Here is a 140769-nt window from a genome sequence, read left to right on the forward strand (position 1 = left end):
TGAAGAATTGGATTAGAACATAGTTGTTGAACCCAAGGTTTTAAGTTTCATATAATTATATATTTACATATAGATTTTGATGATAACAAATGAATTTAAGCATAAAGGAGTCTCAAGCTCAAGTTGTCTACACAATGGAACTAAGCACATCAATGAATCAAATATGAACAAGAAATGGAGCAAGCTTACAAAAAGAACTATTTGAGTAATTTTGTACATCTCTTGATAAAATTCGAAATTTGATTAAGGCTCAAAATTAATATTTTCTCATAAAACATCAAATTGCATTTTTCACATGTGCATGATATATTTGAAAATTAAAAATTTGAATTTTGAATTTTTTAAAGATGATTGATTATCATATTTCACATGTGCATGTTTTGTTTGAAAATCTTGAAAAAGGGAAATACTCTAACCATAATGAGATTACACAAAAGTAATCCCACAAACTGACGTGACTTGATGTAGTTCGTCAGATTATAAAATTACTTTTATTGTGAAGTAGATCTAATAGATTAGATGAAACCACGTCAGTTTGTGTGATCGTTTTTGTGTAATTCATTTGTAGATGTAACAGTACTATTTGAAAAGTGATTGATACTATTTTTGACATATGCAAAAAGTAGATGATTTTGTTTGAAATTTTGAAAAGTGATTGATGCTTTGTTTGAAATATGCAAAAGGTTAAATATAGATGATTTTGTTTGAAAATTTTGAAAAGTAAATAATGCTCATTTTGTCATATGCGAAAAGTAAAAGATTAGATTTGAAAATTTTGAAAAATGAGTAGTGCTCCTTTCTGATATGTAAATCTTTTTAAATTTGAAAATGAAGTATCATATGTTTATAAATAGCTCAATTGAGATCTTCAAATTAACAACAAGAGCATGCACACATCAATTGCAAGTTTTATAACATTCATTCAAAATTTTCAATCTCTCTTCTATAAGTATTGAGCCTTAACCCTTGTTCATTTTGAGAGAGATATATTTTGCACTGTATTTTTTTTATTTCACTCATTGAGGAGTATTTTCTGATAACCTACTCACTATCAGCTCTTGTATCAATAAACGAGTGTGTATAACTCTTGTGCGTGTAGAAGGTGTTCTACACATGGAATAATTGAATCACCACGTGCAATGTGATTGGAAGTATAGAGGGTGTTCTACATAGATTCTTTGTAACGATACCGCTCAAATGTGTAATAGGTTTTTATCTCCACCTGAAGGAAGTTGAATAGTGAATTCGAGAATCCCAATGGGTAGCTTGAGGCGAGGACGTAGATAGTGTGGCTGAATTTCGTTAAACTATTGAGTTTATTTTGTTAAGATATAAAATAAATAATAAAATCTACCTCTTCCCATTAGTTTAGACTTTTGGAATAAGTGGTGATTTCACATGGTACAAAGGTCTTAAGTTTGAGCCCTGACTCTACACTTTATCCCATTTAATTAAATATTTCACATGTTGGGCTACCCATTGAGGGAGAGTTTGGACCACACGTGAGAATGTGTGTTAAGATATAAAAGAAATAATAAAATCTACCTCTTTCCATCAGTTTAAACTTTTGGGATAAGTAGTGATTTCACATTCTTCTCTCTTACCCTTACTATTTATATTTACTACTGCTTCATATTTTGTTTATATTTTATATTGTGTATTTAGTTTATAATTGTCAAATTTTTAATACAACCCAATTCACTCTCTTTCCTCTTGTGTTAGTCATTTGGGCAACAATAGTGAAGAAAAATAAATATGAATGTGTTTGTGTTTGTGTATGAGAAACATAGCAAATCAAGAAAACAAGTTATAGAGAAGAGAGAAAACTTAGTCTAGAGAATCAGATTAGAAAAACAAAGTTAAGAGTGGGAATAAAAAAAGGAGTCTTTGAAAGGCTATTCTTTGAAGATGCGCACATGACAGATTGAACTCAGGCTGATTGTTCACTGAACTGGCGCTAGCCTTGCAAGATTTGCTCGTTCATTGGAGTTTCTTATGAAGCCCATGAGGAAAATGCAGATTAATTGAGAGCCAAGTACTTTACTACAATATCGGCCCATTACCTTAAACCTTGGTGGCAAAATGTAGAGTGGAAGAAGATTGGATAAGTGACATGCTGATAGAATGGAACGATGTGTTTAATCTGTAAGTGTTCTAGAAGCTAGTTAGTTATTTTCAGAATATTACTTAGTTAGCAATTTGCCCTTTTGTAATTTAGTATTTTACAGTACACGTGTCTTTTATTAATTAGTCTAGTTTGTTATTCCTGAAGAATATAATAGGAGGGAAAAGAGATTGAAAGGGGATCTGAAGATTATTGTTGAAACATTTTGTATTTACATTTGGGAGGAATTGGGGACCTCGAATACCTCAAGGCGTAACCATTTCCATCTTCATCTTCCTTGTGACTATTTTGTTCATTTTATCAAACAACAATCATTAGTTCACTACCCTACCATTCTTTATTACAACACAGTACATATTTACTGGGTTCATTACAATTGGTATCCAGAGCCGACGATCTATGGAGGACAAAATAATTTTCGAGCGGCAAGAACAAGCCTTACAGCAGCGGATAGACTCGAATGAAAAGAGTATAAAGGAGCTTAATAACCGCTTGGACGGATTGACAAATATGTTGCTTACTTGGGTGGTAAAGCAGAATAATATTCCAAATCGGTATGCTTTTATGGTAAAATTAGTGACTTTAAAGGTTCGAAAACAGAAGTTAGTAGTTGTGGAAGAAAATATAATAACGGATGAAGACCAAAATGTGCAGGAAGAAGAGGAAGGTGCAATAAAGGTGGATGAGATAGTGGCAGTGTCAATGGAAGACTACTTGGTTTGGGAAGACCAAGCTACGGTGGAAGAGTTTTCTGTGGTGCCCGCGGAAGTTGTTTCCCAAGAAATCTCTCTTCCATCTATTCTTAGAAGTCCAAAACTTAAATTAATTTCTCAACTCTCAGTAGATCGGGCATCGCAACCACTTTTTAATGAGGAAATTACTAAGTGTGAAACCAGGGGTGATGTTCATTGAAATGGAGATTACCGTCGAGATCTCGCTGTAATGCTCGAAATACCCAGGGTTCTAGTGCTGGATTGTGGATTTTTTATCCGGGTATTCACACTCGCCATTTTCTCACAAGTCTGATTCCACCACTATCCCAAATGGGAACCCCTCAACAAACCATTTTCCACAATCACTCTCATCCTTCTCTCAAGGGGCTATATGGTCTTCTCATTTATTATTATTGTTGTTAAGGGTTTTGCAATTGATTCCAAACAAGGAGAAAAGGTTCGAGATTTTCAACGAAAATCTTTGGTTCATCGATGAACATGACACTGAGGAGAATTGGGCCTACAAGCTTAGGTTGAACCGGGTTGCCGATATGACCAACGAGGAGTACCAGACCACGTCCCTAGGTGCCAAGTTTAGCTCCAAGAGGAGACTCTTGAGGCCGAGCAGCGACTCGTATGAGCCATGTGTCGGTGATAGGGTACCAAGGTTTGTTGACTGGAGGAAGGAAGGTGTTGTCGTTGACGTCATAGATCAAGAGATTTGTGCGAGTTGCTTGGCATTCTCCACAATTGTTGCTGCTACATTCTCCGCGGAAGAGCTCGGCTGCACCACGTACGCCAAACGTGAGGCTGATCAAGAGCCACCTCCCACTGCCGCCAACAACGGCTTAACATCCAACCATCTTCTTGTTGAGTATGCCGCGAGCCAAGGTATGCATGGTTGTACGAATTTTGCACTCCACATGTTTGATAAAATGCTTAGGCGCATTTTTTTGTGCTGGTGGGGGAATGCAGAAAGGACCTATGAAAATTAGGGTTTTAAGGGAAATGCCCAAATTGAAGGAAGAATGCGTGGATGATAAATTAGTGGGAAAGCAGATTCTAGAAATTTGGGTAGAGTACGGGGTGATTCTGAGGATCAAACCTTACAAGTAATTGAAGCAAATTTAATAAACCTAGGGAACAACCCATTTGCATTACTTAAATGCTCTATAAAGGTATTAGAGAAGCACAAGGGTACATTTAGTAAATTAGAAAATGAGAAGCTTCCACCACCTCCGGAATGGTTGGGATGGAATATTGGGGATGCATTTTTATCAGTCCATCCATATGCTATGCCATTTGCATTGCTAGTTGCAACTCTATTACTTATATGCCTTGGAGTATCATGGCTTTTTTATGTTACCACTCTCGTTGTTGGATATATTTTTATCCTTCCCCTAGTTCTATTCTATCTTGGCATTGATGAGTTGAATCAATACACTAAAGGTGAGCCTTTGGCTTTGGGGAGATTATACGGTATTGCTTCTATAGCAAAGACATTTCCATCTCTCTTCAAGCAGTCTTTGGCAACAATAAGGCATTTGATGACCATGATAAAAGTTGTTTTCCTTCTTGTCCTTAAACCTGGAGTTTTTCCTCAAATGTGGATAGATATCGGTTTCATAAGGATGTTTGGGGAGTCCCCGGCTCAAGGAGTTAAATTATTTTCAACTTCTCCTTTAGCAAGCTCACTGGTTCATGGGGTTTTTGGAATTGTTTACATACTACAATTAAGCATATTCATCTGCCTCCTAAGAGGAGTTTTACATAATATAGTGTTGTGTTGTCTGGGTGAACCCAATGTTTTGAATACCGTACCGGATGGCGTACCGGTCAAGGCACTAGAACGAAATATTTCGGTACTAGTACCATTTCATGTACCATTTCGGGATAGCCGATATATGAATAAATTATATATATATAAATTATATTCCAAAATAATAGTCTATATATAAATAAATTATGTATAAATACATATATATAAATTATAAATAGTCTAATCTGAATTGGAGGTCAAAAAATAAACTTGTAGTTTGAAAAAATGAAAATAATAATAATAATAATAATAATAAAGGCCGAAATATTGGCTGGTATAAGCCGAAATACAGGACGGTATGAAACACATATGATACATGTACCGGCCACTGGGTCGGTACGAAAAATTTCGACCGTACCGGCCGGTACAGTACGAAATTAAAAACACTGGGTGAACCTGTTGATCCAAACTTCAACTCACTCTGTGCCTTGACTGATGACCCTGTGCACAAGCATGCTTGCAGAGTTCTACTATCAGCCAATTTTCCACTTGATATCAAGACTATGGTTATCCTACTTGGCTTGGAAATGATTTCACTCATACCTTCCTTTACAACAGTTGTGGCTGTATATACTAAATCATCCATGCTGGCAGGGATATCTATGGGCGAAAATAATATACATGTCCTTGACCCTGGTGGTTAGACAATTGATTTACACCAATACTCTAAACCTTATGGATAAGGTTCTTTGAGTGGGAGAGTTTGTTATGAGGCCCATGAAGAAAATGCAGATCAGTTGAGAGCGAAGTACCTTACTACAATATCAGCCCATTACCTTAAACCTTGGTGGCAAAATGTAGCGTGGAAGGAGATTGGATAAGTGAAGTGCTGATAGAATGGAACGATGTTGAATCTTTAAGTGTTCTATAAGCTAGTTAGTTATTTTCATAATATTACTTAGTTACCAGTTTGCCCTTTTGTAATTTAGTATTTTACAATACAGTGTCTTTTATTAATTAGTCTAGTTTTTTATTCCTGAAGAATATAATAGGAGGGAAAAGAGGTTGAAATGGGATCTGAAGATTATTGTTAAAATAATTTGTATTTTCATTTGGGAGGAATTGGGGATCTCGAATACATCAAGGCGTAATCATTTCCATCTTCATCTTCCTTGTGACTATCTTGTTCATTTTATCAAACAACAGTCATTAATTCACTACCCTACCATTCCTTATTACAACACAGTACAAATTTATTGGGTTCATTACAGAGTCACTGTTTCGCTTTGCTCGAACTGCAGAACTGGAAAATGTTATTCTCGATTCAATAAATATTGTTGTATTCAGATAAAGACTTTGTGACCTCAAAGTCATAGGAAGACAAGGGAATGTTCGGCTATGGGAAAATGGACGTGGTTCAGAGATTGGAGAAGGCATGGTTCAAAGATTAGTCCCACACCAAAACGCAAAATGCAGCGTTTAATTTTTTGATAATGCTACATACAGTCGTGGAGTGCGTAAGCACCGTGCAGTCGTTTAAAAAAGAGTGGGTTCTACTATTAAAAAAATAATTTTCTTTTCATGTGGATTTCATATATATTCACTTTTTTCAAAGTGATTGCGTGACACTTGCACACTCACAACTGCAATTGTCATTTCTCTTAATTTTTTTTGTTTTGCCAGGTCATATTTCGTGCATAAGGGGTGCGCGAAAATGCTTGTATTCAGAATTTTTCATTTTTGTGTTCTTGATAAGTCTTTTACCAAGCATCCGTCACATATTATTTGAATGCAGAAATACTAATTGGTCCAGGGTTAAGTATGTTGAAATTTTATAAATCTCCAATTAATATCAACAATATAATCCGTTTATCATTGCTTTAAGTTAATTATTTGCAATGGTAAGTTATGGTTATCTTTGCATTAAAATTCAGAATTACATTAATTATACGTTATCCTTTTTGTCAAGGTCTCTTTCTCTTGTATTTGTTGCTGTTTTCCTCCCTTTTTCCACTATCAATTCAAATATTGTATTCTGGAAAAATGAAGTGTATTGAGAAAAGGATCTGCTTCAGATTAAGCCATATTGTTGTGATGGCCTAATGTTTTAGTGCTGACATGATACGTGGCTTCTAAGAGCATTCTCGTACGGATGCCTAAAACCCATAATTTCTTAAATTTTAATAAAAAAAATTTAACTTTTTGACAAAATTTCTCTCTTCAGGTGTGTTTGGATGTTGAAGTGAGTTGAATTGAGATGATAAAATATTATTAGAATATTATTTTTTAATATTATTATTATTTTGAGATTTGAAAAAGTTGAATTGTTTATTATATTTTGTATTGAAATTTGAAAAAATTGTAATAATAAATTGAGATGAGTTTGGAATCCAAACTCACCCTTCATCCGATTTTAGGACGTAATCAGTGGCTCCCTAAATATGGAAGCTATTATTCATCTATAAATTATTTTTTTATAAATATTTTATTTGAAAAATAAAACAAATTTTTATTTCAATGATATGCACTTTCTCTCATACTCATATTTATTATTATTTTAAATAATAATTTTAAAAATAATTTAAATAATTAAAAAATGTAAAAAAAAAATTAAAAAATATTATCATACCCACAAAAAATTAATTTAAATTTTTGTTTAAAATATTCGCTAGAAATTAATAGTTCAAAACATAAGAAAAAAAATAAAATAGTGAGTAGTTAAGTTTGTAAATGGAAGTGAGAAAAAAATAATAAAGAAATAATAAAAAATATTATTTTAATACAATAGAGAAAATATAGAGAATGAGATGTATGAAGTTTAAAAAAAAAGAATTTAAGAAGTGTGTTTTTTAACCAAATTTTAAGAAAAATTATAAGGAATCTAAACAGTCGATTTCTTCTTGTGTTGGGCCGACGACTCATTCAACTTGAATATAACCAAACTAGAGTAAATCCAGCCCGTTAGAGCACTGCCACTAGCCTAGTCAAATGTCAGTTAAATCTAAATTTTAATTTTTTTTTGAGTTAAAACTCTTGTATTAGACTAGTCAAATGTATATTTGTGAAATTTTAAACTACAGTAATTTAAGATCTCTAGTCATATTTGAAGAGTCACTGTCGAAGGACCAAATCAATATTTTATATTTTTTCATCCAACTACCTCTCTTTCCCTCTCTCTTCTCTCTCTCTTTACTTCCATCCAATTTTTCTCTTCATGTACGTTTCACCTCAATTTAAGTATTGTTTTCTCTAGGCTATGTTGTAATTTGGTGTTCGCAAAATTAGTATTGAGTAAAATGTGAATTAAATATTAAATATTAAATACAAGTATATATTTAAAATATTAATTTTTTTAAATATTATTAAAATATATAATATTATATTACTATTTTAATTTTAAAATAACTAATCTAATATAAATTAATCTCTCTAAAATTTTTGATTATAGGCAAAATCTTAAATTTTAATCAAAATTTAGGTTGTGTTTGAATGTTGAAATGAGTTGAGTTGAGATGATAAAATATTGTTAGAATATTATTTTTTAATATTATTATTATTTTAAAATTTGAAAAAGTTGAATTATTTATTATATTTTGTGTTAAAATTTGAAAAAATTGTAATGATGAGTTGAAATGAGTTGAGAGCGGTTTAAGTTCCAAACGCACCCTTAGACTTAACTAGTCCATCGCCAATGCTAGACAGCTAGGGGAAAGAGAGAAAGAGAGAGTCCAACGCACCGTTTGGACTTAGGGTTCGGTTTTCCCCTACCGGCTACCCCGCAGACGTCTCTCTCTCTCTCTCCTCTCTCCTCTCTCAGCTACTCACTCTCCATAATTGCTCTCTCACTCCCCCCACAGATCCCCTCTCTCTCATCTCTTCATCTCTCTCTCGTCTCTACGCCTCCTCGGCTTCCCACCTGTGCGCCACCCAAACCGGCGACACTGTGATGCTTCATTGCACCAGGTCATCGCCATGCTCTTCCGCCGCCACTTCGTCACGCCGTTCGTCTAGCCCCTTTGCCTCGTCCGTCGGCCGGCGCCGCCCATACCGTTTCCAATACTCATTATCTTCCCTACCGTTGCCTCCGTTCATGCCTTGTACTCCGTCTGGCCAACACGTCGCTGCCAGTCCCTTCGGACCCCAGTGTCGGTAAGTACGACAACGTTCCATCCCCCACCGTTCCATCACCAAGTCCAGTTGAACATCGCTTCAAGTTTAGTGAGGTATCCTCTCTGCCCGTGTACATGTCATTTCATCTGTGGTTAGTTTGGCGCTGTTGATTAATTAGACTATTCTTGGAGTGTGTGATTGAGCTGAACGTGTTATTGGTTTGCTTAATATTGTGGGTTGATTGGTGGTGAGGAGGTCGGTTTTAAGTGTATACGGACAAGAGGGAAAATGAATTTGTTGGATTGTTGATATTTAGCAAAAATCTGAGCATGTTGAATTAGCACTGTCGGGAGGGATTTCAGGTGATTGAATGTGCAGTGGCAGTTGTGAATATGTGTTCTTGGGCTATTGTTAAGTTGATATTTTGGTTGAGCAAGCGTTGAGGATTTTAGTAGTTGTTTGATGGGGTTGAAAATGGTATCAAAACCTATTCCAACCAGAAATGTGGGACTTGAGTCGTGCCACGATAGACTGGTCCGACGAGGACGCCGGGAATATAAGAATGAGAGATTGTGATATCTCATTCTGATGAGTGGGTAGCTGGTGTATGGGATCCTACATTATTTAGGAAAGATAAATTATTGCTCTTTATAAGGTTCCAATGTGACTCCAATTGTATTATTGACTAGTCCTTTTGGAGTATAGGCAATGTGGCTTGGTCATTCAATTGTGGCGTTACAAATGGTATTAGAGCTAGATTTGAGTTGACGACGGACTGGCCCGACGAAGATGTTGGGAATATAAGGGGGAGAGATTTTGATATCCTATTTTGATAAGTGGGTAGGTTATGTATGAGATCCCTCATTGCTAGAGAATGATAGATTCTTGCTATTTATAATGGTCCAATATGGCTTCAGTTGTATTATTGACTAATCTTTTTGGAGTATTGGCCATGTGACTTAGACTTTCGATTGGGGCGCTACGGTTGAAGCTAATTTCTCCTTGAAAATTCTCATTCCCATTGATTTGTTTTTGTAGTTGTCTTTAATATCTAGTATTTTCCCCCTGTCATTTCTTCTTGAAATGGCAATAGCAGTTGCAGCGATGAGGAAATTAGCGCAATTTCTTTCTATCCTATTTGGTAGATATTAGATTAGGAAGGTTAAAGTTTTGCACTTTCCTCTATAGTATATAAAAATCAGTAGAAAAATAAAACATGAAATTATGCACTTATGTACCAAAACGTATTGCTATAATTCATCCCTGTTTGAATGGGTGGGTATGGTCATTGGACTTATCCTATGGCCCTCCTCCCCATGCTCTCTCCCTAGGTCCAATTGAGGTCAAATAAGGGGGAATTGAATAAAAATCTCCAAACACAATTAAGTTGCGACATCTGTGAATGTGGACCGGATATAGATTAGCGACTGGGACTGATAGCTTGAATCTTCTTGACATCACTGCTGTTGAATATGATGTCTGAATTGTTTGGGTTCTCCATGCATCAGCTATTTAGATGCAGTGTTTCTGGAACTGGGTTTTTTTCCTAATATTCTTACACTGTTTCCGGAACTGGAGCTGTTCCTAATATTTGGAGATCTCATATTTGACAAGTCTTTGATTGACCAAGCCCTTGCACCCAAACATGATGACTGATCAGTGAATTTTTAATCCTGTCCAATTTGTTGTGACATGGAACGTATAACATAATTAAGAATGGTTTGTCTGAGGCTAAAGTCATATTTTATGTGGTTTACCTATGAGATGAATTGCAAAGTTTTGCTCTCTATTTATTGAGATATTTATTACTGGCATGTCTTTTTCATTGTGCAAGTTATTACTAAAGCAAACTTTTTTCCTGACATATTGTTTATTGGCAAAAAAAAAAACTGAATTAAGCTTTTGCACTACTGTGTGAACTTTAAATTTGAAAAGATACTTCAATTTTTTTAAAATGAAAATGATACCATTTCTTATACATGTATTTGAAAAATTAAGATGTTTTTACAAAGCTCTTGGAGAACTGCTTGTATATTTTTGAGGGTATGGTAACCATTTGCCAATCTATATAATCGATTGCTTTCTTCTTCTTCTTCTTTAATTTTTACCATTCCTACTTTTTTGGATTGTTACAATTCACTTACTTTCATCAATCGCTCTTCTACAGTTTACAAGTAGATCTTGAGAGAAGAGCTGAAAAGTACAAGAGCTGCTAAATTTGGCAGCATGAATGTACAAGGTTTTGTTGATCATTCACAAATGAAGCCATCTGTTGTTCTAACTGGAACAGCAAAGGAAGGTAGTAATGCGCCTCCCGTTGGTCTTGTTGACATTGGCACAAGTGAAGGGGCCTACCTTTTTCGAGTTGCACTTCCTGGAGTTCGAAAGGATCAATGTAAGTTTCCTTCTTTTTCATTTTTCATGCACAGCTTTTGCCATGCATGTGAAACAAGCAAATCACTATTAATGAAAATCATATTTTTTGTGCGTCAGTAAAAGCATTATGAAAACTTACAAGTGCTGCTGTTGCAAAAAAATACATTAGAGCCACTGCATGGCACAAACTCCATTTTTCTCATAAAATAATGTATAAGATAAAGATGACAAAGTAGATGATGCTTGCTCTAGCAGGCAAATTAAAATGCGAAATCCAACGTGATGGTCGGGTTCATATAGAAGGAGTAATAACACGTGCAGGAGTTTTGAAAGACACGTCAACTGTATACCAGATGAAAGTCCAGGAATTATGCCCATCTGGACCATTCACCATTTCTTTTAATCTGCCTGGACCGGTGGACCCCCGATTGTCTTCTCCAACTTTCCGGCCTGATGGCATCCTGGAAGTAGTAGTTTTTAAACAAAGAACACCTGCAACAGATGGCAGGTGCCCTCCTCCGTGAGCTTTATACAAAGAGCTGCATTCTTTTTGCTCTGGGAGGACTGCATAACATTTAGGTATGGTTTACTTCTGTATTGAGTATTGAAAATTGAAGAAACCATGGGTATCGACATCCACTCTGTTTTAAGTGGGCGTTCACTTAAAAGCTAATTGAATGACTGGTCAGTGGTATCTGTTATGCATTATTGCTCCAACCATTGTTCTTGAAACGTCATGGATTTGGCTTGTGGTTGTGATGTCAAAGATGATAATTAAGTTCAGATACAGTATAATTTATGATCACTTGTTAGCAGTTTTATTAGACTCATTAAAAGTAGTCATTGCACTAAATCATTGTCTTGTAGGAAATTGAAACTCCAGGTGCTCGATTACTTTTATTAACACACTATAGGAAGTTTAGTCAATCTTTGGTTGGAAATTCGGCAGTTCAAGGCTTCACAAATTCAAAGTCTGTTAAAGACAACATAAGATTCCTCTAACTCAACGTGACTTGGAAATTTTAGGCAGCACCAAATAAGTTTCCCATTACTCAGTAGGCTCAATTGAAGACATGGGTTTCTCTTAAGTTTATTTTTCAGTTTTATACTTTACATGGGAAAGTCGTAGTTTAATTCAACAAAGTCGGCACAATAAGGATCACATTTTCTTCAGAGAAAGGGGAAAGAAAAAGGAAGAAAAAAAAGAGAGAAAAATACAATAGTCGAGCTTACAGTGATCTTCTAGGGAGTTTGTAGAGGTAATCGAACAAATTTAACACTTAACTAGCAGGGAAGCTTTTTCATTGCCTAGTGTTAAAACTCGAGTCCAGAAGACGTCTCATTGGGTCTGTTGGTATAGGGAGGGTGGTCTCCACTCGTTCTACCTATAAAATTGACAGCTCTGCATTCCATGTGGACTGCGTCGTCCTATGTAAGGGTGTGCAACCGGACCAGTTTTTTTCCCGGTCCGGTCCGGAACCTGAAAATCCGAGTGCATCCGATCGGTTGTCCGCCTGGATTACACCCAGGCGGGTGAGAAGAATTCGGATCCAGTTACAGATTTGGTTCTGTGACCTAGTTATCCATAACTGGGTCAAATTTTAAAACAAAACTGATATGGCCCATCTCTCAGAAAACGACGCCGTTAACCCTCATATGTCTTTATGTTTATTTTTTTATTATTTTTTTTTCCTAATCGAACCCTCACTCTTCGACTCTCAGAAGTCTTCACTGAAGATTGAATCACTCTCGTCACTTGACTACACTCTCAAATCCTCCATCTCAGAAGTCTCAAGTCTCTCAAATCACTCCTGTTGCTCGACACCGTCTCACCCTGTCTCTCGAATCCTCGATCATTCTGTTGCTGCTGGTGAGAGTTTCCCTATCACTCTCTCTCTTTCTCTCTCTCTCTCTACTCTGTCTTGGTCTTTGGATTTTGTTTGTAAACGATGGGTTTTTAGGGATTTTGTGTTTTAGGGTTTGGTTGTATTTTTGGGTGTTTTAGGATTTTTGTAGTTCTGATTGCCGATTGTTCATTTTTTAAGATTGGGAATTGGAATATGTTAAAAAGAAGGAAATTGAAAAGGTGGGAAGGACTCTACTCTGAAATTACTTTTTACATTGCAAGTCTGGATCGAAGCTTCAGTGGTAATAGACAATTAGTGGTAATAGCATGCATCGATGTTGCATAGAATTGAGTTTGATTGCTTCTAAGTATATAAAACATGTAGTTGTTCTTCAATTAAGTGGTCACCAATAACAAACATGATTTAGAATAGAGCTAGTTTATGATTAAAAAAAAAACCTCAAAAAATCCTAAAAAACCATGCCAACAGATGTATCCTTTTTGTGAACAAGGAGAGCTTTTTTTTTTTCTTCCACTTGTGGTCGCCATAAATTAATGAATAAGCCCCCCTTCTCTCCCTCGGCTTCTCTCTTTCTATTGTCCTCTCGGGTTTTGCTTTTGCTTTTGAGCTATTCAAGTCCTATGTTCTTTTGATATGTGAATTAGCAATCATTTCATTGTGATATATTGAAACAAATATTATGGTGTTCAGAAAGAGAGATAAAAAAAACACAAAGGACTGCTCTGAATATAACTTTAGTTTTTCTATTTTTCTATTATTGTTGGTGTTTAAAGATGCTAAAGCATATACATTATATTAGAGCTCTAACATGTACTGAAGCATATACATTATTGTTAGTGGATCAGCTCATATTTCATCTTGTCCTGAATTTTTTTTTTTTAGCCTTGATAGACTCATCTCGTGCTGGAAATGATGAATGGATTTTATATTTTTTTGGTTGTTACTAGTCGACTATGTTAGCTATTGATTTTATTTTTATTATATTTCTTTATTTTTCTTATGTTTAAAATAGATGGAAGGTAGTTTTAGTGGTAGTGTTGGTGGTTCTGGTTCAGCTCAATTAGACATGGAGGAAGACACTAGTCCTTTAGTGCCTTCCTCCATGAATACCCCAAACCCTAGGCCCGCACTATCTTTCCCCCCAAAGTCAAAAAGAGCAAGAAAGCTACCAACCAATATCATGTATAAGATCATTTTGCAAGAGTTGAACATGTTGATTCCATTGCATCTAAAGCTCAATGTAATTATTGCTTCAAGATTTATAGATGTCAGTATAAAATGGTACTTCATCAATATCACACCACGTATGATATACTTGCCCGAACTCTCCCATTAGAGAATAAAAGTCTTGGGAAGGATAAATCACCATCACGCATTGGAGTTAGAATGAATGGTAAAAGATCTAGTCCTCAAGTGTTAGGACAATATGATCGTGAAAAACAAAAGGTTATGATTTCCAATTTGTTTATCCAGTGTGAATTGCCATTAAAGGTTATAGAGAATCCGACATTTGTTAAACTTTTGGGTTATTTAGAGCTAAGACACATGTTGTCATCCCAAACCATCTTCCCAAAAAAGTGTATTGGTTTATACAAGGAAGAGAATCAAAGGTTGAAGACTTTGTTGAGCAGTCAAAGAGTTTGTTTGACCACCGATATATAGACATCGGTGCAAAATAAGAATTATATTTGTGTCACGTGCTATTAAATTGATCAAAGTTGAGTATTATACAATAAAATCATAATATTTTTCAAGATTCTTAATTATAGAGGTAAATAATTGCTTTAATGTTAGAGTCTTGTTTGGCGGATTGAGAGATTTAACTGCTTTTGTACGACCACTGTGGATAATGCCTCCTATAATGATGTCATTATTGATCATGTGAGGAGGCACATAAGAGATAAAGAATTCACAATTTTGGGATGCGAGTTGATACATGTGCGATGTGCTGCACATATTTTAAAGCTCATTGTATGTGATGGTTTAAAAATTATATATGATGCTGTAAATAAGATTATAGAAGCAATAAGATTTGTGAGATCTTCACCGACAAGACTTGATATATTTAAAACATGGCAAATGAGCTGAATATTGTGTGTGAAAAAATTGTGTGTCTAGATGTTCTTACTAGATAGAACTCAACATACCTAATGCTTAATGTTGCTGAAAGATACGAAAGAGGTTTTGTGTTAATGGGAGTGAAGGAGTCTCAGTTTTTGGCACATTCGTTTGAAAATTGGCAAATGACTCGAATTTTTATTAAGTTTATACAAGTTTTTTATGATGCCACTTTGAAAATCTCCGGCTCATTCTATGTGACCTTTAATATATTATTTCAACAAATTTGTATGATTGAGAACACTTTGAACAACATGGGTCAAAGTGAGGATAATATGTATATGAGAATGACGTCTACTATGAAACTTAAGTTTGATAAATATTAGGAGAATACAGATAAGATGAACATGATTGTTATGTAGCTTTTGTCCTTGATCCTTGATATAAGATTACAACTTTGTCATATTGGTTAAAAATGTACAAAATGGATGAATGTGGAGATAGAATTGAGGCCAACGTAAGATTTCTCATGAATCGTTAGATTGAGTAATACTATAAGTTTCATGAGTTAGGTAGTGGAAGATCAAATATGGTCCATAAAAGTTCCTCAAGTATTATTAGTGATGACCTGAACTGTAAAGATTTTGATACAGTTTTAGAGCAATATCTTGCGAAGCAAAATAGTTCAGTACTTAGCTCGGATATGTATATGTATTTGTTAGATGTGATTGAACGAAAAGTACATGAGTTTGATATTTTGGATTGGTGGAAGAAGAACTCATTTAGATATTCCCATCTTTACGGAGATTGCACGTGATGTCTTCTACATGCTCCTCCACCTCTCAAGAACTAAGCGGTTCACAAGTGAACCAATTTTGCGTGCAGATTAGTGCTTGGACAGCCTCTGGCACTAATGAGCTTCGGTATGGGTCAATTACTCGTGCACTGGTGCTAAATGCATCACGTGCGATCTCCGCAAGGACGAGATATCTAAATGAGTTATTCTTCCACCAATCCAAAATATTTATCTCGAGTACTTTTGGTTTAATCACATCCGACAAATACCTATCCATGTCCGAGCTAAGTACCGAACTGTTTTGCTTCGCAAGATATTGCTCTAGAGCTATATCAAAATCTTCATAGTTCGAGTCATCACCAACAATACTTGAGGAACTTCTATGGGTCATATTTGATCTTCTACTACCTAACCCATGAAAATTGTGGTATTGCTCAATCAAATGATTCATGAGCAATCTTACGCTGACTTCAATTCTATCTCTGCATTTATTCCCTTTGCACTTTTTTAACCAATATGACAAGACTGTAATCTTATATAGAGGGTCAAGGACAAAAGCTACATAAACAATCATGTTCATTCTATCTGTGTTCTTCCAATATTTATCAAACTTAAGTTTCAAAGTAGACGCCATCCTCATCAACATTTCATCCTCACTCTGACTCATGTTGTTCACACTGTTCTCAATTGTACAAATTTATTGAAATAACATATAAGATGTCACATACAATGAGTTGAAGATTCTCAAAGTGGCATCATAAAAAACTTTTAGAAACTTAATAAAAATCCGAATCATTTGCCAATTTTCAAACGGAGGCGCCAAAAGCATTAGTACAAAAGTTCTTTCGTATTTTTCAGTAACACTAAGCATTAGGTATGTTGAGTTCCATCTAGTAGGAACATCTAGACACAATATTCAACTCATTTGCACATGTTTTAAACATATCAAGCCTTGTCGGTAAGGACCTCACAAATCTTATTGCTTTTCTAATCTTATATACAACATCATATATAATTTTTAAACCATCACATACAATGAGGTTTAAAATATGTGCAATAAGTTGCACATGTATAAACTCGTCTCCCAAAATTGTGAACTCTTTATCTCTTATGTTCCTCATCACATGATCAATAGTGACATCATTAGAGGAAGCATTATCCACGGTGATCGTACAAAGGCGGTTAGTTTTCTAATCCGCCAAATAAGACTCTAACATCCAAGCAATGGTCCCACCCCTGTGATTAGGAATCTTGAAAAAGATTATGATTTTCTTGTGTAATACCCAACTTGATCAATATAATGGCACGTGACACAAATATAATTTTTGTTTTGCATCTATGTCCATATATATCGGTGGTCAAACAAACTCTTTGACTAGTCAACAAAGTCTTCAACCTTTGATTCTTCCTTGTATAAACCAATACATTTTTTTTGGAATGTGGTTCGGGATGTCAATGTGTGTTTAGGCTCTAAATAATCTAAAAGTTTTAATAAATGTTGGATGTTCTATAACCTTTCTTGGCAATTCACATTAGATAAACAAATTGGAAATCATCGTCTCTAATTTTTCATGATCATATTGTCCTAACACTTGAAGAGTAGATCATTTACCATCCATCCTAACTCCAGTGTGATGATGTGATTTATCTTTCCGATGATTTTTATTCTCTCTAACGGGAGAGTTCGGACAAGCATATCCTAGGTGGTGTGACATTAATGAAGTACTATTTTTATAATGTCATCCATAAATTTTGAAGTAATAATTATATTAAGTTTTAGGTGCAATGAAATCAACATGTTCAACTCTTGTAAAATGATCTCATACATGAGATTGGTTGGTAGCTTTCTTCGCTCTTTTTGACTTTGGGGGAGAAAGATGGTGTGGGCTCGGGGTATTCATGGAAGAAGATACTAAACGACTAGTGTCTAATGAAATGAGTTGAACTAGAACCACCAACACTACCACTAAAACTATATTCTATCTGTTTTAAATAAAATCAATAGCTAACATAGTTTACTAGTGACAAAAAAAAATATATATATAAAATCCATGTAACATTTCCAGCACGAGATGAAATATGCGCTGATCCACCAACAATAATGTATATGCTTCATCATCTTCAAACACCAACAATAATAATAAAAAAAAAAAACTAAATGTATATTCAGTGTAGTCTTTTGTGTTTTTTATCTCTCTTTTTGAATACTATAATATTTGTTTCAATATATCACTATGAAATGATTGCTAGTTCACATATAAAAAAAACATAGAAATTGAATAGCTCAAAAGCAAAAGCCAGATTAGGGAGAACAATAGAATGAGAAAAGTCGAGGGAGGGGGGGGGATCGAGCCTTCCCAAGCATTGGCAGACAGAAAGAGGAAAATAGTTCCTTAGAGTATTGGTATTGGCTTCTCTATCTTCATCTTTAAATTTAAAGAATATTTTACTATTCATTCTTCAAACATTATTTTACTATTTTTTTCTTTACTATTTTAATGGGTAGGCAAACTCTCACCAGCAACAACGAAATGATCGAGGATTCGAGAGATAGTGTCGAGCGATGAGAGTGATTCGAGAGACTTGAGACTTCTGGGATGGAGGATTCGAGAGTATAGTCGAGTGACGAGAGTGATTCAAACTGCATTTGGATGTTGAGCTGAATTTAGTATTTTTTTGGAGAAGTTGAAAAAGGTTGTGAATCCGATGTGGAAGGAGGTTTTGAGAATTGAGTGCTTGAATGTTAGACTCAGCTTAAAATTAGATTTAGTTCAGCTAAGTCTTGCAATTAAATGCAGCCTTAATCTTTAGTGAAGACTTCTGATAGTCAAAGGGTGAGGGCTTGATTAGAAAAAAAAGATTTTAAAATTCTTTTATTTTATTAAAAGACTTATGAGAGATGGGCCATATCAGTTTTATTTTAAAATTTGACCCTGTTATGGATAACTAGATCCGGATTCTTCTCACCCGCTTGGGTGTAATCTAGGCGGATAATTGTCCTGATGCACCTGGATTTTTTGATTTTGGACTGGATCGGTCCGGTTGCACACCCTTATGTGTAAAAATTTGAATAAAAAAATGATTTAACTCAATATTGGTAATAGAATGTTCAACTTGTGAAAATACATCCTTTTTTTTTCCTCTTTAAAATTGCTTCAATAGTTTTTTTCTTTGCCCATATCTTTCAGCCTAAATCTTTCAAAAAAAAAAAAGCCCCCATTAACAACTGATCATTACAGAGATTATATGAATACAAAAAAAATCTATAAAAAGAGTCTTGCCAACTATTAAAATTTGAAAAAGTAAAAAGAGAAATATTTAAATCATTCAATCATCCGTACTTTCAAAATTAGGAACTTGTGTTTTTAATCTACATATTTTTTTTAATTTTTTCTTATTTTGTTTATAATGATTTACTGTTAAATACCGAGTCCCAAAAAAAAAAAAAAAATATAGAGTGACTGCTGAAAAATCAGCAGAAACAAAAGAAAATAAAATCTAAACCCCAAGATTGCGACACATATAAAAGAGTAATAATGTCATAAGTTGTATAAGAGCTACTTAGAGTGTCGTGGCCCGCTGGCCGCCATGTAGATTCATCCATAGTATATTTGATCATTTGAAATTTGATTCTATGTGGGCATGCGCGTGAGTGTACATATTTACGAGAAATTATTAAGTATTTTGAGAGTATAAATGTGGTATTTCTATCGTATTGCAAGATACATATTGTTAAAAATTTGTGCTTATGTAAACAAGTTTAATAATATGACGTTTTATGATAAAATGAGAATATCATATCATTCAGGATCAAATGATATCTAATAATTTTTCCATATAACAACTTCTTGTACCACCACCAAAGTTGATGGATCTATAGTTTTTTAGTTACTCCCATATGAATTGGTATGTACTAATTCTTAAGTTTGAGTTCGAATATAAGTACGCATCAGACTATTAGTGAAATTAGGATCTAAACTATAAATCAAACTCGACTTAAGAGAGCGCTGGTGGCTTTCCACCAACTAATTAATAAGCTTCTCCTATTCAATTTCTACCAAGTAAAGTGCTACTATGACACATTCAGCTAGAGAGACCATCATCTATAATTGCCCCGGCCATTCCTACCCCTTTTTCTTGCTTAAGAAAAATCTCGGAGAGAAAGGGAACACAACGACCTCCTATAAGTGTCAAATTATGAATAGAGTGATATGCGATGAGAGCCATCCCGCACTTTCAATATATAAAAGCAAAGCAACAGCTACAAGAAATACGAGTCACCATAATACATAAAAATAATGCTACATGTCCCGATAAATGGGTCTCGATATATATATATATATTATTTAATGATTAATAAAGTGTTTTTGAATGATATTATGATTTTTTTTTTAAATGTATAAGGGTATAAAAAATGAATAGAAAAATAAAAAAAAGCCAAATAGCCTTGACGGTACCGGTGTAGCATGACTCAATATATACTCACACTGAGGATGCAAATGAAATAGAGCCATACTACAGCTACCGACATCCTCACTAAGGATGCTTATCGAGAAATTTTTTTTTTGGAAAATAATTTTAGAAAATAAAATTAAAATAATAAAATAATATAAAAATACTTACTTAATCATTAAATAAAAAAAAATTAAGAAATAAATAAATAAATAAATCCGTAGAAATCCTCCTAACATTATATCGGTGACTACAGCATTTTCCATATTGTTTTCCAAGCGTATTTCTCACTGCTGGCACATCCAATCACTGCACATCACCTTATTATCCTTCAAAAAATCCCATACCCAATAGTCACCACTAACCATATATCCGTACTCCCAAAATTCAGTGGACAACTATTATCCTGGCACCAAACTTCTCTAGTAATGTTAAGTATAAACCTTAAATAGTTAAGTTTAAAATTCTTCGTAAAAATGTGAGTCTCAATAAAAAAAAAATAAATAACTTTTTTATATTTTTTTAAAGTAAAGTCTATGCACATAATTTATTTATTTAAAGATTGTACAAATCGTTTTTCAACTTCTACAAATAGAATGTTAATTCTTATAAGGATTTTAGTAAATTATATTAAATCACAATGTCTACATAAAATGAATTCGAATATGAGATATGTAATTAAGGTGCGCTTTAGATAATGAGTTGATATGAGATGAGTTAAGATAAAAATTAAAATTTAAATAAAATATTATTAAATATTATTATTATTTTAATATTTAAAAAATTTGAATTATTTATTATTTTTTATATAAAAATTTAAAAAAAATTATAATAATAAAATGAGATACATTACATTTACCGGGCCTAACAATTTTCTATTTAATATAAATCTTATCAACTTATTATTAAAAAAAATTGACTAAATGTTATCTTATAATACAAAAAAAGGACGTCATATCTGTACTTTGAAAATGATTGCTACCATTTTCTGTTATTTCGTATGATGTAGTACAAAATCGATCATAACGCCATTTGATTCTAAAAGACATGACTAATTGGTCCCTTTATCAGAAAAATTTAAAATTTAAAGGTTTTTCAGGATTATAACAAGTTAACAACGCAAACGAAAATAAAATAAAATTAAATTAAAAATTAAAAATATACCCTCAAAACCCAAATTCTGAAATTCATATCATTACAATAAAGAGGAAACATGGGTTCGGTGCGCGCTGTTTGATCAGTTTCTTCTGCCCCTGGCACCACGACTGCGATTCAAAACATTATTAAATCAATATGGCAACATGGTTTTTCGATCCGCATGAATCATCGACACAGAGAGTCAACAATTCATGTATATATATATATATATATAAAATTTTATACAATATATTATTATTTTATTTTTATCATATTAAATAAGATGTAATATATTTATTATTATTAAAAAATTATTTATTATATATTTATTTATTATTTAATTTTAATAAATATATCACATACTATTTAATATAATTAAAATAATACAAAAATATGACGTATAATATTACTTTATATATATATAGATTAACTCCAAACCCACGATGCGTTTTTCTTCTTATGTAGACAGTCTAGTTAAGCCCGTTGAGCTTTTTTGTTAAAATCTCCAACAATGGCGTTAAAAGTTGTGTCTGCGTGCGAGAACTCAGTTGTACCATTTCAAGGCGATCATCATAGCCGGCATGGGCCTCTTCACCGACTCCTACGACCTCTTCTGCATCCCTCCGATCATGAACCTCATCGGACGGGTGTACTACTAGAACGAGATCGAGTCCGACGTCGAGAAGTACAGGGTCCCCCCCGCCGTGGCCTCGACCATGGTGGCCATCGCTCTTCTGGGAACAGCAATCGGGCAACTGGTCTTCGGTTGGCTCGACGACCTAGTCGGGAGGCGCCGCGTGTACGGGCTCGCGTTGACGATCATGGTGCTCAGCTCCATCAGATGCGAGTTCTCCTTCTGCACGAGGAAGAGCTGCGTGCTGGTTAGTCTGGGGCTGGGGATCGGTGGGGACTATCCCCTGTCGGCGACGATCATGTCGGAGTTCGCGAACAAGAAGACACGTGGAGCTTTCATACAATGCAGGGCTTTGGGATTTTGGCCGCTTCGACGGTCAGGATGGTGGTGTGTGCCATATTTGACCGTGCATCCAATATATTGCCGGAAGATCGAACGCCGCGAGACGCCGATATTGCTTGGAGTAATACTGATGCTGGGTGCGGTTCCCGCTGCTTTTACTTTTTAGTTTTTACTGGCGTATGTCCATGCCTGAAACTGCCAGGTACATCAATTAATTAATTAATTGATTAGTTGTCATTTATATTTCATTTTATGTTTTTGTTTTCGTCCAAACTGTTATTATCAACAGAATTATGCCAATTTATAAGATGATATATAATTTTTTTTATCAGAACATTCCTCTTTATTTATATATATATATATATATCCCAGAATAATCATAACGCACTAAAATCTAGGGGTGCTACCCGCTCCATACGGGGCGGGGTAGCCCCCACCCTGCCCCCCGCCCCCGCATGGGCGGGGGGCCACTATATTCATCCGCCCCCCGCCCCCGGAGTGCGGGGGCGGGGGACCCCGTCCGGTTGACGGGGTGCGGGTGGAAGGGGTCCTCCGTCCGCACCCCCCGCACCACTACTGGCCTAAGGCCCAGAAGCGGTTTCTGGGCCTTTTTTTGGCGCCCAGAAACCGCTGTAATGGGCCGAAAATGGCCCAGAAACAGCTTCTGGGCCATTTTAGGCCCATAAAAATATAATTTTGCATTTTTTAAAAAAGAAGAGTGAAAAAAAAAAATTTCATGAATGAAAATAATATATACATACACAATTTTATATAATTAAGACTAATGAAATACTACTATAGAGTATAGACTACAAGTTTACTACCTAATAAACTAATAAATAATAATAATAACTAAGCTATTACAAAAATAAAATGGAAAGTCTAACTGTCTAAACAATTACAAAATTATAAATAAAAGTGTACAAGGGACATTGTATCAACATTATAAAATTACAAATAAAATATATAATACATACATCTGATAGACTAATTCAAAATTCAAAAATCTACGAAATTAATAATAAAAAAAAAAGATGCAAGCGGTTTGGGTCTTTGACTGTGACATTTGGGGCGGCCGGATGGGTAGTCTTGAGGCTTGAGCCTTAAGCACATGTTCATATAGCAGTGGAGGTAGACATCGTCTGAGTCGTCTCATGTGCTGCTACAACAATCAATACTAAAATTAATACTGATGAAATTGAAATGAATATAAATAAATACTGATGAAATTGAAATGAATATAAATAAATCAAAATAATAAAATAAAAACAATAATTACCAGATGGTCCAGATCCAGACTGATCACCACCCTCTTCGTCGGTCTCTTTAAAATCTAACACATCCGGAACATAAATATCATTTCCCATCGTCCAACTCTGTGTGCATATCAATGCCTCCACAGTTGTAGGAGACAATGAACTACGGAAATGATCTAATATGCGCCATCCGGTACTAAAGGCAGACTCCGAGGCAACGGTGCTAAGAGGGATGGCCAATATACAATGGGCAATCTCATAAAGTATGTGATATTTCTTTGATGCTACCTTCCACCATCCTAAAATGTCAAAATCATCATCATCTTGACAAATAACTGTCTAACTCTGAAACCACCTCTGTAGATTGATGGACTAGTGTGGGATTATGTGCGAGGGTTTTCGTACATGTCAATCTACGCTTCTTTGTTGCCCCAATGTCTGGAGGAGGTGTTGGGATATGTGTAGGTGTAGTAGATGTAGTACCACCCTTAATTACATTAAACTCATCATAAAATCTATGAAGGGTATCGCGGGCCATCTCACCAATAAGATCAGTCCAAGCCTGATCATACGCAAGTCCCAAACCATATAACATACCAGAAATTTTTAGACGGTGATCAAGAATAGTAGCCACATATAACAAAATATTGAGTCTAGTCAAATCTCCCCAATACTTGTCAAATTTGACCCTCATGGTCAATGTCATCCCCCTCATCCTTAGATTGGAACCCCTACACATGTCGTCTAATTCTTCTTTCACCCTACATATTTGTTAACAAAATTCATAGCATGTAGGGTGCAAAGAAGCAGATAACTTCAACGTGACTTCATAAAACAGCCCGAGAAAATCAACAAATGTAGCAACTACCTCCCAATCATCATCATTAGGCAATCCTAAACCCCCGTGCTCATCAAAGTATTTGACATATTGAATGTCTTCATCACCCAATAATTGAAATGCTTTTTTATATTCTTGGGCCGCCTCCAACATCAAGAAAGTTGAGTTCCATCTGGTGGGAACATCAGTACAAAGACCCCTATTTGATGTTATGCCCACACTCTTCGCAGCAATCTTGAATTTCTCCAATCTAGAAGGAGAAGACCTCACAAATTTCACAGCCAATCTAACTCGTGCAACCGAGTTATCAACATCTTTTAACCCCTCAGTCACAATTAGATTCAAGATATGTGCAGAACATCTAACATGCAAATATTCACCACCCAAGAATGTCTTATTTGCCTCTTTAAGATAAGTCTTCAGATATCCCAAGGCGACATCATTAGACGAGGCATTATCAACCGAAACTGTCAAAACCCTACTCAACCCCCACTCCTTGATTGAGGCCTCTAAGGCCTTCCCAATTGTCTCACCCTTGTGATCAGTTATTTGACAAAACTTGATAATCTTTTTATGGAGAATCCAGTCAGAATCAATGAAATGGACAGTTAAAGACATATAATTAAAATTTTGGACTGAAGTCCAAGTATCGGTAGTGAGGCAAACTACCAAACCCGCCAATTGGCCCCTCAAAACATCTTTATCTTTCCAGTACATCTTTTTAATATCCTTTGCCACAGTGTGGCGAGAAGGAAGCATAAATCTAGGTTCCAATTCTTGGACAAATTCTTGGAACCCTCTCCCATCCACAAACTGAAAAGGTAGCTCGTCTATGACAACCATACGAGCTAACTTCTTCCTACACTCATCAACATTATACTTTGTGAACCCCTTCAATGTTGAACCCCCACTACTCCCATCCGCCATTTTTTTCAGTCCAATTTCTAGTCTTGATTGACCATTCTCCACTAAGGATCTTAATATTGGACTCTTCTTGCATTGTTCCTCTAAATGGACCTTTAACTGGGATGTACCATGTTTCCTATAGTGACATCCATATATTTTCCCACAATAATTACATTTAGCTTGTGGGTTATTGGGGTCACCACCCTCTAGTTTGGTAAAATGAGACCAAACTACGGAAACAGGTTTCTTACTTTGTGTGAGCTTAGGGGCGGGGCAAGGTGTATTCCCACTCCCAGGGGTTGGAGTAGGGTTAGGTTCTGGGTCAGGGGTACTGGTAGGGGCAAGGGTACTGGTAGGGGTGGGAGAGCTATCAGTGAACTCTTTTTGAGAAGACATTCCTGATTCCACAACACAACAAAAAATAAAAAAATCAATCAACATACGACATAATTCCAAACATGCATTTATCAATCACGTACGACATAGTTCCAAACATAAACCCCTAAATTGAGTTAGGGGTTTCAATTGAAACCCCTCAATTTTAGGGGTTCAATCCGAAACCCCTAAACTTGAGGGGGGTTTCAATTGAGTTAGGGGTTTCAATTGAAACCCCAAACTGAAATTGAGGTTTCAATCCGAAACCCCAAATTGAATTTGGGGTTTCGGATTGAAACCCCCTCAATTTTAGGGGTTCAATCCGAAACCCCTCAACTTGAGGGGGTTTCAATTCAAACCCCTAAATTGAGTTAGGGGTTTCAATTGAAACCCCAAACTGAAATTGGGGTTTCGGATTGAAACCCTCTCAATTTTAGGGGTTCAATCCGAAACCCCTAAACTTGAGGGGGGTTTCAATTGAAACCCCTAAATTGAGTTAGGGGTTTCAATTGAAACCCCAAACTGAAATTGGGGTTTCAATCCGAAACCCCCTCAATTTTAGGGGTTCAATCCGAAACCCCTAAACTTGAGGGGGGTTTCAATTGAAACCCCTAAATTGAGTTAGGGGTTTCAATTGAAACCCCAAACTGAAATTGGGGTTTCAATCCGAAACTCTAAACTGAATTTGTGGTTTCGAATTGAAACCCCCTCAATTTTAGGGGTTCAATCCGAAACCCCTAAACTTGAGGGGGGTTTCAATTGAAACCCCTAAATTGAGTTAGGGGTTTCAATTGAAACCCCAAACTGAAATTGGGGTTTCGGATTGAAACACCCTCAATTTTAGGGGTTCAATTCGAAACCCCTAAACTTGAGGGGGGTTTCAATTGAAACCCCTAAATTGAGGGGGTTTCAATTGAAACCCCAAAATTGAAAATTAAGGGGTTTCAATTGAAACCCCTAACTCAATTTAGGGTTTCGGATTGAACCCCTAAATCAATTTAGGGGTTCAATCCGAAATCCTAAAATTTAGGGGTTTTGATTGAAACCCCTAAATTTCAAGCACAAATTTCGGATTGGAACCCTAAATCTACAAACAAAAACAAACAAACAAGTACAAAGAAATAGACGAATCAAACACAAGCACAAAATTCTCCACAGCACACAAATTCACAAATTTTCCATCCTCCATCTCCGATTCAACCCAACCTTCCTCCAATCTCCAATCCAAAACAAAAAAAAAAAAGAATGGGTTTCGGATTTCTTACCTTCGAGTGGCAGTGAAATCCCAGTAAGAGACGGAGACGGAGAAGTGGCAGCGGTGGTGCTGCTCCTGCGAGACGGAGATTCGACTGAGAGAGAGAGAGGCTTGTGGATGCGAGTGCGAGACTGAGTCAGAGAGAGTGAGTGTGAGAGATCGGCGAGAGACTCAGAGACAGAGAGTGAGAAAGGAGAGTGAGAGAGGAGAGTTCGAGAAGGAGAGAGTGAAATGCAGAAATGGGAAGCAGACGCGGGGAGGGGGGGGGAACCTTAACTAATAGTGAAACGGCGCCGTTTCACATTAGTTGAGGGGCGGCACTTACCAGACCTAAGTGAAACGGCACCGTTTTGTCTATAACAAAACGGCGCCGTTTCACTCTACTTATTTGTTTTTTTTATTATTTTATATATATATATAATTTTAATTATATTTTATATATATATATAACTCAAGCGGGGCAGGGGAAAAGCGGGGCGGGGCTTCGCCCCATCCGCCCCCCGCCTCCGCATCATCCATGGGGTGCGGGTGGGGCCCCCCGCACCCCGCTTAAGGGGGCCGGATCCCCCGCCCTGCATGTGCGGGGGCGGGGCGAACGGGGCGGGTCAGCGGGGAACGGGGCCCCGCTGCCCACCCCTACTAAAATCTCACATTTTTAGCAGTAGAATTAGCAAAGTTTAAAAATGCCAAAGTTTGAGAGTTATTCGACTTGAGCAAAGTACAATAAGTTATAAGAAGAGAAATGTTCAACGGCTCGTGACCTGATTGACATGTTTTGCTTCAAGATTGAAAAGGGATCGGGATATGGAGACTCGGATATTATTTAAATCAATGGATAATTGGTAATCTCTTTCAGTTATGTATTTCTTTATTCCCAGATATACAGCAGCAGAATGTTGTTCAAGCAGCCTGGGACATGGAGAAAGTGTTGGAAATTTCGATGAGTGAGATTGTCGAACAGAACCCACCACTCCCAACTCCACCACCATATCCCCTCTTCTCCAAGCAATTCTTTCGTCGCCATGGCCGTGATTTAATGGCTGGTTCTGTTGGATTTTCGTGGGCTTCACATGACGAAAAAGAGCATGGTTATCCTCGAGCAATTGGAATGACTCCCTCATTGATAATACTTTCCGGAGTTTGTCTTGTGGGATTGGTGGTGACATTGCTTTTCACACGTGAGACAATGGGAAGGTCATTAGAGGAGAACGAGAACAATGATGAACTTATAAATGAGATGCCTTTGGGCAGATCTCGTTCGGGTACAAGTTTGCGGTCACATGAAGCTCTGAATGAAGCTGCTCATGTTGCCTAGAGAGCAAGAAGCTTTAACTGGGGTGTGTGTTTTATCATTGTATGCCAAAAAGTGAAAAAAAAAAACGTTCTTTAGGATCTCTATCTTCTGTCATGGTAAAATGATTTCTGTGAAAGGAGCTATAGCTAGCTGAAATGCTAGAAACTCTCTTTAGAATCGAGCTTCCTGACTGGAGAAAACCTTCTGTTCTGTGTGCTGATAGGAAATTCATGTATACCATCTGGAGTTCCTCGGCCAATTAAATCACTTCGTACATTTGTGAAACCAATAGTCATTGAATAATTTTAGAACTGTTATGTGCCAATGAATGTCCACCAAGAGATGTAAGCAAGAGATCAAGATCCTTATCACAGATGATCACAGATTAATCTAAATGATATAATTTATAGCAAGTGAATTAAAATCCACAGATTTTATAATTCCAAAAAAGGGAGATGGTTTGGCTCACATTGTTCAAGACAGACTATCCAAAGCCCAGCAAGTAAACGATTAAACAATGCATCAAAATAAAACCAAGTATTTCGCTATTCCTTCTTTCCTAGTTTTTAGGCAGATTGGGTTATTATTAGAAGGCATTCTGTTCGGTCCACAAAGCTCTTCAGGCTTCCTAGGATTTCTATTCATTCTTATATGGCCATTCTAGATCTCCCCATTTTGGACCCCACGAATCCTTCACAATGATGTAACCCAAAACTCTTTGATGCAAATGGCCATCAGATATGCCCTGCAAAGTCATAATTATTTCTTCTATTCTGATACCAAGTTGCTGACATTGTTCAACTGTGTTTGAGAGTTGAGGAACTTCAATGCTGCCATGATTGACTGGAACTGTAGTCACTGGATTCACTGTGCTCATTCTTGTCTTGTTTCTATTTGACTTACTGGTGGATACCCGTGAGTGCCCTTCTACATTTTATCCACTGTAACTACAATGGCTAGCTGCATATATATATATATATATATATAGGGTTGTCTTTTCGATTTGACATATTATTATTATTATTGTGACAGATTTTGCATGAGTTCCTGAAATGGACTATTTGGGATGGTAATCAAAGCAGTGACAGATTCCAAATTTGGAGCAGTAATAGTACTGGATATCATGATTTCTAGTTGCTTCTCCTTTTGTAAGACAAGTTAAGAGATTTTTGTTGATCGGTAGAGAAGTATCTAAGCAACAAGATTTGTCTCTAATGCGAGAAAAAACAAAAAACAAACTTTGAAGTCCATTAAGAAGCATCTGACATATGCTTGCAGCTGTAAATCGATTAAAATCTTTAAGGCCTGCAAGTACAAAGAAGGCTAGCTGTGGTTTTTAGTTCATGATCTGTTCCATCCCACAAACAGTTTAATTTGAGTAAAAATAAGTACGTACTGAATTTCGATCCTGTGTATGTGGGGTGTGCGTAGGTGCAGAAATAGCTAAAAACTCTAGGACTGTTGCTTTCATGAAATCATAACTCGATGTAATTTCTCTGGAACAAAGTTCAAAATCCAAGATAGCAACATATTTTTGCATCTCATCCAAGGTTTGTGAAGTGGATCTGCAATATTGGATGGTTTAGCAATCGATCCATCTACAATGCTTGTTTTTTCTTTGTACTAATTGCCATCCTCATGACTGTCTCGCATAGAAAATTTTTAACAGTAAAAGCTTATGAAACCAGAGTAGCACGCTCCAAGATTTTCATCGTGACGTGAGAACAATGGATTCAAAGATCTTCAGTAGGATTGACATCAGAAGAAGAAGAAGCATGCATCCATAATCATTAAGTAGGGTGGATCGACAATTGATTAATCCAGAGAGAGCTCCGAAACCATGTAAAAAAAAAAAACTAGTTCTTTAGGAAATCACAAGTAAGATACAACATAAGTACTGAAGAAAACCAGAAATTTATAAGAGAAAGGAAAACAGAGTATTAAGCAATATTAGTACTTTCCAAGAGGAAACAAGAAAACAGAATTTTGTGTTCCTGTAATCTGACTATACAAGTCGCATTGTTGTGATTTAAATGAAGTCGGATAGATAATAGCGAATTTAGGAAATTAGAAGTAAGATTCAATGTAAATGAGTAAATACGAAACCTATATAAAAAAAAAAAAATTTAAATAATAGACATAATTCTTTTTCAAAATAATTGTGCGGCGCTTACGCACTCCACTCTTTTCATCTTACAACTAATCATGTCTTTCAAACGGCTAGTAGTTCCACGATCAAAGCTCCTGTTGCAAGCATTGTTGTAGGGTTTGTCACAATCAATTAGCTTTTGGAAAAAACTCAAAATCGATCGGATGCCCTTCCCCACTTTATACCAACCAATAGAATCTCACCATATAGGAAATTTATGTATTTTATAGTGTAGGCTAGTTTATTGTATCAAATCTCCGATCTGTCTTTACCTTTCTCGCGCCCTCTCATTTCTCTTCTCCCCTGTTCTTTCTCGTCTCCCATCTTTACCTTTGTCTTTGACCTCACCCAAGTCATCTCCCTTCTCCTTTCTCCTCTCCCATCTTCTTTCTCATTTTTCCCTTTGATAAAACTATATTTGTGTCTTTTTAAGCTAAAATATGCACACAAAATTTTGGGTTGTTTCTAATTTAATTTATGGTTTTTGTTTCATTTTAAACTTGTTATGGCTATTAACGTGTAATTCTTATGGCTGTACTCATATGCATGCGAATGCTTTTTGAGGAGTGCTTTTACCTCAAAGAAACATCAGGGATGAAAATGTAGGTCCATTTTTAAATCATGTCCAAGTTTCTGAATGTGCTTTTGAATTCAGGTTAAGCATTGTGATGTCCATGGCTATTATTCTTGACATTCTACAAGTTTAGTCATATTTAGAAGAGGATAACCTTGTTCTATATCTCTTTCAGCATTTAGATAATGTGTGGGTGGGGTTCACATCCACAGAATTTCGGATATCCCACAAAGGCATGCACACAACCCTTTAGACTGTTTTTTTGCTACAATGTCAGACTTTTTTGTTAAAAATTTATGGGGTTCAAATCCGAGTAACTCAACAGTAGAGGCCACAAAGTCCATCTCGACGGCCTTGAGGGCTCTAATGATCTAATTATGGTTGAGAGGAGCAACAAAGGGAGGAGAGGGATGGAGACTGAGGGATTTCGAAAGAGATTGTTCTTCATAGGAGAGAGAATGCATACTTTAGAGAGAGAGATAGAGAGCCGAGAGTGGGGGAGGAGGGAGAAGGAGAGGGAAATTGATTCTATATTTTTCACACAATCAATTGAATTGAACGTATTCTCCATTTTATTACTCTATACGTGATACCTCTTTATTCGCTGGTGTAAAAAGAAGAATCACACTCGACCGGCTGGTAGTATTTCCCTTAACTTTTACTTCGGTGCATATATAAACAACTACAACTACTGCCCTGCAAAAACAAATAAAGTGTGATCCACATACTATATACATATATATTGCCTCTTTTGTACAGATCATGCATGCTATAAGATAATCCTCTTTCGGAACTTTTTATGTGGATTGCTTGGAATCAGGAACATGCTAAAGACATGCACGAGTCATTAATGTTGCAGGTTTGTTTTCAACTGATATATAAACCTGCTGCAAATTCCGACAGAAATATTAAAAAACAAATTAAACTAAAAATTACGCGATAATTAATGCATTCAAATCACTATCATCTTTCTGAACAACTACTGCGGAAGTTAACAATGGGAATCATAGAACATTCTGCAAAACCCGTCAACTATTTTTTGTTTTCCAATTTACTGTTCCTGCAGAGGCTTTGCTATAATAATTACACGTCTTTTTAGGAGTGCCGAACACCATAAACACAACCCACCACCCCCTCCGTTCTCCCCAATGATACGCTATTTTTCCCGTACGTGGTGGTCGGTCTCATAAATAGCCACTGTTTTATAGCTGAGACCATTATTGATGGCATAGGTTGGGACCAAAAGTTAGTTGCCATTATTAGTAGTTTTATCCACTACATTCATCATGACTTCACCCTCTTACACACCAATCACTTCTTAATTAATTTTATGCTAATTATAGGTCTAATTTAATGAAAAGAGAAAATTTATTAACAATCTTGAATAAGGATTGTGCGTGCAATTGAGATAAAAAAAAAATAAATATTATTTTAAAAAAAATATTATTATAATATTATTTTTTTAAATATAATTATATAAATTTATATGAGTTATTTATTATATTTTGTATAAAAATTTAAAAAAATTATAATAATAAAATAAATTAAAATAAATTTTAAATCCAAACCCCTCCTAATTCTTCCTCGAAATGCCTGCAAAGATCAGTGATGAGTTCATTAAAGATATGTTTAGGTGAATTAAATTAAATTGAATTAAAATGATAAAATATTATTAGAATATTATTTTTTAATATTATTATTATTTTAAGATTTAAAAAAATTAAATTATTTATTATATTTTATATTAAAATTTAAAAAAATTATAATAATAAATTCAGATGAATTTAAAATCTAAACTCACTCTAAATTCTTAATCAATGAATTGAAACTAATTGGGTGTGGACTAGTTCAAACTTTTCCTTACAAAAATAAAAAATAAATGTCATAACTCATTGTACATTAGTCGCCATAAGCATTAAAAGCTCAGTACCGGCCACTTTCTTCCATAATGTACTGATCAGAGGATTGAATTTCATCGATCATGACTACCGAAAAGAAAACATCATTCCATGCATGTCTTTTCTTTTTTTTTGAATATATATCTTTTACATACATACATATATATATATAAATTCAGATATATAGGTGGGTCCACTCTATTATGGCTAGGTACTAGTAGTACTCTCTATCGTCTGAATTGATTGTAGCGGTACAATAAAATGTAATGACTTTCCTCGATCTGCAGCTGGATGCAGTACTGTACTCTTCCACAAACATAACCAGTAAATCGAAATACAGAAAAACAAAAGAAAAAGAGATTTGAACGAAATGGTATTAAACGACAAAAGGATATTGGCGTGGTCCCAACTCCCAACCTAGCTATGATCCAGGGCCAACCCTCATAAATAATAGATCCCAATTAGCAGCACCAGCAGCCTGCACTGATGCGTACGACTTCTCCTGTCGTTTTCACCCAAAAGAACCAGTACACCACACCCCTGGCTAGCCTTCTCACGTGTGCATACATGCTTTATAATGCTTCATTACGGTTCCGGCCTTAATTAGGTACCTGTGTGTATATATATAAGTGAAGTGATTATCCAAAGAAAAATAAAAGTTAGAATCCACACGAAAAAAACCTTCGGTCCCCCAGCTCCCAATACAATCTTTCTCAATTCAGCTCATATTCATGACACAGACGCAGACGGCATGTATATTTGCATATAAAAATCTAAAGCCTCGTCACAAATCCGAGTAGTATTTATTGCACCCCACGTACGGAGGGTACCCCATGCAGAAAACAGAGAAACATGTTGGGAGGTCGATGATTGAATTGCATTCTGGGTATTTTGTTGAATCTTCGTTAATAACAATAATAATGATAATTATAACAAGAAAGGGACACGACCTCTGTGGACATGCCTCTACATCTATACCCTAATGTCGTAGGGCGGTAGGGAGAGGAGTGAGACTGAGACTGAGACTGAGACTCAGAGAAGGTCGGTGGTGCCTGCAGGCCGCCTGGGCAATGACCCTGACCTTCACCCTCTTATATTTATTGCTACCTTATCTTAGTCACCTGCTGTTGCATGTGCAAACCAAACCCTCATCCTTTTGTTTTAATGCTGGCTAGCTCTACTACTGCATGGCATGTCCACGAAATATTGTAATTTCGGTGGTGTTTTTGCTCTGCTCAAAAAGCCCCGTAACGAACAAGCATCATGCATTTAGCTAGGGTTCTCTCGGCCCCGAGGCTATATTTTATATTTCTATTCAATTCCCTTTATATATGATCTGAAATTCGTGTTTTCATCTATATATATATTTTGCCGTACGTACAATAATTCATGTTTTCATCTAAAATATGCCATGAAGATTATACTTTTGCACGGATAATATTCATAAAAAATGCGTGCACCTGTTTGTCAAAATCAACAATATTAGTGTTGTTCTAAGAGGTTCACAATCCAATCCTTCTATAAATAAAATACTCTAGTTACAAAAAATTATATAAAAATAATTCTATAAATTAATGTAACTTGATGTGATTATAAAATTATTTTTATTATAAAATAGATTTAACATATCAAAAAAAATTATATCAATTTATAAAATTATTTTTACTTAATTCTTATAGATATAACAATAATCATATAATAATATATATGTTCGGTGAGATCCTCAAAACAATGGGAAAAAATGTGATTTAATGATGACTCATTATAAGAAAAATGAACATTTGTGATGAATTATTTATGATAATAATGACTTTTTACGATAAAAAGAGATTTATTTTAACAAAAAATAATTATTTTTATAAAAAATAATTGATCACAAATAAATAATTTGCTTATAAGGACTCTAGATCACAATTAATTGTCCGAGAAAACAAATAAACAAGAGAAATAGCTCTTGAAATATATTCTACCAAGCTATTATGGTGCAAATCTCGAGGCCAATACCAATCAATGGTCTAAAGTCTAAAGGGTCTCGTACTGTTCAACAAAGAGTGCTAGGTCCCTACCGGAAACGAAAAAGAAAATGTCAGAGACGGTATCGATCAGAGGTGGTAGGCATAGTAGGCTTATGTAAGATTTTTATTTTAGAGGAGCGGTAGATCGATCCTTGGGCGCTGCTGTTATCTTTTACTTGGCAGAGTCAATAAAAATGTAGACGATTTTATTAATTACCTGATCATGCTACGTACACGTGCAACGCCGACGGCTTTCATTACGTTCCCGTCAAAAGAGGGAGCAAGTTATAAATCTGCGTTAAGTCATTCCTCCTTTTACAGTACTACTACATGATCATCATTCGTCTTACAATTTTCCTTTTATCTTAAATAATAACCCGATGGTATCTATCAGCTTGAACGATCCTGCATGCAATGTTTATGAGCAATATATATAAGCAGCTAGCTAGCTGCTGCTAGATTCAATATAAATCAAACCAAGATGCGATGATTTTATTCTACTCAATCAAATTATAATTACAGCTTTCTTGTTAATGGGAAAAAAATAGAACATCTCTGTGGAAAGATATATATGACTGTACAATTTCAATATTCAAGTTGCGCGCTACGATCCACTTTGTTCACGATGCATGAGCCAAAATCTTAAAAAATGGAAGGAAAAAAAAAAGGTTTTGGGGCCACTTGACAGTGCTATGCTACAGAGTCATTCTAGCTAGTTCAGGTGAAAGATCCTGGAAGGTGTGATGGAGGTAATCCTAGCTAGCCAGCCAAGAAACAGAACCAATTCACGAGGCCTGAGAGTGGTTCAAACGCAATAATGCCTTTTTTTGAGATCAAAGACCAAATAATATTGTCCTATTTTGTCTTTTTAAAGGCAAGAAATATTGTTCTAAGGCACTTGGGGGCCCCTACAATTGTCCCATAATATTCCTAATTGATCTATATATTATATATACCATCCTGAAAGAATCTTATAACTCTCGCGTTGATGGTCAAGTACTTCAAAATGATTGGGTAGATGGACTTCGGCAAAGAGCTGTTACGATCGAGATCAGAGTGATAGCTAGCGATATATTTGTGGGTACGTACATGCAGGATCGGAGTTAATTAGTTTTATCATCGTTTGAAGAACATAGATCAGAGCTGAGTGCATGGTACGTACGTACCATTAATTATGCGTGGAGCTCACACGTCTGGCCAGTAATAGAATGCATATATATATATGGATATTCGTCATGAATTCTTGAAAACATTAATGAAATAAAAATAAACAAAAATGACTTCAAAGTTTCATGTAAAATGGAGAATAGCTCTCCATCGGTTCTAATTGGCACGGAATCATGCAGTGGACAAGTGTGCATCGAGAAGATCAAGGGCAATTAACCAGAGTCGTCCTAGCTAACTTTTGTCCATCTGATCATGACGCAAATCTTGTCACATTTTGAGAGCAACCACCAAGAACTTCTGGCAATACTTTACTATTTTATTACATTTATACAGTAATTAATCATACTTTTTGTAGGTGCTGCTACATCCACCGATGACTCCTCCGAAACTCTCCACCGATTTGGCCAACTTTTTCTTTTCTTTTTTATTTTTTTCAAATATTTTTGTAAATCCCTAAAACATATTTTTTGAAAAAAAATTACAAATTCATTAAAAAAATATTTTCTTAATAATTAAATAAAAAAAGCCAATCGGTAGTTTTGTCGGTCATATTTCTGGGTGGAATATCATTTCCCTATTTTTATTAGATTTCATGATTCGGTGAAGCTGATGATCATTTCACTGTTCAGATCGAATGAATGCTATAGATTCCCTTGTGTTACCACTCGGCTCTCTGAAAGAAAGCCTGACCCTATAACTCCAAGGCTCCAAACATATATATGCTAACATACGCACGCATAAATCTCATCTCTGCAATAACAACTTTACAATCAACTTTACATTTACTACACCCTTACATCCACACACACACACACACACACACAGAGTGACACACGCACGTACGAACGCCAAAATCTATCGGTTTATTGCATTTTTCACCCAGCCTTTCAACTTTTTTTTTTTCCCCTCCCTATTGGGTAGCCTTTCAGGTGCGCCTCTCTAGGTCCCCTCCCTTTACATCCTCTTGTGAACGCAAAATCCATCCCTCTCACGACTCCCTCCCGCAGTTAACTTTCCTTCTATTTCGATTTCAGCGCTCTTTCCTCCTATATATTACGTCTCTTAAGAGCATTTCCCTTCACCTCGTTCGTTCATAAATATCGCTCTTTTTTTCTCCACCAAAACATGCAGTAGTAGTACTAGGCTGTCAAACCTCTTTGGGAAACATACAAATTTCAACTACTTTTGCGAAAGCATGTTGACAATGGAAGAGATTCTGTGTGAGCTCGCCGGGGAAGACATAAGCGACCAAGGTTTTCCACCGGGGTTTAGGTTTCACCCAACCGACGAAGAGCTCATAACCTTTTATCTTGCTTCCAAGGTGTTTAATGGAAGCTTCTGCGGCGTCGATATTGCAGAAGTTGACCTCAACAGATGTGAGCCATGGGAGCTTCCAGGTACGTACGCTTGCTATATATATACGCATAAATAAATATCCCTAGGGTAATTATGATGCAGTACTCATAGCTTTCTTCATGTATATTTCTTGCAAGATTAGCTCCTGATGATCATATTACCATGAGAGTATTTTGAAGATAATACAGTAGTACTTCTCTAAACTTTTTGTTGGTAAGAATAATCAAATGACCAATATATGCTAAGCTTTACTATCATGGTCTATAGTAACGTCCTGATCTTATTTGATCCTTGTCGTTAGTCTTGCAAATCCCATAAAGTTGTTCATAATTCGATCGCCCTTTATGAGCTAACTCTGACCTACTAAATTACTCAAAGACTTTAAGGAAACTGTAGAACAAAATATTTGTCTGTAGTTAGTAAAGAGTCATGGCTTAGAGTAATGGTTTAAGACGAGGTTTTATTTTATCATTCCCAAACACACACGCACACATGACCATTAACTCTAAAATCTGACAGTCCCGTTTAAGCTTAATCTCCTACCATATATATTTGGCCAGACCATCTGCAAAACCCTTTCACCTTCTGATACGCATATCTCAACCATAAATAAATGTGCATTCAGAAAGAGAGAAAGAGGTGGACTGAAAGTTAATGCGGTAGCCGGTTCTTCAGAACTGTGATTATTAACGTGTCTGATGCGTTGGTTTGTTATTTGTTCAGATGTGGCAAAGATGGGAGAGAGAGAGTGGTACTTCTTCAGCTTGAGGGACAGGAAGTACCCGACCGGTTTAAGGACGAACAGAGCAACCGGAGCTGGGTACTGGAAAGCCACAGGCAAAGACAGGGAAGTTTACAGTGCGTCCAGCGGAGCCCTACTTGGGATGAAGAAGACCCTGGTTTTCTACAAGGGCAGAGCCCCACGTGGCGAGAAGACTAAGTGGGTCATGCACGAGTACCGCCTTGATGGTGACTTCTCCTACCGTCACACGTGTAAGGTATAAATGGACCCCTACCCACAACTTTCCCCCACACGTGCGCCGTGGCAAACAAGCTATCCCCCTGCAAATGGGTCCTCTCAATTTTGTCACTTTCTGGGTTGACCTTTTGCCATTTTATTTGTTGAAACTCGTACCAGCATGCATGCCTCCCACAGTCTCAGACCATGTTGAGTTGGATTGTCTAACCCCAATTTGATGTGACTTGGTTGATTAAACAAGCTCTATTTGGATTTTGGCGTCAACAGCAACAATTTCTTATGTTATGTTATGCCCTAATGTGACTTGCTTTTATTCTATACTGCCGCATTAGACATTTTCATGCTAAAGAACTGAAGCAACATTTTGGGTTTTTACTTAAATAAGTGTGTTGGAAATAGGGAGCACCCACCCATAATTTTTTTTTATTTTTTTATTTTTTGTATCTTCTGTTTGCTAGTAGTTTACAGCTTGTGAAATGGTCATTTTGCAGGAGGAATGGGTGATTTGCAGGATTTTTCACAAAAAAGGGGAGAAGAGAAACACACTTCTTCAAGGACAAAGCTACCTCTTGGAAGCTGCTTCATCGGCCACCAGTGGTTCCTTGCCTCCATTGCTAGAAGAAGCTCCAAATACATTATTAGAATGTCAATTGCAGGATCTCCAAAACTCTCTTCTGATAAATAACCAAGATGACCTCAAAAGCCTAATACACCCAATTGTCTCCCAATCTAACCCATTCCCAATAAATGGTTTCCTACCTTCCTTCTCTTCCAGCACCACCACTGCAACAACCAAAAACACAAACACCGACAACAACCTATCACAGTCACCATTACCCTCGATACTCTCCAAGTCCCTTCTCTCACATCAAGATTGCAGTACTTATAAGGAACAGATCACTATTCAGAAACAGTGTAAGACAGAGGCAAACTTTTCCCACTTCCAAATGCCAGCCGATGCAAACTTGCAATGGATGGACAGGATTCAAACAAGCACAAATCAATATCAAAATTCCTTGCTCGTTGAAATTGATTGTGGCTTGTTGGGGCTCTCTGCATTTGCTTCTGCTTCTGCTATAGATGCCCCTGTTAATGCCCTGCCCACTTCAGTTGCTCTCAACAGCAGTGGCTTTTAGCTGATGTAGGATCATCCAAACAGGATCCCCGGAGAATCTTGGTCTTCAGTGCTTAAATTCTTCTAGTTCAACTTTTATATTATTAGTTTAGATATACATATAGTATCTACAGAATCTATCAATCTGATGTGTATGTACTGTTTCTATATATATGTAGAGAGCCAACTCCATAGTGTCCATCCATGCACACCAAAATGTATTATTGGACAGTTTCTGCAGCTGAAGATTGAGGAGCGCTGTTTTATTACTATTATTGTACAAAAATCGATTCCTTTTGAGATTTTCTCCATGTTTGGCTGCGCTAATTAGATTATGCAAATACAAATGCAAAATTTACATAATATGACATGATTTTGTATTTAGCTATTTCACTTAAAACTTATTCACATGATGAATTATTCATATACTAGTCAAAATAATAATAAAATATTATAAATTTAATAATAATTTTTTTTCATAGATTAAGAGTTATATAGAAATATTAATATTATAAGTATGAGATTTGAATAAAAATGTAGATGGATATTTCATACAACACCATTAAAAAAAACACCTGTCTATTACATTTTCATCTAAAAAAATATCATTGAGAAAAACAAAAGTTTGACAAGCAAGCCTCCAAGATTTAGGTTTCTGTACATAATAACCCAGGTTAGTTTAGTCTAGTTTAGTGTTTTTTTTTTTTGTTTTTTCATGGAAGTGAACCACTTTTCATTCTAAACCTCAGCATTTTTCCACAAATAATTTTTCAAGGCATCTGACTAGAACAAATGATGTCAAGCTTAATTCGACGCCCTGTGCTATTTACGTTGAAGTGGGACAGGTTCTGTTTGATGTGATGCATGGATGGGATTGAAGGTGTTCTATATTTGAGTCATCTTTGTTTACAATTGATGATGTGATCAGGTTCCCTCGCATGCGTTCTGTTGTGGCATTTGTCGGCCCTTGATGATGAGCCATGAGGTCTACTTTAACCCTACGCAACGTAACAGGAGGATTCCATTAACGCAAGATCTCAGTTGCAACGCCCGCATATGGTTATTAGAGACCAGGCATGAGCCCCGGCATAAAGGAAGCTTTTGACCTTTCATTACATGCTTAAAAGCCATGTCTGTAAACCCCACATCTCCACGTGCATGTGTGGTGACTGAAGAGATGGTAAAGGTAACCGAATTTAATTTGGTAGCAATGGTAGCATTAGCTTGACCACCTAGTGACAAAATGAGTACATCATTGGGACTTCAAAACAGGGGGCTTGGGTTCCAAACAAACTAGTGTACATAAATGTGAGACGAGATTAGCTTAGCAGGATCTTTGCTTTTTGCTGGTGAGTAATTCATACACAATAATACAGTCACCCAAGACATTTTCAGAAAAAGCATTTGGATGAATGCGCGCTATGCTTGTCTTGACACCGAAGAGCCTCCTTCATTTTAGTCTGGTTAATTCATCAAGCTGGCACGACTAAACGACTAAACTCAGCCCATTGATTCTGACCCTGGTCAATGTAATTGAAATTACGGATAAAGAGTTTTGCTACTTATCTTCTCCGCGTACCATACTTATTTTTATTTTTTAATTTTTTAATTTATTCTTCCTAAACTAATTTAATTATTCTACTCATCATCCATATACTACATTTTGTAAGAGAAAAAATAAAAAATTATATGATGTATGTGTGTAATGATGATGAGTATAATTTTTCTACGGGTAAAATCATCGGTTAGCCTTCCAAACCAAATAGTTAGACTGATTTTCAAATGGCAGGCTATCAATATTCATTTGAAAATCAATTTTTTATTTTTTTTCTTTGTATAAAAGGGAAAAAGTTTCCTCTCCTAAAAATATCGTATTTGAAATGAATCGAATGTGCGTCCTACCAATAGCTTTCAGCTAGTCCGAAGTTTCCCACTTCCGAATTACATATTCAGAACTCTGAGATCACAGAACCTCAAAAAGGCAACTTGGGTTTGAAAACGTAAACAAAGCTTTATCATTAAGATCGCGGATGCGTCAGGTACTAACTCAAATTATGAGGCACTGTTGCATGCTAAAAGCAAAACGGCCATATGCACATGCTTCAATTAAAAAATAGTGTTATCACTTATCAGTGGGTCATAACTCATACTCCACTCTGCGTGAGCTACTTATTAAAATATCAAAGCATTACAAATAATCGGGCCATCTTATATAATTATATATATATATATATATTCCACAATGTTAAAATGGAGCCTGGCTATAGCTGTACTGATTGGATAATGCTTAGTTGTGGGCAAAGCAAAGGAAAGAACAAAGATACTTCTCAAAGTTCTTCAAACATAAGCTAGATGGGTTCATCACTCCAAATAACTACATTCTAAAACTCAGCAATTATTCTATCATGAAATTATTACATACCCCATTCGTCTAAGAGAGTGGACCTTTGCAAGCATGCATGCCAACATTGCCAAGTGATGAAGATGACCCTGCAAGAAAGTAAAAAAAAAAAAATATATATATATATATATATATATATATATATATATAAAGAGTCATGAATCATAAACCAGAAATACTTGCATACAAGGGACAGCAGCTCCCCACATCAAAAGTAAGAGGCCTTTCATTGTAGAGCAAAGAAGAGATAAAGAAAAATGAAACAGTAAGCAGCAAATAAAAATGCGGTTGGAAAGTGAACAATGCTTTCCATATTCAAAGTAGAAAGACAGTGTTTGAGTAGCCCTTAATCCTAATACAGGACATAATTCCAAAGATTCCAATGGTTCACAGCATAATTCTTGAAATTCTGGATCTGTCATCTGCAAAATATCGCTATGAAGTACATGAGAACATGATTCTTAAAATGGCTGCATATGCTGCTATTTCTAATGTCTTAATTTCTTGTTATCTAGTATGAACTAGTGTCATGCTCATCATATGAACATGGAAAGCATCTTTTGCTTCATTGTGAGATTGTTAGAGCTTTGTGGGATAGATTTTTGGTAGCATTTGACTGGCTTGGGTTATACCTAGAAGGATAGGAAACCTTTTAGCAAGTAGGAGAGGCTATATGACAGCTCACAAACTGCAGGCAATCTGCCTAGTGTGATGCATTTGGAGGGGAATGAAGGGTATAAATTATTTCATCAGCACAAAGTGTAGCGATTGTACAGGAAAAAATCAAGCATTTGCGACTATACAAATATATGCCTACAACTTGGGAATACAAGGCATATTGTGAACGAGGGCAACCCAAAATTCTATCAAATAAGCAGCAACTAAAATCACATCGGCTTCACTTCCAATTCACTACGGATTTCAATTCTTTAGAATCCCCAACATATGTGCGTGTATGCTCAATTCAAAGCCCTCACCTTGGGCCACAATATCCATTACCACACAATCACAGCCTCAAATCAATCTTGGAATTAATCAGCAAATGGAAGTATTCGCATAATAAAAGTACAACACCCTAACCCTACAGAAGAAGAGGAGGAGATAGTAGATAAAGGCAATTAGTGACGCACCAATAGCTGAAATAGAAAAGGGGGACTGATTTATTTCTGGGACTTGTCGGACTTAGAGGAGGACGCGTAATCTGGAGGAGAGTAGATGAGAGCAGCAATCATGGCTCCCGGAAGAACCACGTACTTGGCCAAAACCGCCAGCTTCGTCACCAGTGGCTCGCCCCTCATAAACGCCATTGCGATGCTCGCTCTTTCTTCCAAGTTCGATCAGTTCGATCTCGACTTTCTACAGAGACTTCAGCGGTATTGGATTGGATCGAATCTGGATGGTACAATGCACGCCGTTCCCAAAAAGAAATTAAAAAAAAAAAAAAAAGTTAAAAGCCCACTTTGAAGCAAAGCCCGAGCCCTTTTCGCAAGTGAGGTTAGGTTATAAATACATCAGTTTGTTCGATAGTCCATTCAATATTCGTTTGATTAAATTCGAATTTAACTCGATTAATAAAAAAAAAGTTTATCCGTAAAAGTATATACCCGCTCGATTAGTAAGTGATACATACTCAATAAAACTCGACTCGATTCGACTAAGGCTCGTTAAGACCCGTTCGGTTATGTCCGACTCGACTCGTTTGCTCGACGTGATTAAAGCTCGTTCATACACATGTTTATGTGTATACTGTTATTCTTAAATATATAATATGTAACATAATTACTTATACCTATTCACCTATGCATATATATTGAATATACTATACATATATATATTATTTAGTTTAGCACTTAAGACTTCTTGTGTCATTAAATTATAATTTGTACAATAGTTAATCGATATGACTTAATAATTTCATATAGGATATGTTACTATATATTATTATATAACGTATGTAATATGAGACACATACTATGATGCTAATATATACACATATATATATGTAACTACTTAACATTTATTCATAATAACTATAAATTATATGTTTGCATAAATTTAAAATTAGTTATATGTTATAATTGTATCTTGTATAAAATGTTTATGACATAGTCTATAGCCCGTAGTTGAATATTATTAATTTTATCCAGGATATATTTAATAAGTTTAGTTATATAAGTATTTTTCTTAATTATATTATATTATATATTATATATACTTTCCTTTATGCTTAATTGTTATAGAAGGCAATTGAAATGTTGTCTCGGAAGTTTTGTCCTTTTGACATTGTATAATGTTTATCTTTTATGAATATGATTTCTTCTAGAGAGGCGCTTCAAGCCGGATGGGTGCCAAAAATACTTTCACACCAACCAATAGATAAATGCCACGTAGATATTCCAAAAAGATCATAAATGAGCTCGCATCCATTCGATTGTCTCCCTCTCCGTTTTCAAATGCATCTCCCTCCCCCATCTGCATATTTTTTTCTTAAAGCCCTCTCTCTCTCTCTCTCTCTCTCCCTCCCTCCGTCCCCGATCTGGCCTCAACGCCAAGAAGCCCATAAGTGAACAATATTCAAAATCTACCACTAAAAATATGCCTAAACTTTCACTCAACATCATGGAGATCCCTTGCGATAAATTCCTGAGCCGGTGGCTGTTGTAAGAAATCCTGCAAGACGAAAAGAAAGGGAAAATACAATATTTTTTCTTCTTCTTATTCTTCTTTTTTAAAGGAAGTAATGGACACTACTAATGGAGGGAAAACTTTCTCAACAGCACAATGAGGAACAGAGAACCCTCCATGCGTACTAGTGTCACTCGCTGTCAATGTCTTGCAAAAGTAATTGGTGGGCTGCTTGCTTGAAATCCTCAATTCAAGAGGTAGGAATGTATCCTTTTGCTCTTTCTACATGATCTAACGAGAAATAACTTTATAACTCAGAAATGGTGCAGATGGGGGGGAGGGAGATGAACATACGAAGAAGGAGAGGGAGACAATCGGGTGGATGCAGGTTCATTTTTAATCTTTTTGGAGTGTCTATGTGGTATTTATCTATTGCCTAGTGTGAAAGTATTTTTGGCACCCATCCGGCCTGAAGGTTTTCCCTTTCTTTTATAGTACTTTTTGGTATATGCAATTTTCAAGTTGCGTGGGTAAAGTGCTAAATTCAATTTTTTTTTTTTTTTTTAGTGTTAAGATTATGTACACTGATTGCTTTTGCAAGGATCGAATATAACTTTTAAATTGTCTTTTAAACTTCTCAACTCTCTTTTAGTCATTTTTTTATTAAATTTACTTTAACAAGTCAGAGACTCTTAAAATGACGGTAATTGGTAAAGTTTTATCTTTCCCATCTTTCCTCTATGCACTACTCACAGTCACTAACAAGGGTTTCACTACAAGTTTTCCATTTTAGAGCGCCAAAGGCTCAGATCTTCTTACTTTCGGTAAAAGTAATATTTTTCCCTATTCTACATATATAAAAAAAAAAAATTAACTTTTTCAGTTTTTAATTTATCTCTTGGGTTCCATTTTAGCCTTTTAAGTCTCATTCTCTTGGCTCCACAGAGTTTGGACCACAAGATAAAGATTCTCTTTTATCTTACCACTATAGGTACGTATTTATATATTTTATGAATTTGTGTTATTGTTTGTAATTTTATGAATTTTCAAAGCAACTTTAATACATATATTTGTTGAGGAGTTGGTTTGATGATTGGTTTGCCTTTGGCCCCTTTTGCAATGCTACATGCTACTATAATTCATGACACCCGTATATAATTAATTCTATTATTGTTATGTTTACTTTCTTTCTTCTTTTTTTAGTAAAACTTATTAAGAAATCTGAATCTCTCGTTAGATCCAATAAAGTATTTATTTAGGTTTTGTAAATTGTAGGAAAGATAATAACTTTTTAGCATACTTTACACATACATGCGGGCAGTATATAAACAACCATGCACTTAATTCTTTTGAAGGAAAAAAAAAGATTAAATGTTATACAATATTCGTTATTATTTTTATAATGTGTGCATTTTCTGGACTTTTATGCATTCTTAATTAAAAACAAATGAGTTTTTATAGTTATAAATATTTTGTTTGCATTATTATGTTTTAGAACAAATTCTATTGCTATGGAGGATCCAAATATAGAAAATGAAAATGATTCAGTTGATATTAATTTGCTTGAAAGCCTTACACTCTCTGCCCACGAAGATGGTGACCCCAAAAATATTGAGGATGCTACCTCTACGACGGGTGCAACTAGTGTGACTTCCAAAGATCCCCTTAACCACGCATATGAAAAGAGACAAGGAAAAATACTTCAGTTGTTCGGAGAGACTTCTCAATAATAGAGTTACCTAGTGGTGAGAAGAAGTCACAGTGCAACTGGTGTAAAGGCATTACTCACCATATCGAGGTCAAGTTCTACTAGTACTATGCGTAGGCATAGAGATACGTGTCTTGCACGTGTTGTATCTAACAAGAAGCAAAAGATTTTGAGTATTGAATCTAAGGAGGATGATGGTGTCGTTACTATTGGAAACTTTACGTACGATCATAAGAAGGTACGTGAACTTCTTTCTTATATGATTCTTTACCATGAGTACCCTTTTAATATAGTAGAGCATGAACTATTCAATAAGTTTATGAAGGCAAATACACCTAATTGGCAAAAAATATCTCGTGCAACTGCTAGAAATGATTGTATAGACACATATCAGATTGAGAAGAGAAAGTTGAAAATATTATTAAGTTGTGTTGATAAAGTTAACATCACTACTGATATGTGGACTTCTGGCCAAAAGGTTTCATATATGGTGGTGACTTGTCACTTTGTGAAATCCAGATTGGCTTCTTCAAAAATGGGTCTTGAGCTTTTGTAATGTGCTGCCTCCGCATAGTGGTTTTATTATTGCCGATACTTTGCAAAAGTGTTTTGCTGATTAGGGTATTGAAAACAAAGTATTTCAATGACAGTCGACAATGTCAAAGCTAATGATGGTGCCATTAGAATTCTCAAAGATGATTTTCGATTGAGAAAACTCTTAGCTGTTGGGAGTAAATTATTTCATGTGCGATGTTGTGCCCATGTAACAAATTTGTTGGTGCAAGACATGCTCGGCCAAATTGGAAATATTATTGATTGTGTTAGAGAATGAATCAAGTATTTGGTAGCATCTGAGGAAAGATTGACACAATTCAGTGAAATTACAAAACAATTACAATTATCTTCTAAAAATTAATATTAGATGTTCCTACTCGATGGAATAGTACTTACTTGATGTTGGTGACTACTATGGAATTCAAGGAAGTGTTCCCTAGATTTCAAGATAGGGATCAAAATTTTAAATGGGTGTCTACCATTAAAGTTTGGATGCAAGTTAAAAATACTTGTGATATTATGGAAGTTTTCAATGAAGTGACCAATATTATATCTGGAAGCATCTATCCAACTTCTAATTTGTTTCTTCCTGAGATATGGAGGATGAAAGAAGTATTGACTACGAAGAGCGTTGATAGAAATGAATATATTCAAGCAATGGCAAAAAAGATGACTAAGAAATTTGAGAAATATTGGGGTGAATGTAATTTGTTAATGGCAATAGCTGTGGTATGGGATCCAAGATACAAAATGGAGTTGATAAAGTTCTGCTTTCCCTTAATTTATCTAGAGTTTGAAGCCTCTCAGAATATTGATCTTGTTTTTAAAGTTTTACATGAGCTATATGATGAGTATGTCTAAATTCATAACTCAATAGCTATGGGCCAAACTACGCAGAGAAATACTCATATAAGTTCTTCGAGCAGCTCCACCAATATTCTTGCACGAACAATGCCAAGTGGGCGGTCAATGTTCAAATCTTTCGTTAGAGGTGTTGATACTTTTCAGCCTATTAAGTCAGACTTGGATGTATATTCGGAAGAGGGTGTTTACATATGTAAGGAAGGTATTAATGCAAAGTTTGATGCTTTAGAATGGTGGAAAGTCAATAATCTCAAATATAAAATCTTGTCTAAGATGACACATGACATATTAGCAATTCATATAATTACAGTTGCTTCAGAGTCCGCATTTAGTGCTGGTGGTAGAGTTATCGATTCATATCAGGCATCTTTGGCAACTAAAACAGTTCAAATACTACTATGTGGAACAGATTGGGTTAGAGCACGCCATGGAGTTAAGAAAGAACTAAAAGTAAGTGTCACTTTCATTAAAAAAAAAAAACTATCACTTTCATGAACACTTTAATTATTTTCTAAAGTAGAATGATATGTGATTATTTTTATTTTGTAGGATGAGTTGGAATCGGCAGAAATTGTATTGCCATAATTGAAGCTTATGGATGGATGCTATGCAATGCAACACTTTTATAGAATTATGCATAATTCAAACTTGTGTACGTAGGGGAGTAAAAGTACTCTATAAATATTTTTTTAGCATATATGCAGGGTCCTTTCATATTATAGTTAATATTTTGAAACATGATATTATGAGCTGACTTTTATCAAAGTTATGAACATGATTGAAAAATGATAGTATGGGCTGGAGTTTGACAAAATTGATTTATGTTAAAATGTGTTATTTGTCAAATCTCTATGGACATATTTGCTATGGTTAAATAATTTTGATAAAAAAAAATGCATGGAAGTAGAAATATATGACAAATCCTATTAGTAGAATTATGTGAGATTTCAAAGTTTGATGTAGTTTAAACGTTGAAGTCTCTTTACATGTATTTTGTTTATTTGAAATAATTTTTTTAACCATTAATGGTGGTAGAGATACTATAAAATAATAATTCCAAATATTCTATTCGACGTGCACTCTTATCTTAATTAGATTTGATAGGTCAATATTTTCTCTTCTTTTTTCAATTTTCTAAACGTAAATAACTGTTTTTCTTTTGTGGTTTTATTTGAAGGCCCGTGTATATTTCTAAATTACTAGCATTAGCTCGTTCATTGATTCTTTAAATTATAAATGGATACAATGAAAAAAAAATTAAGTTATCTTACATGCATTTTTTATTTCTCTAATATTTTATTTTATTAATTTATATAAATAAAAATAAAAAAACACAAATTGAGTCGAGCCGACTTGGCTCGAGCTCGTTTTTATGTTGAAGATCGAGCTCGAGCTCAATCTGAAGTCTTGACTTATCGAGCCGAGCTTGGGCAGGAAAAAAGTAAAAGTCTCGAGCTCGATCTTGAGTTTTCTTAATCGAGTCGAGCTCGACAGTTCAAAAATCGGCTCTACTTGACTTGATTACAGCCCTAGTTAGGAGCATGTTACAAATGGACGTGTTTTACGCAAGTTTTTTTTATATAATAAAAAAAAATTAGATTCTATTTTTACGAATAAAAATCAAATGTTTTACATTTTTTTTTTATAATATAGTCTACTTTTATACAAGAGAGTTGCACGAAATTTATATATTTAAAAATTATATATATCATTGTTCTTTGTGCTATATTTAAAGTAGGTTTCAAAGTCACTTTATCATAGGGGTGCTACCCGCATGGTGCGGGCGGGGGCACCCCATCCCCGCCGCTCATGCGGTGTTGGGGTTTTTTCCCGGAGGGGGAAAACCCCATCCGCCCCTCCCCGCCATTATGTTAAAAAAAAAATTTTTTTGTCTAAAAATATTTTTTTAGACCAAAATTATAATATAATTTAAATAATAAATTAAATTTTATAAATATAAAAAAAATTTAAACTCATTAGAGTTAGATTTTGACTAAGTCCCACATTGCTTAAAGATGACTATTGTATTGCCTTGACCTCCTATATAAAGATTGGTCTAGGAGGCTAAAGCAATCAAATGACTTGAATATAATTTTGAGTCTTTTATAAATTGTGTATATCTATATACAATATATTTATTTAATATATATAAATAAAAAAAAATTTTTAATGTGAGGCTATGGGGGGGGGGGGGGGCCTCCGGGGTGCCTACCCTCTATATGGGCGGGGACGCGGGGGCCAGCCCGCCCATGCGGGGGCTGGGCGGAAGATACTTATATATGTCATTATTCCTTACGTTATAATTGAAGATAAATCACAATTTTAAAAAATAAAATTGTCTAAACTAAACATTATTCCTTAAACATTATTCCTTACGTTATATGTCTAAACTATTTATTAAAAAAATAAATCGCAATTTTAAAATTTCTATCTTTTATAGTATAATATACTTTTGTATAAAAGATACTTATATATGTCATTATTCCTTACGTTATACTCAAAGTAAGCTTTTAATGTCACTTTATCATCTTTAAAATATTCATCTAAACCATGTATTGAAAGAAAAAATCGTGATTTTAAAACTCTATCTTTATTTTCCGAATAATCTCTACGATATTGTTACTAATCTTATATAGTAGTTTATAAAAGCTTCTTCGATTTTAAGTTGATCTGTTTGGACAAAGTTATTGTTAAAATCGGAAATGTTAGATGAGAGATATATGTCTTACAACATGACGCTTCACACTCAATCTCTCCTCCAACAAGTCTTATATTCTAAATTCAAGACCATATGTTACATGAAATTAAAAGGAATAATATCAAACATGTTGAAGTCCAATCTTCATAAATTTATATATTCCATGAAAGTCGACTGTCACCTCCCTCATGTACCACTAAAACGTTGCAACTTCCTCTGGAGGATGATAGGGGTTTTTAATTCGGAGTCTTCCATGTTGCGTCTTTTCAAGGGAAACACATTAATGTTCACCCTCTTGCACGAGATCTCATTAAATTCTCATCATTCCAAAAACAGAGAGGACCACTCTCCAAATCGCTCTACTTTTACACGTTTTGCTCAAGAGGCAGCTTCCATTGTTGCTTTCTCTTGTTTGTTCTTGCACCATTCCCTCTGGTCTCTCTACTCCCAAAGTTTTCTGAATTTTGCAACATTTTTAGGACCCTCCACCATCAATTAAATTACCTCTCTGGATGGTTAATACAAACTCTTCATGTCACATGGTCAGAGACTCAGAATCACAGCATCAAAATATCAATTCTATCCATCCAAATTAAGGGTTGATTTGGATTTTGAGATGAGATGAGATAATTTTTAGATAAAAGATAAAAGTTAAAAAAAAATATTATTATTATTTTAAAATTTAAAATAAGATGAAATGCTTTCTAAATAAAAGGGCACTTACGATGTCTTCTAAAGACTGACCCCAAAAATCCAAAGTTTAGGACCCGGTTCCATTTTTTATCAGAAAGTTCCTGGCTTTCTGGGATACTGTGCACTGAATTTCAAACCAGTGTAATTAGCATGGCATCCTCTAGGTCCAAGCTTTCTGCCCTCTCACATCCAAAAGGAGAACGGCATGATTAACTCCGACGAATCCATGTCCAGCAGAAGTGCCAAGATTTTGTGCATTATTCTGAACATTCTATAGGGATCATTATCTCAAGCTCACAACAGCTTATGATTCTCTACCGAAACGAAAGGAAAAGACTCGAAAGAACATTATTTTGGCATGGATGCTACATAAAGTCGTTAAATTAAACACATGGGCATTCATTTATTACAATAATGAATAGTAACTGGTATGGTATGGTATTTGAAGGGAGGCTGATCTGACTGGGTGGTCTGTTGCCACTTGATGCAGCCAACTTGTGAAGCTCATCTGGAAACACCCACGTGGATTATTGATTATCAGTGATAAAAAATAAAATTATTTAAAACACAGACTTAACCAAACCGATCGGATCCATCCAAAACTTTGAACTCAGAAGTAAAGCCTTGTCAAATCAAAATAATTTAAGGTTGGTTTGTTAGTTAAATGATTTTGGATAAAATGAGGCGAGATGAAACGAGAGGATTTTAAATAAGTTAAATAAAATATTATTATAATATTATTTTTTAATATTATTATTTTAAAATTTAAAAAAATTAAATTATTTATTATATTTTATATCATAATTTAAAATAATTATAATAATAAAATAATATCACTATATCCAAACTTACCTAACAGAACAACCCTTGGGAGGATAATAGTGAAGAAATGAAGGAAGCTTCGCTGGAAATATGAGCAAGAAATACAACGCACCAGAAACAAACAAATAAAATGTGTGTGAGGAGATGGGCACTTAATTAATTCCAATCAAGTCTTTTTCACAGAGAGAGAGAGAGAGAGAGAGAGAGAGGGAACACTAAACGTTCATCTCTTATCCTTCACACAATTTCCTGGTTCATAAAAGAACCAACCATTGCCACATTCATAACCATTTTTATGGCAGTTTCTCCACCTCATAACCATTCGACCTTCTGAACCGCTTATCTTCTCCTTCATTCCAGTTTCCAACTTTCTGCTTGAACTTTCAATATCGTCAACACCATCTACTGTTGCATCATCCTTGTCTTCTTTGCTTGCCTATTCTTCAACCATGGCAGCTGAATTATCCGGCGGGAAGAATGCCAATAATCAGCTCTTGGAAGAACTTGAGGAGCTCAGCCAATCACTTTACCAATCCCATATTTCCACCACTCGAAGAACTGCCTCCCTCGCTCTTCCTCGAAGTTCAGTTCCTTCAATTCCATCCGCTGATGAGACTGCCCCGGCTAAAATCGAGGAGAAACCCAGTAACAGGCTACGAAGACGTATGTCCTTGTCTCCATGGCGTTCCAAGCCAAAGCCTAATGATGAAAACGAGAATAAACATATAGCCCAGATAGCGAAACAGCCGGAGGTCAAGAGGTTGGATGAAAGAGCAGCTTCGTCAGCAGAGAAGAAGGGAATTTGGAACTGGAAACCAATAAGAGCTCTTTCTCATATTGGAATGCATAAATTGAGCTGCTTGTTTTCTGTCGAAGTTGTCTCAGTCCAGGGCCTTCCAACTTCAATGAATGGCCTTCGGCTCTCAGTCTGTGTTAGAAAGAAGGAAACAAAGGATGGAGCGGTTCATACAATGCCATCAAGGGTCTCTCAGGGAGCTGCTGATTTTGAAGAGACCTTGTTCGTAAAGTGCCATGTCTATTGCGGTTCGGGGAGTGCCGGAAAGCCGCTGAAATTTGAGCCACGGCCATTTTGGATATATGTGTTTGCAGTTGATGCTGTGGAGCTTGATTTCGGGAGAAGCTCTGTGGATTTAAGCCAGCTAATTCAGGAATCAGTGGAGAAGAGCTACGAAGGCACACGGGTTCGGCAGTGGGACACAAGTTTCAATCTTTCAGGGAAGGCAAAAGGAGGAGAACTGGTATTGAAACTGGGGTTCCAGATTATGGAGAAAGATGGAGGGATTGGAATCTATAGTCAGGCTGAGGAATTAAGGTCAGGCAAAGCCAAGAATGCTTCTTCTTTTGCACGCAAGCAGTCGAAGACATCCTTCAGTGTTCCCAGTCCAAGGTTGTCAAGCCGAAAGGAACCTTGGACTCCTTCACAGACAGCAGCAACGGCAGAACTTCAAGGAATTGATGATTTTCATCTCGACGAGCCAGAGCCAGAGCCAGCTCCCTCTCCCTCTGTTCCAAAGTTGGAAGAACCAGAAACAAAGATGGAAGATCTTGATCTTCCTGACTTTGAAGTCGTGGATAAAGGCGTTGAGGTTCAAGAACGACAGGATGATGCAGACGGGCAATCCGAAAAGTCTACTGAAGCAAAATCAGTTTCAAGCGAGGTTGTCAAAGAGATTGTGCATGATCAGGTACATCTCATAAGATTGACCGAACTTGATTCAATTGCTCAACAAATAAAAGCGCTCGAGTCTATGATGGGAGACGAAAAAATTGTCAAGACAGAGGAAGAAACAGATTCGCAAAGACTGGACGCAGACGAAGAAAACGTGACAAGGGAATTTCTTCAGTTGCTTGAGGAGGAGAAAACTAGCAATTATAAATTCAAGCAACCTGATGAAATTCCCCCTCTCCAGCTTGAAGGAGCCGCGGATTATACAGAATCCGAATCCAAAGTGTACCTCCCAGATCTTGGCAAGGGCTTAGGCTGTGTGGTCCAAACAAGGGATGGAGGCTACTTAGCTGCCATGAATCCTCTTGATACTGAAGTTGCGAGGAAAGACTCTCCAAAGCTAGCCATGCAAATATCAAAACCATATGTCTTGCCGGCATGTCAATCCACAAGTGGGGTTGAATTGTTCCTGAGGATGGCAGCTATGGGGTTTGATGAACTTAGCTCTCAGATCTTTTCTCTGATGCCCTTGGATGATCTGATGGGTAAAACTTCAGAACAGATAGCTTTTGAAGGAATTGCTTCTGCAATCATCCAAGGGAGAAACAAGGAAGGCGCTAACTCAAGTGCTGCTCGTACAATCGCTGCGGTAAAGCTCATGGCAACCGCGATGAGTACAGGTAGGAAAGACAGGATTTCGACTGGGATTTGGAATGTGAATGAGGAACCATTAACAGCAGAGGAGGTTCTGGCATTCTCGATGCAGAAGATCGAGGCCATGGCAGTCGAAGCTCTGAAAATTCAGGCCGAAATGGCCGAGGAAGAAGCTCCATTTGACGTTTCTCCACTCAATAGCAAGGCTGCTACTGTTGGAAATGATCAAAACCATCCCCTGGCTTCTGCTGTGCCACTTGAGCATTGGATAAAACAACAGAGCTTGGCTACTTCTGATGGCGAGACAGGAGATGGAGCGGCAGATATCATAATAGCAGTGATGATCCAGTTGAGGGATCCAATAAGGCGGCACGAGGCAGTTGGAGGGCCTGTGATTGCACTTGTTCAAGCCACTAGTGCGGCAACCGAGGCAGATAACTATGATGATGAAAAGAGATTCAAAATAAAAAATTTGTACGTTGGGGGTTTGAAGGTAAGGAGGAGTGGGAAAAGAAATGCATGGGATACAGAGAAACAGAGGCTGACAGCAATGCAGTGGCTGGTTGCACATGGATTGGGGAAAGCAGGGAAGAAAGGAAAACATGTGCAGGCAAAAGGGCAAGATTTGTTTTGGAGCATTTCCTCACGAGTGATGGCCGACATGTGGCTCAAACCCATGAGAAACCCAGACGTCAAGTTTGCAGAACAGTAGGAGAGTCTCTCTTCTTCAACTCCACATACATATAGATTAAGCAAATTCCTTTCATTGCCAATGCCATAATCAGCAACATCGCTTCTTCTTTTTTCCCAACATAAGGAATTCGATAAAAATAACAGAGGGTGAGATTTGATGCAGTTTGTAAGTAGATTTCTGTCAACATTGCGATGGATCAAGATCTTCTACAATTTTCTAACTTAAATACTTTCTATAATTCGGAGAGAGATTCACATAATATATGGACTTTACTGTATTTAATATCGTCTCCTCGTTAATCACGGGCAACATATAATACCATAGGGTTTACAATCTATGTATTTATCTCTCTCAAATTATAGAATTATTTGGGTCAGAAAATTATAGAGAATCTCAATCTCATTTGATAATAGGAAACACAATCTAGTTGCATTTGTAATATATATATATATATATATATAAAGTTTGTAATGCACCTTATTTTATGAAATAAAGTGATTAAATTCATTAATATTGAGTTACTCAATAAATATAATGCATATTTTGTGTACTTTTTGTTTCCTTTCTTTTATTGTTAAGAAAACATTTGGCTAGTACTTTTCGGCAAGCTCAAACATCCCAACCCGAGCAAACAACTCTGACCAGAATGCAATGCTGACATGTCTGAGAGATGCTGTAGTCATTTTATCTCTATCTTTTTCTTAAGGTAACAGAGGAATGAAAAAGATTCTTCAAGAGTCTCAGGTCTCAAAACTGTACTGTCTCAAAATTTGATGGTGTTAACGTGAAATTTGAACGAGTACGAGGAGTAAATATCACAATGCATGTGTAAACTGAAGAGAGTTGGAAACAACGTGCATGGCGTGTGAACATCGAAGGCTATATATATTTTTTTAGCATTTGGGAATAGGGATATAGTCCGCATTTTCTTTGCAAAAAATGAAGTCTATCGTTAAAAAAATGGGTGTCAAATTTATCTATATTTTTTAAACGAGTAAGTGAAATTTATACAATTTAAGACTGTACAAATCATTTATCATGAGAATTTTAACGGACACGATAAGCTGTACATAGTTAAAAACAGTACTATATGTACTTATAATTTTACATACAAGATCTATTTTATCAGTTTTCTTTTTAAATTCAAAACTTTCATTTCAAATTTAATAATTTTCAGCATATCAACGACTAATACTATTATTACGTAAGTAAAAATTGTAAATACAAATGGCATTTTTCTTTAGCTAATGGTCTCTTCGACTACAATAATTCCCTTTGACGGTTAGATTTTCATTTTCCCAGAGCATGCAGTTGTAGAAACAACCATATTTCTCATGCTCTTTCTTTCTTTCTTTCATTCATGGACCCTTGAGTTTTCCTGCAATTCAATTGCCAGAGGGCTCATTTACTGTTCTAGAAGTTTACATGTCATCAGCAAATGTTGTCTAAAAATCCACACCAAACATTAATCAATGATGTCATGATGGGTAACTTATTTTAAGTGTTCATCTACTTTTTACTTAAAATCCTCAAATTTAGGAAAGAATTTGAGATGCTTTTCGTCTGTCATGTATGAAGCCTGACATATGATATTTCTGCGGTTTTGTCATGGCCAATGGGCCTTTGCTCTGAGATCTTCCTCACAAGAGATCGTGGCCTCTGCATTGCTCAGTGCCCTGGTATGTTGGATTGGAGACATAATAGTTACCTACACATCAACACTCCAGTCTCCACCTCTGTAGATGATCCACACCTTTAACAACGTCTTAGAACTTTTTAGCCACCTATCTGCAATTATTTGATACGGAATATTAATTATTTTGTGCAATTGTGCCTACAGGCCCTGTATTTTGTCTCATCGCGGATTCAAACACCAGGTAAGGCTATCAACAGAAATACATTGCAATCCAAGTAGAATAGCGATGAAGTATCATCCTATTTACAGACCAGCCTTCATAAAGTACAAAACTTGGAAGGAAATTCATAGAAATATCTGGACTTGTCTTCGGTAAAATCTCAGAAATACAATGTTTGCCGCACAGCTACCCTCCTTGGCAAGTGACCGCAGTATTCGTACAAGCCATATGCAACTTAAAGCTTCTGCGTTTCCTCGGAGGATGGGTTGCTTTCAAATGAAATTGGGGCACAATTAGATTTGGGAGGCATTGAATCACCCGTTTGATTATTAGAGCTCTGTTCTACTTGCTCATCTGACCTTGACTGGTCCTTGAACGGTCTCTCAAAATCTTTAGCATTTCTAGGATCTATCACTAAATTATTGAATTTTTGCTCCTGCCATAAACCAAAAATTAAAAATAAAACAAAGAATCAGAAAGAAACATGGTGGAAGGGCATTTTATGGCCCCTAGTAATCAACGATCTCCCGTCAATTTACACATGCAATGACATAACACGGAATAGATACAATTAAATTCAAGTTCCTAGCTAATTTTTTTTTTTATAAGTTCGTTCCTAGCTAATTAAACAACTTCTATGGTCAACTATACCTATAGATGGATGCTGGGTAGAGCTGTGAGTTAATATATGCATCAAAACACGCTTTTGACAATGGCCCTTTTAGCTATTCCTATAAACTATTCAACTGCACCTAGGTTTGCAAACTCCAAGATACTGCATATCATTTCGAAATGCAATAGGAAGAAGCCATCCCCCTAAAGTTGGTGAATCTATTAAGGTATAGAACTTAGAGATTTTCCCTGTTCCTAGTAGTAACCATAGTCCTTAGTACTTACCGTTTGTAGTGCTTCAAGCTTTCTCTGTAATGCCTCATGCTCAGCTTGAATACGGAATGGAACACCATGCTTTTGATACACATTATTTTGTGCTAAGTCTTCATCAATGTCGCTAGTTGTCGTTGCAAAAGGATGATTTGCAGGAATCCATCTAATCGTATCAGGGTCAACATCAGGAGGCACCAATTCCCCTTCTTTAAGAAAAATTGTAGGTCTCTTCCACTGGTATGCTCGTGACCTCCTCTTCTGGTGGATAGCTTGTTGCTCTTCGGTCAAAGTTACTGGGGCTAACCGATAAACCTTTCCACACACTTCGATGGTTGAATTGCCCTTCCCAACTTTCACCAACGGATTATTGAATGGATCTTCATACTTTAGAGGCCTTGAACTGAGTGGAATCCACAAGAAAAAGCACATCATTATTTGTGCAAAGAGGATGACATAACTAGAAACTTGGAAGTGGATCTAAAACCAGCTTATTCAGACAAAAAGTTACAGGTACATTTTCACTTAGTAAAAACCCCTCTTAAGATCACATCATGCATACCGCTTTTACAATTCAAAGCTCAAAAACAAATTGACCCAAGGGTAAGAAGGAAGGTGTTAAGGATTAGGATCATACATGCCTCTTCTATCAGATCTTAGCTGGCCACGTCTGACAAGATCAGCTACAGAGCCAGGATGGCTGTCCCTTGACTTCCTTGTGGCATATAATCTTACACCGATTACCAAAAATGCAGTCACAATACATAAACCTATAGCAAAATTACTCCCTCTGTATCTATTCATCTGTGATCATGAAAGAAATCCTGTAAATGTGTGCACGAATAGCCAATACTTACTCTTCAAAATGAAAAAATAAATAAAATATTAAAATGACTGAAGTTCCCATGGCAGAAACTCAATATCAACAGTACCAAGTACTTCTGATAACTCACATGCATAAACCATCTCCCTCGAAACTACCACATTTACCAACACAGAATCAACCGACTAGTCACAACCCACACCATACTTTCAATGAATCTAAAAATTGATCCATTTATTCATTAACTAATAGGGCTGGCTAGTATTATAAATTGGATTATGAACTTTTAGGTTTTCTTGGGTAACCTTGTTGTAGAGTTCTTAAAATTATAATAGTTCTTCTTAATTAAAAAAATTAAGATTTTGACTACACTATAACCTATAGGCATCCCACAGCTGCCTTCTTGGCCACGGCTTCATCAGTACTCAAAACCAAGCACAAAGAATCCGGTAACCAGCGCCCTTTAAGAACTCATACGACCATGTCTGGAAAAGAAAATATGGAGAGAAAAATCCGATGGATGGGCTTCCCATTTTCGTGGTTAATATCTCCTGAAGGTGTCCATCGTTGCCCGGTTATATTCTCTAATTATTATTCGAGCTACATCTGGACTCTACATATGCCAATTAATGTACCTAGACTAACCGATAAAAAAAAAAGAACTCATACGACCATTAATTCGTGAAATTGAATATTCCAAAAAGGCATGGAGCAGCAACGTTCATATATTGGTTTTTCAATTTCAATGAAAAAGAATTGAAAGCGAAAGAGAGAGTGAGAGTGACAAAGTGTTACCACGAAAACAACGGGAGGGGAAGAGCTGATTATCCCTTGAAATTTGGTTACCCGGTCTTTTACAATCACGGCAATTCTCTCACTCTTAACCACCGCCTCATCTCGGTCACTGTGGTCCTCTCCCCCGCAACTTGAAGAATCGGTAACCGCTCTCAGTACAAACAACTTCCGGTGGATCTTTAGTCGGCTTCGGCTCGGCCTACCACTACTTAGCCCAATATCTGCTCTGAGTTCAACTAATTTCGAACGCTTCGAACCCCAAACTGGCTGTTCGTAGCCACGATTAGCATAAAAGTTAACCAAATCAGGAATATGGGTTACATTACGAGCGAAATACTCCATAAAGAAAGAAAAGGAAATGGGAGTGCCTACCCGGAAAGAAATGGGATGGAATTGAAGAGTTCCGGTTGATGCCATTTATAAGTTACAGTACCTATACAGTGATTCAAGGATAGGGTTTCCGTTGTCAGTATCATACGAGAGGGGCGATTTGTCCGTCGAGGACTGGAGAAAAATTAAAAGATCTCAGAACTATCGATCGTTTCATTTTCACTCGTTCTTCCGGGGGAGTCGTTCGGTTGGCGAGAAAAATTAGTAATATTTCAAATATATTAAGATACAAGACATAACAACAGGAGGATCCGTGGCGCAATGGTAGCGCGTCCGACTCCAGATCGGAAGGTTGCGTGTTCGATTCACGTCGGGTTCAAATTTTCCAATTTTTTCATCAAACAGATTTGGAGAATGACATCTCATCTCATCTCAAAAATTTAAAATATTATATTTTAAAAAAAATCTTCATTCTTTCTCTTTAAACCCTTTAAAACTTCAGATGAACGAAAGGGATGGGAGTTTTGGCTCTTCCCTCCCCTTTCTCCTTCCCCTCCCCCTTCTCGTTTGTCCATTTTATTTTTTGTGTAATATTTTTTTTTTATTTTTCAGGCCCAATAAGGGAGGATTGTCGTTTGGGTCTTTCCAGCCATCACCCTCCTACACGCACCCCACCGAGATGAAACTCAGTCGCCGATCTTCAAGACCACCAAATATGGCGTTCATTGAAGTGGAGCGTAGCTCGCACGCGTGGGACAAAGCTCCGAAACTTGTCGACGTATGCCCATCACACGTCACCGCGGAGCCCTCTGCCGATGCCACACTTGGCTTCTCTGGACTCCCTGACTCCGGGACTTCCAAGATTGACCGTCGGTTTTCCACCTCGAGTGACTAGTACCCTGCACGCGCTATTGTCGACGCATCGTGCACTGTTCATTCGTTTTGATTTTCTGTTTCTTTGTAGTTCTATTCCAGTATTTTGTTGCGTTTGTTTTTTTGTTCTTTTGTTGACCCAGGTGAGGTGTTGAGCCTTTGGATTGGACGTAATCTTGGGGCAAGAGCCATTCGAGAGTGGGGGGAAATGTGCTAGTGGAGGCTGTTGTGTCCGTGCGTGAGCTGGGTGCTTGTGCAGTCAAGGCTCGATATGCTAATGCTTGTGGTGGGCGTGACGTCCAGGTCACACCGAGGCTTGTGGTTTTGTAGTTTAGTTGTTAATGTGTTTTATTTGTTTTTTTGTTATTTTAGTGTTTAATAAAATAGGAATAGACTATTAGATTTAGTGTCTATAGCAGTGTCTCGTACCTTTCCTCCCTAGGAGGATAGAGGGGCCTTCAAGTTCTATTTACAGAATACTTTCTCTGTTAGAAGATAGTTTATTGAGAAGTTAAGACAATATCCGTTACAAAGAAATTTGAGTGTGTGGAAGCCTCAGAGCTTATGTGTAGTTTGACTTATAGTCTGAATTTTTTTATGTATTGATAAGTCACAGTTATAACTTCGGTTCATTAATGAAATGAGACTATTTCCATTAAAACAAATTATTATGTTTTAATATTATTACTGTGTTAGAATTTGAAAAAATTGAATTGGTATTTGAAAAAAATTAAATTGTTTATTATATTTTATATAAGGATTTGAAAAATGTATAATGACGAGTTGAGATGAGATGAGAATTTTGTGTCTCATCTTACAAACTTGCCGTCACATCTGACGTATCAAGTTGTGACAACTGAAGAAGGGGTGTAATATAACATGAAATTTTAATTTTATTATTCAAATTTATTAATTTTACCAATCACCAATATAATAAATATAAATTTAACTTATTTATTGATCTTAAATAGCTAAGAGAAATGGTTGCGGTATTCTCATACTTATGATCTTTTCAATAGTTATTAGCTATAATAAAGTCTTATGAAAAAATACAGATAATAATTAGAAAAAATTAAGGAGAGGGCTTAGTAGCTATTGTCCAATAAACTGAAGAGTTTTCTACAAAAGAAAAGTCAAGAAGAAGCCGAAGAGCCTGCGAGACCCAAAATTTTCTTTTACAACACTAACATCTAAGATAGACATGACGGTTCACCACTTGACTCGAATCTCTTGTTTAGCCGACTCTATCCTTTTAACTTCGGAGGTCATGATAAATATAGTAGTTTCAATTGTTTTCTTACAAAATAATGCAACAACTATGGAAATGAGTGAATTTATAAATTGATATGATTTGATATAGTACATTAGATCTATTTTATAATCTTATGTACCACATCAAATCTATTCAATTATAATAGATAGAAGTGACTATGATTAACAGAGGCTACAATCATCACTAAGGCAAAGTCCTCTTTACAAATAATTATATTATTGACATAAATTATAATAGATAAGTACCTTTGGGTCTAATGTCACCGCCCTTCCTTTTAGGGGCAAGATGTCCGGTGATCGAGTTTCCATACAAAAAGAATACGACCCATATGAGCTTAGAGGATGAGCAAATTGATGGTGCGACTGATGATAAAGATGAAGCATGCGTGTCTATTGCGTGAGATACATCCAAACCCACAAAAGATAAGGGAAACGGAGGAGATTACTCATTGTAACGGCCTTTCCAACTCGTCAAAATTGCATGCCGTTTTTTTTTTTTTTCCTAAGCAAATTCTATTCATTAATCAAAGCAATATAGCAACAAAGTCTCGGTAGTTATACAGGATTGGTGGGAGGTCCTTTTCCACTGTGAAAAGTTAACAGACATTGGAGAATGCTAATAAGGAGTATGCTATCATATAGAAGTTTGAAACCTGTCTATTGTACAATATTATACGCGCATCGATTTTAAGATCGATATAACTCTTCTTTTAACTTTTCTTTATATTATTTTGCTAGTAGTGTTTAAAGATTGAAAAATATAATTTCTTTCCTTTAGAGCATCATATGTTTAAAGAGTAAAGCTATTCTCACCACTCTCGATTCCGCTCTCGATCTCGTTATATTTTTTTTTTTTACTTAGTGATTAAGTAAATATTTTTTAATAATAATAATATTTTTTTTATTTTTTTAAAATATTTTACAATATTAAAAAAATATATGTATAAAAAAATAAAATAAAAAAATATAATATTTTATACTATCAATAATTACCAACGGGATTGAGAGCGGTGGCTATACAGCCACCCATGTTTAAAATACCTGAAAACTGTCACCATCGTACAGACCATATTGACGGAGTGGGTCACTGGGTCTTGAGGACCAGAGCCACCATAACAGTAACGTTTTATTATTAAACCATACAAAAGAGGGGTTTAGTAACCAACAATATTTCTTAAAAAATACTTATGAAGTTGTGCTTTGTTGATCACTCGAAATAAAATCCGATTCATAAGTACACGATGCCCATTTAACTGGTTATTAGGGTACTAGGGTGGCCCACCCATGTTTGTTTTTTGGACGGTCCAAAGAAAAAGGAATAAGAGGTAAATCAATATCTAATAATTATCATTTAGAACAAGGCGGTCCAACACTAACTTCTTCGAGTCAAGACAATAATGAATTTTTGAAAATTTTATTTGAATTATAGGGCTATTTTAGTATAAAAGAGGTAAATTAATATTATATAGAATGTTTAATAATAATTAAGAAACTCGCATAAATGCCACTAAATCATATAAATATAATTTCATGTATCTATCTATCTGTCTGTTTTTTTTTTTTCGTTATAACAAAATCAAGAATTCAAACAATGAATACTAATCAAAAAAGAAAATGCTATATTTTAAAAAGAAAAAAGAAAAAAGTTGAGACCTCCACAATGCAAGAACTCCATTTTATGGAGACACTTCTAAAGATGATCATGAAGCAAATATTTAATGATATCTATAGACTTTAGTATATTAATTTATTTGTAGTTGGTTAGTGGGTTACAGACCTTTGTTACCATCACTTGGTCTATTAAATTAGAACAAATTGGCTTCTTTATGAATTCAAACAACCCATTTTACTATATATGGCAATATCTACCCTTAATGCATTGGTCATCTTTCAATTTTTCAAATCTATCACACTATAATGGCTAATGTGAAACCTTTTTCCTAAATGCACAATGGTTTTTTGTATCTTTCTTATAGTTTGGCACTTGGCATATTACTACATTCTAAACAGGAACTCATCATATCTTATGCATAAAGATTGAAGACTTGAAAAAACAATAATAATAAGGATGAAAAAATAAACACTCCAAAAATAGAATTGGTGGAGGTAAAAGGATTGTGTTTTGACATTTGGGCAAATCCCATGTAGTGAAGAAGAAGTTTTGATGGATTCTTTTAAATGGGTCCCATTTGATTGGTCTTGATTCCATGGCCCTCACTAAAGTAAATCATAATAGGTCATGTATGAGTCATTATTTCCCACCATCATTCAATTTCAATTTCTTTTTCTTTTTGGGCATTTCAATAGCTGATAGTTTAGTGGCCAAAAAAAAACAGTTAAATTCATTAGATTAGTCAATTCAATGAAAAATGCTGCAAAATTACCAAAACCTCCATTAATTTTAAGAATATAATCAGGATAAATTTCTTAAAACTTCATTAATTAATTAACTCTTTTTTACCCCAAAGAAAATACTAACAATATTTCAGCGTGTGCGGGGTGTTGGGGGCTTGAAAGACTGAAACACAGTAGAAACCCTCATATAAACCATATGAGTTCATAAAATGCATAGACGCGAATCAAATTATCAAATACAGAGAAATCATGTTGATGATTTTCGTTTGCTAAGTCCTAAAATCCTGGAATATATTCATATTATTATTAGTAATCTGAGCTTAAAAAACCCAAATTAGTATTAAGGCAAGAACCTATTGGCATGGTCTACTCGCTCCTTGAATCTGGCCTCGGCTTGAGGTACACCGCACTTATGACACCTGGCGACCACCAAGATCTGGCGGCAGGAGGGGCAAGAGGAATGCGACCCGAGCCACGTCTGGATGCACGCCACGTGGAAGGCGTGGCCGCACTGAGGAAGCACGAGGATCTCGTCGCCGGCAGCAAACTCGGACAGACAGATCGCGCACTCGGAGGAGGAGAATTTAGCGGCGGACTCGGCAGTGAAGGTGAGCTTCGGGAGGGACATGAGGATCTTCTTCTTGAGGCCTTTGTTGGCCAAAGAAGCCGCCGCCACCGCCGAAGACGGAGCAGTCGACGCCGTTTCGGTTTCAGGCGAAGAAGAATCGGTGGCGGAGGCGACAGCTCGAGAGGTGGAGAGGCGTCGGAGCCAGGCGCAGCGAGCCACGGCGACAAGGCCTAGGACGCAGATGAGGGCGCAGAGAAGGGCAGCGAGGATCACCACGAAGTCGGAGTCGACAGTGACCGAGTCGACGGACTCGATCGCGGTGGCGTTGGAAGAGCTGGCCTGACCGAGGAACCGGAACGGACGAGTCATGTGATTGTGAAGGAGACGATAGAGGAGGGGAAGTGGGAAAGAATGTGTGTGTGTGTGTTAGGTAGTTCAGCTGGGAGTGTATGTGATGTGTGCGCTTAACGTTTTCAATTTCTTCTGTGCAATTATTATGATTTAGGAATGACTTTTATTTTATTTATAGTGAGGAATCTGTTGCTTAGAACTATTGGGACAACAAAAAAATTGGTCTTTTTTTTATTTGAATTATGTGTCTTCCGATGGACTTCTTTGGTTCAATTTGTTTATGTCCATTGGACTCATCTTTTTAGACTCTCAATTTTAACCGCATACTAAATTCTCTCCCTACCATCCTAAGGATTTCAAAAAGATTTGATATAACAATTACTTTAAAAAAATATATAAAGAATATTATTATTTTAGAAATATTATAGTCATAAATCGACGTGACTTTAATTGATTTGTTAGATCTATTTTATAATAAATATATTTTACAATATGAAATACTACCTCAAATTAGTTAGTTTGTTGTAAATTATGTTGGCAACTAAAACTTTCTTATTATTTTGATCCTTAAAAATATTGATTGCATTGGACTTCCGTTGAATCTCGATTAGAATCAGAAATCTAGAACTGAATTCGAGAATTGAGGTATGTGTATGTCTTACTCACCTCCTATATAGATTTGGATAGTAAGATGAAAATTTTTAATTTTAGATGAAAATTTAAAATATTATTTTATAATATTATTATTATTTAAAAATTTAAAAAAATTGAATTAAAATTTGAAAAAATTACATTAGTTATTATATTTTGTGTAAAAATTTAAATACATTGTAATGATGATAAGAGAATTTTGTATCTATCATTACAACTGTGAAAATTTGATTATTATACACAGTTTCGTAAAAATATGAACGAAGCCCCTATCCTATATATATATATGGAGGATATATAGAACTTTTTCGTTCGGCCTGGTTCACGAAGTAGTTGGCTCGGCCACGTTCATGACGCCGTCAAATGGAGGTGGCCATGGCAGCACAATGTGATGAAGAGGAAGACATAAATTCTATTATCAAACCGGTATGTAAAACATAAATAAGACTGTCTGATATATTATTTTGTTTGTGCTTTTTCTTCATTGAGTTTGAGACGACATGGTAGCGGGAGAGATCAAGACGTGGAAGTGTTAAAAGACCTTGGACCGTTGGAACAGATGACAAAAATACCTAATCTCAACTACCACTGTCACTCGAACCACTTGTAATTGCGGAGAGAGAGCTAATTTTCTTGTTTAAGTACACAAAAACGACTAGAAATGAAATATTCACGACAACTCAAACAAGAATATTTGATGCGTCAATCGAAGAATAATATGTACGTACGTTAATTTGTTCCTTTTATTTATATATATAATATTCACGATGGTGGGTGACATAAAAGTCAAGAGGTCCGAAGGAGGTTGGAGGTCAAAGAATTGGTACATATTATATATATATATATATATATATATATTTATCAGAGAGCACCTGATTGCCATGGCCCAAAGTTGTGAACAGGGATTCCCAGAAAGAAGATATATGCATTGGTCAAAGATTGAATACAAGCACTTTCATACAAAAATACCACTCCCGAATAAAGATGTTCCATGGCAGATAATTAGCTAGATTTATATCAACTGTGAAATGATAGTTGTAGCCACGAGTGCGTAAGCGCCATATAATCATTTTAAAAAAGTGAATAAATATGAAACTCACTTCGTATAATCATTTTAAAAAAATGAATAAATATGAAACTCACTTAAAAAAATAAATATTTTTTTAATAGTAAATCTCACTCATTTTTAAAACGATTACACGACGATTGCACATCCCAAGACTGCATATAGCATTACTCATCAATAAGTTATAGTATGCTTACACTTCAGCTTGAAGCAGAAATCTCCAACAAACTCCCTAGTTTTATCCCACATGTCCAGTATTCCTGTTAGTGGAGATCCACAGCTCTATTTGGTACGATGGGAAGGTTAAAGCTGGACCGTAGAAAAAAATATGCAAGGACAAACATGATTACACTATAATATTTATTAGTGAAGAAGCTTTATGCCATACTAATCCTCCAAAGCAGGAAAGCCGCTTCTAATTTATATTGTCTACTGCAAATGGCAGTGCTAGACGTGTACGTGTAGTGCTTCCAAGTCCAAATTCAATGGATACTCTAAGGCCGTGGTGATATATTATGCATAGTGGTTCCCAAAGATGGGACCAAAAATGCTTTCCCCTGTCTCTTGTGTTGTCTTGAAGTCTCAACTCTAATGATATGCCGTTAATGCGTACATCTAACAGACCTACATCATTATTCAATTGCACAATTGAATAACAGCACATACCAACATCAATATCACCATGATGCATGTCCTTGCCAAGGGATCCTATGTGTCTCTTAACTCAATCTTCAACATCACTGTCAATATCTTTCTCAAATCTCAAGGTCCCCCCTGTACTGTCACCTTCTAACAAGACCCAAACCTAAAATCTGGGTGACAAGTAGGACCCTTCCTAGATGGGTGGCAAATCCCCAACCTCCACAAACTGTGGCTACCATGGGAGCTTGAAATATTGAAAGTGGAAATTTAAATGATTAAATAGGAATAAAGTTTTGATCATTGGGCTTATGAAACTGCAGTTCAATTAATCAATAGTCAGTGTCTGCTTCTCGGCAGCCCAACAGAACACGAAATAACCTGTTATGCAGGTACATTTCCCACCTGCAAAAAATAAATGGTTCTGTTCCTCACAAGTCATATCTCACATTCCATCTACCATTAACATCGGCATTGAACGTCCAATTGTTTTCCCTGATCTGCAGATATGGAACCTGAAACAATGATTGGAAAGGAAAAAAACCAACAGCATCAGAAAACGAATTCAAAAAAATAACCTTCAAATTTAAGAAAACACATGGTGAAGACTTATGGAAATACATTTGAACCCATTTTGTGCAAAACTATACTTTCAATAGTCAGAAATCTGAAGAAGGAAAAGAGAAAAAACTTCAACACAATCATATGCTTGTTCTGCATCAAGAAATCTACACTAAAAATTGACTCGAAGGAAATAAAACAATCAAGAACGGGACAGCAGAATATATAAAAATGGCATAATTTACGAGAACATAAAAAAAATATTGAGTAAAGAACAAAGCATCAAGAATCATGGGATAGCATACAGTACTACTGTAAATCCCCCCCCCAAAAAAAAAAATAAATAAATAAATAAAGGGCTCCAAAAAGGTGCACCAGTAACATCCATCCTTGAGTTCCACTAACAAAAAGGAATATACCTTTTCAAGCACTTCATAACCAAGTTTCACCCTAACATCTTGGTCCTTCTGAAAATTGAATAAACTCCAAGTGAATTCAGCAGCTCCAGTTGACTTCCTCTGTCCAAAGCATAACAAAAATTGGCGTCAGAAGGAACACAGGTAACAGTTCATACAAAGTTTTCTTTTTCCCGATAGGTAACAGTTCATACAAAGTTTAACACCATAATGGCGAAAAAATATCTCAAAGCCCAAATAAAGCACCAACCTCTTTAAATTCGTTGTCCACATCACATCGCCCCTTGATATTGAAGCTTAACAGGCCATTAGTTGTGACAGGAAATGACTTTTTTCCACGTACACTATACCGTAGCTTCTCTCGCTTAGTATATTGCAATCCAACGCCAAGGCTGGCTGATAACTACAATTAGTAATTTAAAATACAGTCGATTATCCTTCAACAAACGAACACAGGTTTTCCATATGAATGATCTTAAAGATATCAACGCAACAATCATAAAATGAACATACATTTGGGTAGAAGTGTCTCATCACCGCACTAAAATAGGTCGGAGCTCCAAACTTTGTATCTAGCTCTCCATGTATCTAACATACACACGCAGACACACAAAGAAGCCAAGAAAAGAGAGATAAGTATGGTGTAAACAGTTTCGCACACTATATACCAAAAACCCATTGTCTGTTGAAAGCATTCCAAGAATCTTAGCTCGATAATAAATCATAACATTATGACCAGATTTGATTGGTCCCAACACATCAAAGGCAGTAAGGCACGAAATTCTATCAAGAACTATGGTCCAAGACTTCCTAAAAACTCACAGACATGCACAGAGTTCAAGACCAAAGTAAATATATGAAGTCAAAATACGGGTCTAAAAGAGAAAAATATTGATATATAATTGGATAATCATTAGCCCAATTGCTCGCACAAACAGAGAATTATGAGTAGATAGAATGGAGAGGAGATTATTCGAAAGTGGTGCATAAATCAGAAAAATCTCAATTCCTTGCATATTCAGGGAAACCAAACAAAAAAGAAGAGAAAAAGGAAGAGATATAGAGTACCTGCAGGTAGGTTTTGGAGTCGATGGGGAGCTTTTCCTTGGCGTGGATTCTTAGAGCTTTGGAATCTGCACCGAATCTGAGAGAGGTCTCCATTTTGCGAGTGAGATGAAGATTACAATCGAAACCACTTCTGGCAGCAGTTGCTGCAGTGCAGAAACCCTAGCCCCAAAGTACAGACTCTAGAATAGGGAAGAGAACATCAGAATTACTGAATTAGAAAGAAAACGGCCGAGCTTGTATCGTTCACTCTACCCAATTGTTATTTATCTTCAAACTACGGTCGCACGGGGCCGGCAATGACTATCACGTGTCTGGCTTTGTCCAATCCCATTTTATATATCAATTTTATTTTTGAATTTCATTGTATCAACACCTAATTTCAATTTAAAATAATTTTAAATTTCTAAATATATATTAATTTAAGAACTTCTCTACACTGCTATCTCAAACGGTCCTTTTAGAAAATGTAAAACCCACTATAAAAAATTAAATTTCATTTTTTTTTAAAAGAGACTTTAAGAATTACACATTGTATAAATCATTTGCAAGATGAAAATTGGTATATGAATTTGTTTTCAGAACCTTGATATCCTCGAAACTATAAAACAGGCAAAGGTGTGGTGGAGCTTAAAATCCATAGCCAATTACATAAATATAACATAGTAAACTGTATACCTACATAAAATTTGTTTAGCAAAACGAACTAAAAAAAACATAAACCCAGTGACCACGTCACGTAAAAATCCCGACCATTATAACATTTGATCCCAATCAGGTATTTTCTCTTGGTCGTATCTTTGTCTGCCAAAAAAACAAAATGCCCAGTAAGCACTACAAACTCGTACAACGATATGCCCCCCCATTTTAATTTTTGTCATATCTCGTCAATGAGATCAAGAAGATCATCGACCTCCTGCCTCAAGGCTGTAATTTTCTGCTGCTGCAACGCAACTCGATTCTCAATTTCCCGTCCGCTAGACTTCTTCTCATAGCTGTCTACCACGGCTGAATGTTTCGCCATCATCCTCTCTTGCAAATCTCTCTCCTTGCCAACCAGCTCCTCCACCTATATTAATATAAACAGCCAAAAACTTCGTAACTACCAATAGTAAAACAGAAAAATGTAAAGGTGCCATTCAGCCATGTATATCAGGGTTTGTTTCAACAGATACAAACAAATGGAAAGCTTTCCAGCTCTCCGTGCTAGGGTACTAAAACATGGAACCGCTTATGTGTTGTTAAAGCCGTTGGAAATTAATCCAACTCCAACGTCCAACAAGTTGAGCACTGGACCAATATTTCAGTGCAGGAAAATTGTTACACTAAACTTCACTTTTGAATTGCACAGCAATTGTAAATATACAACAACAGCAACATATAAACAGCAAACCTTGGGTAAGATCTGAACAGCCTGCTGTGAAGATTGCAAAGATGCCAGTAAGGGCTTCAAATCTTTTGAGAGATCTTTCAACAAACCATCTAGTGCTTTCCGAGCAGATTTACAAGCTTGAACATCTCCCGTCCTTGAAAGATCACGTAATGATGCCTCCAGCTTATCATGTATCATTAAGCATCGGTTGATGATATTTCGGACCTGCTGAACGGCTGCTTGCACCTGAAATAATGGCAAGACATACATGTAAATATAACATTGTGTGTGTCTATATCCATATATATATATATATATATATTAAACTTCTTTCTCATTGTAAGTATGTTCATAGGATGCTACCACCTAGTTACCTCATCCCACTGCAACTTTGCCAAATAAGATGGAGAAGACTTGGAGATTGACAAATCCACATGCATGTACACAATGCAGGCAACGAAAATAAAGAAAAATCCAGAAATCAACATCAGTGGCTCCATAAGCATGGAGAGACTGCTGAACTTATAATAGACCTGCAAATTAACCAATAACAATTCGGAATGATCAGTGAATTTAATAAAAATAAAAAAGGGCACAGCATATAGATGGGTGCTGGGGGTGGTTAAATAATCAATTATAACCCAAGCCTACAACACATTAACAGGTGTCTTATCAAAAAGGAAATTATTAATGTCTAGGTAGTTTTAGGCTTTTATGCATGGGCTTTGGTCCAATCCAATTAGGAGTTTGTTTCTTAGAAAAATTAGGAGTTTCTAATCCTATCAGGAAATACTAAGATCTAAATATGTTAGATATTTTACAACTAATCAAAAAATAACTGAGAGTTGAGCAAAAAAATTTCAATGTTTGGGTTTAGGAAAGGCATTTCTTTCTTTCCTCCTTTCAGTCTTTTCCTAACATCTCGCAGGTCAATCCCATTCACATAATTGTTCATACAGCTTAACAGCCACCGGTTATTCTGCGTTTTCTTCCTGTCATTTCCTAAATCATATCCCTTCTCTCATAATTTTCAAAATCCATAAACCCTAGATTTTTCTCAATTTTTGGACAGTAATTAACCCTTCCAAACCTAGCTTCAAATCCGTAATCGTTGCTGCCAGAAAAATTCCAGCATTTACTTATATATATATATATATTTTTTTTATCAGTACTTATATATATATATATATCCCAGCATTCAGTTCTCTAAAATCATAACCCACCATCCATTATCATGAAACACGATAATAAACTGAATAATACAAAGGCCATCCTACGTCAAATAGGTATTTCATCCTTAAAAAACACAAGCTGCTTTGCACAAAGGAGAGGTATTGCATAAACACTATTAGGCAAAAGTAACAAGTTATGTTTCTAAGGAGCACACCCTTGGTTATACTACCATTATATCTAAGTATTAGTTCCAATAGGGCACACTACCACTGTCTCACAATCTATGTTAAGTTGATATCATAGAGAGCAATAAGAATATCGATTTTTAAAGCCATACGTCAATAGTGAAAACTTAAAACAATGTATAATATACACTACTTGATTTGGAATGGTATGGATCTAATGTTTTGATAAGGATAAAATTATAACACTTCCAATATTGTATCTAACCTTTTTATATAAACAAATAATAAAATGCCATGATAGTAACTTTACACCGGCATAGAGGCTTTGTTTCAAATACTAGCATTTTAGGCATTTCATGTTCCTTTTAATTAGGTGACAGTAATACCTGGAAATGCTGATTATGTTCTGGCACAACATTGGTCTTCTCCAGCACAACAACTGGTCTACCAACAAGATCCAAGTGGGAAACTTTTGTCTGTGATGGATCATGTGAACAAATAGACGTAAAAAAAAATAAAGAAAAGGAAAGAAAAGAAAATCCAAATAATTTAAAAAGAAAAACATAGAAAACTTAGAAACAAGGAATAAAAAATGGTGGCATAACCAGAACTTAATCTTATAATACCTCCTGGCCTTGTTTCACAGAAAATGGAGCAGATACTGAGATATCTGTAGAACCCTCGGGCAAAACAACCTGTAGTTCACAAGCAGCTTTAAAAAGACTTTGGAAAAAAAACGAAAGGGAAGGTGTTGGAGGGAGCAGTGATGGCAGCTTGAAATCACCATATGCAAGAAGTAAAATTAAATGGAATACCAAAATGGCAAACATATGAAAATGGCATGAGATTACAGAGAAAGCGAACTGGAATGACACCAGCCCCCAAAATTTGTGGCACTGCAAACAAGTTCACAATGCACTCAGGGGAAGGGAGAGGATCCAGCATACTATCTCTCCCTCAAATCTTCTATCGCTCTCTCTCTCTCTCTGCATGTGTTTTTACAAGTAAATCTATTGCTCCATTCTTGGAAAAGCAAAACCCAACCCTACCACCCACAAGGCCAATGCATGAAAAATCTATGTAACTCAATTTATCAATAGATAACAAAATAGCAGTATACTCAATGTTTAGGGTTAATGTACTTTATAGTTTTTTTTTTATCAGTAGTTAATGTACTTTATAGTTGAGAGATACTTGATTCTTTTTTCTTTTTTTAATCAATACACAAGATTTTATTGATTGTAAGATAGGCATGAGATATACTTGATTCTTAAGGCAGCCTCCTAAGAAACTCTACTAACCCTACCTCCACTTGTTTCAGTTGCCCATCCTGTACCCACATTGTTTGAGTTCATGCTAGCTTTCTAAGATAGTAACTTTTCTAAGCTGGTAGCTATACATTGCCCCATGCTCTTCCTAAACCAAAAGGAAAAATGAGATAAAGGGGTCACAAATAAATCCCAAAGCATTATTTTATAACTTACCTTCACAATGAGAGTGTCAATGACCACCTCATTCACAGGGGAACCAAAAGAGATGTTAACGTAGCGCTTTCCCTCTGACTGAAATAAGAAGTCCTGAAGTGGCAAGCTGTATCCAATGGTAAAGGCCGTTCTCCAACCACCAAACATTGGATACCTAGGTTCAATTACCATTTCTGTCTGCAATTAGAGAGATAACTACAGTCAAAATCAAAAAGAGAATTCAAACGATCAATCAACATGAGTGGAAATATCAACCTTCTTATGGTCACCCCATAAATTAGAGGTTGAAATGTTACCAATTTCATCCCTATAATAAATAGAATGAACTCTTGGAGGCAATTTTGCAACAAGGTGCCTAATGGCTGATGCACCTCTTACATGGGGCCTGGCCTGAAAGTCAAGCCTGCAGCAGAAAATAATCCACAATCAAACTTCTAACTAACATAGGAATCAGAAGAAAGCATACAAACATAGAAAGAAAATGCAGGCATACCTAGAAAACTCCCCCTTGCTTTCAGCACCGCCATGGACGAGATTGTAATGCTCTGTCACCTGCACATTGCCCCAGTGGGAAATCTCGATCTCCCGTACCAACTCCTGAGCAATTGCAAAGGGTTGATTTGCCTCAAAATGAACAACTATAGGTGAGTAAGAAAAGGGTGGAAGATTCTCGTAAGGACCGTACTTAATCTCAGAACCATGGATCTTTGTGTTTTCTATTTTTGTAAAAGATTCAATTCTTGCATCGGGCAGTTTTACACTGAGTGATTGGACCTTAACCACATAAGGAGAGAGATAGTATGCAGTCTCATAGAAAACAACGAGCTGTATATCAGCCTGGGTAATTTTCTCTGGAAATGGTTGCAATGCACCCTTAAAAACAGCCAAGACATCCAAAGTTAAGCTGTCTCCCTTACCCAGACCCTTAGGTAAAGATACTGAGTAGAAAGTCAAGGCAGGAGGCATCCCTTTGGGGTGGACAATTTCAACAGGGAAGCTTACAGCAGACCCTTTTGCTTTTCCTTTCCCTTCAGTAGATGATGCTGACAAATATGCCAAATGTTTTGCCTGGCTATCAGGAAAGGCCAATAAAACCTCAGAAACCAAATCACTCCCTGCATTCTCCACCTGTAAAACATGGAAGGAGGGGGTAAAAAGTCAAATTTATCAAATCACTTGTACAGACAAACATTTACTTATTTAATCCCACATATGTCCAGGTTATCTTAGGACACCCCCTGTTTTTTTACAGGATTTTGTCTATTTTTTGCAAGGCAATATCACGATATTTCAGAAACATATACCGCCAATCTCTAACACATTGCTAGACAGATAAAAAGCAAACAGAAAACGGAGTAAACTTTGATTTTTTTGCTTGCGATTATATCAAGGAAAAATACAATGAAGAAAAGGGGCATATCTGGTACCTTTAATGTTGAAGTGATACGCACAACTTGCGATGTCAAATCAATCTGCAAACAAGAAACAAATATTTTTTTATCAGTAAATAATAATTTTATTAAAAAGGTGAAGCCAAGTAGTACATAGACGGGCAAGCAAGAAACAAATATTCTCAATAATGGGTGTCAATATTTGATACCGGGAAAAAATATCATAGAAATAAACTAACTAGGATATATTAGCTTCAGTCCTCGGCAAGGCATGAGTACTATGTTATTACGGAGATTAATTTTTGCACAGCCTGGGAAGACAAGCTGGATATATGGATATTTAAAAAAACAAGGAAAAAGCAAAACCAGACTGCTAACTGACATACATCGAATTGTACCTTTGAGAACTACCTTCATGACCTAAAAACCTCAAATGCTCTTTGAGCAAACGGACTTGATGCAAATCTATGTAACTAAATCAGAACATTGAAACCTCTCGAGGAACATAACAATATTTTTGGAATCGCATTAGCGAAACTAAAGTTAAAGGCCTAAATAACAAGTTTGCGAAGGTGCTACAGCAGCTTTTTTTTTTAACCTCGTCCACCAAGGGCCTGTTTGGTTGTCCTTGAAACTTAAAGGGCTCAACTAGTAAATCTCTATATCAATTTTGAAACAAAAATCTTTAACAAAAGTCGTCATTGGCAAGAAGATAAGAAATAAATATAATTTTTTTAAAAAAAGAAAAAAGATTCAATGCTATCCATCAAATTTTTGCGCCGATCTTAAAATGTCACATAACCTTCTAAACACAGCCTCGCACACGAACCGGCATTGCAATCTTTACTTTCTGATTCCACAATTCAAACCCCCTAGAAACAGATCTTAAATCGAATAAAAGAAGAAAGGCCACTCAAAACCCTAAACCCCGGAAAACTGCCAAATTAAAAAAATTAAAAAATTAAAGAAAGATCGCGGCGCGAATGACTTACGCGTCTGTCAACCCTGGACAGGATCAGATCGGATAGCACGGGGACTGATAGTAAAGCGATCGTAAACAGAAGCAGATCGAACCTAAACCCCATGCTCGTCTTCGCCTTCCCGTATGGGGGTTCAAGGGCTTTAAATTTGGGAGCTTCGATTTAAGTTTTGTATCAGAGCATTCCCATCCGATTCCCTAAATTTTTCTCTAAATTTTAGCTAAAAATGACACTCCTTATAATTTTATCCTAAATTTTACTCATTTTTAAAAAACCTTCTACATCCCATTCCCTATCCTTTCTCTATTCTATTAAAATAATATTCTTCTATTATTTCTTTATTACTTTTTTCTCTCACTTCCATTTTCAAACTTCACTACTTAATATTTTTTCTTATGTTTTGAACTATTATTATAGTGAATATTTTAAATAAAAATTTAAATTATTTTTTTAAGGGTTTAATAATATTTTTAAAATTATTATTTTTATATTTTAGTAATTATTTAAATTATTTTTAAAAATATTATTTAAAAGTATAATAAATATGAGTATAAGAGAAAATATAGTTGATTGAAAAAAGAATTTATTTTATTTATTTAAATAAAATATTAATAAAAAATAATTTAGGGGATGAATAGTGGTTCCCTATATTTAGGGAACTACTGTTCATTTCCTAAATCAAAATTCTAAAATAGGGAATGGGATGGGAGGGGGTTTTTGAACTTTTCCCTATAATTTTTCCTATAATTTAGAGAAAACAGTGTTTTAGGCATCCGGATGAGGATGCTCTTAGTTAACCATTTATAGCTTTTTTTTTTATCATAAAATAGACTGTTTTCACTTTATTTACAAGTTTCTATAAATCAATTTTGAGTTATTAATATCCAGTAGTTTTATATGTATTTATAATTTTATGTATAAAATTTATTTTGTTGATTTTCTTTTAAATTTTAAGTTTCATAATTTTTAATATATCAATAATTAATATATGAAAAAAAATAAGATTTTCATAATTTTTTTTTAAGTACAATCATTTTTCATACTTATATATGTTAAAGAAAAATTCTAAACATAAATTTTACACTCTAATTAAAATATGATGATAAAATGATAAAATTATATATTCTTAAAGAAAAATTCTAAACATAAGCCTCACACCCTGCACACTCACTTAAAAATATATGATTTTATTTTTTTATCCTTATATTTCATATTGAATTTTTAAATAGTATACAAAATGTACTACTCTTATGTCAAAACTTATGATTTTAAATGTCACGATCCGAGCCAAATTTATACATGTTTGACTTATTTAACAAAGTAATATTAGAGACAACTACAAGTCCAGAGGCCTAAATTTATATATTTAGAATTTGTATATATTATTATTATTTGTAACAAATGTCTAAGTTTTTATTTAGGAGAAACGATTATTAGTACAATATAAATTTTGGACGCTCTATTTGGAAAAAATAGACAAATCTAAAATCTACATAAAAAAATATATTTTTTAATAATAGATCTTACTATTTTTCAAATATTGTGTGCAATGCTTGAAACCTGTGACTAAATCTAACATTACTATTTTTTAAATTTAATTTGTTTATCAAACAAACAACACTCTTGTTGAGTGTATGAGTAAAGTTAAGCAATTCACCAACAACCCATTTCAATTACAATATCACAATTTAATGGATTTCATCCAAACTTAGTTTTTAAGTTTAATTTGTTCGTGAATTTGACTTTTTTCTTTCTAAAATCACTTTTTAGGAAAATATTAAACAGGTTTAAAAGAAGCTTTTGCATATATAGTCGGAAACTTCCAATTTGGAAGTTGTAGAAGTTTGAACTGTCGAGCATTCTTCCCACTTCCAAATTGTTCAGTTATTACCACTCATTTTCTTGCCAAAAGTAATTCTTGCACAGCTTATAGATTAGGTCTCGTTTGGTTATACAGAAGAGATAAGAAATTTGTTAATAGTAATGAAATAATTTATGAATAATAGTAAAATAGTTTGAATTAAAATTTCCATTGGGTTTTGAGAAATGAGAGAAAAAGTTGAATAAAAAAATTATAAAGTTAAAAGAGAGTTAGAATATAATTTTTATTTTGAGATTTGAAAAAGTTGAATTATTTTTTATATTTTATTTGGAAGTTTGAGAAATTTGTAATGATTAGATGAAAAATTTAAAAATTTAAAAGTGATATTTAGATGTTAAGATGAGATGAAAAGAGATGGGATGAGATCAGACGGTTTTAAAGATTTGTGAAACCAAACCAGACCTAAGTTAATAATGTTGGGATGCTAACAAATAATCCGCAAATAGAACCAGACATGAAAAATGGAAGAGAGAATGTGAATAATATATTATATTTGCAATGGATGTGATAACTTCTCTCGTTGCTTACACTCGAGCAGCTGCATGAGGCAGCTTATGCATGCAGCTGCTCCACACATTTTTCCCTGTGCCAAAAATGACCGTGTATATTGCAAAGGCAAATTTAAGTTGCTAGGTAGTTCATCCTCTTTTCTGAAGCTATAAATGTAAAGTCCCCATCCCCCTACCCCCAAGCCCCCTAGAAGGATACCATTGTTGGCGACATTGCATCCGTATCAATGGCTTTATAACAAATTGACACTTCTAAGACAAGTGAGGAGTTTGTGTTCAAAATAGCATGGATACATGATTTATGGGGTTGGAGATCAAAGAGATTACCAACCCACCGATGGAGAGTGCAGTTGCAGGGTTGTGGACACAGCAGCACTGCGAAAAACTCAAGCAAATATGGAGAAACTAAAGGATTAAAGAAGCACATAATCAGAATTGCAGTAGTTCAAACTCATGAAATTAGGATGCGTTAACAGTCAAAAAAGGAAAGTGAACATTTAACCTTGGTATAATGCATGAGAAAGAAGTTCATAACCTTTTAAGTGATAGTGGTAATAATCGATTAATGTTAACAATATTAACATGGAACCTCAATCAAAACCTTATGCGGTTACAGCTATGGTAAATTAAAACAGTTATCTCAACCGAAAATAGAAATTGTAGGTGAGCTGAACCGGTGGCGCAACAATGCTTCCTCATAGAAAATAATCATTAGCTGAAACTATAACCATTTCCAACAAAAATGATGAGAAACTCAATTACCATAATCTTTACATACACAAAATCAGCTCACTTTCCTTCAGGCTGTAATACTTGCAAAAGCTCAACATTTAGTTCAAATGTGGCTCCAGGCTGCAAAAGTTCACAATAGGCTTAGGGAGCCTGGCCAAGACATAATCATGGATTTTTCTTGGCTAGACTGCAAGAAAGAATGTATTTATAATATAAGAATAAACATGAATATAATATTGGAAATACTCAAAATTTCGAAATAATATGGTGAGGTGGTTCTGAAGTGGGCAATGAGGTTTAAACTTTAAATGCCACGAGCACTTTGGTACTATTTTACTTGGGTGTAAGTCTTTAAGTACTTAATTTAAAAGCTTGAGGCGGTGCAGGATGCCACGTTAAATTGGCTGGTGAGCTAGCATTTTGCTTTAGTTAACCTTATGCAGCAATGCTAAACCAATAGCATAGTATTATGCAGCAATACTAAAGGAAAATTGATTTGCATTGTTTCTCTGAAACGACAATTTTTTTATTTCACTGCCAAACTTCCTGTGTCTTAATACACAATGAGGAAAATTTGTGTAATGATAGAAACCATGCCCGTGTTCCAGTAATTAGCCTTTTTTGTCCAAAATTATGAGACAAAAAATTAGAGTAGAAGATAAAATGAAGCTGTCGAGAACAGAAAAACACTAACAGTATAAGAGAATAAAGCTAGGCTGCTAGCTATAGTTTATGCGTAACGGGATAGAAAGGGTAAAGAAATCAATTAAAGAGCTTACTGGGATCTCGTTCATCCCCTTTTGTCCATACCCAGTCTCTGGAGGAACAATCACAGTTCGCTGCAATATGAGACGGTTTTGAAGAAGGAAAACAAAGGGTCATAAGTTTAGCAGTGCTAAAGACGACAAGAAACTAAATTTAAAATCTGGCTTCAGAGATCTTATGGTTATAAAAAAAAAAGGAAGATGGGAGGATGTTATCACCTTTCCCCCTACTTTCATTCCCTCAGTTATCAAGTACATAGCCAGTGGTGGTTTTGGAGCAGCCTGCGCAGAAAATAGACCATTTGGGTTGTCTGCAAATTCACGCTTCCTTTCTTTGCCTGGAGGAGCTCCAACTTTGAATTCATATGGCTAATTAAAGCACAAGGAACTTTGCATTAGTGATCCTAGCTGTTTGATTAGGAAAAGTTGTGTTCTCTCTCTCTCTCTCTCTCTCCCCCCCCCCCCCCCCCCTTCACATTTATGCCACACCAAGGCAAAGATGAAAACCTGGGAAATAATACGGTTTCCAGCTAAGAGTTTCGATTCTCTACTTGACACAGCTGTAATCCCACGGTACATGCAGTCAAAGTGTACCTGTGAAGTACAAGCCAATACATCGTATCTCTATCCCAATATACATGAAGACTAAACACCTTCAACTTACATCATAACCAAACCTGAACTGTTGATCCCTTTTCAGCTATTGGACCCTTCCCCTCAACCACATCATAGTACTTTAATCCCTCAGCTGCTTCAAAGGAAACAGAAAAGCACAAACACAATAAGTTCAAATGTAACTAGGAATGCTCACAACTGCTCCTTCCCATAATTATTGCAGCTATTAGCACATTAACTCATGCAAACTGATGTGCTTCGATTGGATATGCTTAGTTCCTAACAAAGTTTGTCACATGATTAATATCCCAGGCATGAGAGGAAAGTATTTTTTGTTTCACTTGAAATAAAGCATTTAGTACAAAGAGATGGCCCTCCGTCGCCATCAATCCTACAATCTTCGTTGTCATCAAGGATATTCTAACCCCAATGTTCTTATCCTTGCTCCTTATGTTTTTAGAACTCTTTTTAACTATTTTGAATATTTGTATGATGAAAGTTACGAAACATTTAAAAAGCAAAGGAGTAAGAAAGTTGAGACAAAAGTGAAACCTCGCAACGGAAAACCCCTTGAACCCTAAGATCCTCTTATAAAATTACAAAGAGATTTACAAACCCATTGCAAATCAAACTTTTTGAAGCAACGAATCCTAGCATGCCACAAAATTCTCTGCAAAACACCCAAATGTACTCACAGTTATAGCTCAATTGCCTATTACTTTTCGATTAAATTATTTTTCACAATCACGACATAAATCAGACTTAAAAATGTTAATCAAATACGACTAATCACGTCATACTACATCACCAGCATTTGAATTACTACAGAACTGCTACCAGAAACGAAAACAGCACATGAAGACGGAAGACCCACATACACAACAACACGTCAAAGATTGATAGAGAGAAAAGATGAGTAACTAACGGCTAGTGAGGTAGTCCTCAAGAGGGATGGTCTTCTTGTTGCGGCGCTCTCTGGCCTCAGAAGGTGGAGAGTGTGAAACGAGGAGGCCGAAAGGCAGCGAGGAAATCAGGATCGCGGACCTTCTCGAAATGGGTAATGGAAGAACAGCTTGCTTTGGAAACTGTGCCTGGTTGCTGATGGGTTTTGCACAGAGTTGAAGAAGATGAGTAACGGTATATTCGTCCAAGCTCCTAAAGGAAGCCATGGCCGTTGAGACACACAGGCCGCAGGTTATAAACCGCCCAATGCCTATATATCCCTATCCCGCTCCCTTCGACGAATATTAACATTGGGGTGGTAAAAAAGGAAAATTATTGTTATACGTTAGAGCACTCTTAATAGTTAAAGTTAAGTATATTTTTTATAAAATATAAAATGAATTTAACTTTTGACTATTATATTCACATAAGTCTCTACATTGAAATAGTTATTTTTTTATTATATGACAATAAAATAATATAAGATGAATTTGACTTTAACTATTCACATCAAATCTCCACATTAGATTATCTATTTATTCATTATATAGTAATTAATAATTAATAATTTAAAAAAAATTAATTTTTTTTAATTATAAATTAATTTTATTTTATCATATTTTACTATTCATAATATTATATATTAATTAGTCATCATATTCTAATTATATTTTTTTAATTATCATTTAAAAGAAAGAGAGAAATAATTTATATAAAAAAGAGAGAAATAATTTATATATAATGTATTTGATATATGAGTAGTTACTCTTACATTTAGAAATTATTTTGGAAGTGACTATAACTAAATTCTAATTATTTAGAATTTAACTAATCTATTGTGATGTCATTTTATGTTCTAATAGTTAAATCCTCAATGGATTTTAGCTAATCCATTGAAGATGATCTTTCATCATTCCATTCGAAAGTATTAAATTTTACTATTTTTACTCTTCTTTTTTTTTTTTTGTCTATATCGTTAATATATATACTTTATACAATTATTATAACTGCTTTTTAACTTTAATTCAAAATTAATGCATGCTAGTTATGAGCATTAATGCTAGATGGCAAACAAGTATGAAATTATGAGCATTTCATTGCGAGTGTTATTACCCATCAAACATGGCAGAATTGACACTTCTAGGGTGTGACATTAATCCAGCAAGGCTATTAGTCTACATGTATACAGAAGGTTGAGAAAGAAGAAGAATTCTACACAGTAGGAAGCATGGAGTTTTGTCTACATTTGAGCTATGTTTAAACTTAAATCAGTCATGCCAATATGGCCCTCTGGCCCTGGTGTTGCAGTCTTGCAGAACATTTGCCGCCGCCTATTGTTTCGTTCCAGCAAAGGCCCCATAGCATGCCATAAACATACCGTCAATATTCTCACATTTTTCTCATCACATTGACCATCACAATCACTAACATCGATCATGGCCCACTTAATAGGTCACCGAAGCCATCATTATTGGTGGATTTCTGTTCCCTAGAAAGGTCCACGCTTGCCATGATGTCTGCTGTTTTCTTAGAAGAAGGCCCGTCTGCTTCCACATCAGAAAATTGGTTGCCAGGATGCGCATGATCATGTGGGGAGGGCAAAGGCGAGTCACGAGGGGTTCCACCCAAAGTCCGAGGTGGAGATGATCCTTTCCCGTCATTCTTCTTCTTTACAGCTTTTTTATGCCACTGCTTTAGGGCCTTGGAAGTTTGTTCATCAAAAATTGACCTCTTCATGGTTGATCCCATCTAAATATCCCCCACGAAAAAGTAAGAACCCGTTCATCACCACTTTGAAAATATGGTAAAAAGTTTTACTGCCAGTTGCTAGCATGTGGATGGATGGATGGACAGAAATAGTAATGGGTGAAAGCAGCGTCAAGGAAGATTAGCTCAATTATAGTTCATTCTGCAAGTTGCTACTCTTAAATTTCAGCATGTATTTAATGTAAAGAGCGTACCTGAGTAACAAGGGCATACAGAGGAAGAGTGATGTAGCTGCACATAAATTGGACTCCCACCCTGTCAAATTGGAAATTTCATTAACTAATTTGGGCAAGTCCAATGTTAATTATCTGTCCGTGAAGGAACCTTCTAGGAAGAATGATATCTAAGAGGCATTGCTTACCCAAGGACAACTCTTAGAATAATAAGATTGAAATTCTCATGAAAACAAGATCTCAAGCCAAACTCGTACTGCACCAAGACTGAGCAGTCAGAATTCCAACAGGGAATTATAGAAATAATTTGAGCAAGGTGAAAGAGAGAAGTTTGTTACCCATATCCAAAGGAAATATGTTATCTCGAATGCATTCTGGACAAGAATCAGCTTGTTAGCAAATCTCCATAAATCTTAACATGAAAAGTATGCAATTTCTCAAAAAAAAAAAAAAGTTTAATGTCACTCAGAAAACAGTAAGCACGTGCTCTAATTCTACACCGAGCTGGAATTTACAAAGCTGTAACACATATGATTACGTAGAACATATCATGCAAAAAGAATAGAAGGCAACTAGTTAGTACCTGGAACAAGACAAAATGGATGAGATAAAGAATTAATCGAGGCCAACTGAACCAAAAATGCTTGTCAGAAACTTGTACAAGCGGTATTCCTTGGACTACAGCATGCCTTTCTATGATTTCAAGAGCCATTTCTGTTATTATAGCTTGAAGCTTTGTCCCAACTGATAATACCATCTTTAAACCACCCAATCATTAGTCATGGAATATAAACACATATTCATATAATTTTATGACAAGTTTCTTACAACTAGAGGAAGTATTGACACCCAAACCATAGCATACGATCCTGAAAAGGATAAGATCAGATCAATTATATCAATGTTAACTTTGAGCGTGAAAAATGAAAATTATTTGATATCATTCAAGAAAAACAACTCCATTGCCAAAATTAGAAAAGAATTTGTAAGAAGTAAGACTAACCATTAACATTAACTAGCATAAAGAACACCATGGAAGCCCATAATAGTGGACTGTAAGGAGCATGAAGGTAAAGGTCAGAAAAAAATCGGAAGGAAATACGGACAAGATAAAGAAAGGATTATTCTCATGTACGCCAGTAAAGCAAATCGCTAATTACCAACAGAATGTTGACAAAATTTGGCACTTTACCTGATTCCCACGACTTCCTTAAAGTCATCTTCTAATGACCTTTTTATATATTTTTGAAAGTCAAACTTACTTCCAGGTGCCAAATGAACCTATAAGGAGGAAATGAATTAATTTATGAAGAGTTACCATATAAAGATGACCTTAAGATTCTTGCATCTGAAGAAACTCACAGTAATAAATCCATGTCGCAAAGTCAAGTAGTCAGCCATACGAACAGACCTGAAGAATTGTCGAAAGAAGCAGACCTGAAAGATTGGAACATTCAAGCATTGCATCAACAATTACAGGTTTAAAAATAATGTTAAAAAACTTATAAAAAAATAATGTAAAAAGAACCGTAACCAGTATGGCAAATTTAGAAGATTGTGACACGTTCTTTGTTTTTTCTTTTTTTAGGTCTTGCTTCAAACTTGACTGAATCATTTTCATGCTCACCAAAAATAATTATGCCTAGAAATTACAGTAGCATGATATTGACTTCAATTCGATCTTGAAAGTAAATGACATCATTTTTTTTTATAGGTAAAAAGTAAATGACATCATTGATTAGAAGACACATTTCTTACAAAGTAGAAGGAGAACGGTGATTTAGTCCAGAAACTAGTATGATCCTTTACGAATGATGTCTCATGAGTAAGCCTGAATCTTGTAGGATCTGAACAATCAGCACACACCAAGACAGCACTTAGAAATAAGTAAACACAACACTTTAATAGACTAGAGTTTCCATGCTGGTTGAGCATAAACTGCAAAATTTTGATAGCAACAAACAGCAGGCAATATTTTCATCATTCACTAATATACCATTTATGAATTCAGGATCATGAGTACTCTCCCGTTCCCAGTCCTTCCACCCACGAATCTGAAAAAATAGAGAACTGTAAGTAATCAACTAGGTTTATGTTGGAACCACCTATATAAATTGATTAGCAACTATGGCTCTTGAAAAGTGTAACGCCATCCCCATGAACTGGAAGAGCACTAATATTACAAGTTTATCCCCAGAGAATACTTTACTCCCTGATCCAAAAGTCCTTGTGCCTCTTGTTTCCAGGTGTTCATTATATGAAAAATTTAGGAATTACAAAACAATTATGTACAAACCTGAATGTGAACCCACCTTTAATCTTCCCAGCAGCATTGTTATGGCACTGTATATCACATGGAAGGCTGCTAAAAAGAATATGAAGATGTGTAACTGATGTAAACCATTCACAGATATAAGTGGCACGTGCCCCTACATTATGAAAAATTAAGAATTGCGTCAGTCCCTATGACCAGGAAAGGAATGATTGCGGAAATTTAAGAATGATTGTTCACAATTACATCAGTCATTGGATTGAAAAGATAAAAGCTGGAGAGGTTTATCAATCTGCCTGCTAGTGTAAGATTAATTTTAGAATGTAAAGATTGACAACAATATTGAGTCATGTGTGTATTATATATCCTTCAACAATTTACATATGAAATTAAGATTATGGTGTGTTGAAACAATAAAAGTCAGAGGTATATATGATTTGATTGTATTTGAATCTAATCCATGCCCGTATACAGCAAATGAAAAATCAAATGTATATGTTCAACATATACTCATATGCTTTCAGTTAACATGTGCCAATTTAGGGTCAACGGAAGTCCCGTTCCACATATTGGCATGTAGAAAGCCATGCCACTCAGGGTACAAGATCCTAGATCAGTATATCTTTTCTAATTCAACTTATCTAACCTTCAGCTTCCTGAACTGAATTTTTTTATCTGATATTTTCTTTCCCTAGTACCTCTCTGATTCAATCCCAGTAATTTTTAATTGTAAAGTTGTCTTCTATGTTATTGTACACATTGATTTCTAAAGCCCAACTTTCTGGTCTTTAGAACAATTTTAGCCTCACTAATTCATAAGGTGAAATTCCTCTTCTAGCTAGTTTATAATGGGATGGTCATATCTAACCCATGCACTGATGGAAATATACACTTCATCAATCTACAATTAGACCAATAGAAAAGATCATTTCCTCTCACAATATAATAGATAAGCCAAACATGCTCTTCAATTTTGTCTTGTCAGTACTAAACATATAGTTATCCAAAGTGCAGGTTCATGGAATTAACTCCACCATAGCAATTCATTAAAGCAATGGATTGATAAAGAACTAACCCTGCACACAAGGAATGTGAAGTCCATAATAAAAGATCAAGGATGTAGCTTTTTCTTATAGTGGATAACAGATAATGTATCTGCTAGCATATTAATTTGTAACTGAATGTTAAATGAAACCTACCTGACCAAATTCAATGCTCAATTACATTCTCAAACTGATATACTTACCAGCTTGCAAACTGGACCTGCGCCCCCACCAGCTAGATGTCTACGCTCATGCCATAGAAGCCTGCGATGATGTTCCCCTTCTCCCGTTTCAGGCTCTGGTTTTGGTTTCTGATGGTCACCCCCTCCTCTTAGGGGGCACGGTAACATTGTATCTGCAAACTTCATGGGAATACACATGCTAGAAATGAAGCTTTGCCCAAATGTCAAGAGTAAAGATATAAATCCTAAAACCATAAGCTCTGCAAAAATTAAACAGGAAGAGAGATCTTGATCACTAGGAGACCCAAGAAATATCATTGGTCAATATTTCATAAACCAAACTTATAGAAATATATAAAATCAAAAAAGAAACACTAACAAATAGGATTAATGCTTTTACCGCCTTTTATTTTCTCGAGAGCTTCAAACAAAGCTTTCTTTTTTCTTTCTTGAAACCACTGAGACAAAAAGGACAGATTAACTGTTCAGAAATGTTATTTATATAGAGACATAAATACTTAAAAAACTTTAAAAAATGAACATGGCGGCATGTTAATGGGTTTTAATATTAGGAAGTTACAAGGAAGCAAGTTACGTAATGCTAGACCAATATGCAGTCATGCGAATTTTCTTAAAGATCAATTCAACATTCAAACCAAACCCATTATCTCAAGGATCAATAACAAGACTATCACACAACACAACTCTAAATTTCCGTGTGATTGCCAATTACCGCATCTATAAATCTCAAACTACAATCTGTAAGAGCGGTTGTGACTGTTTCTATGGAACTGCAGCCAACGACGATTTCATAAAATGTTCTAAAAACTGTGACTTGCAGTGCAATTAAATTTACAACTATCGTATGAAACTGAAAAGTTCACCTAAGTTTATCTATTCAGAAAACTAAATCACGAAAATCATAATTGAATACCCTTACAGATCACAGAAGATCCAGCTCCTTGGGCAAATAATTTTTTTACTCCCAACGAGATCAAATTGCCCAGAAAGGTTTTTTGAAGTAAATATACAGATTACAAAACAAAAACATAAATCGGAAGGATTGAACCTATTTTCTTTCTCATGCATCAGCCTTGTTATTACCTCTCCAACCATATGAAGAACTTTCTCCAAAATTATTGAAATCAAAATGATAACTGCGCAAACTACTGCGACGGCCCAAGTGGGCGTCTGATCGAGCTCCCTTACATGAGTGATACCTCCGCCTCCGGCCATTTTCAAACAACAAACTAGCCCTTAGAACTTATGAGCTTCAAGAACGATACTATTCCAGACAGTGAAAAGCGACAAGTCATCTATCTACTCCCCACGCCGACGATGTAACACATTCATCGTAAAATCTCGAGAAAGTTAAGGAAAAATAAAAGGTGTCTGTGGGCAGCGACACCGAGAGGGAATCCAAGATTTGCTTAGCATTGTGTGGGAGGGAGGAAGGTTTGTGATTTCTTGGTTTCAACTTTAACGGTATTGAACCGGGAACGTACGGAGAGAAAAGAGAGACGGTTGGGATTCGTTGGAGATGGCCCATCACCGTGAAATATATTTTCGAGTTTGCCATTGCAAGAACCAGACTTAATTGGCGAGAGAGGGAGAGTAGGGATTTTCACCTAAAATTGAGGTTAATGCACGGTCACTAAAGCTTAGAACGAAACCTCAACCAAAAGGCCATTAGGGATTTGTTTCAGCCAAACAAATTCTCCGAATGTAGAGACGATGACTCGAAATTTATCATGGAGGGTCTGGGTCAGAATTTTATTTTTGGGAGAGGAATAAAAGGCAAAATGTAAACAAATAGCGCCGTTGCCGGGGATCGAACCCGGGTCACCCGCGTGACAGGCGGGAATACTCACCACTATACTACAACGACTTGTTGATAACGTTGATATAAAAATTTATTTATATTCAATTTAACAAACCTGCTTTTTTTTTTTTGGGAAGTGTTAAACGGTCTAAAACAATATGCTTATATATTTTTCTATTCACTAATGTTTCCTTTTATTATTGAGGAATACTTGAAAAAATTTAGTATATATAAAATAATATGTGAGCAATTCTATTTTAAAATTAGTGTATAGAAGAAGAAGATGCTACTAATTATTTTACACTACACAATTTACATATTTTAATATTATTATTTTATATTATTTTATTCTTGTTAAATTAATTGAGTTGTTCTATTTATCATCTATACACAACATATTTATTATAAGAAAAATTAAAATTAAAATTAAAATAAATGTAATGTATGGTGTGCGAAGATTATAAGTAGAATTATTCAAAAAAAATATAGCCTCGACGACTGAACAATAGCTTTTGGCTTTGCCGAATTTTCTTACGTACAAGGAGAGAAGTTTTATAAAAAAGAAAAAAAAAATGTACGTATTTTTTTGAGTTTTTTCCAAACAAAAGAGATGTGTTCTTTAGGTGGAGTTATGGTTGTGCATAGTCGGTTCAACCTATATGATAATCAATTGAGTTGTTGTATCTTGAAGAATATAAATTAAGAGAAGGTCTGCTATACCGATTCATTTGAAATTTTATATACCTCAAAAACCTCGAATCTTCTTAGAAATAGCGAGATTTTCATGCTTCTTGGACATCACTCAACAATTCTTACCGTGTAACGGATGTCATTTAGTATTTGATCAGATAGAGCTCGGAAAAGTTTTGCTACTCATTATTTCTACATATTACATTTATTTAAATTTTTTTATTTCATTCTTTTTAAATTAATTGAATTATACTACTTATTATCCATATATTATATATCTGATAGAGAAAAGAAAATTAAAAAATTATGTATTGTGTGTGGAATGAGCTGGATGATGAAATATGCATGTCCGATCTAGATTTGATGATCATAAGGGTAATCAAAAAGTTGAATGAGGCCGTAAAATTGTATTTTTCGGTTTTCAAAACATCCTATCTCAATCCACGTTCCAATCGAAGAGCCAACAATGCAACATTCCATTTCCATTGATGCACCATACGTACTGAAATTAGAGACTTCAAAAACTCAAATAAAAAATAACGCCGTTGCCGGGGATCGAACCCGGGTCACCCGCGTGACAGGCGGGAATACTCACCACTATACTACAACGACTTGTTGATGAGGGGTCCCAACTTTTTATATATAATTAATAATCTGACATATAGAACAATGTGTTTCTATAAAGTTCTAGAACCCTAGAGCTCTGAAACCTAATTTATGTACCTCATAATCTCGTTATTTTTATTCTAAATTGGTTGTTTTCCATCTACCAAGAACAACGGTGCATTTTTTTTTTTTTTTGGGTTAAAAGACGACGGTGTTTCGATTTTATTAATCTCTCATTTATAGCAGAGAAATATCATATTATAAACAAACATAGAATTACAAATGTTTCCAACCAAGGTTCAAAAAAATTCCTATAATGGCCCGTTTGGCTCATCTCATCATTATAATTTTTTCAAATTCTCACAAAAAAATATAATAAACAATTTAAAATTTTCAAATTCTAAAATAATAATAATATTAAAAAATAATATTCTAACAATATTTTATTCAACTTTCAACTTTTATTTCATCTCAACTCTCTATCCAAACCGCACTTAAGTTTTACAAGATGTGAGCAATGACAGCAGTAACTATTTACAAAAATCAAGCCTATATAATACCAAAACTGAAACTTCTATTTCCATCTAAAGTTTGGTATAACAGATCTCCTTCCTATCCTATGTGCAAAGCATGATTATAAATTTAACTGTTTTCAGTATAATTACCCCATAAATAAGCCTTTGTCAAATTACCTACCATGGTTGATTTTCAATAATCCAATGAAAAGCAGAATAATGATTAAAAGTTTAATGGCTATGAATGACATAGTTTCAAAATAGGTTCATCTTTTGTATCTAATTTACCTCTCTTTGGTTAACTAATTCCAAATTCTACATATAGCATGACAAACATAACATAATGCACGTGGTTTATTATGATATAATGATTAAAAGTTTAGCCAAATAAATATCCAAGCCATTAGACTTTTAGATAAATGGTTAGACCTTTGACATTTGGTATCAAAATGGAAACTATGACACGCGTTTGAGTTACAGAAAGACAACTTATAAACTGGATTAAAATGCCTTATTATTATGAATGGACATAGTGTGAAACTATGGAATATAAGCCACCATAAGAGAAAAAGAGCTACCATCTGGCTAGTATCAATAGAGTGGAAACATCGTGAGCATGGGAATTAAAACCCTCACAAGTTAAACCTCAGAATGAATCAGTGAACAAGGCATAGGAATCCAAGAGCTGCACAAAATGGTAAAATCAAAATCAAGTTTGAAAAATAAAAACTACCAAAAAAATAAATAAAACAGTTTCTACATCTATATATCGGGGTAAAAGAAATTCGTGGCTTCCTCATGGCAATTTGGAAGAGAACTGATTTTGACGGGAATCACTCGGAACAAATACAGGAAGCTGGCCGCCCCTCTGTGATCTCTGCTAATAATAACTCGATGTAGAACCTCTATCCAGGCCAGCAGCCACTGAGCTCAAATTTCTTGTCCCTCTGATCGGCTGTTCATTCACAACACGACCGCCAAAGAAAATGGATTGACCTGTGTACGACAGCTCTGTTCCAATACCTCTGGAAGATGAGGAAACAAAACGGCCCGCTTCTTGATCCCAGAAGACTGATGATCTTGAGTTTTCTAAAAGACCCAAGTTGTTATTTCTCAAAGGGATTTGTGCTACATTCTCACGAACTGCATTTTCGTTATGCTCACTTTGTTTTGTCGAGCAAGGAGATTGATCTGCTGATGATTGATAAATAGGATTGAAGTGATCTCCGTGTACAGTTTGCTGCTCCAACAGCGAAGACGTGATGTTGGAGAGTTGAGGACTGCTAAGGTTGCTAATACTTTGATTGCATGTTTCAATATCTTCCTTGCTGGCACGACTAGGTGGATATGAGCTCTTAGGAGGAGATAACCTCAATGCCCCAGCTCTAGCATTTCTACTATGAAACCCTTGATCAGTGCTAATTGGACTGGTTCTTCCACTCACAGTACTACTGGACAAATGATCAGCATCATATGGATGAAATCGAGAACTAACTGGGCGAAGCACAGATGATGATGCTCTAGCTTTTGCAGCTGCTTTAATTGCCTCATTAGAATCCAATTTAGCAAGTTTCCACGCATTGATTCGGATTGGACGCTGGGGCAACTTTTTCCCCATGTCAGACAGCTGAACTACATCTGGATCCACTGTGGATGGTAGGCGTCCTGGCTCCAAATGAGGTATAATTTCATCCTGTTCATTAGATACATTTTAATTCTGGCACAAAATTCACTTTACTGAAAGAGGACAACTCAAACAGTCATGTCAAAACATGCCCAAAACCTAATTGATTTGCTTCTCAACAAATTTTTGGATAACATATTCATGCCTTTAGCTTGAAATAATTTTTCGAAATATAATCAGAGAGTAAATTTAGATCCTTCTCTTCTCAACTTGAGAAATAGAAGTGGTCATACTTGGTGGTCCATGAAGATTCTTTGAGGGGTACACCAGGCACCTTTATATTGCAAGCCAATTCCAAGAGAGCTTTTTCCACTTAAGGCAGTAACAGTAGAACTAGTTGGTGATGATGCCTGACTTTGTTGATCACCACCTTCTAGAGAAGGACCAAGCGGTTCGCTTTGTGTTCTCATGGCAACAACATACTCGTATGTTGTAATACCCTGCAGCAAAAACAACAATGGTTCTCACCACAAGCATGTTTAGATGGGTAGAGAGGGATGGTAGGTCATTCAAGGAACACACCTTTCGAATCAGAATGATGTGGAAAAATAAAAGTTCTCCCAAAGGCACAGTGGCCAGAAAAGAAACAGCTATGCACAAGGCCTGAAATCAATATAAAGTTCATGTTGTTTCAGACTTTACAATTCCTTCATCACCCCCAGTGTGTAAAAACTACTTTAATTATTCATAAAAACTAGCGAACTATAGCAGCAATATACTGAAATCGAACTGAGAACATTTTGAAAAAACTTTAAGCAAAACTAACTCTAACAGATGCAAAAAGTTGTCACTAATCAATATCCCAAAAAATAAGACAACAAAAGGAAAAAGTTATCAGTGCAAGATTACTTCAGGTTGCTTTATAAGGCAGAAGCACTGCACACATTACACACGGATCAAGCCACATGAACTCATATAAGGAGAAACAAACCAGCGAGCTTATTTTTTTGTTTTTGTTTTTGTTGCCAAGTACAAACAGCTAAACTATGTACAGTTCCATTATAGAATCTACAAGTTGGACCTTCCATGTGGGTAGAACCCAGTAGGATATGAGAAAAACCCAAAATAAGGCTCACTTTATCTGGCTGATAGATTCCCTAGACAAGAACTTAATATGTAATATAAATAGATGATCTCTACAGTAAGTATTTTCTGATTCTTTGCCATTTTTTGTACCAAGAAGAATCCAATATCTAATTTTAATAATTCAAGATAAGAAGAATCGAGCAGACATGTCCAATGAGGTACTTCTTGGCATGGACGATAAGTTCCAGGCCATGGCAGTTCTCAAAAGGCCAAAATATAAATTGAACTGCATGTACATTGTACTACATCAATAGGATCTACAAAACCCACACCAAGGATAAACTCATAAGTATTTTCCTATAAATGTAAATCAATATTGAAGACACACAAGTTAATAAACATACCACCATTGTAGCAAAGGGGGCCCTAGAGAATCCAACTCCAAGTTTATCAGCAATGTGATTCTCTGTGCCCTTTTTATCAACAAAGCATCGGACAAGAACAACAATGCCAACCCCACATTCAACAATAAGCTTTTATGCACAAAAACAAAAGATCCAAAGAGAATAAATTTAGTTCAGGTAAGATGATTTGAACAAAATAAATCAAGGGATAAATGTACGGGAAATGAGATTTCCAAACAAGATTTTTATCTTAAAACTTACCCAAACGAGACTCACTGCCATGAGGCACACAAATGTCATATAATTTTTTCTCCCCACACAGTTATTCAACCACTGCACCATGGTTGAAGATAATTTTAGTCGTGTCAATGCAACAGTAGAGGATATAGGCAGGATAAGAAGGCAATTTTGTAACATAATTGTAATCATCCAAGCAGTAAAGTCCTTCTCAGACCCCTCCTAGATATTTATACATATTTCGAGGTCTTATAGTCAATAAAGCCAGAGACACAAGAACAAAGATTAGAAAATTTTAAAGCTTACCCGACAATGATGGTCAAATCCATCAACACATTTGTCACAACTTCTACAATGTTTGCTGAACTTGCGTACCTATAAAAAAGACATAATGTGAACCTCATAACAATTATCTCCTTCGTGATTTTGTTTGTAAATTAAAATTATTTTAACTAAAGGTTCTAGTGAAAAGCACCATGCAACTAATGCAATACACATTATCTCCTTGTACAACAGTATAATTCACCCACAAACATTAAAAACAAAAACAAAGGTTGAAATCTGTTTTTGAAAGACCAGAGTATCTAATTGAAATTTTTTCACGCACGAAATGAAACGGGGTAAGACATGTATACCCTGCAAAGCAGAGTATGAGGTGAGGCCCCAAACAATCCTCAAGAGGCAGATATCAACCAGGTCCCACAAGGGGGAAAGGGTAATTAGATGCACAGGAGAAGAAAATTTCATTCCACAAATTACTAAAGGTATAACCTTTCTTATCAATGCTTGCAACTTTTGCCACTTTTCATTTATGTGAGGTTTGGATAGTGAGTTGAGATGAGATGAGTTGAGATGAAAGTCTAAAGTTGAATAAAATATTGTTAGAATAGTAATTTTTAATATTATTATTGTTTTGGGATTTGAAAAAGTTGAATTGTTTATTATATTTTGTGTGAAAATTTGAAAAATTTGTAGTGATTAGATGAGATGAGTTGGATCAACTCTAAATCCAAACGGGGCCTTAATGTGTTCATATGCAGACGACACTTGCAGTGCACACCTTGATTTGTTTCTTCAGCACATCAAGTACATTGATGTGTCACCTTGCTGGCAGGGTCTTGGGAGGAGTAGAAGCAGTGCAGTAGTGTGGAGGATGATCCCCTTGTGCTTGATTTGGTGCCTTTGGTTGGAGAGGAACGGGAGGTGCTTTGAAGACAGTGAACATTCCATGGGGGAACTTAGGGAGTTTTTCTTTAGTACTTCAAATTTTTGGGTGAAGAATCTAGTTCGTAATGGAAATATTTGTAATGTGTTGTTTTAGTTGTGTTCTGTTTTAGTTTGTATTTAGGTGTACTCATTTGTATACATCCTGTGTACTTGGGCTATGCCTATTTACTTGGAATAAAATTTTCTTATTAATTATTATTTTAAAAAAAAGTACATTTGCGTCTTAATGCATACCCCAAATGGCTAAAAACACAGAAACCATCTTAAGATCACCTCCTTAGATGGATAATTTTAAAAGTGTTAAATCAACTTAAGAAAACTTCAAACATAAGCAACTGATTGAACTAGGTATGGGGAGCTTACCCAAGTCTTAGAATGCTGTTCTGTATAAAACTTTTTCTTTGCTTTCTTTTATTTTATTTTTTCAAGTTTTTCTTTCCTTTGTGTGTGCTTTTCTGGGTGCATGTTTGGGACAAAGGAGATGGCTATGTTTAAACAAACCATGCATCACATAATTAAAACGAAGTTGTTTTCTGCCCCCCCCCCCCTAAAAAAAACAAAAAAAAATAAATATAAAATAAGCCTCTCCAGTAAGAATCCTTTACCTCCACATTACACAATGTGCAGAATAAAGCATCATCGTCTCCAGATTGTTGTTGTAGAGGATCATCGCTGCGGCAATCTTCTTTTACAAGAAAACCACAAAAGAAGTGTCCAAATTTCGAACAACAACTCGGACCTTGCCTATCATATTTTCCTCCATACTTCAATTCTATCTTGCTGGGTTCTTCAAGAGATGTAGCATTCCCTGAGACAATAGTCACATGCCATGCAGCTTGATGAGAAATTGCAAAGAGCAAAGGCATTAGGAGGTTCACATCCTAAATTTATCTCATTGTATACCTAAAAAGAAAATTGGGATCATTCTCATTAAGGAACAAATCCACTTCTGCCATTAAAGTAGCAAAATATCAAACAATTGACGTATCAAGATGGTCCCCTGGTAAATAATTCAACATATTCGACTCCTCATCTCAGCAGTTTTCTACTAGAAGAAAATGGAAGGATTGACTTCATGTAGGATCAGACTATTCCCTCGAGACAATGTTCAAAAACATCAATCGATATTCCTTTCTTCTAATTTCCAATATGTAAATGCAAGTGTGTTATAATTTTCTAATTATAAATCCATTATACTTGAAAATTCTAGTTAAATGGTGGACCTCATCTAATGATATACTTCTAATAACTGTAACACATTAAATCATGTCCACCATTTAACAAGTATTTTCAAGTACATTGAAACTAAAACTAAATTGCACTGAAGAACACTAACCATGTAGATTTGAGTCATTAGGTGATTTACAGGCAGACGTCTTGTCAGCTTCAAGCAGAATTCCAGGATCAGTAGGGTCAATAGCTGTGCATCGAACATAGAGAATGAACACAGACAGCGCCTGAAATATAATCAAGAAGTAAGAAATTATACCCATCATGGAATTATGAAGGTAAAAGGATAAACATATTAGGATTGTGTGCTTACCAAGACAGAATAAACACCAACAGCCACATATTCGTATATTTCCTTTCCGAGAAACGGGGCAAAAAAGGCATAATATGCGACAAATAGCAAGAAAAAAACTGTTATAGCCACAACCTGTACAGAAGAAGAAAATGAGAAGGTGCAGGCCGTAGACCAACTCTCACGACTTCCCAAAAACAGGGATCCAACAAGCCACCATCCACATCCTCACCGTGAACAGTTAAATCAGGCTACTTCTGCAGATGTAGTTCCACACATTATGAAAACATAACCGACCCAAATTTTCCGTTAAATTTGACCTTACCTTTTTGAAAGTGCAAAGTGACATAACACACGAGAACAGAAGATTTAACTTCCTAGAATTATCAAATTTACAGAACCCGGAACTCTTTAACTTCAACATAACTCAAGAGACAAGCATAAAAATTATAAAAGAAAAAGGGGGAAATGGTTACAGAATTAAATGAAAACAAAACTAAACTAAACAAATATTAGCGACCAAATAATCCATAATTAGAAGTCACCCCAAAAAATTCTGACGAAAGAAAGTCCCCCAACAAAAGGCATTGGCTTTATACACGACAAAAACCTCCCCATTCTTTCATAAACAAAACAAAAAGAAAGATACCCCCCCACCTGAAATGTGTGAGCTGGTAGTTGCCATCCATGACGCCGAGCCATGACCAAAAAACCAAAAACTCACTCCAAACTTGTCAAGAAAAAACCCACATTAAAGAGAAACAAACCACCTCAACCCCATCCAGCCCTGGAATGTAAATCCAACACACAGTCTACTGTTCAGGATCGGTCCATTGTTGGACTTCTTTTCTCACAGCAAATCCAAGATTTCGAACCGTTTCTTTTAAGTTTCAATCGCTACCCAGACGGTAAAAACGGGTTTTTAGTCAACCCATCGAGGTGGTTTCGGTGGTTCTAGGACTTGTAAGGTCCGATTCATAGATCAAAAAGCCCTTGGAATAGGAAGAAGAAGAAGAAGAATAAAGCTGGACTAAGCAAGAACAGAATCAGACTATAAAGTTTTGTTTTATAGCGTGTTTTCACCACAGCATTTTTATCCTACACTCTCTTCTCCTCTTTGACAAACACTGTATGCCGGCTGGCGTACTACCAAGTTTATTTAATTTCATGTATGAATTTATGATTTTTCATGTTCTTGGTTCTGTTCCATGATAAACATAAAACTATTAAAAAACAGCAAATAAATATTGACAAATTACAAGGATATTGTCATCCAGGGACCAGATCCTAGTATTTGTTCAAAAATAAAAAGAAAAATAAAAAAGGCCGTCCCATTTCGATTTTTGAATTTTTAACATGATCACGACAAATCAAAGATTGCAAATATTCAACTTTCTCGGGAACCATCAGATTGTAAATTACTAAATTTATCTTTTTGTTGGATGAGATTGATCGGCCAGGTTGGTATTGGTAACTCCGTTGATATAGACATTTTAGAGGCAATCAGATCATCTTTCAGTTAAATGGTCAAATATTCCAAGATATGGTCTCCACAAAATGTGTGACCAATTTGATCCATTTATTTCTTCTTTTTTCTTTTTTCTGTCCAGCTTTGTCTCTTTCATATATTAATTTTTTTTATTTGATAATTAAGAAATTTATTTTTAATGTATTAATATATTTTTTATTTTTTTAAATATATTTAAAGATGTTTAAAAAATATAAAAAATAAAATAAAATATAAAATTTATACTAATAAACACGTTCAGCAATCGTGAGTCAAAGCTGAGCGACACACTAATATCACTCTTTTTTTAATAATGATATGGATAATTGCAGTAGGTTAAAAACTGAAGAGCAAATGTTTGGTTTTGAAAGAGTATCATTCTTTCAAAGAAAAATCAGCATTAACTTAAATAAGTAATCATCTACACATAATCCTTTTGCAACTATACAAGATTGGCAGATATTTATTAAAAAAAATGATATTCACATATTGCTGGTTGAAAGATAACGTGTGTTCATATTATTATTATTTATCAATGTTTTCATAATATATATATATAAATAGAAAATAATTTATATAGTTGTAAGATGTACAAATTCCGTACATTTTTTTTGAAGAAAATGCAGGACTTGCATACTCTACTATTTTTTTATATCACTCTAAGACTGTATTTACTATTTACTATTGTATTTTCTTTTATATCACTTTTAGTATTACTCTATAAAAATCTAAATAACTTAAATAAAGATCTAAAAAATACTTATCACACGAATTTGATCTAATCAATTCAATTTTACATACTTGTTTTTACAAATTCTAATACAATCGCTAAAAATTCAAGAATTATAAATAAGAATTACATAACAATCCGGCTATAAAGCAAAGCATTTGACTGAAGTAATAATTTATTTTTCTCTTTAGATGAATACAAAAAAAGTCTATTTAAAGAGAAAGAGGTAAGCAGTTAAATTAACTCATTTGTAACATGGTTAGTTAAAAGAGTAATGCTAAGTTATTGTCTAGTAGTGATTACTGAGCGTGCGTCTAAATAAAATTTATGTATTTTATTTTTTATTTTTATATTTTTTTGACATCTTTAAATATTTTTAAAAAATAAAAAATATATATTAATATACTAACAATTATTTTCTTAATTAGTAAATAAAAATAATTATAAATAAATTAAATATATGAACGCTAAAAATGAAGGATAAATTATTATAGTTAGAATGGGGCCAAATTGAAGATGATGCTTTCAATCATTATATAGTTAATGTGCATGCACATTGACTTTCAATTGAGTTGCCTCGGATTTGTAGTGTCGTGTCATAATCGAGACAGATCAAGACATGGATGTACGTACGTTTTATTAATTTTGTTACATTTTATTGATTTATTAATGCACTTCAAGGTTCTTAAAATAGGTGCTTGAAGAGTTAAGTGAGGTGCATCGACTATTGAAAGAACTACCATAATATCTTATTAAATCATGACTGTTTTTTCTATGATGGAATTTGATTTTTGTCCATATGCTTTGTGTCCTTATGTTGATAAATCTCTTTTTCGAGTATTTTTTTTTTCTTTTTAATAATCTAGTGGGCCCTAAATATGAAGGATAGATGCATTGTGTAGCTAATGATTTGGAATCTTATTTGTTTGTTTAATTCGAGGTTTCCTTCCTTGGAAAGCGACTTGAATTAAAATATTCCATTGATTCCCATATAAGGTTTTGATTTTTTTTTTAATATTATATTATTATATTATATTTATCCCTACTACTAAAGATAGACTAAAAAGTAGTGGATTCAAGTGAATGTTACGTTGATTAGAAGCATGATATTAAATATATGTAAGCATATATAGATATGTGGTCACTCAATTGCATTTGGAGTCTTTGAAAGACTAAAAAAAGTGGGTGAGTACAATAAAAATTATTTTATGAAAGGTTTGGAAGTAGCTAGTACAGTGAATCTTGACAATTTGCAACAATGTTGTTTGAAATAGATGTATAACATGCTTATAGATGTGCCCAAAGAAAGAAAAAAAAAAAAAACCGTTTACCCGACCCGATAATCAAGTTGAATTGATCCACATATTAAGGCCGATTTAATTAGCTTATTATTTTGAGTCGTTGAGTTTAATAACAAACTAAAATAATTAAGAATCGTATGATATTATTAAGATTTTTTTATATATACATAAGAGAAGTAGGGGGTTTCAAATCTAGATTTTTTATTTAGAGAATCAAATCATGTACCATAAAGCGATCGGGAAATTCAGTTGCAAATCAACTAGCAAAGTTTGCCTTACAGCAGCAAGATGATCATTGCTGGATGGAAGAGGGTCCTGAAATTATTTCTAGTCTTGTTTTGAAAGACAGATTATGTAACCTTTAGTGATTTTAATGAAAAATATGCTTTATAAAAGGGAAAATAATCACATGAATGATACTTCAATTCATAATAGTTGATATTTGTGTTGTTACAAATAGTTCCGATTTCAAGAGAGTAAGGCTAGGTTTAGATATTAAGAGAATTTCAGATAATTTATGAATAATAATTAATAATTTATAAATAATTATAAAATTGTATAAGAATATCCGATAATAATTATATTCACGGAAAGACCTAAAAATCAAGAATACTGATGCTTGAAAGAGGATGTTTGGTGAGCAAACGTAAAGAAGCAAAACCAAGGCCCATTGGTTTAAGGTTCCAATTCAATATAAGGGCCCAATCCCGGTGAAATTCGTTATTGCAGATAAAGATAGTAGGGCGAAGAAAATAATGATTGAGATCAGCAGCTTTGCTCAATGTTCTTGTAAGAGCACCACATTGGCTTGTCTAAATGAAAAAATTACCTAAAATTTATATAATTAATATAAAAAATACTTCATATTAAATTGATCAAATCTAAAATAAGATAGATTTTTCCTATATGGCTGACTAAAGATATAAAATTATAATTGATTTATCAAATATTAAAATATTAATTTTTCACTTTAAATAAATCTTAAAATATTCACCAAGAAGGTACTCGGTCATTATTAGCTATTAGACAACCCCAATTAACAGTAGTACACCTAGTGTAAAAAAATTAAAAAAAAAACATATTAACACAAGAAAAGTTTTAGAACATTGGTTTGGTGATAGGATAATATGAAATAAAAATTAAAAGTTAAATAAAATATTATTATAATATAATTTTTATTTTTAAATTTAAAAAAATTAAATTATTTATTATATTTTATATGTAAATTTAAAAAAGTTATAACGATTATGAAAAATCAACCTCACACACCACACACCATCACTTTTATTATTTTTTTTTATTTTTTTTATTAAATGTGTGGTATATAGATAATGAGTAGAATAATTTAATTGTTTTAAGAAAAATAAAATAGAAAAAATTAAAAATTTGTGGTGCGTGGTGTATTAGACTTATGAATAATAAAACTTAATGATTATATAAGATGAGATAAGATAATTTGATTTATGTAACCAAACCAAGCCGTATTATTGTCGGAGTCTCTTGATATTGTTAAGATGCGTTTAGATGTTGAGGTGATTTTAAATGATTTGAGTTAATTTGTAAATATTAGTAATTTCAAATGATTTGAGATGAGTTTGAATATATAAAATAAGTTGAGATAGGTTTATCTTTTTTATAGAAATTTGAAAAAATATTGAGTCTCATTAATGAATCACTTTAACAACCAAACATAGCCATTATTTTTATTTGTAATATAAAAAATTTTACTTATTATCCTTTACCGCACACATCAATTTATTTGATGTCTTTCTTTAATTTGAGATAAAAAAAACTCTGACGTAACACAATACCAAAACATATAACAGTGATGATAATAAAAGCTTAACCATTGTAACTAACGAATCCTAATATTACGTTGCAGAGGGTCCATTGTTATCCGTACGGAAAAAAATTCTCGCCTCGTATACAAATATATGTATTTAATAAAATATTCATATAACATAATTTTATCTAAAAAATTTAAATTTTATAAATCAAATCTGATGCACTCTAATGATAATAAAATAACCCAATAAAATAAATAAAATAATATTTATAATTTTAAAATATGACTCGCATATTTTATTTAAAATAAATAAATATAAAATTTATATAAAAAAAATTATTTCAGAACCACTTAAAAAAAATACACAAAACTTCTTCGTACTATAATAAAATAAAGTATATATCATCACGCATTAATAAAAGTTTCCGCCTCAAAGCTTAGTAATCATCGAACCCAGGGGCCAAAAGAGCTCAAATTCCTTTTCTTTCACACTTATCGAAACCGTCTCGGTTCCATTCCCTCTCTCTCTCTCTCTCAGAGTGCGTGTTTTTGTTTTCTAAAGATGGCTGCTATTTCGAATTCATTGATTTCGATTAGAGATCCTCGAACCCAATTTTCTTCTGGTAAGCTTTTCTATCCCATTTCTTTCTTTCGTCGACTGTATATTTAACATTGTACGTGTTCCTTCAGATTATCATGCATCAGTTGCTTCATTCTGTTTCGTTTTATCTTTCTATATCTCCTTCTTTGCTGGTGTTATTGAATTTAATAAATCTGTCTGAAAGATCTTCAATCGAGGGGAAAGGTTTTTATCAGAGCGATCATCCATTTTGTAAGAATAAAAAGAAAAGCAAAAGGAAGAAGAAAAATAAGAAGAGAAGGAAGGATTGCCAAGAGTGAAAAGTTGATGAAAAATGCTACAATCTTTCATTCATGCCGTGTGCTCTTTACAAGGTACTGCTATCTATATATAGCAAGTAATCTAACAAACTAACAGACTAGGAATAAGAATATTTGTACAATTTACTATCTAATCTTGTAAATACAGAAAAAGTACACGACACCTCATCCATTTGAGGGACTTTCTAGTAATTTATTTACAAAGGAATCTTCACTTGTTGTTGCTGAATGTAATGGCAGCTGTGGTGCAGTGTTGTTACCACGAGTGAGGGGATTATTCTGATCCTGCAGCTCCAAGGTAGTGGAAGGTGGTGATGCATGCTGCTCCAATACCCACACTGCCTTAATAACCCCGTGGCAAGATGGTGAATATAAATTTACTATTCCCATATTGGAAAGGTGTAAGTACAGAAGATAAGAGGGTAAGGATTTTGTGAAAATATCAGCAAGTTGAGAATTTGTTGAAACATGAGCAGGTCTTGATGCTGCCTTCAAGAATTTTGTCTTTAATAAGGTGACAGTCCACTTCGATATGTTTGGTTCTCTCATGGAAAACAGGGTTGGCTGCTATATGAATTGCAGCTTGGTTATCACAATATAGGTCATCAGCTTGTGGATGAGGTATAGAGAGGTCAAAAAAAGTTGTCTAAGCCAAGTAAATTCTATGGAGATGGAGGCTGACTAAAGAAGTAGAATCATAATTGATTTATCAAATATTAAAATATTAAATTTTCACTTCAAATAAATCTTAAAATATTCACCAAGAAGGTACTCGGTCATTATTAGCTATTAGACAACCCCAATTAACAGTAGTACACCTAGTGTAAAAAAAATTAAAAAAAAAAACATATTAACGCAAGAAAAGTTTTAGAACATTCGTTTGGTTATAGGATGATACGAGATAAAAATTAAAAATTAAAAGTTAAATAAAATATTATTATAATATAATTTTTATTTTTAAATTTAAAAAAATTAAATTATTTATTATATTTTATGTGTGAATTTAAAAATGTTATAACGATTATGAAAAATCAACCTCACACACCACATACCATTACTTTTGTTATTTTAAATTTTTTTTTTTACTAAATGTGTAGTATATGGATAATGAGTAAAATAATTCAATTGTTTTAAGAAAAATAAAACAGAAAAAAATTAAAAAATTATAGTGTGTGATGTATGAGACTTATAAATAATAAAACTTAATGATTATATAAGATGAGATGAGATAATTTGATTTATGTAACCAAACTAAGCCGTATTATTGTTGGAGTCTCTTGATATTGTTAAGGATGCGTTTAGATGTTGAGGTGATTTAAGATGATTTCAGTTAATCTATGAATAATACTGATTTTAGATGATTTAAGATGTGTTTGAATTTAACTTTTTTTTATAGAAAGTTAAAAAAATATTGAGGTTGTGTTTGGATGTTGAAGTGAGTTGAGTTGAGTTGAGTTGAGATGATAAAATATTGTTAAAATATTATTTTTTAATATTATTATTATTTTGAGATTTGAAAAAATTGAATTGTTTATTATATTTTATGTTGAAATTTGAAAAAATTGTAATGATGAGTTGAGAGGATTTTTGAAACCAAACCAAACCAAACCTGAGTCTCATTAATGAATCACTTTAACAACCAAACATAGCCATTATTTTTATTTATAATATAAAAAATTTTACTTATCATTCTTTACACCACACCACACGTTAATTTATTTTATATCTTTCTTTTAACTTGAGATAAAAAAACCTCTGACGTAACACAATACCAAAACATATAACAAGAGATGATAATAAAAGCTTAACCATTGTAACTAACGAATCCTAATATTACGTTGCAGAGGGTCCATTGTTATCCGTACGGAAAAATATTCTCGCCTCGTATACAAATATATGTATTTAATAAAATATTCATATAACATAATTTAATCTAAAAAATTTAAATTTTATAAATCAAATCTGATGCACTCTAATGATAATAAAATAATCCAATTAAATAAATAAAATAATATTTACAATTTTAAAATATGACTCGCATATTTTATTTTAAAAAAATAAATATAAAATTTATATAAAAAAAAATTATTTCAGAAGCACTTAAAAAAAATACACAAAACTTCTACGTACTAAAATAAAATAAAGTATATATCACCACCCATTAATAAAAGTTTCCGCCTCAAAGCTTAGTAATCATCGAACCCAGGGGCCAGAAGAGCTCAAATTCCTTTCCTTTCACACTTATCGAAACCGTCTCGGTTCCATTCCCTCTCTCTCTCTCTCTCAGAGTGCGTGTTTTTGTTTTCTAAAGATGGCTGCTATTTCGAATTCATTGATTTCGATTAGAGATCCTCGAACCCAATTTTCTTCTGGTAAGCTTTTCTATCCCATTTCTTTCTTTCGTCGGCTGTATATGTAACATTGTACGTGTTCCTTCAGATTTTTATGCATCAGTTGCTTCATTCTGTTTCGTTTTATCTTTCTATATCTCTTTCTTTGCTGGTGTTATTGAATTTAATAAATCTGTCTGAAAGATCTTCAATCGAGGGGAAAGGTTTTTATTAGAGCGATCATCCATTTTGTAAGAATAAAAAGAAAAGCAAAAGGAAGAAGAAATAGAAGAAGAGAAGGAAGGATTGCCAAGAGTGAAAAGTTGATGAAAAATGCTACAATCTTTCATTCATGCCGTGTGCTATTTACAAGGTACTGCTATCTATATATAGCAAGTAATCTAACAAACTAACAGACCAGGAATAAGAATATTTGTACAATTTACTATCTAATCTTGTAAATACAGAAAAGTACATGACACCTCATCCATTTGAGGGACTTTCTAGTAATTTATTTACAAAGGAATCTTCACAATACCCACACAACCCGGGAAGATGGTGAAATATAAATTTACTATTCCCATATTGGAAAGCTGTAAGTACAGAAGATAAAAGGGTAAGGATTTTGTGAAAATGTCAGCAAGTTGAGAATTTGTTGAAACATGAGCAGGTCTTGATGCTGCCTTCAAGAACTTTGTCTCTAATAATATGACAGTCCACTTCGATATGTTTGGTTCTCTCATGGAAAACAGGGTTGGCTGCTATATGAATTGCAGCTTGGTTGTCACAATATAGGTCATCAGCTTGTGGATGAGGTATAGAGAGGTAAAAAAAAAGTTGTCTAAGCCAAGTAAATTCTATGGAGATGGAGGTCATGGCACGATATGTTGCCTCAGCAGAAGATCTAGATACAAAAATTTGTTTTTTTGATTTCCAAGGGATGAGGGAGTGGCCTAAGAAGATGCAATAACCAGTGATGGATTTTCTTGTTTCAGGCCAATATGTCCAGTCTAAGTCTCAATATCCTTTAAGGTGGATTGAAGATGTTTAAGATAAAAAAAATGCCTTGGCTAGGAGCATTTTTAATGTATTTTGAGAATTTTGTAGGCTGTTGCAAGGTGAGTGGAAGTAGGATGATCTAAAAACGGACTAAGATCATGAGTGGGGTAACAGATATCTGGTCTAGTTAATGTTAGGTATAGCAATATGCCTATGAGGCGCTTATAAACAGTGGGATCATGTATAGGAAGACCAGAGGACTTGCTAAGTTTGTGGTTTTGATCCACTGGGATTTTTAAAGGTTTGGAGGCTAAATGTCTAAAATCTGCAAGGATGTCTAATGTATATTTTCTTTGGCAAAGATGGATACCAGATGGTGATCTTGTAACTTCAATGCCAGGAAAATATCTTAAGGGCCCAAGGTCTTTGATTTTAAAATGGTGATTGAGAAAAACTTTGAGAACAAAAATAGAATGAAGGGAATTACTAGCCACGACTATGTCATCCACTTAGACTAGAAGGGCTGTGAAAATGTCACCATTACTATAAGTAAAAAGGCTATAATCTGCCTTAGATTGAATGAAACCAAACTGAATGAGGGAGTGAGAAAACTTGTCATACCATTGGCGTGAAGCTTGTTTGAGGCCATAAAGACTTTTGAGCAGTTTGCATACTTGATTTGGAGAGCCTTTGTGATAGCCAGGGGGTCTTTTCATATAGATTTCTTCTTGGAGGTCACTATGGAGGAAAACATTGTTTACATCAAACTGTTGAAGATGCCATCCTTTGATAGCTGCTAAGGCAAGAAGGGTTCTGATAGTAACCATTTTCACAACTGGTGAAAAGGTCTCATGGTAGTCTATACCTTCTTGTTGAGTGAAACTTCAAGCAACTAACCTAGCCTTTTTTCTCTCGACAGTACCATTTGAGTGGTATTTAGTTTTGTAGACATATTTATAGTCAATGAGAATTTTTCCAGGGGGTAGATCAGTGAGGACCCAGGTTTTGTTTAATTCTAGAGCCTCAATCTCAGTCTCCATTGCCTTACACCAGTCAGAGTCTTTAACAACTTGTTTATAAGTGGTGGGATTAGTGTGTGAAGAGATTGTGGTAGAAAAGAATGAAAAAGTAGGTGATAATTTATCATAAGAGAGAGATGCAGATAAAGGGAATGAAATACCTGAGGAAAAAGGTGATGAAACCAGTGATTGAATAGGTGAGATAGAAGAAATCTGCTGACAGTGAAAGTCTTGAAGATATTGAGGAGCTCTTCTGGTTCTTGTTGATCATTTGAGAGCAGGTAGAGAGGAAGAGTTTAAAGGTGGTGTAGAAGAGTTAGGGGCAGGGGATGGAGGTGATAATGGAGAAGATGGAGGAAGTTATGGCATATATTGATGGTTGTTTGAGGAGAAGTAAGAGAAGATAAAGGGATAGGATTAGAAGAATATGAAGGGGAAAATGAAGAATCATTAAAAACTGGTAGCTGGGAAGTGGGTGAGAAAGAATTTTGATGATGTGAAGGAAAGATATGCTCATAAAAGGTGACATCTCTAGAAATTGCATTGGTGTCAAGATCAAGAAGATTATATCCTTTTACTCCAAAAGGGTAGCCAAGGAAAATGCATTTCCTGCCTCAAGGATCAAACTTTTTCTGTTTTGAGATAGGGTTGAGGCAAAACATAGACAACCAAAAATTCTCATGTGGGAATAAGTGGGAGGGGAATTAAACAAGAGCTCAAATGGTGTCTTATTGGACAACAGTGGACTAGGAACCCTATTAATAATGTAGGTTGCAGTAAGAATGCAGTCACTCCAATATTTTTGTGGGAGATCGGACTGTATTTTGATGGCTCGAGCAATGTTTAAGAGATGTTGGTGCTTTCTCTTTGGAATGCCATTTTGCCGTGGAGTCTCCACACAAGTTTTATGGTGTATAATTCTTTTTTTATTGAAAAAGTCTGTCATATGAAATTCAAGTCCATTATAACTTCTTAGAATTTGAACTTTGGTAGAAAATTGAGTTTCTACTAAGTTGCAGAAAGCTTCTATACAAGGCCTAGTATGTGACTTGGTTTTGAGTAAATGGATCCAAGTACTTCTAGAAAAATCATCTACAATGGTTAGGAAGTACTTGGAACCATCATAAGCTATAATTGAGTTGTGTCCCCAGATGTCACAGTGTATGAGCTCAAATATTTTTTTGCTTTTATGAGTGCTAATGGGAAAATGAAGTCTATGATGCTTAGCAATTGGACATATAAGACAAGATTTTTCACTAGAAATAGAAGATAAGTGATTTTTATAGAGGAATCTAAAATTACATGTAATTTTTAAATGGGTGTGTGGCCCATTCTACAATGCCAAATATCTAAAATGGAATCAACATTTTTGAAAGTAGTGGAAACAGAAAAACTTGTAAATAAAGGAACAAAAAATGATGAAGGAGAGCTGTTGGTGGAACTACAACAGTAACCAAATGGTATAGACCATTCTTTATCTCACCCATGCCAATCGTGGTCCATGATAAAAGGTCCTGAATAAAGCAAAATTGGGAGAAAAATATGAAGATACAAGAAAGGGAGTTAGTCAATTGTTTTGCTGAAATCAAGTTAAAATTGAAATATGGAACATAGAGCACATTGTGTAATACCAAGGTGTTGGTGAGTTTGACAGTGCCTATGTGAGAAACAGGTGTTGTGTTACCATTGGGAAGTCTTACCGCAAAGGAAACATTGGAAGTAATGGCTTAGAGAAATGATGTGCTAGCACCAGTGTCAATTATCCATGGTGTTTGATGTGCTTTGTTGTGTGCTTGAGTAGATGAAGTGAGGCAAAAATGAATACCATTCATGAGAGAAGGAGAAGAACAATCTATTTGGATAGTGTTAACTGAGTGGTTGGCAATGGAGGCCTCCTTTGACTGCAATAGAGACAATAGTTGTTGATATTGGTCCTTTGTAAATGTCAGTTTCTCATCTGCAGATGCTACTGGTTCAACTGAGGTGAAATGAGCAGATGAAAAATTGGGAGAGTTATTCATAGCATGCAATTTATGCCCAGGTGGATACCCATGAAGTTTATAGCATTTATCTGCCATGTGACCCATTAAGTGACAATAAGTGCAGAGAGGAGGTTGTCCATTGCTTGCTTTGAAACAGTTTTCAAGAATATGGCCTTGTATTTTGCAATGTGTGCAAAATGGTCTATCACATTTGTAGTTGGGTGGTTTGAAAGGTGTTTTGGATGGGATATGTGGCTGCCTAACAGCAAGTGCCATAGAGTCAGGGTAAGGCAAAACAGAAAGCATGTGATTCTGCATTTCTTGTTGCTGAATCATGGAGAAAATTTTGTTGATGGGAAGCAAAGGTTCTAACAACATGATTTGGTCACGAGTGACATGATAAGACTCATTAAGACCCATGAGGAATTGTATTACACAATCTCTTTGATATCTATCAAGGAGAACAATGAGCTTTCCACAAGTGCAATCAAGCAAAGGATCATATATGTGGAGTTCATCACATAATGTCTTAAGTTTGCCAAAATAAATACTCACAGAATCATTTTCTTGGTTCAAATTTGTCAAGGCCTTTTTCAATTGATAAATACGATGGCCATTTTGTTGAGTAAATCTTTCCTTGAGCTCAACCCAAATCTGTCTAGCATCATCAACAAGTGCAATGCTAGATTTCATAGAGGAGCTAATTGAATTTTGAAACCAAGAAACAACAAGGTCATTACAACGCTCCCATGCATCATGTAGAGAGTCAGTGGGGTTCTGTGGTTTTAACAAAGTGCCATTGATAAAACCAAGTTTATTTTTGGCTCGGAGAGCTCTGCACATAGCTCTGGACTAGGTGATGTAGTTTTCTGTGGTGAGGTGGTCTGGAACCAAAGGAATAGAAGGGTTGTCCCCATGGTCAAGTCTGTAAGGGTTGATGATGTTGGTGAAGTCTGTAAATAAGGTGTTTGAGTCGTCAGCCATGGAGAAATAAAATTTCACTCTTATGGCTCTAGTACCTTGTAACAATAAAAAGAAAAGCAAAAGGAAGAAGAAAAAGAAGAAGAGAATGAAGGATTGCCAAGAGTGAAAAGTTAATGAAAAATGCTACAATCTTTCATTAATGCCGTGTGCTCTTTACAAGGTACTGCTATCTATATATAGCAAGTAATATAACAAACTAACAGACTAGGAATAAGAATATTTGTACAATTTACTAACTAATCTTGTAAATATGACACCTCATCCATTTGAGGGACTTTCTAGTAATTTATGTACGAAGGAATCTTCACTTGTTGGTGCTGAATGTAATGGCAGCTGCAGCAACACTGGTGCAGTGTTGTTACCACAAGTGAGGGGATTATTCTGATCCTGCAGCTCCAAGGTAGTGGAAGGTGGTGATGCATGCTACTCCAATTCATTTTATCGAATTTGCTGGTGTTTACTTCTCTCAGCTGTAGTCTTAACCATTAAGTCTTTGTACGTCTTAGTGACTTTTGATCTGGAAATCCGTACCGTTGTTGTGTCGGATAATGACTTTGCTCGTCTTAGAAAGTCCCACTAGAATGGCAAACGTCTGAATTTAACTTTTCATCAGAAAGCAAAACTGGGTCTTAAGTGTATCGAGCCCTTGGTAAAGTTTCATTGTTATAGGTTATAGCCCGTTCTTAACTTCTTTTCTGGAGATGGGGATTTTGGCATTTGCACCTTGAGTTTCAGAAATGTAATTCAGTTTTCTTTCAGGCTTCTGAGGTTCTTCAGGGTCTGCCTAGGGTAGTTGGTTGGGAAGTTTATTTTTACCTGTCTTTTCCATCTAACATGCTGGCATCGCCCCCTCCGGCCTCAATCTTATGATACCATCTCAGACGTATAAACACACTTTTACATCTAATATTGTCATGATCTTGCTATTTCAGAAACAGTTGAATATGTTATTGTTTCTTTTCTTTTCTTTTTTAACCTTTTCATGTCGTCCCAATGGGAAGCAATGGCTCTTGAATATAGATGGCTGGCATACTTGACAGTTGATGGAGGTTCATTTCACTAGGGAATAAATCAATTCAAACTGATGTAAGAAGGTTTTACTTTGTTTTGGATGTTTCTTTTTGGGATTATATGTCCCTCTTGTTCCATTGTCTCTGGCCGTGAAGTAATGGTTCCTGCACTGTTGAGCGTGATTTCTGTTCAGCTATCATGTTTGGTTTAAAAATTTTGTTTACTTATCTCTTCCTGTGTTCTCTTTTCTAGGATTTTCTTTAAAGCCAATAAACCAGTTTCTTGGAAATGCTGCCCCCACCAACTTTTCACTTAAAACCAATCGTACAGGGAAATTACAACTTTATACATCCAAAAGATCAATTGTAGTTCAAGCTGGGTACAGGTAATATATTTTCCATTTCTACAGGATCCTAATATGCTACTTATGGCGCAAAAGTGCACAATACTTTTGATTTTGTTAGTTTGAAGTGAGTTGCTTCATTCTGTATTATTATTGGTTTTGAATGTATATCTTTAAATTTTTTTTTCATTTTTTGTATGAATGAAATTCTTGAAGCCAACATCATGCTTATATTGTGTAATTTCAGTGATCATGGAAAGCCAAGCAGTGCAAGCATCTTTGTAGGTGGTTTCATTTTGGGAGGACTGGTAGTTGGAACACTTGGTTGTGTATATGCACCTCAGGTCTGGTGCTTAACTGCTTATTTACCTGTAACTTCACTTGCAAATGGAAGAAATCATTATTAGCAGTGGATCCCTATGCTTCTCTTTTTTCCAGTTGCATGCGGCAATTTAGGGTTTTGTTTTTTTTTTTCTCACCATGTTTGTGGTGTTTATTTATCTCTAATATAGATAAGCAAAACACTTACTGGAGCTGACCGGAAGGATCTAATGAGGAAACTGCCCAAATTCATATATGATGAAGAGAAAGCTTTGGAGGTGAAAAATTGCTCTGAACTCTATTTGCTCTGTCTGTGATCAATTATCAGGATAAATCTTTTAAAAGCCTTTTCTTTACTTGTTCTTAATGGATATTTAACATCATTGTTTGCTACTTTACTTATATTTCTTTTCACTTTGGTAATTTTATAGTCTGTTCTGCTGACATGTTTTCCCTATGCTCAATTTTCTTATGTTAAATTGTTTTGTCTCTAAAATTATGTATACTGCTTTTGTTTCTTTTCTGAAACCTTGGTTATCAACCCCAAACTGATTATGAATAACCCTTCTTTTTGCAGAAAACGAGGAAAGTATTGGCCGAGAAAATCGCACAGCTGAACTCTGCTATAGATGATGTTTCTACTCAGCTCCGATCAGAAAAAGAACCAAATGGTGTTGAAGTGAACTCAGATGAAGTTGAGGCTGCCATGTAATTATCTTAATTACATTTTGGTATAAAAATGGCCTTCTCTGCCAGTAACTTACAGATTAATAAATAGTAGTTTAATTTCGTTTAGTTGTTTCTTCAAGCATGGTGGCTTTTAGTTGGTATGCATATTTTCTCAAGTACCATTCTGGTAAAATTGTTCGGCATTTGGGTCCACTTGAAAACAATATGATTCTAAACGTGTGTTCCAATCATGTGTATCAACTGCTATTTGATATGTCCATGATATAGTTTGGGTACTGAGAATATTAGATAATATCTCATTATTATTTATTATTATTTTTCGCTATTATTCAATATTCTATCATTACTTTTTCATTGCTATTCATAAAATATCTGAGAATACCTTACTACTCAAATGCAATCCGCTGTTACAAATTTACATTTTTTTTTTTTCAACTCTCCCAAGTTAACCCCTTCGCCGGTTAATTGTGTTTTGTCGTAGCCTTGAGGGACCCGGGTTTGTTGATATCTACCCCTTGAGTATATTCTATAAGATTGTATATCCTAGCCTTTAGGTCATAAACAGATAAACCCATTTTTCATGTTGTTGATGGTTCGTAATTCCAAATGCAAAGAACCTAGAGAGAAAATCGTTGGGGAAAAACCTATGTTTGAGCCTATTTACTAACATATACAGCACACGAATAATGTGGAAGTCTTCTGTATCAGCTAGCATGTAAAGTGTCTGCACCAATTTATATTTAGGTGGTTCATGTTGTCTTTTATTGTTCCATTTTTGTTAGTTATGTTTATCAAAACAAGCGGGGATTATTAACAAATTACAAATTATACTAATTCTGCAATATTTTTTTATTTTTCTAATCATAAAGGAGAGGTGGGGGCGACTAGCGTAGCTATCCTTCCTGAGCGTGATCATAGGATCCCCTCTTCACTGTGGAATGTCCGGTTTAAGCCACAGCTACTGTCTAATAGACAAGCCCATCACCACAACACCATTAACCTGTCAACCGGTCTAAAGTCCATCTCATAGACCCTTAGTTAGGCATTACTAATTCTGCAATATATTTTTACTAATTGCAACCTATTAGACGCGGAAATGTAAATCTTGAAAATGACTTTGGAGATCTCTACATTTCAAGCATCATCAATGTCTAAAATGTTGCTTTTCGTACAAGAAATAGTTGGCTCATGTGGTGGAGAGGCCTTTTAGAGTTCACTTCACAAACTTTCACGTGGAATTTTTAATGGCATCTCCAGCAGCATCATCAAGAAAATGACAAAAGATGGGTCTTTCCCACTTTTCTTTTGTGAGAAGATCATAATAATTTCGTGAAAAATATTTTAGTCATATAAAAATTATATAAAAATAAATTTATAAGTTAATGTTATTTGATATGATACGTTAAATTGTAAAATTATTTTTATTATAAAATATATCAAACTGATTTTATAAAGTCACATCAATTTATGAATTTATTTTATATAATTTCTTTATGTCTATAGCAGTTCACTAATTTCATTATTTCTTAAAACAATCCCAGCAACATTACTTAAAGAACTAGGTTTGGGACATCTTAATTAATTGAAAATATGATGGTGTGGACGTTAGCTTAGGAAAGGGAAAAGAAATTAACGAATTCCAATGGATAAACGATTTATTGATTGGTGCATCAAGAAAATAGGTGTTTTGATTTTAATCGATTTGGATATTATAAAGTAAGATGAAAATAAACGCATGAAGTGAATCCTATAATATTTATATATTTTATTTTAGACTCAAAATTATCTGAATTTGAAAGTAAGAACAAAAAAGTAAAAATAAAAACTCGAAGAAATGTCAATGCGGTGGGTCATACTACCAATCAGTTGCTTCGTAGATTGAATGACACAGATATAACCCGTTGAGTTGAACGTTGTCCATGACCAGCCATGAATGTTGTACCCTTTGAGAAATGCAAGGGCATTGCTGGAAGAAGCTAACGGGGTGCTCAATCTGTGGCTCAGATTATTAAGTTGCAGACTCAAACAGTACCTTATCTAATATATCTTCATATACCCTTCTCACCACACGTTCCTTCAACTCACTTTCGATCATAACTTTTCTTTTTCTTTTCCCTTTTTTTTGTGATTAAAAATGAACTTAACAATGACTATGTGCATGAAATTCAGTTTATTAACTAAAAAAAAATGATTCTACTGTATAAATAGAAAGGAAATTGTATCACTCAGCTTTAGTTGCAGACATGGCCAGCCACGCAGCTCTAGCTTATTCAAGAGTACCAATCAACACAAGGCTGCCCTCCAAGAACTCCCACTCTGTCCCCACCCAATGCTTCTCCAAGGTCTCTCTTGATCTCTCTCTAGTGCATAGAATTCATGCTAGAGAACGTTTTTTTTTTTTTGTTTCTTTATGGTTTTGTTAGGATTCTCAATTCATCTTGGTTGTGCAGAGGCTTGAAGTCGCTGAGTACTCTGGCCTTAGAGCCAGTACATGTATGAACTACGCCAATAATGGAAGGGATGCATCCTTCTTCGATGTTGTGGCTGCCCAACTTACTCCCAAGGTTCTCTTATATATTACTCCTTCTGGATTGATATGTGTATGTTTAAAGATTAGACCTGATTAGCTTGTTGTCTTGAGTTTATAATCCATTCATAAATCTCTGATTCTTTCTGGTATTATTTCACGCCTATCCTGTTATAAGCCCCAAAGATGCTTTGTTTAACATGTTATAAGCCCCAAAAATGGTTCCTTCTTGGCTTAATTGAAGAGTTCATCCTCAAACTTGCGTAAGCTTTATTCGAGCTTTTCAAAGAGTAAAGAACCATACCAAGTTGAACCAAAGTATAGGCTGCTTGACTAGCCACTTATGATCTATTTTTTGCCAAGTTCAAGTGGCTTGGTTCGTTTTACAACCTTAAGTCCCACCTTGTGATACGCAAAATCAACCTTTTTCACAATTGTTTTTTCACTAATAATTAATGCTTTCGACATATTCTTGAAATCAGACAACCGGATCAGCTCCAGTCAGAGGAGAAACAGTGGCAAAACTGAAGGTGGCAATCAACGGATTTGGACGCATTGGCAGGAACTTCCTTCGATGCTGGCATGGCCGTAAAAACTCACCTCTTGATGTTATTGTTGTCAACGACAGCGGTGGTGTCAAGAACGTAAGACACTTAATTTATTTACAAATTTTGGATGCCTTTATTGCCATGCTTTTGGGGAATAAACTTGGTTAGTATTAATGAGCATAATTTGTCATTGTAAATGCAGGCTAAACACCTACTAAAATATGATTCTATGCTGGGGACTTTCAAAGCAGATGTGAAAATACAGGACAATGAAACCATCACCGTTGATGGTAAGCCCATCAAGGTTGTCTCTAGCAGGGACCCTCTCAAGCTTCCTTGGGCTGAGCTTGGCATCGACATTGTCATTGAGGTAAGTCACATTCAAATCTCAACTATCAGAGTCTTCTTTAGTCCAGTATACAATACTTTTGTAACTCAAGTGGAGTATTTTTCAAGTTGGCTCTACTTCGGACAGACCTTATAAGTTTATTGAATAATTTGCCCTACAGGGAACAGGAGTGTTTGTAGATGGCCCTGGTGCTGGGAAACACATCCAAGCTGGTGCTAAGAAAGTCATCATCACTGCTCCAGCTAAAGGTGCTGACATTCCAACCTATGTTGTTGGGGTAAACGAAAAGGATTACTCCCATGAGGTTGCTAATATTGTAAGGTCAGTATTCATGTAGAGAGTCCTATGAGGGTATGGAAACAATTATGATTTGGCTTCAGCTAGTTGATTTCTTATGTTACCTCTTATAATGGTATACTCCAAACAGTGGTGAACTTTCTTTTTTGTTTCCCTTTTGCAGCAATGCTTCTTGCACCACAAACTGTTTGGCTCCTTTTGTGAAGGTCATGGATGAAGAACTTGGTAAGGGTTCATAAAATTAGGCTTCATAAATCTAATAAAACCCTTTATCGGAAAAACCTCTGTTGTATTTTATACTCCATTTTGTAAAAATGCATCTTTAATGCTGCCCTATGTTGCAGGCATTGTCAAGGGAACCATGACAACCACTCATTCCTACACCGGAGACCAGGTAGACAATCAAACACGAAGTCCTTCACGTACTTCCTGTAACAAATCCTATCAAGCTCCAAGTGTTATATTCATTTCAACTACATTGTGTATCTTTCAGAGGCTCTTGGATGCTTCACACCGGGACTTGAGGCGAGCCAGGGCTGCAGCTCTGAACATAGTCCCAACAAGCACTGGTGCAGCCAAGGCCGTGTCTTTGGTGCTACCCCAGTTGAAGGGCAAGCTCAACGGCATTGCACTCCGTGTGCCTACACCTAACGTGTCAGTTGTTGACCTTGTAGTGAACGTTGCGAAGAAGGGCATTTCAGCAGAAGATGTCAATGCAGCCTTCAGAAAAGCAGCCGAGGGACCATTGAAGGGCATATTGGCTGTGTGTGATGTCCCTCTTGTTTCAGTAGACTTCCGGTGCTCTGATGTTTCTTCCACCATCGACTCTTCATTGACCATGGTCATGGGTGATGATATGGTTAAGGTGGTTGCCTGGTACGACAATGAATGGGGATACAGGTGGGGATACTCAAATCACACGGACTCATACTCACTACTTAGCTTGCTGTATATTGATTTCGATTTCATTTATATATGGAAGAATCGATGAAGAATCTGAGTATGTGATTTCGTTTGGTAACTTTGATTCTGTTGTTTTACAGCCAAAGGGTTGTTGATTTGGCTCATCTGGTAGCAAGCAAGTGGCCAGGTGCAACTGTAGCAGGAAGCGGAGACCCATTAGAGGACTTCTGCGAGACAAACCCGGCTGATGAGGAATGCAAAGTCTATGAAGCTTAGATGACTAGCTGCAATGCTGCATCATCTTTTTGGCTTATTGCCTTGGGCTGAGGTTTCATCGATCGTTCATTTTTTTTTTTCCAATTCTGTTGTAATGAAAGTCGAGGGAGAGGATCAACAAAGTCATCGGACAGTAAAATATCAAGCCAGTTCTCCCACTCTGTAATAATCTTTCAAAACTAACGATTGTCAATGATGAGTTGTGTGAAAATGGTAATTCAGTAGTTGTACCAATAATCCATGTGCTGTTCTATGACCATTTAAAACGCACGCAATCACTTTACTTTCCTTTGACATTCAACCTCTAAGGGCTCATACCTTTGGTAGGGAGAAAAAAAATATGAATTTATAGAAATTCTTGGAACAATATATAATACGCAAATCATGAATAATGCTTAAAATCATCAAAGTTTTATGTTGTCAGCTTGGCACCTCTCACATTCCTTGTAGGGAGAGATTTCCATGTGCTCAAAAGGATTCGACCCACGGATGGTTGGATGAAGTTAAATGTAGATGACAAGCATTTGGGAAACCCAGATAATGTAGATGAGGAGGGAGTATAATCTGAAACCCAGAAGGGTGCATGGCTTTTTCTTCCTTTTATGGGTACTAATATAAAATCTGAACTAGGAGATATTCTCCATGGTTTGCATACAGCATGCAGAGTTAAAAATAGGCTTCGCTTGGACAGTAAAAATATTTCATCTCATCTCATCATTATAATTTTTTAAAATTTACAAATAAAATATAATAAATAATTTAATTTTTTTAAATTCTAAAATAATAATAATATTAAAAAATAATATTCTAATAATATTTTATTTAACTTTTATCTCAACTCATTATCTAAAAAGCATCATAATTTTGGTCCTGAAAGAGGGGGAGGGGAAGAAATAAAAAAAAGTACACTTTGAACGAATTAAAGCAACATGAAGTTAATTTGTATAATATGAATTTACGAAGATAGTTTATTTAATCGAAATGAAGATATACATGTAAGAGAAATGAAGACTAGAGGATACAAAAATATAAGCACAAGGATCAAAATTCTTAAAGAATTGGACAACGGAATTAAATTGTGCAATTCTTGTTTCTCTTAGTTTTAAGGGAAAAAAATTGCATAAACTTAATATTTTTATTTTATTTTTCTTAAATGATTAGTAAATAATGGGTGATACTTAGGTATTTTTTATTTATTTTTAAATTTTTAACAAAAATAAATTCAAGTTTAGTGCAAAAAAAAAATACAAGTAGTAACTTTTTTAAATTTAGATTATGTTTGGATGTTGAGGTAATATGATTTAAGTTGATATGTGAATAATAATATTTTATAAATTTTATTAATATATAATTTAATATAAATATATTAAGATATGTATTTAAATGTATAAAATAAATTAAAATGAATTTAACTTTTCATAAAAAAAAAAAATTGAGTTCCATAATATTTGGTTACGATATGAGTTAACTTTAACGATCAAACACACTCTAAAAAATAAAATAAAAAAAATAAAATGCGGCACTTTTAGGGCAAATTAGTATTTTTCATAATTAATTAATCATTAAATTGAGAAGTGGAGCGGAATGTCTTAAATTATCGAGGATTCGAGGGTCCACAATATAAACGCACGCCTTCCCGTAAACAATTTCCTGTCCAGTCTCGGAATTTGGAACCCTAATCAATTCGATACAAGATCTTATGTCCAAATTGAGAATCTCAGGAATGAGACGCGCTCTGGTATTTCTTCTGTTATTGGCGGGGATATATTTATCTTCAATTGGCGTTCTCTGCAGCTCGGCCATCACCAGCCCATCTCTCAAGGGTTTCAACGTCCTCAAACCTCTTTTGCCACCCTTGCCGTGAGTACCTGTCATTTTATATAGATTCGTGTTTTACATTCACTTAAGTACATGCAAAGATCAGGGACTTACATACGAATGCATGGATATGTACTTAATATAGGTCAGAGTATAAAGGGTTTAGGTATGTATGTGTCTCCTGAGTTTTCTAATTGATGTGTTGGGTGTTTGGTCTTTGATTGTAGCAAACTCGAGGTAGCAATAGTGGCGGATTTGGATGGAACCATATATTGTTTGGACCCTGATTCAAGGAAAATTCTGTGGTCGTTTGCGTCGGGCCGGCCGACTTACTCTTCATATCAGGCATTACTCGAGGATGAAGATGGTAAAAGTAATGTTTCTGACCCAAACAATGACTTCTACATTGACTGCGACGATGATTGGGCACTCTATCTGCATAGCAAGAGCTTTGGGAAAGTGGTACGCAAATTGCCCTTTCTATGCATGATGTTTCTTGTTTGATGGTGCATAGAAGTTCCCGTTTTGAATATCGGGGATATGTCAAACTTCTCAATTGTCATGTTTTCATTTGAAAGATATCATAGAAAATCTTGAATGAGAAGCCCGCCTAGAGGTGCTTTCATTTGCGTGAACGTGAAATTCTTCCTTTTGTTCTGGTGTGATGGAATTAATGATGTACAATCATTTTCTTTTGCATTCCAGAAGCTTGCATTCAGTGCTGAAGAATATGTCAGAAATGCTCCATATGTATCAGAGGATGGAGGAGTCACATTAGGAACAAAGAAAACCACTGTGTTTCTTGTTGATTTCAAGTCCGGAAAAGTAGTTTATACATATAAGTTGAATGAGTCTCCTTCCACATCAGGGGTTCGAGGTGCGGAAGAAAACCCTGTTTTATTGGATGAAGATGCTGAGGAATTGGTGGAGTCTGGTGCTTTGAACTTGGAAACTGTTGAGCAGCCGCTTTATATTAAGAGGATAGATTATGTATTGCAGCATTATTCTCCACACAATGGCAAAGTTTTGTGGAATTTGGCATTTGCTGAATTTGATGCTGCTTTTCGGTATCCAAAAATTGAGAGTTCTTATGGTGGGATTTCTCCTAAAACAGGGAAAGAGCTTAGTGAAGAGTATGGGGGTGATGTCAATTCGCAAATGCTTTATCAGTTAGCACCAGTTGTCTTTCGAATTCGCGATCATAGATTGATAGAATCTCTTTCTGTATTTGATAGACTAAATGACAATTCTGGAGGTAGACCACTCCCTCTGCCTGCTCCTGGTCACAATTCTCCCTCAAGGGTAATTGACCGATTACAGCTGCCTTCTCACGAAAATGAAGGCACACAAATGCTCACTTTGCCCACTCCTGAAAATAAGAACTCTGTGATCATGGTTGTGCAAGATGGAGATGCCAATGAATCTAATATCTCGAGAAAACCTGCTGAAATTATGTCTAGTTCTCGATATATTATATCCTTTCTTCTGGCTCTTATATCCATTATGGGCTTTGTGTTTTATCGATATGTAGCCTTTGGAGAGCAGCTTAACTCAAATAAGCATGGGGAGGAACTCAAAGTACAAGCAGGGGCTCCCAGAAAAAAGAGAAGTCGGAGATTGGGGAACAATAAAAAACTTGCCAGAGAGACTAAAGGAGTTCCACACATTGAAGGAAGTGAATGGAAGTCACTGCTAACGATTAATGATATTGTAGGTGGTCATGTAGAGGGACGTAGGATCGGTAAGTTAGTAGTTTCTAACAAAGAAATTGCTAAGGGAAGCAATGGTACTGTTGTACTTGAGGGAAGTTATGATCGTCGTCCGGTAGCTGTTAAACGCCTTGTGCAGACCCATCATGATGTGGCTTCGAAAGAGATTCAGAATCTTATTGCTTCCGACCATCATCCAAATATTGTCCGTTGGTATGGGGTGGAGTATGACCAAGATTTTGTCTACCTCTCTCTGGAGCGTTGTACTTGTAGCTTAAATGATTTGATTTTCTCATGCTCTGAATCTTTTCAAAGTCAAGTAATTATGAAGGATCAGGATTCCAACTTGAATGAGTTTGATGTCCAATTACAGTCGCTGAAGGATATTGAATTGTGGAAGAAGAACGGAAACCCTACACCCCAGTTGCTGAAATTAATGAGGTTAGTTTAATGCCTGCCTTACCTGCCCCTTTTTCTTCTATCAAAGTTTCTGAGCTTTGGAAAATTCTATGCACCACACTGTCATCTCACTTTCATCCTACTATATAAGATGTAGCATATTTATTGCTATTGGACGATATTTTATTGAATGTTTCTTTATCATCCAATGGTGATAAATGTGCCACATCATACATAGTGGGGTGAGAGTGGGGTGTATAGTATTACTCTAAATTTTTTTAAATTTTCTGTAGTGCTCTTTCAATAAATAGCAACTAAACTCCTAGTAAGTGCGAGTCATCAGCTTGCGTTGACTACATCCCTGCCCTTTAAAAATGAAAAACATCTTGTCAAAAAATAAATAGCAACTAAACAGAGTAGGAAATATATACCTTACTGAAGACGTTATCATTACATATGGTACTTCAAGTTTTTTTCACATGTTTCTACAACGATTGGTGTGCAATATCAGTTCTCTTACCAGTGTGAAGGTTCCAACAATTTTTGCAATGACCCCCTTTTTCCTATTCATGGTTAAAAACCAGGCTCAGAAGAAAATATGGTGACAACATTGATATTTTACGTGATATTCATTGAATTAACTGCCCCTTTAACGTTTTCTGATTCATGTATAACCCTGCTTTCAACCATCTCAAACATCTAACTTTGAGTTAGATGGCCCCACTTGCTCTATTCCCTTATTATAAATGATGACATGTAGTATTTTTGGTTGTGGTTGAGTGCGATTTGACGAAAGAAATGCTGCTTTTTAACATGTGCAATGAACTCATTGTGGGATCTTATGAAATGTTACTTAGAAATGAAGATTAACAAGTCCCTGATGAAAGCTGTCTCAGGTTTTCCTCAATTGCTTTACTGACTATGTAGTAGTTTTGCAATAAGCTGTGGCATAACCTGGAGTTTATTCTTTTCTTTGATTTTCTTTCCTTTTTTTTTCTTGGTGGAAGGGGAGGGAACTAGAGTGTGATGATAAATTCTTTTTCTTCTGTGTCTTTCCCGTACATGTGAATACAAAAGGTTTATAAACGCTAAAGTGTCCTATTAAGTCCATAGTGATGCTGACACACTTATAAAAAAAAAAGTTCATAGTGATGCTGATTATGTTTCATGACCATTTTCCTCCTATTAGAGGATTTGGTGGGAAGATTGCCATCTGGGTCTGATATTGGAACGGTGAACTGCTTTAGCAGTTGCTTTTTTTTTTTTTTTATAAGTATATCTGTTTTAGTAGTAGCTGGACTGATTCTTTCTTAAAGAATGTCAACTTGGCTAGTTCTGATCCTGAAAAATTTTGGAGACCCACAAGTGACCTTAGGGAACTGTATAACAAGATCTTGATTTATTTATTTTTAAGGTCAAAATCTTACTTTGCTTAAAAGTCAGACTTTTGATTGCGTGGTTTCTGTGGATGTGCTCATTAGATGTGAATTGCCTCCAGCTTCACAAGAATATTCCTTTCCAATTATAATTTTCTCCTTGGACACATGAAAACTAAAGCCCCCATTTTTTTTATTTATTATAATTACTTTCCTTATGAAATAAGAGTGTTGAATAAATTACATGAATTGCTTAGAATCTGAAAAGTAAAGAAACTGCTCAGAATTTGACGCAATTGTGATTTTTGCAGAGATGTGGTTTCTGGGCTTGCCCATTTGCATGAGCTTGGAATTATACATCGAGACCTAAAACCTCAAAATGTTCTTATAATAAAGGAGAGGTCTTTGTGTGCAAAGCTTTCAGATATGGGTATTAGCAAACGCCTTAGTGGGGGCATGTCTTCTTTAACCCAGCATGCTACTGGTAAGAACTTTTAACTAGTTTAACTGGTCAACACCTGAAACATACATATGGTTGATATGGTTGTTTAGGAATACAATTAGCTGAATGTCACTAGTAAGTGGTGTGAGTTGAGGAAAAATGTGAAGTTTTTGATGATTCTACAAACTTTCAGAATTAGCGTTGTGTCATCAGTGAAGCATTGCAACAAGCCTCTCAATTTCCCGTTGTGTTTTCTTCATTTCCTAATGGTGCAGGCTTAGCCTGCTATTGTTGTTGTCTAATTTTCTCTGTTGTTAACAATAGGTTGTGGGAGTTCGGGTTGGCAAGCACCTGAAATACTTCTCCATGGGCGCCAAACACGTGCTGTGGATTTGTTCAGCTTAGGCTGTGTTCTCTTTTTTTGCGTCACAGGGGGTAAACACCCCTATGGTGACAGTATTGAACGTGATGTCAATATTGTGAACAAGCGCAAAGACTTATTCTTGGTGGAGAATATACCAGAAGCTGTCGATCTTTTCTCTCTTCTCTTGCATCCCATCCCAGATATGAGGTAAGGCTTTTATCTTCACACTTCCTAATTCAGAAGTTTTAGTGATTCTATCATTAGCCATTAAACTGAGAAATCTAAAGAGCAATGTTATCTGCAGGCCTTCATTTAAGCATTTCACTCGTACACACCCTATCTTTTACCAGTAGGAAATATCTTGTTAGTTTAGTGAACCAATGACTGTGGGATCCTCTGTTTGCATGTTTTGGTGGTGTTCAAGTTCTTGATTTGCTGTCTGTATTATGGATGTAGAAATGGTTGAATACCTACTAGTAGCATAGTTCCGATTGCTAATCGTGACAATATCATTGATGTCATTGGAACGTGAAATAGGGTATTTCGATCCTCTTATGATGTTGTGGCTGCAATATTTTGCAGGCCAAGGGCTATGGACGTATTGCATCATCCTTTCTTTTGGGATTCGGAGATGCGACTCTCTTTTCTTCGAGATGTTAGTGATCGTGTTGAATTGGAAGACAGGGAGAATGAATCGGAGCTTTTAAATGCATTAGAAAGCACTGCAGTAGCGGCATTGAAAGGGAAATGGGATGAAAAGATGGAAACTGCATTTGTCAATAACATTGGCCACTACAGGCGATACAAGTATGACAGTGTTCGAGACTTATTGCGCGTCATAAGGAACAAATTAAATCATTACAGGGAGCTTCCTCAAGAAATTCAGGAAATTTTGGGGCCAGTACCTGAAGGGTTCGACAGTTATTTTTCAAGCCGATTCCCAAGGCTCTTAATTGAGGTTTATAATGTGATGTACATGTACTGTAAAGAGGAGGAATTCTTTCGAAAATATATAAACGAAAATCTAATTTAATTAAGAAATATATATATATATAATGTGTATAATAATGGCTATTTAATTTAATTGCTACTGCTCCACGGCCAGTTGTCTGTTGTATTTTTTAGATTTCAACTTTCCACAGTTGTGAATATAATAAAAATACGATCATATCTCATACAGTTAGGAATGTGAAGTGATTTTGCATATATATATATATATATGTTTATGTCTGATTCTGATTGCTCTTTGAAGTTAGCTCCATGCGAAAGCTTTGAAGTCAGTATTCGGTAAGGATGGTCTTGAGGTCAGGGGTTCATTTGTCAATTAGATGTACTATCTTCTCTTATTCTAGATCTTAAAAGCATTTCTTACATTACTTAATTTTCAAACATCTTGATATTTACCTTTGTAATTTTTCATTGTTTGGGGTCAACTATTCTTGTTGAAGCTTTAAATGCTGTAGAATCTTTTTGAATTCCGTTCCATTGATTGCTTAACGGGCGCCGGGTTTAAATCAAAGAAAATAGGGAGAAATTTATCATTTATTAGGAAGTACTTCAGCAGCAGTGTGTGCATAAATATTATGTAATTATTTTTAAAAAGAATAAAATTTATTATTAAAAAATTTTAAATTTTTTTTTATGTAAGTCTCGTATTTATTTATTTTTTTTAAAATAATTACACGATATTTATATATTCACGACTGTAACTATAATTTTTTTTTATTAGGTACTTATGCATGTTACTCTCATTTTATCGTAAAAGATTTAACAGTTTTGAGGTGAGTAAATTTTACACATTTTTTTAAAAAAATTGATAAATTTAAAATTTACATGAAAAAAAATCAATTCTTTAGAACAATGGATCTTAATTTTTTTCAAATAAAGTATACCAGGTTTGCACGTTTTAAAGCTGTATTTGACATTATTTTTAAAATTAATATAAATAATTATATAGTATGCAGAAGAATAACACATTTATTTCGTATTTAAGTTCAACCTCTCCATCTGAATTGGGTGGAGATTGTCAAATGATAGCAGTTTGAAGTTTGAACCGAAAGATCAAGTAGTAGTAGCTGACAGTGGCATGTGAACTGTAATCCCTTCAAATTTCCAGACATACTTTTGCCTGGTAGGACCCAATTAAAACCTATATTTATTTTTCAGATCTAGTAAACCTTTCTTTCCATATTTCCAATAATTATGTCTGCATGAATTGAAGGCAGATATAAAGAAGAGAAAACTATAGAGTAATCTTATTATTTTTTATCTAAAATCTTATTTATCATTTCAACATTTAAAATAATTTATACAATTTATTTTATTTGTACCCCAAGTATATTAAGATTGGCACCTGTAGCTACCCTACCCTTGAATGCAAAATAATAAAAAGGCATTAATTTTTTTTTACCTTAAATTTAAAAATAAATTTATTATACATCAATCACTACTTACTCTCACGCTATACACATAATGAATAATAATGTTATGGACAATGGAAGTAAAATAATGAATGTGTAGCAGAAGCAGTCAAGGGTCATGCATTTGGAGAGCCTATGTTCTCAAAAAGATTCCTGACAAATATTATGTACCTCCCTTGACTGTTTCTGTTAATCGTTCTACCCCGCCCCTCTGTTTGCATGACTCTCTCTTGTTTTTAGCTATGAATTTTAGACTTTTTGTGTTATTTTTTTATAAAATATTTAAATTATAGGTTATTGTAAGTGGATTATAGCTACGATATATATTATATATATATATATATACAGAACAATCTGAAAACGCGTTTTCAGGAACTTTAGGCATTTTTTATTTAATTTGTTGTCCTCTTTTTAGTGATACGCATGGAATATATAGGCAAGGCAATCATCATGATGATCAGCCGCATCATCATTTACACTAGTGTAAAATTGCCACCTTTGATCTGGACTTTGAATTTTAGTAGGACTGTTCCATTCTCTGACAAAACTATACGCTAGTGTTTCTCCTTTGAAGTCTTCCCCTGTAGGGTCGACCTTTCCTGTTTATGCCACATTATTTATTTTATTTTTTCAATTACTACTGTGACCTCACTGCCAAAGCAAGTCATGTAGGCCTATCCCTCCCTCTCTCTTTTATCATTTTGTTTCCTAAAGTATGCCCCTAAAAACAGGGCCAGGAAAATATATAAAAATCAGCAATAAGAAAATGGTATAAAGTGGACGTAGTACATGTTCGGGAAACTAGTATGTTTTAAAGAAAATTTCATACGAGATCATGATTAGACCAATACAATTAAAGCTGAGAGATCAGATCATCGGTGCATGGGAGTAGTAGTGAATATAATTCATGTCACATATTTATATAGTTGATCCACGTACGTACAATATATTATTAACATCGATTTAAGACCAATTTACATCCTTAATTAATTCTTTATGTTTTTTTAACTGACATCTACGTACGGATCATATATAAAATATATCTCTATTAAAATTGACAAAAATCTGTCACCTACGTACCACAATTTTAACGGATAGACTTGAATATTGAATCATATATGGTACAAGACAACAAAAAAAAAATATATATATATATATATGAGATACTCCAACATTAAATAATATTGAAAGTAAAAAGGTATATGTAATTTTCACACTATATTCATTATTCTGTATGAATTCAAGCAAAAACATTTGAGATAAATGATTTAAAAAAAAAAGGATATTATATTTAATCCCCCCCAAAAAAAAAAGAACAGTCCAATCGTAAGATTCTTGATCTATAAATATATATATATATATATATATATATTATATAGATATGTAATTATCAGAATTAATGTGTGTCCTGGCTAAGAGGATATATCTCACCTTCCCAAACCAAAATATTTCCACACTACTGCCAAGTACTACCACTTGCTCAAACTAAGCCATGGCCGCAGCCCACCTCCAGCTTCCTCTCTTCCTCTTCCTCCTGATCCTTGTCAACCCTTTGCTAACCGTTTATGGTGTCGGTATAAACTACGGTACCCTCGGAAACAACCTCCCCTCACCCAAGAAAGTAGCCCAGCTCCTCCAATCTACCCTCATTGACAAGGTCAAAATCTATGACACCAACCCTGAGATCCTCCAAGCCTTTTCAAACACAGGCATCGACCTCATCGTTGCCGTCGAGAACTACCACGTAGCTAACATCAGCTCCGACGTGTCCACCGCAGACGAGTGGCTCGCCTCCCGTGTCGTGCCCTTCATCCCCGCCACTTCCATTGTCGCCATTTGCGTTGGTAACGAGTACTTAACTACGGACGATGAGAAGCTCGAACCTAAGAAGTTGGTCCAAGCCATGCAGAACGTGCATTCAGTGCTAGTAGCGAGGGGGCTGGACCGCAAAATCAAGGTCACGACCCCACATAGCATGGCTGTTCTCGCTTCTTCGTTTCCTCCCTCAGGTTCTACTTTTGCCCTGAATCTCATGCCAACGATGACCTCCATAGTTGGCTTCCTAGCGGACACGGGTGCACCCTTTTTGGTCAATGCTTACCCATATTTCGCGTACCGGGACAACCCGGGAACGGTCAGTTTAGAGTATGCATTGCTGGGAAACGCAACCCACGGCGTCCGTGACCCTAAAGGTTATGTTTACGGAAACATGTTGGATGCACAGATTGATGCTATTAGGTCAGCCATCACTGCTTTAGGGTTTGGAAACCAGACCGTTGAGATTACGGTATCGGAGTCCGGGTGGCCGTCTAAGGGTGACCACGGCGATATAGCTGCCACGCCACAAAATGCAAAGACTTACAACACTAGGTTGATAGAGCGTGCCCAATCTTATAGAGGGACACCCATGAAGCCTAAAGACAAGATTGAGATCTTTGTGTTTGCTTTGTTCAATGAGAACAAAAAAGAAGGGAGTGTGAGTGAGAGAAATTTTGGGATCTTTAATGGGGATGGATCTAAGGTATACGATGTGGACCTGAGCTGCCAGTTTTGTAGCAACGGAGGGACATTTGGGTTTGGTGAGAAAGTTTCCGGTGGAGGAGCCAGAGGTCCATCGGTCTGGTGCATTGCCAAGCCGCATGCTGATGAGAAGGTACTTCAAGCTGTGCTGGATTTTTGCTGTGGGCCTGGTGGTGTGGACTGCAGGGAGATTTACGAGAGTGGAGATTGCTTTGAGCCTAACAAGCTTCTTGCACATGCATCATATGCCATGAACAATTATTATCAGATGCATGGAAGGAACTACTGGAACTGTGACTTCAAGGGCACTGGGCTTGTTACCTTCAGTGATCCAAGTAAGTACATGATCAGATCGATCGAGCTACATTTTCTTTTTATGATCACTTCTTTTTTTTCTATTTTTAGTTAGTTCCACCACAAGATTTTTGATCGTCGATCCAACCCAGATCCGACATTAGTAATATATTTCTGCTTCTTGCAGTTCTACTTTCTTACGCTATGCCAATATTATAGATGAATAAACAAAGCATCTTTCTTTCTGATTTTCATTTAAATATGATTTCTGATTAATTATGTAGTACTGACTGTCTTTCGGTTTGTTTTATTGTCACTGGTTAGGTTATGGAACATGCCGGTATCCTCAACAGTGATTCAAAGACTAAGGAATGACAGGGGTGTTAATTATGTGGTTGACAGCTTTTGTTATTGTTTAATTGCTGGTACTACCTGTTAAAGTAAGATGTGAAATATGTTATATGATCATCAGCAGGAATATTAATTGGCTTGATTTAGAGATCATCACTACCAAACTTCGATCAAAAGAATCGGACTACGCTTTGATCTTGTGGGGGATTTTGAATATTTGGTTTGGTTTGGTTTGTGTGTCAAAACAAAAAACAAAAGAATGGGGTACTGCTATTCAATCAAAAAAAGAGCCTTTTCATTGGGATAAGAGAAAGATGGATGCATGCATGTGGTTAAAGTTGAGGACAATTGTCTCCACAATCAAAGGCTTTTCTGTTTGAAAAAGATGTCGCTCTTTTTAACGGATTGATCAAATCTGTTTGTTCTGGTTCACATCTACAAGCTGTCTAGGCCTGTTCTTAAACGAACGGACGGTCGGCCTATTTAGAAGTTAACAAAACGGGATGGATGTCTAATTTTTCCCGATCGGAACGCGCGCGAAGAAAGCCAGCTGACTCCAACATCTATATATATATATATATATGTATATAGTTCTATATATATAACGTCCTAAACTCGGTGAAAAAAACGTATATTCCCCTAATGTAGTAAAACTTATACTACGTATTAATTCCATCAACGGCTCGAAGCGTTTCACGAGCAGTAGTGACCACTCCTCGTGAGAAGTTCAGCAGCCCCCAAATTTTACGGTAGTAAATTCTTTTTTTAAGAACAAACATAGTTATATTAGGTCTCGTTTTTAAGAGAGAGTGAGTCTCTCTCTCTAAATATCGGCTGACGTGGCAGTGCCACGTCATCCGGTTCCGCACCGGCAGTTGTATATAGAAGAATTGTTATAATAATGTAACGGATTTTTAGACCAGATCAAGTACTGACAGTCGGAAATCTGAAGTGTATTTCAAAATCGGCTTTACATTGGCATATCGAAATCCCTTGAACCAAAATCGTGGCACGCAAAATGCAGCTTCCAGCTAGCACATTATATATTCCTATAAAGTAAAGCACCCTTTTTGGTGCCAGAAAAAAAGATGTTATACAGCCACATGATCATGAACATTATAATAATCTAGTCACTCTCATGTAATGAAAAACAATGTCAATCCCTCGAGCTAGCTATTAATGTTGGTCCCAGAAGTCATTTCTGTTTGCCTCCTGAGATTGCCAGCTCCCAGCTCAGTGCCCTTATCATTGGTGGAGACTGATCTTTCCACTTTCCTTCTTTTACTTACACTATTTGAGGGGTCTTCCTTCTCGTCCATCAAAGATAACAATCTCCGGACACGCCTAGAAACTGAGTTACTTGAACCAGCTGTAATAGAATCAGAGGGAGCAGTTCGGCATAACTGCTGTATTATCTGCAAGAAATAGATTAATAGAGCAAAGAAACAAGCTATCCCACAAATAAGAAAGAGGCCCCAGAAGCTTTTAAGCTGAAGCTGGTCTGATTCAATTTCAGTAGTCTCTAAACTGCAAGGGCTTCGCATCAGCCACTTATCATGGATACGCTGGAGATCACCATTCTCAGACAGTTGTAGAATTGCAGTTGACATGTCAATTGCTAAGGGAGAGTCCCGTGGAAATGCCTGTTACGAGAAAGACAAGTAAATAACATTTTTCAGTGACCATATAAAGGGAGTGTTTTGCAGCCCTTTCTGATTTCTTCGACATATCTCTTACTATTTTAATAGAAAATTTATTGAACTTTTCATTAAAAATGCTTCTGCAGAACAGATACTCACAAAACCCCAGCCGCTTTTCGTGAACTCTTGACCTACAACCCTGAATTTGCACTGGCTAGAGAGGAATAGTTCTACGTAAGGACGTTCATCAACAATTGCTGCAACACCACCTTTCTTAGGACCATGCAAAAGGGCTGAAGCATATTCTTCAGGTGATCCAAGGGCAACAAGCCTAGATTTGGCAATGCCAAGTTCCTCCAAATAATGTTCAGCAAAGGAACCCACTTGGTACCCAATTGGCTCATCACTTTTCTTCAAGCTTTCAAGCCCTTTAATAGGAGAAGACAGCTGCTGCACTGTGAGGATTGATGTCAGACTCGCTGTATAGCTTGAGTTGATAATCAAAACCACAAAAAGCCAAATGATTAGCACCACTCGACCAAGGGTGCTCACAGTGTTTTCTCCTGCAAAAGGGATAGAGAGAAATTATACAATAAAAACACTGCACTAAGTTTATGAAAGGAATCAAGGACCTGACTTCTACTTACTATGGGCGAAAAACAGGGTTGAGAGGCTAAACCTGCAAGTTTAGTAAACAAGAGATTGATCAGAAAAAATTATTTAGATTACAATGATGTTCTATGTGTATAGAAGGTGACTAATCTAAAACATTCTATAAAATTGCGTGGCATAATTTAGAGGCCCCTTAATACACCTCAATGGTATTAAGAGAGAAAGGTTAGCAATTTAGCTGTACGGCAGGAGGCAGGGTAAAGAAAAGAAATCCACTAAACCCCACTTCCCAACATCCAAGACACCTACAAGAAATTCCATTATACTGGAGCCTTTTTTATGTATCAGAAATCGGAAAGTTCTCAGTCTAATGAACAATTAAGCTTCCCGATATCTCTACATCTTCAGAAAACAGACCAATTTTTTACAATATACATGTCCAGACAAGGTTTTTTCTTCTTCTTCTTCTTCTTTTTATTTATTTTTTTATATATATATAAAGAATGGCAAAGGAAGCTTTTAGCATCTAGTAAGGTGAATGCACAATAAGTGTCTGCAGAATGTGGCCACCCAGACCATCCACCCAATCGATGTCTTATGTCTACGTATTATCTAGCAGATATGCCAAATAGATGTAGTTATGGCGTTGCGCAACATTAAAATAATCTTTACGACCAACCATTCCCTCCAATATATCGCTATTAAGAGCTGTACTCTCCTAATTAATTAGTATTTTTATGTGCATATGCAATTATGCATGTACGTATATATAATAATATATCCATTTACACATATGGGCATCTAATTAATATAGCACCGAAAATAACTCACCATAGAATGGTTATAAGTTGTTTTCTAGGAGGGCCCCTGAATTCATCATTTATTCTATGCTCCAGAATCCACACAACAATGCCAATGAAAAGGAAGAAACAAGCAGTGACAAGCCACATATTTCGACCAAATGGCCGCAGGAAAGCCCAAGCACCAGTGTTCATTTTTTTGAATGGGGCGACAACAAGAAGTCCAGATGAAGCAAATGGCTGTGTAAAATCCACAATCTTTGTCCGATTTGTGACAATTGTAATGTCACCAACAACAGCATCAAAATCCTACAACGGGGAAATGAGATTCAGCCAGCGAAAGGGAAAAAAAAAAAAATTATATAATTTCAGATTTGTAACATCATACTCACACCAGTTGTGATCAAATTTACAAGCTTTGTGTAGTCTGGGTTTTCATGGCCATCTCCAAAAGAGATAAATCGATATGGAACAGCATATGGTAACAAGTTTACAGCAGCTATAAATACATCTATGCAGAAACCCTTGAAGATATCAGTCCCTCGCACTTTTGATACAAACTCCCGGTAACTAGCTCGATTAGGTACACCAATTTTCAGTTGCTTCCCATTATTAGGGAAAACCCACCCACGGGGCTTCAATGATGTCTCTCCTGGCCAGATAACACTGTATAGTTGCTGGTTTGCAATCGAAAGATTAGGAGGCCTTGCATAGAGCATCTCAGGAGGCACAACTGATAAGCCAGAATAGTTTGACCAGTAACCAATCCTTCGAAACCCAGATCCTACCACATTTATGATGTCATATGCAGGAAGAATAAGAGACCTATCTGTGTTAAACTTAATAGGACCTGTCAAACCAACAAAGTTACTCTGCAAGATGTTCTGCAACAGGAGAGCTCCATCATCAAAAATGCTCATTGCTTCAAGGTGGAGATTATCACTTCCCATAGACTGCAACCTAGAATCATTAGAAAATGAAATAACTCCTCCCTGGTTAAAAAATGCATCAATAGCATGAGCAACCAGCCAAACTGAATCATAAGCATAAAGCCCATACGAATGCAACCCCAAAGAACCACCAGTTAACTTTCTCCACCTAGAGAAGAAGGCTTTTTTTCTTTCTGAATCTGCTGTATGTTGGCGCAAGACAAGAACTCCTTGCATTGAATCCATGGTGTCTGACGAAAGGGGAGCAGCAGAATCTAGAACAGATGAGAGCCAGTCCGTAGCTATCCATACATAACCATTTCCCATCATTCCAAGATATTGTGCTACAGAGAAAATCATGAATCCTGCGTCACGATTTACATGCAGAACAATAATCCGAGATTCCATTAGTGCAACCTTGATCAGAAGATCCATAATGTCACCCCGATTAACTCCAGACACAGGGCTAATTCCAGCCTTGTAGGAGATTTTACAGCGCCTCTCCGCTAGTTTATCATCTAATGCTGACACCCCACTCCGTCCGTAGTCATCATCAATGAAAATGGCGACTACGTCCTTCCAGCCATAATGATTAACAACCTCGGCTACTGCTGTCATTTGGTACAAATCGCTCTGTGTTGTTCTGACAAAAAAAGGGAACTGAAGGGAAGAAAGAGTGGGATCTGTGGCGCCAAATGATAATAGAGGAACTCGGAGTTCATTTGTAACGTGGGATATAATATGGGCAACTACAGAAGATTGCGGGCCTATGATGGCCACTATATCAGTCTCCATAAATTGCAAAGCTGTAATTCAAACATAATAGTCAGGACATCTGATTAGGATTATTAGATTATTCTCAGAATTGAATACGTGACTATAATAAAAATAGAAAAAAATCAAGCAAGAAACTTGGTAAGATAAAGTACCTTCTACCATGCCCAAAAACCCACTGCAATTAGAATTTTGCATGGTTACAACGAGTTTTGTGCCGTGGAGAATGCTGGAATTAGAGTTGACATCTTTCACAGCTTCCTCTATGGCAATCTTGGCGACTCTTCCAATGGTAGAGTCAAATGTAAAAAGAGCTCCAATATTCACAATAGCTGGTCTTGAAGAAACATTCTTACTAAGACTAGATGGGAGCCCGGAATAGATAAACAGTGACAAAATAAACCAAATAAGATTCATTTTGATCAAGCACGATAATTTCTTCACATGCCCAAAGATCGATCTTAAGCAGAATTTCCGCCACAGAGTTTGTGCAGAATTGAGAACAAAGAATCACCCATCAGAGCTCAAAATAATTGATTCCCATCTGGGAAAGAAAACATGTGTGCGCAGAACCATATTAAAGACCCAGAGACCAAGCCTCAGTCCTGACAGAATATAGTCAGAATATAGTAAAACAAACAAAACTTAGCTAGCTAATTCAACATTGATGCTTAACTGGATTTTCCGGGAGTCAGCAGGGGGAAAACGATGTTCAATTCTTTTTAAATATAATATCTATCCTCACTAGGGACCCAAAACACCTCAACTCAACTAGGCGCTACACTGATACATGGTTAGGTGGCAAAGGCTTTTCATTTAGATTCCATCTGAAAATCAGAACCAAACTGACCCATGTACTTCAGAAATTCCCGTTCCTTCAGTTTCATCACCAATCAATACAACGATTAAAAAAACAATAAAAGAAAGCTAGCATCTTATTATTTAAGAAAAAAAAGAACCAGATTCTCTTCCTCGAACCAAAGCCTAAAACTAATAAATTACTGGAAAAAGAAAAAAAAAATTACCCATTGAGCCAAGTACCATAAGGCATAATCCCCAGAAAAATAAAAGGAAGAAGAACGATAGATGTGAAAATAAAGACCCAGATAAACAATCTTACCTGAGAAGGACAAATGGAGGACCAATCACCAACCTCACCCTCTGCAAAGAAATATGAGTTATGTTCGGATTAACGACAAGAGTGTATTAAACACTGGTCACAGTAAGAGGGGAAAGCGGCCAGAAGACACGAATAGAAGAACAAACAGATATCGAGCTTCACGTGGGAAAAAAGAAATAAAAATTCTATTCCTAATCTTCACACTCCACACACCAACTTTTTTATAATTTTTTTAATTTTATTCTCTTATTAAATATATAATATATAGATTATGAAAAGAATAATTTAATTATTTTAAAAATAATAAAACTAGAAAAAATTTTAAAAAAATAAAAAAATTTAGATATATGATATATAAACTTATGAATAGCAATGTTTAAAAAGAAAAAGTAGGAATTTACTCGAAAAAGAGACGCACGCTACTACCATCATACCATGGTTGACATGACAACGACAATTTTGGGCCGAGAGGTGCCCGCCGTTCGTAAGATTCGTGATGCGAGGATTTCCACTGTTTCAGCGATTCTTTGATAGCGTGCACAGCACGTGAGAATATAGTAGCACTTGCTGAAGCACCTGTCGTCTTCAAATTTTGTAAGAATCACCCTCCGAATTGTTCTGCCTCTCATTTTCTTTGATGATTCTTTGTTTTGGAAACCATTTTTCATTATATTTTAATATTTGACCATTCATTTTTATTATCTTTATAAATAATTATCCTGTATTATAGATTTTTAAAAAATACAATGATATATGAAAATGTCTATTTACAACCGGCCAAGGGAGCGGGAGCACCGCGTCCCACGTGGCCGATTGACTTTTTCTTTACATTTTTATTTGTTGCATTTAAAGAAGCCTCCAATTAAATTAAGAACTTGAAATTGTCTTCATCATTGTTTTAGATATTGATATAATGATATAGATTTGTTGCATCTCCTCGCTATTCTGAAAACTATCTTTTTGCCTCACATCGTTTGCGTTTGTGTCTGTAATAAATCTCTGGAATAGATCTCTAGAAGAATATAGTCGAGTTGAAGGATAGAAAAAACATTATAATTAGAGAGAACTATAAAAATAATATATCGACTGCAAATAAATTTTTTCTTCCTCAAAACCAACTTAACCAGCTTTTTCCTCCCTTTTTATATTCTTTTACTTTTTCTCTTCATATTCTTTTCCTAAACAACCAAAACAGATATAGATCTCTGGAAGATAACATTTTCTTTGTTTTTTATTCTGGTTTTTGTTTTTGATGAAAGGGTTTATGGAGATTAGGATATGTTATTTGAAATGGTGGTGAAATGGTGGGTGACCGTGGGATTTGTGTGTGCAGCAATTTCTGGTCGTCCGATGATGAAGTTTGAGAGTGGGTATACTGTAGAGACGATGTTCGATGGAAGAAAGTTTGGAATTGAGCCTTACTCTGTTGAGGTGTTGCCTAGAGGAAAGCAACGATTTTTTTGTTTCGTAAACAGTGACAATCGGTTGCTCAACCTGCAGAGGAGAACGTATTTTAGAGAGAGAGAGGGGGGTTGCAAACAACGACCACTAGTACAAGCTACCCACGATGACCGCCTTCAGTCGATTCAGCTACCCACGACGACGACGACACTCTCTCAAACTAATTTTCGATTTCCTTGTTTTGTATTTCTCTCCATTGTTTTTATCTCTTTTTTTTTCTTCTTCTTTTTAATTATATAATATTAGTCGGTTCCCCAACGGTTACTCGTGCCGGTGGTACGTAGAATAACTAATTATATATATATGGGTAATTTATTTATTTTAGTGAATATTAATGAAGTTTTAAGGCCTGTTTGGATATAGAAACGGTTTCATCTTATCATTACAATTTTTTTAAATTTTCATATAAAATATAATAAATAATTCAATTTTTTTTTATCTTAAAATAATAAAAAATAATATCCTAATAAAATTTTATTTAATTTTTATTTTTTATTTAAAATTATTTCATTTCATCTCACTATGAGACGGGATTTAGATCGGACAGTTGAGAGCTTTAAATTTGGAATTTTGGACTATGAAGTATTGGCAGTTGGCATCATGTTTGGTTGAAGATATATGAATTTTAAATTTTTGTTGCATCCGTCAGATATATTTATGACAGAATATGTTTTAATATAGTTTTTTTATCACATTTTTTTCATGTTTGAATATAGTTTTAATACTTTCATCTAGCCATATATCTTTTTAAAATCTTTGCACAAATAATTTTCATAACGATATTGGGTCTTCTGAGTCAATTCAGAATAAATAAAAGTTAATAATAAAGAGAAAGTATTTTAACTATACAAAATTATATAAAATAATTTAATAAATTAAAATAACTTAATATAATATAAAAAATTATAAAATTATATCAATTTTTATTTAAAAAAATCTACACAACTTCTTATTATTCACACAACACAACCTCTATACATCACACTTTTTTTAATTTTATTATTTTTTAACAAATATTTAATATATGAATAATGAATAGAAAAATTGAATTAATTTAAAAAGAATAAACTTAAAAAAATTTAAAAAGTTAAAAAATTTTAAAAAAATGTAATGCGTAGAAGTTGGAGAGATTGTGTAATATTTATATTTATCACAGTAATATTATTTTTGATAGAGAAAAGATATTTGTAACTATGAATTATGCAACTATCGTATAATCGTTTTAAAATAAATAAATAAATAAAATATGAGATATACATAAAAAACTTAAATTTTTAATAATAAATTTTACTATTTTTTAAAATAATTACATGACATTTATATATTTCACGATTGGTAAAAGAATAATGATATATCCACAATATTTTATATAATATATTGTATAATAATGTGTTAAATAAAAAATATTTTTATAAAATATCTTATAAAAATAATATAATTTTATAAAAATATCATTCATTTAATACATTGTTATATAATATATGATACAAAATATAGTGGGTTAATCATTTTCCTTGGTAAAATTACTCTTATATATCTGTCACAGTATGTCAGTAGCATTCTCATTCGTGAAAAGTTGAGATGACCGTGGCTTTTTTCATCATTATTGACTGTCGGAAAGAATAAAGTGGACATACACGATTTGCTGTTCCAGACAATTACAGCCCATCTGCTCTCACCTGAGCCTATTTTATTTATTTTTTATTTTTTTTATTTTTCTTTTCTATTCTCCCTCTTTCCTCCTCCTTTATTTCATATTCGGGAATCTCGAATACGTTCGGAAAGTCTGAGAATGAGAATTATGTAAATACTAGTTAAATTAATTATAAATAATAATAAAATTAGTTTAAATTAAGATATTTTATTAAATTTAAAAAAAAAATTAAATTAAATTATTATGAAGTTAAAATATTGTTATAACTTTTATGTTTTGAAATTTAATAACTTTTATTTTAAAATTTGAAAAAGTAGTATAATTTTTTTGTGTTTTGTTTGTAACTTTAAGAAAGTTGTAATGATTAAATAAAAAAAATTAAAAAATTAAAAATTAAAAAATATTTATATTTCTATAATATCTGGGACAAAATTATAATAAGTTTTGAAATGAGATGATGAGATCATTGTACTTCCCAAACAAGCCTTAAGTCCACATTGGAAATTAAACAATAGCAGCTAACTACATCAACTACCTACTCCTTCAGTTACTTGGATTGAAGTACGATCTTGTTTGGATATAGAAATGGCTTCATCTCATCTCATCTTATCTCATTATTATAACTTTTTTAAATTTTTACACAAAATATAATAAATAATTCAACTTTTTTAAATTATAAAACAATAATAATATTAAAAAATAATATTATAATAATATTTTTTTCAATTTTCATCTAAAACAATTTCATCTCATCTCTCTATCCAAACGAGACCTAAATCTAACTTGAACTCAAATTACTTGTGTAAGGGGATTTTTCCCTCACTCATAAGCCCACTAGGCACTCAGCCGAGAGTAGCCTCATCCCGATACCCGGCCTCAGGTCCTAAACTTGCTTGCCCACTGAGCAACTCAACTGAAAGGGAAAGTAAGCAATGATGGCTAATGGGACAGACATGCCTGATGCCCTCGTCACACTCATGGGGACTCATATAGGGTAGAATAGGAAAAACGAAGAACCTTTGATCTTTTGACAAGGGAACATCGACAGATGGCCAACAAGACCTAGGGTTTTGTAAAATCTTCTAAGATATTAATGGGTAAAAGGATTGGAATTGGTTAAATGTACTTATCGAAATAACCTAATCCTTTTTAGGTAAGGCCCAAAATAAGGCACCACTACCTGAGTAGCACTTCACATTAATGACGTCGTCGTAGAGGCACGTCGCATTAAAAGATCATGACAAAGGGAACAATAGTGAGGACATAGGTCCCACAAGGGCATGCACGATTTTTCCCTCCAGACTCCTGGTATAAATATCAATTTTTAAGTACAAAAAAGCTTTGGTCACTAGACTCTCTCATTATTTATAGACTTCCAAAATACTCTACTGACTTTGGCATCAGATACTCCTCAGCCCCAAGGCTGCCCTCTCCCAGCTACTTTCTTCTTCGTTTTTGTAGGCCCAACTTTAAAGACCTGAGTTGCTGAAACCTGATCCAAAAGCGTACGAAACACGACGTTAACAAGTGGCGTCATCTATGGGATCTTCGTAGATCTTACTTGTACTTCATATGCCAGCGATAATTCATTCTAGACAACTCCGGATGAGGGGGCACATAAGAAGTTGCCATGGAGGCGAGACTGAAAGCTATGGAGGACTGCGTAACAAAGTTAACTGGCGAAGTGCAAAAACTTCGCGATGAGAATGAGGAGCTCTGGAAACCTCAACAAGAGTAAAACGAAAAGGCGGAACCTAGTAATAGCAAGCGCATGGAGTCTCGAAATGCGGGAGCTGGAGTGAACGTGTAGGAGGAGAGGAAAAGCACGCAAGACGAGCTCTGCAAACTCAAAGGGAAATACAAAGAGATTGCAAAGAAGTGGGCACATCATCGTCGGTGGACCAACTGCTCACAAGTACTGGTCCACCCTACACGAAAAAAAAATGATAGTTGTGCCCTAACTACCAAAGTTCAAGGTTCTCACCATGGAGATGTACGATGGGGGGAGGGACCCCCTTGAGCACCTAGAAAGTTTCAGGGCTCACATGTTGTTGCATAGCTTACCGGGGGAGGTGGCATGCAAGGCGTCCTCGCTGACCCTTAAGGGAGCAGCACGAGTATGGTTCAGGTCTCTGGTGCCAGGTTCTTAGATAGTTTTGGCGAGCTGGCTCGACTATTTTTTACCCAGTTTATGTCAAGTCGAAGAAGACGACGCCCAACATTGTACCTCATCACCATTAAGCAAGGAAATTAGGAAAGTCTAAAGGCGTACTTGTCCTAGTTCAACAGGGAGTGCATGACCACCGATGACCAGGACGAAAAGATAACACTAGTGGCACTTTTAGGAGGGGTATGTCCATGATCCCAGTTCATGGTTGAGCTGGCAAGAAGAACTCATGTAATGTTGCAGGAGTTTATGGATCAAGTCGACAATTTCATTAACGCCGAAGACACTCTTCTGGCCTTAACAGAGCCATGGAAGAAGTCAGACTGGAGGCAGATGTAAGAACCGCCACCAACAAAATAAGGCTAAGAGCATTCAAAGTCGGAGACCTCGTACTCAAAAAAATATGAACAACAACATGAGACGAGGGAAAGCTGGGCCCCCGATGGGAAACTCCTGGAATGCCGAAC

General features: G+C 35.3%; 16 protein-coding genes, 1 long non-coding RNA gene and 3 other non-coding genes across 26 annotated transcripts; 9 read left to right on the forward strand and 11 right to left on the reverse strand.

Moving 5' to 3' along the window:
* The first annotated feature begins 8309 nt into the window (after nt 1-8309).
* LOC108984952 (increased DNA methylation 3) lies at nt 8310-18678 on the forward strand. Of its 4 annotated transcripts, none has more exons than XR_004797616.1 (4): nt 8310-8820; nt 10875-11102; nt 11339-11662; nt 18312-18678. XR_004797616.1 is itself a non-coding variant. In XM_018957064.2 (3 exons), exons 2-3 carry the CDS (start codon nt 10934-10936, stop codon nt 11605-11607), a joined length of 441 nt encoding a protein of 146 aa, XP_018812609.1. In that variant the 5' UTR covers nt 8310-8820; nt 10875-10933; the 3' UTR covers nt 11608-11913. The 4 variants fall into 4 exon arrangements, 2 of the variants coding, with proteins under 2 accessions (XP_018812609.1, XP_018812610.1); XR_004797615.1 differs by lacking the exon at nt 18312-18678 and adding an exon at nt 12806-13335; XM_018957064.2 differs by lacking the exon at nt 18312-18678 and having other exon boundaries at nt 11336-11913.
* A 3218-nt stretch (nt 18679-21896) lies between these two features.
* LOC108984944 (probable inorganic phosphate transporter 1-8) lies at nt 21897-28315 on the forward strand. The gene is given in 6 exon segments (XM_035682587.1): nt 21897-21928; nt 21930-22366; nt 22369-22489; nt 22491-22530; nt 22532-22603; nt 27887-28315. Coding segments are annotated over 6 exon segments (1122 nt in total). The 5' UTR covers nt 21897-21905.
* An 8789-nt stretch (nt 28316-37104) lies between these two features.
* Nucleotides 37105-39857, forward strand: LOC109020169 (protein CUP-SHAPED COTYLEDON 3-like). Its single transcript, XM_019002592.2, has 3 exons — nt 37105-37494; nt 38177-38451; nt 38924-39857. The coding sequence occupies exons 1-3, from the start codon at nt 37293-37295 to the stop codon at nt 39566-39568; spliced, it is 1122 nt and encodes a 373-aa protein (XP_018858137.2). The 5' UTR covers nt 37105-37292; the 3' UTR covers nt 39569-39857.
* A 1877-nt stretch (nt 39858-41734) lies between these two features.
* On the reverse strand, nt 41735-43348 carry LOC109011500. Its single transcript, XR_001999335.2, has 2 exons — nt 43078-43348; nt 41735-42036 (listed from the first exon to the last, which is right to left on the reverse strand). It is a non-coding gene; the product is annotated as an uncharacterized LOC109011500 (long non-coding RNA).
* Nucleotides 43349-52121: 8773 nt separating this feature from the next.
* On the forward strand, nt 52122-55229 carry LOC109011493 (protein PLASTID MOVEMENT IMPAIRED 1). Its single transcript, XM_018992739.2, has one exon. It carries the CDS (start codon nt 52362-52364, stop codon nt 54963-54965), a length of 2604 nt encoding a protein of 867 aa, XP_018848284.1. The 5' UTR covers nt 52122-52361; the 3' UTR covers nt 54966-55229.
* Nucleotides 55230-56825: 1596 nt separating this feature from the next.
* Nucleotides 56826-59843, reverse strand: LOC109011495 (protein MULTIPLE CHLOROPLAST DIVISION SITE 1). The gene is made up of 5 exons (XM_018992740.2): nt 59676-59843; nt 59304-59570; nt 58323-58489; nt 57701-58088; nt 56826-57239 (listed from the first exon to the last, which is right to left on the reverse strand). The coding sequence occupies exons 1-5, from the start codon at nt 59718-59720 to the stop codon at nt 57039-57041; spliced, it is 1068 nt and encodes a 355-aa protein (XP_018848285.2). The 5' UTR covers nt 59721-59843; the 3' UTR covers nt 56826-57038.
* Nucleotides 59844-59940: 97 nt separating this feature from the next.
* TRNAW-CCA lies at nt 59941-60012 on the forward strand. The gene has a single exon. It is a non-coding gene; the product is annotated as a tRNA-Trp (tRNA).
* Nucleotides 60013-64316: 4304 nt separating this feature from the next.
* LOC109011497 (RING-H2 finger protein ATL80-like) lies at nt 64317-65228 on the reverse strand. Its single transcript, XM_018992742.2, has one exon. The coding sequence runs from the start codon at nt 65068-65070 to the stop codon at nt 64474-64476; it is 597 nt and encodes a 198-aa protein (XP_018848287.1). The 5' UTR covers nt 65071-65228; the 3' UTR covers nt 64317-64473.
* Nucleotides 65229-67677: 2449 nt separating this feature from the next.
* On the reverse strand, nt 67678-69708 carry LOC109011498 (outer envelope pore protein 21, chloroplastic-like). The gene is made up of 5 exons (XM_018992743.2): nt 69454-69708; nt 68899-68973; nt 68636-68788; nt 68389-68487; nt 67678-67923 (listed from the first exon to the last, which is right to left on the reverse strand). The coding sequence occupies exons 1-5, from the start codon at nt 69544-69546 to the stop codon at nt 67840-67842; spliced, it is 504 nt and encodes a 167-aa protein (XP_018848288.1). The 5' UTR covers nt 69547-69708; the 3' UTR covers nt 67678-67839.
* Nucleotides 69709-70068: 360 nt separating this feature from the next.
* On the reverse strand, nt 70069-76386 carry LOC109011501 (dolichyl-diphosphooligosaccharide--protein glycosyltransferase subunit 1A-like). Its single transcript, XM_035695688.1, has 10 exons — nt 76048-76386; nt 75092-75136; nt 74158-74792; nt 73920-74067; nt 73665-73841; nt 72807-72875; nt 72567-72656; nt 71197-71355; nt 70844-71068; nt 70069-70519 (listed from the first exon to the last, which is right to left on the reverse strand). The coding sequence occupies exons 1-10, from the start codon at nt 76138-76140 to the stop codon at nt 70328-70330; spliced, it is 1833 nt and encodes a 610-aa protein (XP_035551581.1). The 5' UTR covers nt 76141-76386; the 3' UTR covers nt 70069-70327.
* A 2095-nt stretch (nt 76387-78481) lies between these two features.
* LOC109011496 (peptidyl-prolyl cis-trans isomerase FKBP18, chloroplastic-like) lies at nt 78482-81755 on the reverse strand. 3 transcript variants are annotated; one of them, XM_035695516.1, is made up of 7 exons: nt 81463-81755; nt 80600-80670; nt 80430-80516; nt 80142-80291; nt 79938-79997; nt 79189-79278; nt 78482-78801 (listed from the first exon to the last, which is right to left on the reverse strand). In XM_035695516.1, the coding sequence occupies exons 1-6, from the start codon at nt 81704-81706 to the stop codon at nt 79216-79218; spliced, it is 675 nt and encodes a 224-aa protein (XP_035551409.1). In that variant the 5' UTR covers nt 81707-81755; the 3' UTR covers nt 78482-78801; nt 79189-79215. The 3 variants fall into 3 exon arrangements, with proteins under 3 accessions (XP_035551409.1, XP_035551408.1, XP_035551410.1); XM_035695515.1 differs by lacking the exon at nt 78482-78801 and having other exon boundaries at nt 78913-79278; XM_035695517.1 differs by lacking the exon at nt 78482-78801 and having other exon boundaries at nt 79258-79345.
* Nucleotides 81756-82540: 785 nt separating this feature from the next.
* Nucleotides 82541-88631, reverse strand: LOC109011492 (MLO-like protein 9). The gene is made up of 15 exons (XM_018992735.2): nt 88021-88631; nt 87317-87374; nt 86938-87176; nt 85732-85848; nt 85416-85473; nt 85178-85266; nt 84782-84856; nt 84612-84700; nt 84423-84472; nt 84248-84288; nt 84003-84176; nt 83758-83793; nt 83608-83675; nt 83441-83501; nt 82541-83228 (listed from the first exon to the last, which is right to left on the reverse strand). Exons 1-15 carry the CDS (start codon nt 88150-88152, stop codon nt 82914-82916), a joined length of 1602 nt encoding a protein of 533 aa, XP_018848280.2. The 5' UTR covers nt 88153-88631; the 3' UTR covers nt 82541-82913.
* A 101-nt stretch (nt 88632-88732) lies between these two features.
* Nucleotides 88733-88804, reverse strand: TRNAD-GUC. Its single transcript has one exon. It is a non-coding gene; the product is annotated as a tRNA-Asp (tRNA).
* A 1164-nt stretch (nt 88805-89968) lies between these two features.
* On the reverse strand, nt 89969-90040 carry TRNAD-GUC. The gene has a single exon. It is a non-coding gene; the product is annotated as a tRNA-Asp (tRNA).
* Nucleotides 90041-91173: 1133 nt separating this feature from the next.
* Nucleotides 91174-97448, reverse strand: LOC109011504 (protein S-acyltransferase 21-like). The gene is made up of 10 exons (XM_035695424.1): nt 97307-97448; nt 96671-96784; nt 96464-96584; nt 95733-95935; nt 94207-94275; nt 93925-93996; nt 93664-93792; nt 92756-92836; nt 92467-92673; nt 91174-92242 (listed from the first exon to the last, which is right to left on the reverse strand). Exons 1-10 carry the CDS (start codon nt 97349-97351, stop codon nt 91430-91432), a joined length of 1854 nt encoding a protein of 617 aa, XP_035551317.1. The 5' UTR covers nt 97352-97448; the 3' UTR covers nt 91174-91429.
* A 4960-nt stretch (nt 97449-102408) lies between these two features.
* Nucleotides 102409-112867, forward strand: LOC109011491. Of its 2 annotated transcripts, none has more exons than XM_018992734.2 (5): nt 102409-102596; nt 111451-111583; nt 111789-111885; nt 112054-112140; nt 112440-112867. In XM_018992734.2, exons 1-5 carry the CDS (start codon nt 102536-102538, stop codon nt 112572-112574), a joined length of 513 nt encoding a protein of 170 aa, XP_018848279.1. In that variant the 5' UTR covers nt 102409-102535; the 3' UTR covers nt 112575-112867. The 2 variants fall into 2 exon arrangements, with proteins under 2 accessions (XP_018848279.1, XP_035551542.1); XM_035695649.1 differs by lacking the exon at nt 102409-102596 and adding an exon at nt 105041-105245.
* A 1783-nt stretch (nt 112868-114650) lies between these two features.
* Nucleotides 114651-117689, forward strand: LOC109011490 (glyceraldehyde-3-phosphate dehydrogenase B, chloroplastic-like). Its single transcript, XM_018992733.2, has 9 exons — nt 114651-114894; nt 115003-115116; nt 115562-115723; nt 115830-115997; nt 116137-116297; nt 116437-116498; nt 116618-116667; nt 116767-117173; nt 117317-117689. The coding sequence occupies exons 1-9, from the start codon at nt 114796-114798 to the stop codon at nt 117450-117452; spliced, it is 1359 nt and encodes a 452-aa protein (XP_018848278.1). The 5' UTR covers nt 114651-114795; the 3' UTR covers nt 117453-117689.
* Nucleotides 117690-119072: 1383 nt separating this feature from the next.
* LOC109011489 (serine/threonine-protein kinase/endoribonuclease IRE1b) lies at nt 119073-124753 on the forward strand. The gene is made up of 6 exons (XM_018992732.2): nt 119073-119312; nt 119498-119732; nt 119976-121420; nt 123066-123238; nt 123521-123767; nt 124143-124753. The coding sequence occupies exons 1-6, from the start codon at nt 119152-119154 to the stop codon at nt 124591-124593; spliced, it is 2712 nt and encodes a 903-aa protein (XP_018848277.2). The 5' UTR covers nt 119073-119151; the 3' UTR covers nt 124594-124753.
* Nucleotides 124754-127361: 2608 nt separating this feature from the next.
* LOC109011488 (glucan endo-1,3-beta-glucosidase 12-like) lies at nt 127362-129376 on the forward strand. The gene is made up of 2 exons (XM_018992731.2): nt 127362-128835; nt 129119-129376. Exons 1-2 carry the CDS (start codon nt 127473-127475, stop codon nt 129148-129150), a joined length of 1395 nt encoding a protein of 464 aa, XP_018848276.1. The 5' UTR covers nt 127362-127472; the 3' UTR covers nt 129151-129376.
* A 701-nt stretch (nt 129377-130077) lies between these two features.
* LOC109011487 (glutamate receptor 3.3-like) lies at nt 130078-135166 on the reverse strand. The gene is made up of 7 exons (XM_018992727.2): nt 135021-135166; nt 134056-134505; nt 132590-133932; nt 132229-132506; nt 131433-131464; nt 130945-131348; nt 130078-130788 (listed from the first exon to the last, which is right to left on the reverse strand). The coding sequence occupies exons 2-7, from the start codon at nt 134315-134317 to the stop codon at nt 130315-130317; spliced, it is 2793 nt and encodes a 930-aa protein (XP_018848272.1). The 5' UTR covers nt 134318-134505; nt 135021-135166; the 3' UTR covers nt 130078-130314.
* Nucleotides 135167-140769: the final 5603 nt, after the last annotated feature.

Source organism: Juglans regia, chromosome 11 (genome assembly GCF_001411555.2).
Source record: "Juglans regia cultivar Chandler chromosome 11, Walnut 2.0, whole genome shotgun sequence".
Taxonomy (NCBI): domain Eukaryota; kingdom Viridiplantae; phylum Streptophyta; class Magnoliopsida; order Fagales; family Juglandaceae; genus Juglans; species Juglans regia.

Bases quoted from the DNA above. Each gene is read 5' to 3' on its own strand.
- LOC109011492 (XM_018992735.2), bottom strand. From the start codon at position 88,152: ATGGCCGGAGGCGGAGGTATCACTCATGTAAGGGAGCTCGATCAGACG. The intron at 85,474-85,731 runs GTGGGTTCACAT...CTATTTTTTCAG, and splicing joins TGCTGCTGGGAAGATTAAAG to ATTCGTGGGTGGAAGGACTG. The intron at 85,267-85,415 runs GTATATTAGTGA...CTGATTGTTCAG, and splicing joins TGATCCTGAATTCATAAATG to ATCCTACAAGATTCAGGCTT.
- LOC108984952 (XM_018957064.2), top strand. From the start codon at position 10,934: ATGAATGTACAAGGTTTTGTTGATCATTCACAAATGAAGCCATCTGTT. The intron at 11,103-11,335 runs GTAAGTTTCCTT...TGCTTGCTCTAG, and splicing joins TGGAGTTCGAAAGGATCAAT to CAGGCAAATTAAAATGCGAA.
- LOC109011497 (XM_018992742.2), bottom strand. From the start codon at position 65,070: ATGACTCGTCCGTTCCGGTTCCTCGGTCAGGCCAGCTCTTCCAACGCC.
- LOC109011488 (XM_018992731.2), top strand. From the start codon at position 127,473: ATGGCCGCAGCCCACCTCCAGCTTCCTCTCTTCCTCTTCCTCCTGATC. The intron at 128,836-129,118 runs GTAAGTACATGA...GTCACTGGTTAG, and splicing joins TGTTACCTTCAGTGATCCAA to GTTATGGAACATGCCGGTAT.
- LOC109011498 (XM_018992743.2), bottom strand. From the start codon at position 69,546: ATGGAGACCTCTCTCAGATTCGGTGCAGATTCCAAAGCTCTAAGAATC. The intron at 68,789-68,898 runs GTATGTTCATTT...TACTAATTGTAG, and splicing joins TGAGACACTTCTACCCAAAT to TTATCAGCCAGCCTTGGCGT. The intron at 68,488-68,635 runs GTTGGTGCTTTA...TGCTTTGGACAG, and splicing joins TGGACAACGAATTTAAAGAG to AGGAAGTCAACTGGAGCTGC.
- LOC109011493 (XM_018992739.2), top strand. From the start codon at position 52,362: ATGGCAGCTGAATTATCCGGCGGGAAGAATGCCAATAATCAGCTCTTG.
- LOC109011491 (XM_018992734.2), top strand. From the start codon at position 102,536: ATGGCTGCTATTTCGAATTCATTGATTTCGATTAGAGATCCTCGAACC. The intron at 102,597-111,450 runs GTAAGCTTTTCT...TCTCTTTTCTAG, and splicing joins TCGAACCCAATTTTCTTCTG to GATTTTCTTTAAAGCCAATA. The intron at 111,584-111,788 runs GTAATATATTTT...GTGTAATTTCAG, and splicing joins GTAGTTCAAGCTGGGTACAG to TGATCATGGAAAGCCAAGCA.
- LOC109011487 (XM_018992727.2), bottom strand. From the start codon at position 134,317: ATGAATCTTATTTGGTTTATTTTGTCACTGTTTATCTATTCCGGGCTC. The intron at 132,507-132,589 runs GTGAGTATGATG...TCCCCGTTGTAG, and splicing joins TAAATTTGATCACAACTGGT to GATTTTGATGCTGTTGTTGG. The intron at 131,349-131,432 runs GTAAGTAGAAGT...TCCCTTTTGCAG, and splicing joins AACCCTGTTTTTCGCCCATA to GAGAAAACACTGTGAGCACC.
- LOC109011490 (XM_018992733.2), top strand. From the start codon at position 114,796: ATGGCCAGCCACGCAGCTCTAGCTTATTCAAGAGTACCAATCAACACA. The intron at 115,998-116,136 runs GTAAGTCACATT...TTTGCCCTACAG, and splicing joins GCATCGACATTGTCATTGAG to GGAACAGGAGTGTTTGTAGA. The intron at 116,499-116,617 runs GTAAGGGTTCAT...CCTATGTTGCAG, and splicing joins GGTCATGGATGAAGAACTTG to GCATTGTCAAGGGAACCATG.
- LOC109011501 (XM_035695688.1), bottom strand. From the start codon at position 76,140: ATGGGGTTTAGGTTCGATCTGCTTCTGTTTACGATCGCTTTACTATCA. The intron at 72,657-72,806 runs GTATTATAAGAT...GATCCATCACAG, and splicing joins CTGTGAAACAAGGCCAGGAG to ACAAAAGTTTCCCACTTGGA. The intron at 70,520-70,843 runs GTTTGCTGTTTA...ATATTAATATAG, and splicing joins CTGTTCAGATCTTACCCAAG to GTGGAGGAGCTGGTTGGCAA.
- LOC109011504 (XM_035695424.1), bottom strand. From the start codon at position 97,351: ATGGCTCGGCGTCATGGATGGCAACTACCAGCTCACACATTTCAG. The intron at 96,585-96,670 runs GTAAGCACACAA...ATTATATTTCAG, and splicing joins TTGGTGTTTATTCTGTCTTG to GCGCTGTCTGTGTTCATTCT. The intron at 93,997-94,206 runs GTAAGCTTTAAA...ACCATGGTGCAG, and splicing joins GATTTGACCATCATTGTCGG to TGGTTGAATAACTGTGTGGG.
- LOC109011489 (XM_018992732.2), top strand. From the start codon at position 119,152: ATGTCCAAATTGAGAATCTCAGGAATGAGACGCGCTCTGGTATTTCTT. The intron at 121,421-123,065 runs GTTAGTTTAATG...TGATTTTTGCAG, and splicing joins CAGTTGCTGAAATTAATGAG to AGATGTGGTTTCTGGGCTTG. The intron at 123,768-124,142 runs GTAAGGCTTTTA...AATATTTTGCAG, and splicing joins CATCCCATCCCAGATATGAG to GCCAAGGGCTATGGACGTAT.
- LOC109011496 (XM_035695516.1), bottom strand. From the start codon at position 81,706: ATGGCTTCCTTTAGGAGCTTGGACGAATATACCGTTACTCATCTTCTT. The intron at 80,671-81,462 runs GTTAGTTACTCA...CCTTTGAAGCAG, and splicing joins TGAGGACTACCTCACTAGCC to CTGAGGGATTAAAGTACTAT. The intron at 80,517-80,599 runs GTTTGGTTATGA...TGTACTTCACAG, and splicing joins AAAAGGGATCAACAGTTCAG to GTACACTTTGACTGCATGTA.
- LOC109020169 (XM_019002592.2), top strand. From the start codon at position 37,293: ATGTTGACAATGGAAGAGATTCTGTGTGAGCTCGCCGGGGAAGACATA. The intron at 37,495-38,176 runs GTACGTACGCTT...TTATTTGTTCAG, and splicing joins TGAGCCATGGGAGCTTCCAG to ATGTGGCAAAGATGGGAGAG. The intron at 38,452-38,923 runs GTATAAATGGAC...GTCATTTTGCAG, and splicing joins CCTACCGTCACACGTGTAAG to GAGGAATGGGTGATTTGCAG.
- LOC109011495 (XM_018992740.2), bottom strand. From the start codon at position 59,720: ATGGCATCAACCGGAACTCTTCAATTCCATCCCATTTCTTTCCGG. The intron at 59,571-59,675 runs GTAGGCACTCCC...GGCTACGAACAG, and splicing joins TCCATCCCATTTCTTTCCGG to CCAGTTTGGGGTTCGAAGCG. The intron at 58,089-58,322 runs GTATGATCCTAA...GATTCCACTCAG, and splicing joins AGATCTGATAGAAGAGGCAT to TTCAAGGCCTCTAAAGTATG.